Source organism: Vigna umbellata, chromosome 2, assembly GCF_029865625.1.
Source record: "Vigna umbellata cultivar VRB3 chromosome 2, Vumbellata_1.0, whole genome shotgun sequence".
Lineage (NCBI taxonomy): Eukaryota > Viridiplantae > Streptophyta > Magnoliopsida > Fabales > Fabaceae > Vigna > Vigna umbellata.
The window spans coordinates 8093020-8232865 of record NC_142166.1 but is presented as its reverse complement, the minus strand read 5'-3'; the positions used below and the strand labels follow the sequence as shown (position 1 = coordinate 8232865).

The 139846-nt window shown below is 30.9% G+C and overlaps 9 protein-coding genes, 1 long non-coding RNA gene and 1 pseudogene across 20 annotated transcripts; 7 read left to right on the top strand and 4 right to left on the bottom strand.

The window, feature by feature from the left end:
* The first annotated feature begins 12699 nt into the window (after window positions 1-12699).
* Window positions 12700-16857, top strand: LOC124848900 (heparanase-like protein 3). The gene is made up of 9 exons (XM_047326729.2): window positions 12700-13279; window positions 13819-13855; window positions 13979-14162; window positions 14273-14418; window positions 14696-14926; window positions 15026-15215; window positions 15388-15513; window positions 15811-15910; window positions 16262-16857. Exons 1-9 carry the CDS (start codon window positions 13034-13036, stop codon window positions 16616-16618), a joined length of 1617 nt encoding a protein of 538 aa, XP_047182685.1. The 5' UTR covers window positions 12700-13033; the 3' UTR covers window positions 16619-16857.
* A 1092-nt stretch (window positions 16858-17949) lies between these two features.
* On the top strand, window positions 17950-29565 carry LOC124848883 (LEM3 (ligand-effect modulator 3) family protein / CDC50 family protein). Of its 3 annotated transcripts, none has more exons than XM_047326701.2 (9): window positions 17951-18195; window positions 19501-19665; window positions 24514-24575; window positions 24660-24734; window positions 24841-24957; window positions 25550-25620; window positions 27233-27530; window positions 28217-28506; window positions 29062-29565. In XM_047326701.2, the coding sequence occupies exons 2-9, from the start codon at window positions 19587-19589 to the stop codon at window positions 29162-29164; spliced, it is 1095 nt and encodes a 364-aa protein (XP_047182657.1). In that variant the 5' UTR covers window positions 17951-18195; window positions 19501-19586; the 3' UTR covers window positions 29165-29565. The 3 variants fall into 3 exon arrangements, with proteins under 3 accessions (XP_087962108.1, XP_047182657.1, XP_047182676.1); XM_047326720.2 differs by having other exon boundaries at window positions 17953-18195; window positions 29067-29565; XM_088105982.1 differs by lacking the exon at window positions 24660-24734 and having other exon boundaries at window positions 17950-18195; window positions 24514-24597.
* Window positions 29566-56968: 27403 nt separating this feature from the next.
* Window positions 56969-65054, top strand: LOC124848863 (CBL-interacting protein kinase 23-like). Of its 2 annotated transcripts, XM_088105981.1 has the most exons (16): window positions 56969-57745; window positions 61234-61296; window positions 61415-61486; window positions 61601-61708; window positions 61791-61871; window positions 61952-62005; window positions 62086-62211; window positions 62601-62690; window positions 62831-62950; window positions 63046-63174; window positions 63370-63486; window positions 63614-63670; window positions 63777-63851; window positions 64062-64182; window positions 64615-64701; window positions 64798-65054. In XM_088105981.1, exons 1-15 carry the CDS (start codon window positions 57554-57556, stop codon window positions 64656-64658), a joined length of 1449 nt encoding a protein of 482 aa, XP_087962107.1. In that variant the 5' UTR covers window positions 56969-57553; the 3' UTR covers window positions 64659-64701; window positions 64798-65054. The 2 variants fall into 2 exon arrangements, with proteins under 2 accessions (XP_087962107.1, XP_047182638.1); XM_047326682.2 differs by lacking the exon at window positions 64615-64701 and having other exon boundaries at window positions 56972-57745.
* Window positions 65055-66301: 1247 nt separating this feature from the next.
* On the top strand, window positions 66302-67635 carry LOC124848872 (Mitochondrial transcription termination factor family protein). The gene has a single exon (XM_047326691.2). The coding sequence runs from the start codon at window positions 66338-66340 to the stop codon at window positions 67361-67363; it is 1026 nt and encodes a 341-aa protein (XP_047182647.2). The 5' UTR covers window positions 66302-66337; the 3' UTR covers window positions 67364-67635.
* Window positions 67636-68341: 706 nt separating this feature from the next.
* Window positions 68342-72364, bottom strand: LOC124848842 (uncharacterized). 4 transcript variants are annotated; one of them, XM_047326665.2, is made up of 7 exons: window positions 72133-72364; window positions 71078-71600; window positions 70238-70767; window positions 70079-70137; window positions 69497-69592; window positions 69194-69370; window positions 68342-69036 (listed from the first exon to the last, which is right to left on the bottom strand). In XM_047326665.2, the coding sequence occupies exons 1-7, from the start codon at window positions 72179-72181 to the stop codon at window positions 68998-69000; spliced, it is 1473 nt and encodes a 490-aa protein (XP_047182621.1). In that variant the 5' UTR covers window positions 72182-72364; the 3' UTR covers window positions 68342-68997. The 4 variants fall into 4 exon arrangements, with proteins under 4 accessions (XP_047182621.1, XP_087962106.1, XP_047182628.1 ...); XM_088105980.1 differs by having other exon boundaries at window positions 68342-69033; XM_047326672.2 differs by having other exon boundaries at window positions 68342-69082; window positions 69497-69586; window positions 72133-72359.
* LOC148203339 (uncharacterized) lies at window positions 71520-73761 on the top strand. Its single transcript, XR_015784076.1, has 2 exons — window positions 71520-71660; window positions 73471-73761. It is a non-coding gene; the product is annotated as an uncharacterized LOC148203339 (long non-coding RNA).
* A 10703-nt stretch (window positions 73762-84464) lies between these two features.
* LOC124848832 (Pentatricopeptide repeat (PPR) superfamily protein) lies at window positions 84465-88340 on the bottom strand. Its single transcript, XM_047326648.2, has one exon. It carries the CDS (start codon window positions 88087-88089, stop codon window positions 85522-85524), a length of 2568 nt encoding a protein of 855 aa, XP_047182604.2. The 5' UTR covers window positions 88090-88340; the 3' UTR covers window positions 84465-85521.
* A 1503-nt stretch (window positions 88341-89843) lies between these two features.
* LOC148203338 (uncharacterized) lies at window positions 89844-92015 on the top strand (annotated as a pseudogene).
* Window positions 92016-96838: 4823 nt separating this feature from the next.
* PHYE (phytochrome E) lies at window positions 96839-102099 on the top strand. Of its 4 annotated transcripts, none has more exons than XM_047326618.2 (4): window positions 96839-99391; window positions 99738-100545; window positions 100677-100973; window positions 101484-102099. In XM_047326618.2, exons 1-4 carry the CDS (start codon window positions 97372-97374, stop codon window positions 101725-101727), a joined length of 3369 nt encoding a protein of 1122 aa, XP_047182574.2. In that variant the 5' UTR covers window positions 96839-97371; the 3' UTR covers window positions 101728-102099. The 4 variants fall into 4 exon arrangements, with proteins under 4 accessions (XP_047182574.2, XP_047182559.2, XP_047182583.2 ...); XM_047326603.2 differs by having other exon boundaries at window positions 99729-100545; XM_047326627.2 differs by having other exon boundaries at window positions 96841-99391; window positions 100680-100973.
* A 1493-nt stretch (window positions 102100-103592) lies between these two features.
* LOC124848794 (protein MEI2-like 3) lies at window positions 103593-110723 on the bottom strand. Of its 2 annotated transcripts, XM_047326590.2 has the most exons (13): window positions 110384-110723; window positions 108337-108379; window positions 108106-108249; window positions 107547-108016; window positions 107193-107351; window positions 106987-107103; window positions 106740-106891; window positions 106324-106415; window positions 105227-106175; window positions 105058-105142; window positions 104880-104948; window positions 104462-104641; window positions 103593-104265 (listed from the first exon to the last, which is right to left on the bottom strand). In XM_047326590.2, exons 2-13 carry the CDS (start codon window positions 108365-108367, stop codon window positions 104131-104133), a joined length of 2583 nt encoding a protein of 860 aa, XP_047182546.2. In that variant the 5' UTR covers window positions 108368-108379; window positions 110384-110723; the 3' UTR covers window positions 103593-104130. The 2 variants fall into 2 exon arrangements, with proteins under 2 accessions (XP_047182546.2, XP_087962097.1); XM_088105971.1 differs by lacking the exon at window positions 110384-110723 and having other exon boundaries at window positions 108337-108388.
* Window positions 110724-130222: 19499 nt separating this feature from the next.
* LOC148203337 (uncharacterized) lies at window positions 130223-133197 on the bottom strand. Its single transcript, XM_088105978.1, has 4 exons — window positions 132747-133197; window positions 131643-132209; window positions 130985-131024; window positions 130223-130882 (listed from the first exon to the last, which is right to left on the bottom strand). Exons 1-4 carry the CDS (start codon window positions 132802-132804, stop codon window positions 130591-130593), a joined length of 957 nt encoding a protein of 318 aa, XP_087962104.1. The 5' UTR covers window positions 132805-133197; the 3' UTR covers window positions 130223-130590.
* Between the last annotated feature and the right edge of the window lie 6649 nt (window positions 133198-139846).

Below are 139846 nucleotides of genomic sequence, written 5' to 3'. Positions count from 1 at the left end.
GACATATGTATGTTGAAATATGTGTTATTGTGCTATTTGAGTCACAATTATATTTGGTTTTAGTAGATGAACTGATATGTACTAGAATGTAATTGTGGAATGGTGTTTGTGAACTGATTCTGGATGTGGAGTATACTATAATTGAGTATGATAGATGAGTGCAATCTATTATTATAGTCTTTATAGTATGTTAAGTGGATTGGGTAGTGTTTTGGGTTATTTTAATGGAAGTGAGGTAGTGAAATTGAGAATTAGAGGTCAAGTGCTTATTTGGTCTATTGGGACAGTTTAGGTAAGTTATATGTGACTTGTTTAAGTCATTAAAATGGTCAAAAACAGGTTCAAAGTGGTAGATTAGAAATTGGGTCCCTAAGTTGATGATTTTGATGTTTTATAGTAGGAATCGATTCATAATTACTTCAGATTGATGTTGTGAAGGTTTAGAATCACTTAGTAAGGTCTAATTAGGTATATATAACAATCCAAGGGTGTGAGAAGTTGGGAATAATGGTTAGAATTGGTAATGGCTGGTTGAGTTGCATAATTCTGTAGAATTTCGTTATGCAGATTATGCATACTCGCTATGCGAATCCATTCGCATAGCGAGTCACCTTGGCGAGATGCTCTCTGCCAGGGCATTCGCACAGCGAATGGGCTCGTTGTGCGAATGGTTTGAGAGGGTTGCTCTCTGTTTGACGATCTGCATAGCGATTCGGGGCGCTATGCGACTGGTAGGGGTCTGGAGTTATTTCTAATTTTATTTGAATAGCGAAAGGGGCGCATAGCAAGTGGTTTGGAAGGTCGGTTTCTGTTTGAGCATTCGCATAGCGACTTGGGTGCGCTATGCGAGGGGTTTGAGGTCTGGTACCTTTGCGAGTTAATTCGCACAACGAGTTGTGTCGCTGTACGAGAAACTCCTGGTCTCGCTATGCGAATGAGGTGCGCTATGCGAAAGTTGAGTTTAGTTTACTATCTTTTTCTATCATCTTGTGTTGTACTATGTTGGGTGTTGTTTGGTTTATGAAATATGTTTGAGAGTGTTTTGTATCATATAAATGAGGATAAACATGGATGTTAACTACACATGAAAGTATGTGGTTTTAAAGTATGGTTGATGGACGTAATTCCATGATCCTCACGGAGAGGTTTCATGGTGGTGCCTTGTGTAAGTTTAGAATGATTTGTAGGGAGCTCAGTCTTGGGAGTTATCCTGAAATTCCAATGGTCTTTCATTCTCAAGTAGAAAGGATTGAACCATGTCGTGAGGAGTAGCAGGAGGTCTTAGTCTTGGGGGCTTCCATTATGTCTCAAGGCCCGGAACAGACTAACCTCGTGAGTATGGTAGGGTGAAACCCATTGGCAATGGCTTTGCAAAGCAATAGAAGCCACCACAAGTGCATGACCTGCCATAGCTCGACAATCATTCTAAGTCCGGACGGACAAAGTTAGTATACTGTTATGTATGAAGAGTTATTTGGTGTAAATGAATAAGTATGCTTGTATGAAACTTAGTAAACGAGTACATGATTAATCAAGATAGAATAAATTAAAATTATAGAAGTAAATTCGAAACTTAAGTTTCACCGTAATAATTTGATATTCCAAATATGTACCATAAAATTTTTATGGTTGAATTTTTTGTTTTCCAAATTGAATCTTCATTAAATTCGTGTGAACACCATTACTTGCAGACCTATATTTATATATGTTGGATTTCACATAATTACAAAATGTAATGATTGTAATCACAATTTATATAAACATTGGATTAATTTGAATGGACTTTTCTAATTATATGAGAATAATTTGAGTTGTTAGCATCTAACATAAACATTAAATATTTGTGTGGCTATGTTAGAACTCTCGTTTGGTGACTTTAAAACTCGTTTGGTGACTTTAAAACTCGTTTGGTGAGTTGCATACTATTTTAGGACTATAATGTTGCAACCACTTCACGTGATGTCATCCATAATTTGAAATCATTAACAGAATTATTAGGATTTCCAATATAGGTCGTGATTTTGTTTCGTTTGAATATATTTTCATATATCTATCGAGTAATAAATGAAATTCTCATTAATACTTTTAAACATATAAAATTAGTTTGATGAGTTTAAAAGAAGTTAAAGAAATTGTGAGTTCAACTCATCCAATAACAAATAATAATAAATACTAATATTTTCAATAAAAAAACTCATAAAAAAAGTTAATGGAGATGGAATAATCTATATAGTTTTAAATTTAGTTAAGGAAGTGCTTTCACTATCATCTGCACAAGCTGCAATTAGAAAAATCAGAAAGTTGTTTCAATGTGTTTGGATCGTTATCTCTGTTTATAGAAAATCAAATAACAATGGATAACATTTTATACACTACCCACTTCTATACCTCACACCTTCATCCATCTCCACTATAATTCTATGAACCGAATAAATATTAAAAATTAAGTAAAAAATTATAAAATAAAATTACTAATTAAAATTATATATTATTCAGATCATATTTTTTTAATATTTATATTTTACATGTCTAAGAAAGAAACGAAGATTTAATCGTTCCAATTCAAAAACTCCTGCATTAATACCACGTATTCTCAGTCTTTCAGTCGAGAATGATATAATCCTTTTACTCTTGATTAAGTTACAAATTAGCCCCAAATAAATCTAAAGTACAATTAAAAAACAATGAAATAAATATAAGAACTAAAATATATATATATATATATATATATATACAAAAATAAAGAACTATTTTAATGATCAATAACATATTTCCTTGACACGTTTCTAATCAATTTTCTAGAAATAATATGTTTTTTTTTTCTTATTCATATACTCATCACCCACTTTGAAATTATCATGAAGAAAAATTAATAATAACAAATGGTATAAATCAAAGCTATTAATTTTCCCAGCAACTTCACATTATGATAAAAGTTCTTATAATTTTCATGTTCAGTTATATGGAAAAACAGCAAGAAATGGAGAACGATTGAAAAATTTATGCATATAGCTACTTCAGTTTAGAAAATAATTTGTGAAGATATAATTTTTTTTATACTTAAGGAAAAAAGCTTTATATAACTGAATTATTTAAACTGAATATATTAAATATATAATATAATATTCAAATATACCTAAATAATATGTAGTCTTTGTTTTCTAAACTTGCAATCGAAGAATTGATCCTTGAAAAACACGTATAAAAAATGTTATCCAATGATTAATATAAAATAATATTAGGTTTCGTGGCTGGAAAAGAAAACTGCTTCACTTTCAATCACAATCCCATCATACATACTAAGCTTTCATGGTTTCATTCATCCCAAATTCCAAACATTAGCCATCAATGGTGCATCATGCCGTAAGCCATCAAATATCATCATACACTCAGAAGAAGGCAACATACAATTATCAAATATTCATTCACTTTATTAATAAGAAATACTTTCTATTTCATTATACACTTATGGCTATTTTTATTACTATTATTTTTGTGAATTAATTGAAATATATTTTTACTATGAGCAAAAGAAGTAAATTTAAATCTTAGTCTCCATAAAAAAATCCATTCCTATAAAATTTATACCCTATTTTAATTATAAAATTGAACATTTTACAATTTAAATTGAAAATATATAGTAAAACAGCATGGAAATTGGAATGAATCCTATAAAGTGGGATGGCAAGTTGGTCCATCTGCCGTATTATTTCGGCCGTTCTATGCCAAAAAGGAGTTTGGGCAATTTGCCTAAGACTTATAGGTTAATGTATATTTGTATATATATGTTTTCTTATGGATTGACTTAACTTGTATAAATTATAAAAAAAATTATTTATAAATTTAGATACTTTTAATTCGGTTTTTATTAAAAAAATTAATAAGTATTTAACATTTTCATATTTTTAAATTAATATTTAGTTGTTTTATTTTTTTCATTAATCACGTATTTTATCTCGTCATCTTTTTAATTTGTATTATTACTATGTTAAAAAATGTAATTTTTTTAAAAATAATGTAAAATGACAATTGATTTACCATGACTATGGTAAGTGATGATGTGAAAGTTATTATACAATCTTATTATCCAACATTTTTAATTGAACATAATAAAAATCACCTATCATTTTAGATTAACAGTAATATCTAATGTTATGTATAAAACTTTACATTTTTAATATATGGAGACAAATAAAGAAGATGAGTAGACAAGATAAGCGTTATGTCATACAATTAATGAAAACATTTAATCCTAATTGAAAAATATTAAAAATTTGGAGAACTCAATAAACAAAAGATATTAATAAGATTCAATTTAAAATGTAAAAATTTATGAAGCACTTGAAACTTAACTAAACCATTTTTCTAGTTTTAAGTTTGAATATCTTATAAAACTAAAGATTTAATGCAATTATAACAACTGAAAAGAAAAAATTTAAAGATTAATCATTTCCTATTTATTACAATTAAATAAGGAAGTAAATAAAATATATATTAAATAAATCATAAAATAAAGTCTAGATTTAAACTTGAAAAATATATGATATTAATGAAATAATAAATGAAAATACATATTCAATACACAAACAATACTACATTAACAATTAAAGAAAAAAAAAATACAAGTTGCGGGAGGGATGAACTTGTATTTCGTTTCACATTATCTTGCGTGTAAAAGAGATCTATAAAAAGTGACAAATTCATTATGTGCTTAAATATGTATTTAGGTTTTGAGTTTTGAAGTAAATTTGGATTTCGTTTCTATCTGAAACATTAATATATTTTAATTTCAAAATTTTAAAAAAAAATTAATAAATTGATATAATATAATTAGATTAAAAAAGTTATATTTATTTGTTTTTAAAGTTTGAAAACTAAAATATATCAAAATTTTTAAAATAAATATTTCATTAAAAACTTAGAAATTAAAAATATATTTAATTTTAAACTATTTAATCAATCTCACACCTTTCAAAATAGATGCCAAATCAGTTTATATAAACTATCTCGCATTTTTATTCCTGAAGAAAGAACCATACATTAAAAAATATATTTATATACATCATTAACCTACTATAAATACTATATTAACATATAATAAGTCAGTTGATTTTGTAATATTTATTTTAAAATCATAAAAATAAAATAATCGATATTCCCTCAAATTATACTTACATTCATCCCTGAACTAACTACACCTTGAATTGAGCACTTTCAATTTCCAAAATTAAGAGTTAGGTTTAGATAGTGAGAAAGGTGGTGGTTGAAGATCTTTATTATGAGTGGAAGTAGTGATGTTGGCGTTGTTTTCCATTGGCCTCCAAAAGCTTACTTCCTCCACAATCCCTTTTTTACGTTCCTTCAACAAACCAAACTCTTACCCTTTCCACCAACCAACATCATCTTATACTTATTCTAAACCTTCCTTTCCATTGGACCACTTGCTAAACTTTACCATGGATGCTCTTTCATCTCATCTTTCTCATATAATGTCATCATAAAACATTTTAAATATTTTCATAACAACTATAGTCATAATAAAACTCATTAATCTTTATAAATATTAATGTGGGATTAATATAGCAACAAAAGTTATCTTAAGTAGGTGAGATCTATCATATTGATAAAGTTATATAATGTCCTAGCTAATAATCTAACAAGTCATACTTAATTTCAAATCGTTAAAATTTAAACCGTTTAACTTATTCAAGTTCTTTTGTTATCTATATCCTTATACCCTAACTTTTATTATTTTATGGTTTTTTTAATGTATTTTATGTCATTTTAAAATTTTAAAAATATATGCTAATAGATAAGTGTGTATATAATTATGAATATATAATTATGAAAAATTAAAAATAATTAAAATATTTAAAAAATACATTTAAAATAAACAAGTTTGCACCAAGTAAATCATGATATATATGTTTATTTGTGAAGCATGTATTTTTCTGACATACCTGAAACTTTATATGACTAAGTTTTACTTATACTTACAAATTTCAAAGTATTTCACAAAGTAAATTACATAGAACATGTAGTTTTATGAATATTCATGGTAAAACCATCTAAGCTCGTTCAAAACTTTCTATTGGAGCTGTAGTATCCTATGCTTTTAAGTATGACTCTATAGAAGAAATTATAATCAAAATTGTTACGTTATTAAGAATTAGGGTCAATATATACAAATGCATACAAGTAAATCATGATTTAAAACATCAACCATTCAAAACATTAATCAATCAAATATTAGTGAAAAATATAATTTTTGTGGCGATTTTTTATATTGATTGAGATTCACCAAGTATAAAAAGTAATGCGGTAGTAAGATTGTAAATATGATAAACTTTTTCATGGTGATTCAACTAAGAAAAAGTATAAAAAGTGGTGTGATACAAAAATTGTAATAAATTATAAATATTTCTATATACATTCCATTTAAAACATGTATAGAAATTCGTTTTTCTATATTAGTTAAATGTAGAATCGGTATAAAAGTAGCGTGGTGGTAAAAATATAATATTGGAGAATTTTTTTTAATACCGGTTAGTCACTATAACCGGTATATAATATTTGATGTTTTGCCCTAACCTTCCTTTCGCACCTCACTTTCTCCCTGAGCGCTTCTTCTCTTTTCTTCACATTCTCTTTGTGTGTTTCTTCTTGTTTGCTTCTCGTTTCTCCATCTCCTGACTAGTTGCCTCCTCGACGAGCTCCTATGCATCGAGACAGAGTTCAAAACCCTCAACGTTTGCAACTTTGCGACCCCTTCCAGATCACCAAGCTGACACTCGTCAAAACCCTCGTTGTGTTCATGGGTTCACAACCCCTTCCAGATTGCCAAGTCGTCACTCGTAAAAACCCTTGTCGTGCTTATTGGCTGCGACCCCTTCCAAATCGCCAAGCCATTGCTTGTCAAAACCCTTGTTGTGCACTGTATAAAGTTGACTATGTCCCTTGATGGGGTTTCGCCACCGTACATGAATGAAGATTAGAGATACCCTAGCACAAGATCTCTTAGGGTTTTGTTTCTCGCAGCGTCACCGTCGTCACACCACTACCACTCACCGCAGGTGTTGCGTTGTCACACCATGATGTCATTGACGATGTTGATTCTCTTCTTCCCTATTTTTTTAATTACCAACGTGCAACCAGTGTACAACAACCACCACGAATCACTTGTCATTGTCATCATCGACAATCGTACCAATATTTACATTCCAAGGTGCCATTGGCTTCCTATTCTTCATGGGATTGATGGAGATCCTGGTTTGTTGTTAATCTCTATATCGAAATGGAAAATAAGGATAGATGGAGTTTTGTTTTAATTGATGAATGGAGAAAAACAAATGGAATTGAGTGTCTTGATGGAAGAGAAAGAAGAGATTGGAGGAAGAAATCGTGGCCTAGAATGTGTTGATGGTGGATGAGGGAATTAATGATAGTGAATAGGGAAATGAAGAATCTGTTTTCGATGTGTTGTGCTTTGCCTCTAAGAAATAAGGAATAAAGGAATGGTGGTGGTTGGAGAAGAAGGCACGCGATGCCAAGGGTGATCAAGATGATACTTTGTTGGTGGTTGTGAGAGATTGAGAGGATGAATATGTGTTCTGAAAACTGGTACTTTGATGTCTTTTCTTTTTAGGTGCTCCAAATCGAAGAGGAGAATGATTGAAGAATGAAAGTGAGTCTAATGTTGCAAGATGTTTTGTGAAAACAATAACGAAACGTTGGGAACCTAAAATGAACCTCGTCATTTGTTACGAGCTCTGAAACACATACCAATAATGTTAAGAAGTGAACTTTAAGCTAATTCAACCCCACAAAACCGGTTTGTAAGATGAGTTATAAATTGGTCTTATCTCTAGTCGATGTGAGACTTCCAACACACCTCCCTCACGCTGAGGTATAAACATCATCTCGAGTGTGAGACTAGACATTAATTGATTGTCCGATAACAACCCGATAGAGGGTGAAACAACGTGCCAAACAAACAACAAATATCGTTAGGATAGACTTTAACCATAACTCTGATACTATCTTAAGAAGTGAACTTTAAATCTAACTCAACCCCACAAAACCGACTTGTAAGATGATGTTTGCATCCACTTAATATTATAAATTGTCCTTTCTCTAGTCGATATGTGACTTCTAACAAATAGTGCAAATAATTATTGGATCCTGTTACCTACTTTGTTTGGCTTCTCAACCTATTGGTTTGATTTTAGCCTATGAGAAAGAAAAACATTTTTCTATACTAAATTAAATAAAAAGTGATATTTTTTATACGGATATTCTAATTATCTTAACTTATATATTCTTATTTATCTAAATTATGTTAATTAATATTTTTTACGAGTTTAAAAATCAATAAGAAAAACTAAAAAATTATGATTAGAAAATATCATATATTTAAAACTAATAAATACTTTTATATGAACTAAAACTGTACAATATAATTTTTAAACGCATTATTGTGTACATCAATCCGTCGTGCATGCACAGCTGCCTGACTCTTTAATTATAATATATATATATACATATAAAGAGATATATACTATATTTAATAAAAAGGAAAGTGGACAAAGAAAAAGTTAATTGTGTGATTCAGATTTATTCATATACATAATAACATATATGTTTGTATAGTTTCTGAGTTTGATTCCCTGCCCACGTTTTGCTATCTATAAAGTGTCATGTGATTTGGGTCCCCACTCCTAATGCCATTGGCATCTTATTCTTAAAGACATTACCATCTTACTCTTAAAGACATTAGCATCTTACTCTTAAGATGCTAAATTGTCAATTCTAAATCAATGAAATTTAAACCTACTCTTAGACTCTTCAACACTTAACTATTTTAATCATACATTTCTTCAACATAAAAAAACCTAAGTAATAATGTATATTTTAAATAAAACTAAACTTACATATATATATATATATATCTATATATATATATATATATATATATCTATATATATATATATATATATATATATATATATTAATATTGATAACGTTATTAGTCTATTAAAAAAATAGTCAAATATTATCTGGAAAAAAACTATGAATTTTGTTATGATGTCGGTTTAAATCATTAAAAGAATTATAAGTTTGATAAAGTAATGTGTTTAATTACTATAATATAATGATAGTATTTTATATTATAATGCTTTAAAATTATATGATAACCAATTTTAACTGCATTTATACTTATATATATAGATTTTTGTTGACATTTATTTTCCAATTTTTATTTAAATAAATGTTTTATAAAATTAAAATAACTATTTTATCAATTTTATAACTGTTTCTTTAAATTTAATTATTTTTTAATTTGATAGTGTTTTTAAATTTAATTATTTTTAATTATAAAATTACTTACCAAATAAATAAAAATTATTTATAAAATAAAATAATAAAATTATTTATATTTAATTTTATTATACTAATAATAATAATAATAAATTTATTATTTTTTATTATCATAAGTGAAGACTTGTATTTTTATTATATTATAATATTATTGAAGAACGTACACTTGCTTTTAATATATATAGAGAGAGAGGGAGATTGAGAGAGAGACAGATAGATAGATTTATTTATTTATATATTATAACTTTTATATATATAAAAAAATTGCATTAACCAAATATTTTCCGTTGTTGCCTAAATTTGAGAATTTTTTTCATAATTCCATTTTGAATTTCTTTTCCCATTTTTACGTCTTACATTACACTTAATCTTATCTGTTCTCCTATTATTAGCACTTCATGCTACACCATTAATCCATATCTTTGGAACATTATCATTACTTTAAATAACAAATAAAATTTACAGTGTTTGTTTTTGGCATAATGGCTTACTTAATCCTCCTATTAAGGATTTTTTTTTTTAATACATGATTTTAAAATTATTTTATTTTGTCTCAAAAAGTGATATAAATTGTATTAATCAAATTTGTAACATCTCAGATTATATATAAGCATATAATATAGTGAGTTCCCATTTATATAAAAGAGGACAGTTAGAATAGACTGTAAATAAGGTAGTTAAGCTTACAATCATCCCAGAATGAGACATAATTTAAAACTTAAACACGCAAATAGAGTATTTCAAAAGGATAGGAATGACACGGAAATCCTCAATAGCTAAACAATAATTCAAAATACAAAAATACTAAGAGAATCCTAAGGAGACTAAGCAGAAACATCATCTTCCTCCAAAGTCTGCTCCAGAGGCACCTCATCCGCCTCTGCTCACATCCAAGTGGATGATCATTGCAAAAGAAAAACATACCCAAGCAAACACAAACACACAAGCAAGAGTGAGCTAGATATAAAAATCATGGTATAACAGTCATAGACAATATGCAAACAAAGACAGATACAATACACTTGCACCTATTTTGATCAATTTAGTGACTTAAACAAGTCACAATACACTAGCTAAGACTGCCCCAACAGTCCAGTTGCGCTTTAGACCCCAAATGCCCAAAATCACTACCTCACTTACTCTCAAAGTGACCTAAAAACCACAAAACTCCAAATTTCTATCCTACAAAAAATATACCAGATTTCACACTTAAATAACTTCCAATTGGTCAATTATAGCAATTCAAACCCATCCAAATCAATTCCAAACAGCTCAACACAGTTTCATGGATTTCACATATCAACGCACACAATACAACATACTCAAAACGTAAAATACAACTCCAAACAGTACACCAATTCAGAATCCAATATACATACACTTCATGCAAGCAATTTAAAAAAGTATTCTAGCTCCCCTTACCTTGGAGTTGAGCAGTACAACCCACTAGAATGCTCTAACAGTGCCTCACACAGCAAGGACCCGATCAAACCCCGCTGAAGAAGGAAAATCTAATCGGATGGTTGCGAAGTTCATTGCGCCGCGGTCACTTGAGCACCACCTAATCTAACATGCAATGGCTGAATGTGAGGGAATGGTAGAGAGAAGACATAGCAAGGTTAGGGAAAATAAGAGTTCTAGAAAGAGAAGAGAAAGTTGGCTAATGAACTCAGATTTTGCAAAATCTCTTTTAAAGTCATGATGTCTTTAGTTTTACGGACCTGACTGCCTCAACCTAAGATCCAATAACCCTACATTTCCAGGCTCTTACAACATTTCTTCCGTTAAATTGGCAAAAACAAAATTAACTTCACGCATGATTATGAAATCAGCACTGTTTTTTCTTTTTTCGTTTGCTTTTCTTGTCCCAATTTTTTTTTCTCTCTTAAACTTTAATTTTATAAATTCAATCTGTTTCTTTCTTAAAAACATTTTGTTCTGAGTAATGTTATATCTTTAATATATTTTATTTTAGTTTTCGGATTATGATAATACCTATCACTGTTTGATTTGAAAAAAATCCAACTTGTTATTTATTCAGTTAATAATTGATACCAAATTAAAATTATCTATAAAATTTTAAAAGACATACTAATATTCAATGTTATTTAAATTTTGTTATAGAATTTTAAAATATAATTTAAAAAAGTTGCCAAAACAATATAAAATTTAATATAATTTAAATTAAAAATGCATTAGTTTTAATTATAATTATAATTAAATTTAATGTAATAAAATTTAATTTTAATTTTAATTTTTTTCATTAATGGATATAAAACAAATAATATAATACTCATGTCAAACTTATTTATAAATAAATATTAAAATATCTATTATTTATAAATATTAAATATTCACATATTTTATTTACAATACTTATTAAAGTGACAAAGGATAAGGAAAAATAATTTAAAATTTTTAATTTATTTTTTATTAAATTAAATGATGTTCTACTACCATTAGAATATCTAAGGTGAATTTGTATCTGCAACTTACATCTTTAAACAACTTTTCTTTTAACATTTTATCTTACAAAGGAAAATATTTTAAACATTAACATTTAAGTTAATTGTAAAATTTATAAAAATAAATAGAAATTTTAATATTAATGTCAAATTTTTGTGTAAAATATTTAAATTTATCTTGACATGTAATATCACGAAATTGGATTAAAAAGTTTCTTTAAACAAGTGAATAAACAAAATAAAAAAGATAAGAAAGTTTATTTTTTTTAATAATCTAATAACATCTAATCACCACTATTAACTTTTTTCTATAATATGTCATTTACTCTGTATCAATGTATTAAAAACTAAACAATGCATTAAATATATTAATTTAGTATTTAATATATTTTATTAAATGTTTTAAATTTTAATTAATTATGAAATATTTTTTGTATTCTCAGTTAATTACGTAATTTATAAGTTTTTGGTATTGATTAGCATTTAGCACCTGCATGATGTAAAAAATAATTTAATTTTAAATAACATCTTTTAAAGTGAAAAGAGAACTAATAATCCTATTATCGTTTTTAAATTTTTTAAAGCTAAGCAATATAACGAAGATATTTGATGTCGATTGCAAAAGGTCTACGTAAAAAAAATTGCAAAAAATAATTAAAATATTTTAAAATCGATTATCTAAAAAAACTGAATTACTTACTATAATAGAAGTAATATAAAAAAGATACATGAAAGAGAGAAAAATGTGAGACATTGCAGAAGAAAATAGAGAAACAATTAAGGTGGTACTAACAGATAAAATAAATTTGTTTAAAAAGCGGGGTACTAACAGATAAAAAACTCTGAAGGAAACAATTAAGCCTTTTGTTTTTTTATGCAAAGATTTTGTGAAATTCTCTTCATGTCTTTCTAAACTGATACTTTGAGCCGGCCACTGAATCTATAAGAGCCAAATCTCTGGATTAGCAATGTACAAATACATTAACTGTGTTTGCGCAATGCCTTTCTAGACAGAAGCCTCTGCAACATACAAAAGTGGTGCTGCTAAATTACCAATTTTCTTTACATTTTCAGTGTCAGTGTAGCACGTGACTCTGCAGTGAAACCTTCACTTTTCACTCCCATGGCTTCCTCATTGCCCTTTTATGCATGAGCTCAGATAAAGATCTGTACTTTGGCTGATTCTGGAAATGGGTTCTCGGATTCAGCTTCTGGGTCTCTGCTTATGGTTTCACTTTGCATGTTCAAGCTTCATTTTTGGTTCCAGAGTGGCAGTAGGAGGAGATGCAACTGTGAAAGGGACTGTTGCCATTGATGACAAAGCTGCGATTGGAACTATTGATGGTGATTTTGTCTGTGCAACTTTGGATTGGTGGCCTCCTGATAAATGTGACTATGGGAGATGCAGTTGGGGTCTTGCTTCTCTTCTCAATCTGGTATTTTTGCTTTCTGTTCTTTTTCAGATGGCTGATGAATTTCTGGAAGGTGGTTTTAGAATTATGAGTGACACAAACTAAAAATGCTTTTTTTTGGCTACTTTCCTTTTATGTTCTGTTCTCATTCTCTGCTTAATGATTTTCTTTTTGTTACTTTTGAAATTATGTTTGAATCTATCATGCATGTCTGCGATCTGCAAAGTAATTCCACTAGAAAGAGATAAATAATTATGTCTATTTTCTAAATACATATTATGTCAATTTCTGATTCTAGTTTGTGGTGGTGAACAAGGTGGTAAGATTCTCATCACATCATGATAAGATTGTAGTATATACCTTTCTTAACTGTTCTTAATAATCGATTTTTATTGACTCTGGCTTCCTCAAGGTTAATGGAAATTCACGTCTGGGTTGAGATTTTAGACTTCGTTTTTTCAAAAACGTGTTCATTTACTGATTAACTGTTCTAATGAGTTCACAAGCTTCCGCTTACAGTACCTTGCAAATCTTATACATCTTTTAATTATCATCTCTTTCAGGACCTCACCAACAAGATTTTTCTTAATGCAGTGAAAGGTAAGATATAATTTACATCTCTATTATATTTGAATTTGGCAGGGATCCAATTCTTTCATTGCTTTTTAATTTATTAGATGAATGCTTTGAGTTTTGAAAGCTTATCAAGGTACTGTTGTGCAGCCTTTTCACCTTTGAAACTCAGATTAGGTGGAAGTTTGCAAGATAAGTTAATATATGGCACTGAAGATTACCACCAACCTTGTACTCCTTTTGTTAAGAACGCTGCTGAGATGTTTGGTTTCACGCAAGGGTGCCTTCCAATGAAAAGATGGGATGAACTGAACAACTTTTTTAAAAAAGCGGGGTAAAATTGAATTCTCCGTGAAATATGCATGTGTGTTTTTGAACCAACAAGATTCACCTTGCGGACTTGAAAAACATATTTCTAAAACATTTTTGAACTGTTTCTTTCAGGGCTAAGATCATTTTTGGATTAAATGCTCTTGCTGGAAAATCAATTCACGGTAATTCTGCAACAGGACCTTGGAATTCCACCAATGCTGAGTCCTTTATCAGATACAATGTTAGAAATGGCTACACCATTCATGGATGGGAACTTGGTAAGCATATGCTGTTCTTATTGTAATTTCCACACCATAGTTACATAATCCTCGCTATAACTGTCTGCTGTGTACCGAATTCACTGTACCACAATCTAAACACCAAGTTTTCTTTAAGGAAAGTCTTATGGAAATCACTATATTTATCAAACTTCTCACAGAGATAGTATGTTCTTCAATACTTTTATGTTGAAGGATATAAATTTGACAGTTTCTCTAAAGAATGAATCATTCTTTTGTTCTATATCAAACCATATTGAGCACTTGTCATTGGCAGGCAATGAATTGAGTGGGAGTGGAGTTGGAACAAGCATTAAAGCAGACCAATATGCTTCTGATTTTGCTGCTTTACGAGACATAGTTAACAATGCATATGCAGATATTGATTCTAAGCCACTAGTCATTGCACCTGGAGGGTTCTTTGATGCAACCTGGTTCAGGGAATTTATAAGCAAATCTGGAAAAGCTTTGGATGTGGTAACCCACCACATTTATAACCTTGGACCAGGTACCCCTCACCAAACTGGCAAATACTCATTATAATTTATATCTTTCCAATTTCCATGACTTTGATTATATTTGAAGGCTGTTTTATCTTAATGTACAGGAGTAGATGAACACCTCGTGGAAAGAATTCTGGATCCTTCCTTTCTTGATAAGGAGGCTAGCACATTCAGTGGCCTCAAAAATATACTTGCAAGTACAGGTACCTCAGCAACAGCATGGGTTGGTGAGTCAGGAGGGGCCTACAATAGCGGTCATCATCTTGTATCAGATGCTTTTGTTTATAGTTTCTGGTTAGTGACAAGCACCCTTTATTATGTTCTTAATGAGGAACTAAAATCTCATGGAATAAAAACTTACTAAATTTTTATGGTAACTAAAACTGAATTTTGAGATATGTTAAGTGATGAAAAACATATTTTAGCCTTAGAAATATTTTGGCTAATGTTATGATATCACAAACAGGTATTTGGATCAGCTTGGCATGTCAGCTTCTTATGACACTAAAACATATTGCAGACAGAGTTTGATAGGAGGAAACTATGGTTTACTCAATACTACCAATTTCCTGCCAAATCCAGACTACTATAGGTACTAATAATTGATTTTCATAGTCTTGCAAGGGAGATATGCATTTTTCATGTAATAATTTCCATGTTCAAGAATGGGGAACATAATTGTGGACCCACATATGCATAGTTTACTTCATTAATGTATAATTCTTCATGAACTGAAATGAATCCACCAAATGTTCCATGCTTCTTTAATTACTTGACAAAGTTTTTTGGCTGATATGGGAGGACCCCCCATTCCAATAATGCAATAGGTGATCCTTTTTCAATTAGATCCACACTATGTTTCTATGGTAATGTTCTTTTTTCTTTACAGTGCTCTTCTTTGGCATAGACTCATGGGAAGAAATGTACTGTCAACTACCTTCTCTGGGACAAAAAAGATAAGAGCTTATGCACACTGTGCAAAGCAATCCGTGAGTGAATTTTTTATACACACACACAATCACACACACATGGTATATATATACAGTGGATAACCTTGTGAGTAAATACTTTGCAGGAAAAGAAAATAAGATGAAATAAATTTTCTTTAATTTGTCAAGATTAAATTATGCAGTGGCTAAGATCAACTTATGAACAAGTTAATTTGGATAACTTGTATAAAATTTGAAGTACAGAAGCTGGTTTTAATTTTTGTAAAAGTTTTATACGTTTGATCTTATTGCTTTCTTATTTACGTATGTTTTGAGAATTTATGCCAAACAAAACCATAGAGACACAAACGCACTATCTATGAAATGTTATTCATAGTATCTATCTTACAGAAGGGAATCACAGTCCTGTTGATCAACCTAGACGGCAACACAAGTGTTGAAGCTGATGTTACCTTCGACAACAATGCAAAGAGTTTGAGGCTGAGAAAGATGTCCAGTCATTCAAACATGATGGAACTGCCTCTTGCAAGTGAAACAGCAAGAGAAGAGTACCATCTAACTCCACAGGATGGGAATATACATAGCCAAATCATGGTACTAAATGGGAAAGCTCTAAGGGTAAACTCAGCTGGTGAAATTCCTCCTTTGGATCCTATATATGTGAACTCATCAGAACCAATAAGTGTTGCTCCTTTCTCTATTGTATTTGCCCATTTACCTGATGCTGTTGTAACTGCTTGCGGCTAGTTAGGTGGCACTAGGGGAAACCAAAATTGGTTTCACTTGGTGGTTTAGCAAATTACATGGAAAAATATGTCTTAGTTTACCAATTGTTTAGGTTAAGAACTAGGATGTTGATGGCTTTCTGCTATTGCTGATCAAGTTCAATGTGATTACAATTTGCTATTGTAAGCGACAAATTCAATTTCTTGCATCACTGAATGAGGCAAACCCTCTTTCACACGAATAATTGTTTTCTTTCTACAGCTATAATTCTCTTCTGATATGGAATGATTTTTTGCTTTGCTTAATTAAAGTTTTAACTACCTAAGTTTCTATTAAAAAAAAATTTGCTCAACAAAATTTCGTCCTATTGCGTGTTCAAACTGTTTTTTGTCTTCCTCTAATCAATCTACCATTTTAATTTTGACATCAATGAAATGGCATGAGTTGACGGATGAATTAAAAGATAATTGAGAAGAAAGAAGTGAATTGATTCATGAATTGGAAATGAAAAGATAAAAGTAATCTTCAAGGCCGAATCTTTGGTTCAGAGATGTTTTATTCTGAGCTTATTATCATAACTATTGAGGAAGAACATTAGGTCTAACATTGAAAGTATGGTTACATTAACTGAGCTTATTATCAAAATTGTAAAAAACACAACCTCGTAAAGGACTTGCCAATAATAATTACATGCATATGAAAGAAGAGAGGACAAAAGAGAGACTTTTACATCACTCAATTCACTTATTACTATTTTAGGATTTAAAAACTAATTAATTTATAATTTAAGTAACATTAAGTTTTAAATTTTAGATCAAAATAAAAGACATGAGAACATCTTAAAACTTTTAAATTTTTAATTAAATATTATCCCTTTATTATATAATACCAACACAACAGTCTCGAAAAAAAAATATCAACATTTATATTCCAGACATTTTATCACGCAATAAAAGAATTTCTAAAAATACTACATATACTCCATAAATTTAATTTAAATTTATCAATAATGTAGATACATTTTACATAATTATTTAAAATAAGTAAACTCTGTATAAATTACGCGTATTTTGAAATATCTAAAGATGTCAAAATACATGTTAATATCTAACATGAGCTTTACGTAAAATTAATTTTCCACACCTACCTAATTACAAATTGGAAAGTAAATTCGTTGATTTTGACATTAATATTTTAAAATTACATTTATTGTTTAACAGTATAAAATAAGTTACTGTTTATTTAATTATGAATTATTTATAAGAACTAATTTAAAAATTTGTAATTAATTTATTGATTTGAAAAGTGATGAAACATAATTCACGTGGTAGGTGCTAAGTTGATTTGGGTAAAGCAAACCATTAGTTCCCGGAACCTTGACACTAACACAAACAGAGGGATTTTGACAAAAGTGAACAAAGCGAAACCGCGGAAGAACAGATTCCTCACGCAGCGTTGGTTTGCTTCCATTCTCTTGTGTTGCGCATTCACATCACTTCCCTCTCCGCAAGCCAAGAATATATGCTTTTACGTTCATTTCTCTCTTTCTTCCCTTTTTTTCTCTTTCGCTCCGCTCGGAGATCTACACAACGTTCTAGGTAATACCTACTATTTCTTCGTCGTTAAGATTTCAATTTCGCTATGTTGTTAGCACGTCTAATTGTACAATGTTCTATGCCTTTGTGTTTTTCTCCTTCTTTTGATTAATTTTACTGCTTGTGTTGATCATCATAATAATTGTAATAACAATTACGGGAATCATAACTAGGTCAATGATTTAGTTCAGCTAGAAATTTGAATGCTATATTTCGGGATTAAGTTGACGCATGGAAACAGTGGTAAAACGGTGTCGTTTGATTTGAGCTGGGGTCATTTTGGATTTTGTTGCTATTATATGCAGTATCAGCAGTTTGAGTTTCTCTGTTTTGTTTTGTTGTTCTGGTTGCTTTTTCTTCCACGGATTTCACTCAATGAGTCTGCTAGCATTATCATCCCTTCCCTTTAAGAGCCGATGCTCATTTTCTCTTGAAGACTTCACTCACCTACCAACATTTAGTTTGCACCTTAATCTAGACAATAGTTAACCCTTTTTCTGGCCTGATTTTTATTGAAAATATCAATTGTTAGAACTTAAGTAGAGAACCCTACCCTAAAGACTATCCATTAAATAGGAGAGTTTCGAGAATTATTCACTCAATGTACCTAACTTCTCTTTTGCTTGGTGATGATGATGATGTTATTTTTACAAATGAAATGAATTGCAATTTACTTCCTATTGTTGGCAAGCTTTTGTTAGAAGAGAATAGAATGACGCAGATTTGGGTTTCTAATCGTGCTATTTTATTTTAATTGGGATTGAGAAGTACTATCCTTATTTTTTTGTTGCATGGATTGGTTACATGGATTAAAAGTGGTCATAATGTTCTATTATGAATCAATCTGTCCTTAGAGAAACCATCATCCTCCAATTTTTATGAAAATGGTTTTTCTCAATCTACTTATTCATGTAACAAAAGGTCCGTCTACTATTTAATGATTGATCCATTTCAGTAACCGTTGGCTTCTACTGATTTTCTCCTCATGCCCAAACCACTTAAGGTGGGATTCTACCATTTTCTTTTATTTATTTTTCCGTAACAGTTGCTACCCCAACTTTTTTAAATTCTTTTCTAATCCTATCTTCTCTTATACATGGGCATATCCAGTGCAACATTCTCATATGTCCTATGCTGACATTACTCTCTTGATGCCTTTTTGTTGTCCATTAGTTAGTTCCGTGCAGCATGACAAATTGGAATGGATACAGTATTAAAGATTAACTCGTTGTACTTTTATGCTTTTAAATTACTGAGGACAAGCTGTGGTATTTACTGTAACTGAGATGAGAATTGGAATGGATGCAGTATTGGGCAAATGCAACTGCTAGTGAAAATTGGGTAGCTAATTTGTGGAGTGACACACCCCTGGAACTTGGAAAGCTGTGGTAGTAATGGATCTTGATGGGGGGAGTTCGCCAACAGTTAGCACAGGAGTGCAGGAAATTCCAGGACGTTCAACACAACCTGGTGGTGAGTGTTACTTTCTTGGCAGATTTTCAACTATTTCTGGCAGCTTAGACACTGCAAGCTTTTGCAATGCATTAATGGTTTTTCTAATAGATGATTTATATCTGGCAATTATATGATTAATGAATTTTGTTTAATAAACTGGAAACTAAACAGGGTTTTGTCAGGAGAGTTCAGTTACTGGATTCTTTACATGTATTGAATGATTTATTTATTTATTTTTTATTTTCATTTTTAATTTTTATAATTTTGCCTCTTCTTGAAGCATGATATAAGAATGAAACTCTAAATTATTTCATCTCTAGTAACAATAATCAAAATACAGATATTGGTTATCACTATCAGCAGTTACAAAGAAGAATATAAGATATTGTATTTACTTTTCTCCTTAAAGCATAGGTTTTTGTTGTAGAGGGAGAGGAAGAGAGAGGGTGAGCTAATCTAGAGTGTTTTGAGAATGAAAAGGCTTATTCAATTAGTACATATATTATGCAAACAAATCTTCATGATAGACTTAGAGCTTCTTTGAACAAGCTTCTCCATAAGCATTTCTGGGAGAGAAAAAGAAACAAATGAAACGAGCTTCTCTATTAGCTAAAGTTAACTTATGCACAAGTTAAAATTTTTTTTTGGAGAAGTTATATGAAAGAAATTCTACAAATAAGCTTATGCACAAACTAATTTTAGCTCATGGAGAAACCCCTTTCATTTTTTTCATCTTATTTTTCTCTTCCAGAAGTACTTATGGTGAAACCTATATGTTAAAATTGTGACTGTTATTGTATTGTACTCCTCTCTTCTAGCCTAACAGTTGAGCAAGAAGTAGAAAATGGTTACTAGATCCAGTGTTGAAGTTAAGCACCGAGTTATGGCAGCAATTACATGGCTGAAACAACTTCTTCATCAGTTAAAATTTGGAGATACACATGATACTTGACCATTATGTTACAATGAAGTTGTCGTTTACACATCAAACCCAGTCTTCCATTAGTGAACTAAAAACATAAAGATTTCATTGTCATTTTTGTGGGAGAGAAACTACAATGAAGTTGTCGTTTACATTGCATCAAACCCAGTCTTCCATGAGCGAACTAAAAACATAAAGATTTCATTGTCATTTTTGTGGGAGAGAAGGTGCTTTTGGGAGAAATCATCACCGACTTTGTCAATTCTAGTGACCAACTTGAAGACACACTCACTGAATCCATACTCTCGTGTTGATTACATTTGTAACAAGCTTGACTCATGTGACATGTATGCTTTAACTTGAAGGGAGTGTAGAAGATATGATTTGGACTCAATAGTTAGGGAAATATGAACAAGTGATAATTAGTATATTCTCCATTATTAGGTTTCCCTTATATTATGCTTTGAATGATTATATAAATGAAGGATTTGCATGTGTGTGATTAAATACATAATTAGCAACAGCAGAGAAACTCAATACAACTTTCATAAAGCTACTTTTTGGGTGTATGTACCTAACCTAAGGGTTGAGTGTTATAGGATATAACTTTTCATGTATTGTACTCTTTTCTTTCCATATATATATATATATATATATATATATATATATATATATATATATATATATAAACATCAGCTGAGCACAATTACCCACTGTAACATCCCCAAAAATATAGCTTTAAACTATACTTAGGAGTCCTTACATTCATAATAAAATAGAACAGTTTACAAGAAGAATAAAGTTAATTTACAGCTGTCCTAGAATAACCATAAATTTACAACTTTACAGAAACCTATACTAACACAACTCATAAGATCAGACTGATCAGTCATACAAGCAACGTATTAAACGAACGGTCTTTTACTAATACAAAACTAGCACCAGACCGAACGGTCTTACCTTAGCAAGAACCATCTTCTCCTGCCATCGCCTGCTCCAGAAAAACTTCAGCTCGTTCTACTCACACCCACAGGGTGATCATTGCAAGGACGAGGACGACCGAAAGGACAACCAAACAAGACAGGAAAATAAGGGTAAGCTAGTGTAATTTAATTAACTATGTAAACAGATTACTCACATAAATCTGATATAAATCAATCAGTCCATTATGTAACAAACAATCATACATTTCCACCCATAATCGCACCACAATGCATGCATTGACTGTTCACTTTACTCTGACTGCCCAGACTGTATGAATTATGTAGATACGACGTTCTTGCACTCGTGGAAAGGTAATCTGGAAAACCATCAGAATTACCATAGCTGGAAACCCAAGCCGCCACACGAGGTTAGCCCTTCATCCCTCACTGTAGCTGGAAACCCAAGTCTACACATGAGTTTAGTCCGATACCTGGAACCCCAAGCTATACACAACCAGGCCTCCTGCTATTCTCACCACATGCGCCACCATTCTCTACTTGAGACTCGGTGACCATTAGAATGTCAGGATGAACGACAACTTAGTCTGACCATATTCATACTTTACCATTCAATAACCAATCTTGAGATATTCTTCCCTTGAATACTCTTTTATACCCATATGATTTCATGTGTATCACAATTTAAATACCATACTTCATTAACAACATATTTCCTCATTCGTCATATCTTTAAATACATATCACACATCACAGTGAAACAATAATCCCACCTTTAAACCAGACCGAACGTGAAAGTTCAACATAACCTATGAACAAGAACGAACAGGAGAGCACTCCCAATATGAGAATATGACCGAATGGTCATTTTGAGAATAAGACTCAAGTAGGAGTCGAACATTTGAACTTATATCAAGCACTTATGATTTGGAACGAATAATATCGGTTTAGATCGAACACTGTTAACTTAGTACAATTTACGATATTGAGCACTAGTACAGGACCGAGCGCTATCACTAGCCTAACGGCTAGTTCAAGACCGAGCGCTATCACTAGCCTAAGAGCTAGTACAAGACCGAGCGCTATTACTAGCCTAACGGCTAGTACAATACCGAGCGCTCTTTAAGAAACCGAGTATCAGACTAAGACCGAACACTCTTTAACTTAGGCTAATCATTATAGGCTTAGGCCGAACACTTAGGGCTCATGCCGAACACTAAGAGCTTCGACCGGACATCAATACCAACCAAGTACCAATACAAGACCAATCACTACTAAGACCGAGCGGTAGTACAGAATAAGCACTACCGAGACCGAGCGCTACTAAGGCCGAACGGTCATGAACTGGGAGGACTTCAAACATACCAAACCCAATTAATAACCGAACACAGGAGAAGGCCGAACGGCCAAATCAGAGCATGGCCGAGCGGTCAACCTCGAACCCTTAGTGAACTACATAATTCTGCAGAATAACTGCAGAATAATGATCGACACCAAACATTACCAATTTCACTATACTCGTCCAACCTCTAATCCTCCAAACATATATCAAACACTTCTTTATACTGGACTAAGATTGCTTAAACTTTTCTAACATTGCTAAGAGAGTTTTATCACAGATTTGAGAATCAATTCTGCAGAATCATAAACTCAATGACCGGGAATCAGATTTCCTATACAAACCAAACCCAAACAATTTCCCCATTTCAATACCACACTACCTTTCAATTTCACTCGGCCACTGAACCATTATCATGCAGATACAAAATTATCATAATCACATCATCAATATTCCACACCAACAACACCGAACATCCAATTCATCCAATTTTATACTCATACAACTTTATCCAGATCAGTTTCATACACATGCATAATTATCAAACAACATTTTTATACATCAAAATCAAGTAATTAAATTATCTAGCTTCCCTTACCTCTTGACCGGACCGAACAATGATTATTCTTTTCCAGACTTTGCTTCCTTCCCAGGATTATACCAAGAACACCTATACTTCACCGAACGGTGAAGAAATACCAACCCAAATTACCAGAAAAATAGTCAGAACTAAGAAGAAGGAGCTGATGAACACATGAACTTGGTTTGCATGTGCCAGGAAGTAGAATTTCTAAGAAGAGAATGAACTTACTTGACTCTAAACTTGATTTTGATCGGTGTAGATTGAAGATCTTGACTCCGAAATTGCTTAGACGGTGGCTGTTTGAGGAAAAAGTGAAAGGAGATGGAGGATTTCTAGAGAGAAGGAGGAGAAAAGATAAAGGTTTGAGTTTTAGAGAGATGTAAATTCTGAGAAATGGGATGAGCTGTGCTGCCCCTTTCTTCCACATGTCATTTTCAGGGGTTTGACACCCACTGATTTTTTTATCATATATAAATTAAAGAATGTCCAAAAGGACCCTTAGTTGAAATTAGTTCCTAGGCTAATATTAATTGAGTGCCTAGATACTAATACCCATAAACACTTAATACGTATAATCATGTGATTATATGAATCTTCTATTTACTAAGTACATTAAGTATCATTATTCCAACATTTTGACTGACCCTGTTTCAGTCATATAGCTGTAATGGTGACTGAAAAATTGTTTTCATTTATTTCTGACAAAAATAGTCTTTTACCAATTTATTTCAGTACATTTTTTTTCTATTTTTGTGCATGCTAACTTATCATTTTCATTGTCACATTACAGTGACCTAATACATAAGAATAGGGCAATCAAATTTTGTTGACATATCCTGTTTCAATGCATTTCATACATGTTCTCTCCTTGAAAATTGACTTTAATGAGAAAAGATTGTTATGATGCTTAGTCAGAATTCTCCAATACATCGGAATTACATCACATTTTTCTTTAGACAGGTTTTTGCTAGTGAACTGTTTTATTTCTTTTGTTCCTGGCTGGCACCCCCTCAAACCCCCCTCTTTCTTCCCCCTTTTATTGTTGGAACTTGTACTGATTGCTATTTTGATGGTTTTGCAGCATTCTATCAGTTTACACAGCAGAACCTTCCAGCATGCAAACCTGTTCTTACACCTGCAGCAGTTAGTCTTTGAAAAAACTTGGGTATTTCATGACACCTTATTCTATGAAATACATGTACTAAATCTTAGTCAATTTCTATGCAGATCATCGCCACATTTCTATTGATGGGTTTAATTTTCATTCCTATTGGACTTGTTACACTTCGTGCCTCAAATAGTGTATGAATAATTTTTACTTTCTTGATATTAGAACCAAATCTTTTTCTTGTCTCCCTTCTAAATCTTCCTGTTTTCTAAAATATTTATTTGACCTATTTATTTGTAGGTTGTTGAAATTGTTGATAGGTATGACATGGATTGTATACCTGAAGAATATAGAAATAACAAGGTCGCATATATTAAAGATGACTTAATCTCCAAAAACTGTTCACGATTCTTAAAGGTGATAGTTCAATTTACTATTAATTACATTATATACTGATTGTTGCTTCAGTGTTCAGTAATTTAGTTAAATAGATCAGTGACACTTAGTTGCTTAATTTTCCTTTTGAATGATTGGCTGGCTTCCTCTTAACATCTTTGACATAGGATTCACAAAGACATTCCCTTACCCTTGTTCTTTCAGAAGTTGCATAGCATGACCATGTAGAGTGGTTAAAACTTGTGTACTTAAAATGCTAGTTATCTGTTTTCTGCATTTATCTTGTTATTACAATCTATGAAGGATCTTCCACCCTTCAAGAGAAAAGATTATATGTGCTGATGTAGATATTATGAATCGTGGAAATCATATCTGGTAGAACATGGTGATGGGTTTTGACATTGTTCAAAAGGACATGGTATAATATTATATTATATTTTCTTACATGTATTGTTACTTCACTTTCATAACATTTTTGGCATGCTTTTTGCACCCTCATTTAATATTGAAGAATAATTTGGGGCTGGAAGATAAAATGCTTATATGTTGCCAAAAGAATTATCAATAAAGTTGAATTTTTACCACCTCTTGATTACGTTTATACTCTGTGTAGGTACTTAAGCCAATGAAAGCACCAATTTATATCTATTACCAGCTTGATAACTATTACCAAAACCACCGACGGTGAGGATTCTTTGTTTTCTTCTTTTCAAATACAATGATTAAGTCTTTAGAATAAGTACTATTTGTCAAGGCCTCCAAATCATCATTCAACTTCAGATCTTGTCTATTTATACTCTCTTTCACATTGATCTCCTTTTATTTATTTGCTTGTGTTTTGGTCAATACACCAGCCATTTTTTTTATCATTTGCTGGTTTCTCATTGTTGGAAATAGTTTATTGTGCAACTGCATATATTAAATTGAGCAAACCTGAATGTATGCCCTGTTATATTTTCTTGCTTTCGTCAAATCTATTTGCAGTATTAATTTATATTTGAACGTATTGACATTTCTCCAAAGCAATTCTGGATTTATATTTTAGGTTTCATTTTCTACCTTTACGAAGAAATGCATAATTTTAGCTTCTGTGTATAGTCATCTTCAACTCTTAGTTTCAATTAGTCCTGGCAGTAAGTCCTTCCCTTGAGCGAACGTACTAAATCTTAAACCATTTAAGAATCATATTTTCTTTTGTTTTTCCCAATTCTTAAATGAAAAATTAATAAAATAACCTGCAGAACATAGCATGTTCTATGTTTTCTGTAGACAATAACTTCGTGATCCAAGCAACATTATAAACCAAGCTTGTTGATTTCATGATTCATAGACTTTGAAAGTCTGAAGAATCCAGTGATTTCTTGGCTGCTCAATTTTCTTGTATGGATTCAGGAAAATCATAGCCTCTAGCATAATAGATTTACAAATTTAGAAAATCTTAAAATTTCTGTAAAAAAAATCTAATCCAGGATGCTGGTAAGTGGGAATTTACTAATTTTATATTAACAATTGACAATCTCTTTAATCTTTTCCATCCAGATCATAAAAAGTATCCAGTCATCCCCCCTGATATAAAGTGTCTATCTTTGCACAATACTTTTTCTTTCAAAATTAATTGATGTTAATCAGTTTCAAAATGGTTTGAGTAACTTGCATGTCTTGTACTGTAAGATCAGCCATATATTTGTGAGGCCTGTTGAAGTTCAGCACCTGATTGGACATAATATCAGTAACTGGATGGTGTCTCTTTTTATGGTTTTTGTTCATGTTTCTTAACAGAACTTGGGTTTATGGCTTTTGGGTTTTCAGGATTCGAAATACGCTCTGTTCTGCCTATTTGTTACATTTACCTTTTAAATTAAGAAATGATAAAACATAATATTTTTAGTTTGATGGTTTGGATTACTATCAAACCTTTTCAATATTGGTTACTCACTTAATGGAAGGACCTTTGTAACATTAAATGGAGTTTAAGGATTAATTTGGCTTGAGTAAAAGTCAAAGATGCTTACATGCAAAGGGCATAGAATTTAACGTGTTTTTTGCACTATTTTCTTAGTTGTATTTTAATTATTTGAGCAACAGGTCATCCCAACCATTGTTAAATTTTTAAATTATTTCTGTTTTTGTCATTTTTTTATTTGTCTTTAAATTTAATCTAATGTACTCTAGCAGGAATAATTTCAGGTTCAGTATTAGATCTTTTAAGTTAGAGTCTATACCGTAAAATGCTTATAAATTCAACTATGTAATTTTGTTTCTCCACTGTTCACTCAAATTTTCAAAATTTGTTCAGGTATGTCAAAAGTAGAAGTGACCTGCAGCTCTTACATGGACTTGGATACAATGACACCAGTTCTTGTAAACCTTTAGAGGCCTCCCATAATCTTCCAGTTGTACCTTGTGGGTTGATAGCGTGGAGTTTGTTCAATGATACATATAAATTCAGTCGTGGGCCATCAGAGTTGAAGGTCAATCGGAAGAATATTGCTTGGAAGAGTGATCGTGATCATAAATTTGGAAAACATGTTTACCCATTTAATTTTCAAAATGGGACTTTGATTGGGGGTGGAAAGCTGGATCCAAGTATTCCTGTGAGTTTGAAGTTTTTGAACTACATATTGAGCTTTTACTATTGACATCCTGTCTTGCTGGTGACCAAGTTCCTTATTTGGATTCGAAATATCTTTTTGTGACCTGCATTTCAATGCCTTTTCCTTTTATTCATATATTTAACAGTATTCTCTAGGAGTTAAATGATAGGCTTAATTACACATTTTGGTCACCTTACTATCATCATTTTACAAATTTGGTTCCTACATTTTTTTCCCCACAAATTTGATCCTTTTTAATTATGTGATGTTGGTCAATCCATTAACTTGACATCAATATTGATGTGGCAGTGCAAGAGTGTCATGTTAGCACTTATTAAATACTGAATGTCAAGTAAATAGATGTTGCATAACTAAAATAATGGAGGGACTAAATTTGAGAAAAAGAATAAGAGAGGCCAAAAAGTGCAAACCTAAGAGATACTTATTAGCAATAGTTTAAAGATAACAGGATTATCATTATTATGCACTGTGCTGCTGATTTTCACTTTTTCTTGTGTGTGGGGTGAGGGAGAGTGGGTGTGGCGGTGATAATTTGGTGTTTGGGAAGGTAGACAATAAGCATCTCTTGTAACTATTAATTTCCTCTTAATTATCTATATGCACTGATTTTGTTGATATATTTTCTCGTGTTTTGATTCTAATGCATTCTGATTCCCATATATCAGCTTGGTGATCAAGAAGATCTCATTGTTTGGATGAGGACTGCTGCTCTCCCCAGCTTCAGAAAGTTATATGGTAGAATTGAAGAGGATTTGGATGTAGATGATGTTATAGTAGTCCACCTGATAAATAACTATAACACTTACAGTTTTGGTGGAAAGAAGAAGCTTGTTCTGTCAACATCAAGCTGGTTGGGTGGAAAAAATGACTTCCTTGGAGTTGCAAATTTATTTGTTGGCGCCTTTTGTATATTCATCTCCATCATCTTCCTGTTGCTTCATATGAAAAATCCTAGGTAATTTCTATATGCTTTTTGATTATTTTGTTCACGTGATACCACTTATGCAGTTGCTTGGAGGATGTTGAACTCTGCTAGTTTTTGGTTTGTCTAATGCTTATCTACTGCATGAGAGCCTTAGTTTTCTTTTTCTGTTGCTTTTTTATTTAAGATCTTTTGAGCTTTTATTCTCACATAATCATGCTAGGAATAGTAGTTTGACTTGTGTAAAGGTTAATAACATGTTTTAAACCGGTGGTGTCATATGATTTACTACTTGTATACATTATTAGCGGATAAGACTAATATTCTTTTGAGGCAGGACCGAGAGTCCTTTTAAATGAAATTGAGTAAATATTTTTACTGTTTATTGTGAAGTCATGAAAGTATTTGAAACTTCTTACCTAGAAGAAAAAGTATAAAATTTAGTAGGTTTACCTCGGACGGAATTCCCAAAAATGGTAATTATCTAAGAAAGCATGTTCTGATCATTCTGCTATTCTATATTTTGAAGTAGATTGTCCCAACATTTTCTGAACTTGCGTTTACTTACAATTTATGCTTCTTTTTTAGGACAGACCTTATGGGGACATGGCCTACTTATCTTGGAATAGGAAAAACATTGCCAGTTGATAAAGGACATGGTATGGTACACTGGTGGTTGTACTTTTCTTAATGCGATGCACAAGATACGTATTCTTGCTATTAAAAACTTGTGTATTTAACTGTAAATGATGAGGCAGAGCAAGCATCTCCTTTTGGTTTAACTATTATGGAAATGAGCCGTTAGGAATGGAATAGTTGAGAGCTTGGGTGTTTGCATGAGGTTATGAATCAAACCTCAGCAATGCCATTGTACACAAAAAAAACACTATATTGAAATAGAAACCGTAAATGGTCTTGTATTTTGCAGCATATTTTTACAGAACAGAGTTAAAACACAGATGCAAGGGGTGCTTTTACTTACCACTATTATGTGGCACTATTATAAACTAGATAGGATCTTATAAAAGGATCTTTTAGCTTCTCAGAGCATTTTACCAATGGCAGAAACGGAAAGCTAGTCTGTTTTCTTTAGATATTTGTCTTTATTTGATACAATCACTTGCCTGGAACATTCCCTGGAAATTCTTGTACAGTCATTTTAATTTAACTGTTAGTGCATTAATTAAGTACAAATCCGATCGAGCATTGTTTCCTGGTAATTAATAGCTATGAAATGCATTCATAAATATGGTACGACAGTTTTATAGTTGGTTCCTTATAATTTATCAGAAAAGAAATTCGTGGAAAAGGCTGTTTTGTTACTTCTTTTTTTCCCATTTTATGACCATCAACATCAGAATTATATCATAAATTAAAAGAAAAAATGTTAATGATAGACTGTAACTCATTTATTATTGAATGAAATTTAATAAAATTATTAAATGTGAATCCTACTTATTCATAAGTCTCGTTTATGATTTATGGTATTTCTAATTGAACATGTTAAACGTACTCTCATCTTGATAAAAGTTCTCTTTCAACCACGTCGGATCTCTTTTATCTATACACGTTAATACTGAATTTTTTTTAAGTATTTCGATTTTCTTTGATCTCAATTTCTGTATTGAATTTCAATGGTTCTTCTAACAATTTAAAAGTAAATCTTATAACAATTTAATGTTTTATTGTAAATAAACAATTTATACATTTAAAGATTTCTTTTTAATTTATTTGCATATAACTAATTTAAATATATTTATTTTCTAAGAATTTTAATTTTAATTAAAATGTGAATTATATTTTTTATATTTTAAAATATTTATTCTTATAAATTTCAATTAAACAAAACCAAACATATTCTATCTAACACAGATGCTAAAATATTATATATAGAGCTTTGTTTAAGCTTGAAATGTGTCTAGTTATTATGTATTTAAGCTCCAATTAGCATGGTTAAGTTTTTGAGTAATTTCATGTTGCGTCAAGCTTTTTGTATAGACTTTGATCTTTTTCATGTTCTTTTCTTGCTTTTACACGCTAAGTAACTTTAATTAGATAAACCAAAACTTGACATTATGTGTTATCATCAAAATAATGGGGTTTTTTTAGACATGATAGACTATTAGGTCATTTCTGCCTTAACACTTGTGCTCTTTATCTTAGGCAGAGATAAAGAGAGTAGCAGAAGTGACTTTGTCTACTTGTATAAGCCAGAGAATCAGAAACCATACTTGTGTTACTTTCAAGTTGATATTATGACGTTTTTTTGTCTACTTGAAAGTGATTTTACTATTTCAATTTTTAATTGTATTTGGGTTAAATGGTGTTGAATTATGAAGTTTTTTCTTTTAGAAATATGATACATTTTGTGAGTAATTTATGATTTTATTTTAACTTTCAAAAATGAGTATTTTCCTTCTAGCATAGTTTATTTCGTGGCTAAATTAACATCACATGTATTTAAGTTATAACCACTTGCTTAAAGTTATAAGAGAATTAGGAGAGTTTAAATGATTTTTTTCCTAAAAAAAGACACGTAAAAGAATAGCAAGACATGCTCATTTGTGTACATACATTTTGTCGGTAAAGCAATAATCTAGAAAGTAACAACCAAAACAAAATATTAGTAGAAATTACATATTGCAAGCTAAATTAAAGCCTAGTTTCCCGAAAATATATATCAACCATTGAAAATTTAGGCTACCTCTCTAAAATGTTGGAAACCCATTGTTACGTCCTTCTCTTTGGTGTTCAAACCAAAAATAGATTATTTTCACCGTATAAAAGCTCATTTCAAGTTAACTATTCCTCAATCAAACATTTTGCATTCATAACATTCAACAATTTCCCTCTCTCTCCACCGTAATATTTCTTAGGTTTGAAGTTTCAATCACAATATGAACAACATGAAGGCCATTCAGAATTGGGGTGAAGTTGCACCAACCCTCCTCCTACAATCAGCTTATAAGAGACCACCACGTTGTTTCATGTTGGAACCAATCATGGAAGAAGAACAACCACATGGCTTAGGAATGTTGAACAAGAGAGTTTTTGTTTCTATGCCTTTGTTATTATTTTGTGGCTTTCTATACATTTTCTTATATAGAGGATTGGTAATATGAACGAATTTTGTCCATGTTACTAAGAAAAAAATGAATAAACAAAAATCTTAATTTCTTTATTTGTGACTTGAGATATCGACCTGTGTTGCCAATTGTTGAAATTAACAAGAATTTATTTTGTCTAATCACAAGTTTTCTCTCAAATGTGTGATTATAGTTTAACTAAATAGTTTTATTTCCTTACACCTTTTAAGTTAAACATTTAAATTGATAAATAATAGTAATAAGTTTTTTTTAGTAGCGTAGATCATGTTGGAATAATTGATTTTAGAATAATTGATTTTAGAAAAAATATTGAATACAGTTTTAAACTCTTTTTTGCAGATAATTAGACTACACTGACAAGAACCACAAACAACGTAATCAAATTTTAGGTAGTTCACCCAAATTCACAAACTACATCCAACTTTTTTCCATTAAATAATTTGATCAAGATGTTCCACTAGTTGAATAAATTATTACACGAGTATGCAAACCAGTCCTAGTTACACATAAGAACACAAACTACTATTGATTATATTGTCTTAACATACCCTTGAGATTAAGACTTCATTCAAAAAGAAACAAGTATCATTCTTAGAGTGAGAACATATTTAGCTCATTGAGATTACTTTACATTGTAAAGAATTATAATAATTTCATTCACCTTAAAAAAAACACTTAGGCATTGTATGATTACTAGAAGATAGAAAGAATTATAGAATGCTATAATAAAGCATTGCAATACTTCTTTAGCAAATATATGATTTTTTCTTTATTTTTGTCATTTAAGAAAAAATGTTATTTTCCTTTATCAATGCTTTGAATATAAGTTTGATATAAAAAGTCGTTGCTTCTTCATTTGGGCTTATTTCTTTTTCTAGTATAAAAACAATTAAAAAAAATGTATATCTAATAACTAATTATTGTTAATTTTGTATCAAAACACAAAAAAAGTTTCTAATGTCTGTTATTTTAGACTTTTGAGTCTATAAATATTAACAAAAAAAGTTTCTAATGTATATCTAATATTTTTAGACTTTTGACATGATAGTGAGAGATGTCAAATTGACTTTTCATTTATTGTCAATGCACCACTGTAGACACATTCTTCAGAATATATTTGAAAAAGAAAAGGATATTAATTTAATATTTTTATCCATTAAAACTAATTTACACATAAACTTAAACTATAAGGCTGTGTTTGCTTCCGTTGATGGCACTGTTTGTGCCAATTTGTGAGCGATGAATAAAAAAATTTTGTGTTCGTTTCAGTTGATTAGCTCGGATGTAAATGAAGTGATTTGCGGAATTTATCTATTGTTCATTCACCCACACATCTGAAGAGATTTGGAAGGATGATAATGAAATAGTCTGAATTGCTCTTGTTCTAATAATTTTATTACAATTGAATACACCAACAATTGATATGGAGAAGTCGTAATCGGTTATAAGAGTGTTGTAACCGGTTATAGCTGCATGAACAAATATAAAGTAGAGGAGTAATCGGTTACAAGAGTGGTGTAACTGGTTACAGCTGCATGACTAGGGGCATTTTGATAATCTTTAATTTCTACCAATTAAACTAATTTTTAAAATCTATCACATCAATCAAATCATACACTAATTCTCACAAACTTTACTTCCAAATCCACTATCAATTATCCACAAATCCACTCAATAAATCAACTAAAAAATTACCCTCAAATCCATTCAAATCATCTCCCCCAAATACACCCAAAAGAACAAAGCCTAAATCTAGAATGATTAAAAATAAAATTATAATCTACTTTATGCATAAGTTAACTTTAATCAATAAAAAAACCATTATTATTTTTTTTCATAAATGAAACTTTTGTAAGTATATGAATTTCTCGCGAAGTTCCTGGAACCAAACAGAATATATGGATAATCTTATGGCAAGACCCTACTTTCGTTAGTTGTCTCTGTCGTTTTCTTTCACCACTGGCCACCAATTTCTTTACTAGTTTGAACAACGTTCTTTCTGGACAGACAAAAATATTTTAACAATTTTCTTCTTCCTTCTTTTTTATCACATAATTACTATTTCTATTAACAATTATAATCCAATAATAAATACTTTTAATCAACTAATTATCATCTTAGAAAAAAAGATCTTTTCAAAGAAAAGTTCATGTGGAGGTTGGTTTTAACAAAGGAATGTTGCAACTAAATGTAAATTTAATTTCCTATATAATTAATATTATATTAAGACAGTTAGCCAAAGAGTTGTGTCAGTAAGTTATAAATAATTCATCCTTGAATTTTGACACACCAGTAAGAAGAAGACAAATATAAATAATAAAGAGATTAAATATATTTTTAGTTTCTTAATTTTGAAGTGAAATTATAATTTATTTGAAATATTAATATATTTTTTTTCAAATTTTAAAAATAAATGAAAACAGTCATTTCAATCAAATTATTTGAATGTGTTAAATACGTCTCGTCTTAAAGTTCATGTTAGAGAAAAAAAAAATCAATTTTACATTAAAATTAAAAGACTAAATATATATTTAATCCAATAAAATTATACTTACAGCATAAAAGTTAAAGCTGGCGTTAATGGAAGCATTAATGAGCAAATAAACAGAAAAGAAGATAACATAGGTATATGTATGTGACTACCTATGTAGCCATCAACATTTAAGGTTAAAACATGAAGCTCCTAGGAGATTTGAGTGGAAAAATCTGCTTCATGCATGGTTAGAATCTACATATATATATATATATATATATATATATATATATATATATATATATATATATATATATATATATATATATATATATATATATATATAAACCTAATAATATGGCTGATTAACTGCATAAATCCATCGTGGGGCAACTATGTACATCATTCTGAGAAGAAGTTTGGACCAAGCAAAGAGTGCAGAGGGTTGAGAATTTGGGATGAAGAAGTTGATATACGAAGTGGGAAGAATGGTGGATGCAGTTGTCTCCTTCTCATCATCATCTTCTTCGTAGATGGTTTCTAGGGTTCTTTGGATCTGTAATTTGGTGACAGTGGCCAAAGAAAGAGGACACACTGCACATAATGGGCTCAACAATGAAGTTTTACTCATTGATGAAGTTATGCTGGACATGCTTACTCCTACTCCTCACTTTGCTCTAACAACTTTTCTGGTTATCCAATTTCCTCTTCCTCCTATGTCCTTTTATACAATTACATACACAATATTGGCCCTTATTTTCCCTATAACTTCAATAATGCCATTATTAACACGTGTACCAAGTTAATATTATCTATCTTCTTATTTCAGTCCAGATGGTCAATTCTTCAATTTCTTCTTCTTCTATAACTATGATGTTTTTTTTTTCATTAATGCAACGGTGGTGGATTCAGATATCTGCTTATTAAATATCGATCTATTTAGACTTTTTTTTTTGGATTCTTTAATGAATGCACCTAACATTATTTATGTACCCTAATAATCTTATGGCTTAATTTGTTGGTAAGAGACATACTCTATTAATCTTATTGATCTTGGTAATTGTGTAGTTTTGGTCTTCTAACTTACATAATATGTTTTGTTAAAATTATATAAAGATACAATTTTTTTTTTAATTTTACAAATTTATGTTAAAAATTTACGTCGATTAGAGATAGACTAATTTAAAATATATAGGTGGATACAAATTTTACTTTACAAATCAGTTTTATAAAGTTAAATAAGGCTTAAAATTCACTTCTTAACATATTATTAGAGTCTAATTAGAACTTATACTAATAATACTTGTGGTTTGTTAAACATATTGTTTTACTTGTTATCGAACTACCCATTAATATCTAGTTTCAACATAAAAGAGTTTATTGATTTAAACTTAAAATCTACCTCTCAACGTATGAATAATAATTTAAATATATTTTTCTTACAAAATTAAAAGCGTTAGCTTTATAACTAAAGGAATGAAAATAAAATATAGTTCGTGAACCAAATGTTAAAATGTTTTATTAGAATTAAAATCAACTTTTAAAAAATACTATTTATCCTTTGTTGCAACGATTTCCAAACAAGTACGTATAAAGAAGTGATTATTATTCTTAAGTTGACATCTATACTTGAAAAGACTGTTCTTCTTTTTGTAACTACCGTACTAAATACCTACCATGGCACCTTCGAATAAAATCATTAAGAAAAGAAAAAAGACAAACTTAGTTTTCCATGTATTATAATCATATACACGTAATACTTACTCACAATTAATCTTATCTAAAAAATTTGTTCTATATTTACAATTTTTTTTATATTTACAAATATTATAGATATTTTTTTTCCATTTTTACTTTTAAATAAAATTATTTGAAATATAAAATCAAATAGAAATTAATTTTAAAATAAATTTAAATCATTTACATAATTGTTTTTAAGTTGTCAGAAATTAATTTTTTTAAAGATATAATCGAATTCTGTAGATTTAAATATAAAATTAAATTGGATTAATATTTTGCATACTAATAATTTAAAATCTTTTAAAAATATACAAATAAAATTTATATACTATGGTGATATTCGAATTCACCCACATCAAAACAAACTTAAGTAAATAAAATTAGTGTTGGTTTAATCACTATTACCTTAAATAAATATAAATATTAAAAATAAATAAAATAACCGTAAACTAGATTTAACAAATGTTTTTTATTTATTAAAAAAATAAAAATAGTGAGTGTTGCGATAAAATTGGTTAAATGGACTCTATTAGTGTCCAACATAAACTGGACTCTGTTAATATTGGCTAAGTTAATGTAGTTTGACACAAATGCAAATATTTATTTATTAAAATTTGTTAGTATAATCTCAATAACCAATTTTATCAATCAATATTACAAAAACTCTATTATTTAACAATTAAATTATTTAAAAATAATTTTACAATTTTTAATCTTTCTAATAAAAAATTAACATCATGTATCATGTTAGAGTCAATTAATTATAATAATATAGCAATATGGCTAACACTAATATTTAAAAAATAATTTGATATTTTATTATAATAAAATGAAAGTATATTTAAGAATAATTTTTTTTTGTTTATCTTTGGATTTAGTACAAACTCCTTCTTAAACCAAATAACTTAGTTAACAGTGATCACTCCAACATGTGCATAATATTTTTCTAGTTTAAATCAAGTGTAAATTAGTTAAATATCACTTTAAAAATGGTTTTTAAATAATTTATTACAAAATTAATTATTTTATCATCTATACAATAATAGTAATATATATATATATATATATATATATATATATATATATATATATATATATATATATATATATATATATATATATGAAGATTTTCTATGTTGAGAATTTAAAAAGTTAATTTATAAAGCAGATACTATATTGATTACATAAACGTAGTTTATTTAAGTAATTAATGCAATAAAATTACATGTATATATTTATTGTGTAGAAAAGCAACCGATGTAATATATATTTTTGTATATTGATTTGTAGAGAAATTAAGATAGAAAATATAAACTATATATGAGTTGCATATATAATCCCATTTTTAAGAATAGTTTTATCTTTTTGGATATGACATTTATCTCGCATCATCTTTGAGTTATTCTCGTCCTTTTAATACTAATAATCCTTCTTTCTCTCATCTTCATCGTTTTTCACTGCATGTCTCTCCTCCTTAACCAGTCCCTCTTTCCCAACAATGTCATATCCATTCTCACGACATCTTCCTTATTGTTTCTCACAATATTTTCCAAACATAATGTTTTGGTATATGAGGATGGTTATTGGATATTACTTCTATTTCTGGAATTGGATATTGGTGGTGACAATAACTTGTGTCATATTAGAACAAGTAGTTGTAGGTCAGTGGCATAACAAGAATATTCTGCAAACATTTTATTAAAACTGACAGAATAAAAAAATATATATTTTACATTGACTGAGTGCATATTGAATAAAAAATATATATGTATTGTATAATAGATGTTTCCACATCAGCAAATGACATGTAAATACAAAATGAATAAATTAGTGAGAGAGAGAGGCAAAAAGTGATGCATTGTATATGAGTGGTGTAATTATATATAGAAGATAATAGAAGAGTTGGCATATATGTGTGGGAGGCTTAAAGAGAGAAATTGATTGCTGATATATTAAATGCAAGTTCAGCATTATCCCAATAGCCTCCTTTTCACCTTTTTTTTCTCTCACTCCCTTCCATTTCTCCATTTCTGATTGATTGCAACCCTCCGCTTTTTCGCTGGCCCTCTTTTGGAACTGCCTACCCATGCATCTTTTCTTTCAACCTTCCTTCCATCATGCACTCATGCATAACCTCTCTAACACGGCACCTATCTCATAATGCTATTGCAAACTGATTTTGCTTCTCATTTAATAATCTAATCAAACATATTAACATCATATATGATTATTAACGACCTATGTCTTTTCTTTTTTAATAAGTTGTTCAGTTGTTAAATAAAAGACTCAATATCAATAACAAAAAAAACAATTTTTATAAGATAATAACACTATTTTTAATTTAAAACTTTAAAACAATACACCTATAGATCTTATTTATTATAAGATGTTAAATTTTATTATTTTCAACTAATAGTAAAATTTTTAAAGTTGATCATGTTTAATGTAAAAATAATTAGAAAGAGTTTCGTTAAAATTTGACTGAATTTACTTATTCCGAAAGGTTAGGAGTTGAGATAAATGGAACTCAAAGCCTCTTTTCTTTCTCATTTCTCTCAACTCAATTAACTGAGTTTATTCCATATGTTCAAATTGTATTAGGAATCAAAGTCAAGAAAATTTAAAAAGTGCAGTGTGTATCTTAATGTTGGAAAAGCAGACAGGGAAATATATATGGTTAACTTATGACTCGGTGTGGTTACAGTATGGTGGAATTGTAGAACAGTCTTCTTGTTTGAAATAATGTCTCATGTATATTCGACTCCATGGAAAAACATGCATGTGGCGTACGTTGATGATGGCGATGCTTCGCTAAAGGATGCATATGCACTTTTGGCGTTGTCGAGACGGCGGATAAAATATCGCTGCTCTCAGATTCCGATAACCCTTAAAAATGCCAATATTTTATCCATGCAACTTGCTGCACTTTATTAATACTTTTTTGTTTAATGTATATCATGTTTTTTAAAAAAAAAAGTTGTTTCAAATTAGTTGTAGAAAGAGAATTTAAACTTCACTTATATAATCTGAATTTTTGTTTTCATGATTTCCTTAATTAAATAAATGCTTCACTTAATAAGAGTATTCTCTTTCATCCATTAGAGATAAAAGATATATTAAGAAGTTACACAATATGTTGTACGTGATTCGATATTGATGAATGGTCATTTGTTTTTGCTTTAAGAGTCTTTTTTTTTTCCTGCAAGCAAAGATGGAAAAGTATAAAAATAGTAAATCCTTTGGCTTGTGTTAAGGATTTGTGGACATCATCGTCTCAGAGGAAAAGGGGTTTTATGGATTTATGCAGCATGGAAAGATGCCATTCAACAGGTTAGCAAGTGCAACATGTCTTGGCTGCAATTTGACAACTATGTTGCATTTTGGAGTTGTGTATTAATGAGATTATGACAAGTATATTGGATTCTAAGAAATCATTTTCGAAGGAGAACAATCCAGTGCTGTTCTAAGAAATCAATTTCTTCGTACCTCAAATAATTTTAATTGAAACCAATATACATTTATAATTCAATTATTTGAGAGAAATAACAATCAAAATTAAAACTAAATAGTATCCTAAATATTTATTTATTTATTTTTAAACAGGAACCCAAAGAATGTGAAATAAAAGTGGATACAAATGAAATAAAAACATTTATATTATGTTTTTTATTATATCACACACAAACCATATTAATTCTTACTTAAATTATTATGTAAAGTGACAAATACATAAACAAATACTTTTATGTTGAGTACTAAAAAAATAAAATAAAAAGATACATACAACATTTATTATGTAAGCAATTGATATGTTATGTCATTTCTTCATTATTACTGTTTTGGTGTTCAATTCTCCATTGTTGTGTTTCTCCCTCCTCGCGATTGTTAAATGATACTTGTCTACTACTAAACTATTTATATGTGAATAGTTTTAGTGGTAAATAAATATTAACAAGTAGTCAAATATAATATTTATAAATTTTCTAACTTTAGTTCCTTTATGTTGAAGTTATGTTAGACCTTCTAAGTTAGTTGTTATAATATAGTAGTGTTTATACATAACTCAATCATATTAGAAGTTCGTCCAAATTAACTTAGTTTATACACTTAACATCCAAAGCACTAATTTATATATAAGGAAACTTATGATTTCAACAATGTTAAAAAAGGAACTATATTAAGTATGGACATATTTTTCTTTAGTACAGTAAGAAAAAAATATAATATTAAATCAACAATATTAGTATGTTAGTTTTTTTTTAACTTCGATGATAATTTAAATAATTAAGCATGTGATTAATCTTCAATAATCGTCACTAGTTCACTAAAGGAAAAATTGGTATAAAAAAGGTAAAGGATAATATATTTGCTTCTAAGTTAATTGCATGTTAAGATAATTTTCCTTTAATAAACACAATAATTACCCTATAATATAAAATAGATACTAGCTATGTGTTCACAAGTATAATTTATACAGAGAGAGAGGTAGATACATTAATGCAAAAAGGATTTATATCGTTTTTCATGCATAGTGAAATTTGATTTTAAAAATGTTCCCATAAATTAACATATATATGTAACAAATGTCAACTGTAACATTCCAAAAATACAACAATGAACCATATAATCGAATAATTACGTTTAATAATATATCAGATCAGTCTTACACTATACAAGAACGTACGGTCTCGGCCGAACAACCTTGCAGAAAGAGTTACTATATTTAGACAATACATAAGTACGAGTCTAACCGAACGGTTTACAAAAGCCAAATACCGAACGGTTATACATACAAAGATGAGAAAATGGCGAAAGATCGCCTCATTACAAAAACTACTCTACTGACCGAACTTCCTAAGGTTCGGTCTTAACTTCAACTTCTACTAAATTTTCTTCTTCCAGCGCATCTTCCAACAGCTCGACCCCTTCTGCTCACATCCACAACGGATGATCATTGCAACGACAAGACGGACGTACAAAACAAGACAATACAGGAAACACAGGGTAAACTTATATAATTTAATTCAGGCATAATCATACACTTCAAAAAAATCAAACACACAAGGTAAATTCAACATACGTATCATACAAAGCCTATTACTAGACTGACTGTCCGGACTGTATGAAATCTGCGTAGCTACAGGCGTTCGTGCACCCGGGTGATGTAGTAACTGGAATACTCTCATCAGGTGCCACCTGAGGTTAGCCCTATCTGTCCAAAGTACCCCTAAGGACTAGGACCTCCTGCCATTCCCACACATGACCTACCCTCCTCTACGTGAAGACGAATACCCACGGAACATCAGGATGAACAACCAGCTTAGCATGCCCATAGTCATACTTTACAATTCCAATATTCATACATGAGTCGTTCCTCCTCGGAACGCTCGTCCATAATTCACAACCTTTCCATATCTCATTTTCTTCATCTTTCTTTAATAATCATCTCACTTAAACATTTCATTTCACACAAAGATCTGTTCGGGTACAATTTACCGAACCCTGACTCAGAACGAGACTGAACAATTGTAACGAGACTGAGAGGTCTCCAATTCCCGAATGAATTTAGACCCAGAGGTTTACTATCGGGTTGAAAAAGAAACCAAGTACAATCTAATATTACTAACAACGAATAGAACGAACGTAACTTACAAAATGAGTCAATTAGATGAACTGACTCTTAAGATCTTTAACCGAACATCTAAAAGACCATACTCTGCACTAAAGCTCTAGGCCGAAGCCAATGGACACAGTCACTCCGATAGATTCAAAGAATAATACGTAGAGGAATTCCCATGAATAAACCGAGCGTTTATGAGAACTTAGATTATTTAGATTTAGTATCAAGAAATACGAATGTCAGTTAAAGACTGAACACTATAGTGAGTGAACCCTAGTGACTTGAACGAACGCTCATATTAGAAAATTTAGTTTAAGGAGATATAACGAGTGCCTGGTGTAAGACCAAACACTTGCTTAGGACGAACACTTGGTATAAGACTAGGTGCTACTAAACTTATATAAAAGAGGCTTGATAAATATACTAAGATAATATTGGATTAGAATTTAGGAATAACTAAAATATACAATTTCATATATATATATATATATATATATATATATATATATATATATATATACACACACTTAAGTTCATAACAGGATATTAAGAAAGAACGATGCCTAGTCGAACGGTCAAGCATAGTGTTTCGAAATGCAACGCTCGTACACTACTAGGATCCTTCCCAAATGAAAGAATCCAATTTTAACCAAGTTCACTCAGAAAACCGAACGGTTGAAGACTGTTCAGTAACGAACATACACTATCTTAGGGGAATTTCATATTCAGAATTCACATATAATCAAATTCATTTCTTAACGTGTAACTTCATAACTTTACACATTCATAGCATAACCAATTTTTCATACTTCATATAATTCAAACATATCAACCAGCATACAACATATTCATTTATTCATTCCAACGAACGCGCATACATCACATAATCATACAAATTAAATTAAATAAGCTTCCCTTACTTCTAAGCGTGAACGAACGTTCCTAGAGGCAGAATACACTTTCACTACTATCGGTTTCCCTACCGTCAACGCTCGACAATTCCAACGACACCAAGTGACAACCCAACACTATCAGAACCACTCATTTTGAGAATGGTGATCAACACAGGAACCCAGAACTGGGTTTGCATGTTTAGGAAACGAACGACTAGGTGAAAAGAAAGGCTTACCAGTTCAGCTTCACAAACCGAACGGTTTGTCTGGAAGTTCTTGACGCCGGAAGTGCTTCTACGGTGGCGGAATGGAGATCGGAGAAGGGAAAGGGGAAGAGAGTGCGTCCTTAGAGAGAAGATGAAGAGGATGCAGAGAGAAGGAGGAGAATGAGATTCTTCAGAAATCTGAAAAGAGGGTGCATGCAGGGAGTGAAGTAGATTTTCTGAAAATCCAAGTTTTGCTTCCCCCGTTAAAACGAGTGTCCGTTCATCTGCCGACACCTGTATTCCACTATCTGATTTCCGGATCTTCTTCGCTTGACACCTGGCGTCCGTCATCTGAGTGTCGAGCCCCCCTCTTGACACGTGAACTCCACTAAAACGATACGTGCGTGGATTTTACTGGTTCTGACATTAACTAACTTATAAACGTAATAGAAGTTAATTGACATCTATTTAAAAGATCATGCTTGTTTTATAATATTAAATTTCTATTATATGTCAAAAACTTAAAATAACATATATTCGTGTTTTATATATATATATATATATGTATGTATATATATATATATGTATATATGTATATATGTATATATGCATGTATATATGTATATATGCATGTATATATGTATATATGCATGTATATACATATATGTACATATATACATATATACATATATACATATATACATATATACATATATACATATATATATATATATATATATATATATATATATATATATTTTGGGTTTGCTAAGGCGCGTTTTTCAGTTGGTATATTTTAACAATGTGTATCGGGTTTTATTAGACAAAAATATCCTTATATATCATGGATTCTAAGTTTTAAGGTTAAGGATATTTTAATAATTTTCATTCTCAAAACTAAAAAAAAGAACCTAAACCCTTATTCACCTCTCTCGTTCCTCTCAACCATTTCTCTTTCATCTTTCTCACTCCAATCTCTGTCATCCCTACTGTAGTCCCTATTGAAAAAATCAAAAACACTTGCCGTTAAACAATCTTACAAAAAAAATGATTTTATAATGAGTTTTCATCTTATAATTTTTGTCTTATATAATTTTATCCAATTTTCACAAGCACAAAGGAATTGGTAATTGACCTGGAAAAAATCATAAATACTCGCTATTAAACAATTTCTTACAAAAAATGATTTTATAATGAGTTTTTATTTTATAATTTTTTTCTTATCTAATTTTTACAAGCATAATGACGTCAAAAGAATTGATAATTGACCTAGAAAAAAAAATCAGAAACACTAGTTGTTAAACAATTTCTTACAAAAAATGACTTTATAATGAGTTTTCATTTTATAATTTTTGTCGTATATAATTTTATCTAATTTTCACAAGCATAATGACATCCAAAAGAATTGGTAATTGGCCTGGAAGGTTTTTTTTAGAGATGATGATTCAACATATGCAGATGATGAAATTAGAGAGGTTAGTGAAGATGGTGAAATTGAAGAGATCTTGAATGAACCTGAAGGTGAATATGTCAATGACTCAACTCTTTACAAAGACAAATTGTTTAAAGGCAAGTGTTTCTGATTTTTTTCAATTGGAGCTACAGTAGAGATGACAGAGAAAATGTTGGAGTGACAGAGATGAAAAAGAAATGACTGAGAGAAAGAGAGAGGTGAGTAAGGATTTAGGGGTTTTTTTTTTTCTTTTAAGTTTTGAGAATGAAAATTATTAAAATACCTTTAACCTTAAAACTTAGAATCCATGATATATAAAGATATTTTTGTCTACTAAAATCCGATAAACATTGCTAAAATGTACCAACTGAAAAACAGGCGTTAGCAAATATATATATATATATATATATATATATATATATATATATATATATATATATATATATAATATTATAGTATCTTGTTATCAGAAGAAAGCCAGCACCCTTACGAATGTCGAATTTGCTATAATTTTGTGGCTTCTTCACGCCACAACATATGGTACAATTTAGATTAATATTTTAAAGTGCACAAACTAAAATATTTTTTAAATCTAAAAGTATATATTAAATTATACAATCTAAAGTAGGTTTAGTATTACAGAATTTAAAATACATTTTCGGATAAAAATGTATTATCAATTAAGATTTTGTAATTCAAAATATTTTTCAAGGTCTTTTAATTTGGAATATATTTCTAAATTTTAAATTTCATTACCCGGAATGCATTTCTAGGTTATGTAGCCCAGAATATTTTTAACTCTTATACAATTTAAATCTTTCTCATATACATGGAGGTGTATAAAAAACATTATGGAAATGGTGAAAGCAGTGAAAGATGGAGTCTTAATTCAATAATAGCTTCTTGTTTGATTTTTTTCCTTTGGTCTGAGTTGGTTTAAAAAGTCCACGGTCATTTCTTCCTATACTTCATAATTTGACCAATATTTTTATAAATTTATATGTTTTGGATTATATTATTTGAAAAATAATACCTTTAAAAATAGAAAATAAAAAATGTATTTCAAAATATAAATATCAAAGTACAAGTTTACTTTAGATGATATATTTTAAAATATAAAAATTTGTATTTTAAATTAAAAAATTAAAAATATAAAATATAAAGTATATTTTAAATTTTATAATTTAAAATATAAATCTTACATTCTAAATTCCATAATAAAAATAAATAAATAAATATTATGGGTGTGCAGGAAGAAGTATATGAGGTGCAGGAAGAAGATGCTGGTGTGCACCGTTAACTCTGACCACTTCTCGCCTTTAGTTTTCATCTAAAACTATCTTGGGCTTTCCCAGATGCAATTTCTCTCTCTCAATTTCATTATTGTAGATTTTCTTGTTCTATTCTCTTCACCAAATCTTATGTTATTTTCTTCTCTCTCATATTCATGCTAAAATTTATTTCTTATAGATTTTCGATTAAATAAAGAAGCAAATGGTGGTTTAAGCCTTGAAACCTGTTATTTAAATTATTTTATTTATTTCATAATAAGAAATTTATTATATAAGGAATAATCAATAAAAAATGTGGGAAATAAATTTCGGAGTATGTATCTCAAAGGCAATCCAAAATCTTTATTCAAAAATATTTTCAAAAAAACATGTAATCTAATTTTTGTAATAAATCTATATTTTTTATCATTATTTCCGAAATAATTTTTAAAAAAATCAGCTCTAATCCATGAGTATCTCTATTTTACTTTATTTCTCACATTCACGTCTCATCAATTTTTTTTCTATTATCAAATAAAGAATAAAAAAAAAATTTGTAAGTATTTGATATTTTGAAAAAAGAACTACTTTTATTTTTAATTTCTTTTAGCAAAAATATAAAATTCAAATTTTGTTTCTTATTAAAAATCTAATAATCTCATACCCATGGCAGCATGTCAACTTCTGACGTATTTAATTATTACCACCGACCTTGACGAGAAATAAGATATTGTTGTTTAATTTGACACGCTTTTCCTAAAAGTTAGAAAATAACATGATACCATTCAAATCCATTATAAGCCAAACATAGAAAAAAAAGAAGTCAAAATTTAAATTTTCAATTCAGTGACGCTTTTCAAGAAGAACTCTCACATCCATTCAAAGTACATCACACAATTTTAAAATGTGATAAGCTTTTTTATTAATACTATAAAACAGTTTTATACTATCTTCTATTTATAAACTTTGTGTATGATAAGTTTATTATTTAAAAAATGTTTATAACACATTTTTTATTAGTTGATATACAAAATATCTTATCTTGAAAATAATAACTACAAAACTTATATTAGCTAAAAAAATATCAAAAGTTTTATAAATATGTATATTCATTTGAAGACATCCCAAAACATTGAATTGTGAAACCGTAGAGTAGTTATAAATAAATTATTCTTCGGGAATGATTATCTTTTAACATTAGTTTTCTTATTTTAAAAAATTAGAAGCATATGTTAATATAATAAAATAAATTTACATATTATCATAGTAATTTTCGTATCTTAATTTAGACCTTCAAATTTATCCATCAAATATGTTTAAAAAATAGTATTATTAAAAGAAATAGAGATAAATAGAAATATGAAGAGACTAATGTAATTAAAATTATAACTATAAATATCAATATTTACATAATCCAAACCATTCTATAAAAAAGAAAAAAAACATGTTTAATATAAATAAATAAGTATTAACATTATGCATAACCTTTTTAAAGTCAACTTCTAAATTTATTAATTTATTAGTATACTTATTATAGTTAGTATGAGTTGAAAGCATGCAAAATCTTTTTTAAAGTCAATATCTAAATTTATTAGTCTATTAGCACGCTTCTTGTAATAATTAGTGTTGAGATTATGTTATATCTTTTCTAAAATCAATCTCTAACTTTATTAGTTTCTTAGCACGCTTCTTGTAATAATTAGTGTTGTGATTATGTTTGGTATATTTGTATGTACGTAAATGTAGGCATATTTATATCTGTGAGTAAATTTTAGTAATAATATAATTATAAATGGATCTTATATATTATTAAATGAATTAAAAGCTAAAACACTTGAATGTGTGGAGAATATTTTTCGTGTAATTGACATTAATGTATATGTATTAGTAAGGTTGAAAAAAAATAATTGAGATTAGCCTGTATTAAAAATCATTCGTAGTCTGGTAAATATTTTCTACTTTACAATTATTAATCAATATTTTTAATAAGATAATTATTTCTTTTATATCTAAAATTGTTCTATTATAATTAATAACTATAACTTAACTTTTAAATATTAGTCATATAAATTTTAATATTACATGTGTCATTTAAATAATACAATATAAAAAATGATTTTTTAAACTATTTTTTATATTTTATCTTTTAATTAAAAAACTGGGTTGATAGGTTAATCCCTCCTACCCTGTCTTTGACCTCTTAGGTTGTCAACCAAGTGGGGTGGGACAAAATGAATTGATGGATTTAACATGTCAAAGTCCAACCAAAAAAGATTACCATAGACAAGTCCACACAGTTTTACCATCCTTATTCATTTCATGAGCTTTAGCATAAAGAAGTTGTTTATCTTATATATATTCTAATCAAATGGTTGAAACTTGTGTTTGTGACTTGTCATTGAATCAACACCTTTACAAAGTGGTGTTTAACTTTATACTAACACTATTAGTTGTTACACTTATAAATGACAACAATTTTCTCTTGTATTTTGAATAATACTATTTCGAATACACAAACTTTAATAGCATATGCATTGTATTAGAATTGTAACATCAAATTTTATTTGAATAAAATCACTAAAATAAGACATTACAGGTTTAATAATTCTAATAGTTAACACAACAATTAATATATATAATACATATATCTCAAAAGAAATAATTATATATAAATAAAAGAAAATTTGTTATCACATGGCTCGACTTAGATGGATAATACTACTACATCCATAAGTGCATTCACTCTTACATCATTTCGTGCTCACATCAATGAATGGTGATAATCACAAAAGAATAAATACACAAACAACAAACAAAACGATAGTGAGCAAAATTGCAAAAGAATTATCTATCATACATTAATGAATCAAATTGTATCATAATATAGTGTACTCAAATCAATCATATTATTATTGCACTTCAACGTAAACTAACTACCAAGCATTCATAAAAACATATATTTCATAAACAAGATAGAACTAGACTCAATTATTTAGATACATGCATTGATATCATATTCATTTGAGACACGCACTTATGGTGACTTATACTGCTCTACTGAGTCATTGTCGTAACTCCCCAAATTTCGGGTGTCACAAGTTCTTACAAAAGCCAATAATTTTAAAACTTTCTTATAGCGCAGAAACATATTTTCAAAAACTTCAATAATTAAACATGACTAACTAAATCAAATAGTATTAGTTCCAAAAGCAATGTCCAATTACATCTTTCAAAATTAATTAAAATGATCAAGGAAATACAAATAATCCACATTACATTGTATCAAAAGTCCAATTAAAAGAACTATAAAGAAAACCCAAATATTTTCTGCTATCTCACGAATCTATCATGCAAACGTGCAAGGAGTATATTGGAATGAAAATGGACTACATGCAAAACAAAAAAAAAGCATGAAACTAAAAGCACTAATTGGACTCTCTAGAAACTAGGGAAAAGGAAACTTGTTGTATTTGGAATTTCAAATTATGGGTCTTATACAGCTCTTTGCAGTGACTTCAAGAATGCCTTTATGTAAAAAGAAAATGAAGTATGAGAGAAGAATTTGGGAAAAGGATGTTGATAAATATGAAATGCTTTGCATGAAGGTTTTCTAAGGAAGAAAGCACATAGGGTGAGGCATTTTGTACCTTTCTTCCTTTTTAGGGTTCTCATAAAAATCATCTTTAGGATGCTTTTTTGGTAAACTAGTTTTCTTTAAACATTGTATCATTGAGATATATATATATATATATATATATATATATATATATATATATATATATATTATGTTGAACACTTATAGTTTGATTTTATGGTGTTGCTAAGCTTTTTGTATTTTTCTTTCTTGAAAACTTTGTCTATCATTTAATACTTTTGTTAGTTTCTTGTTCTAAGTTAGACTTCACTTAATACCCCTTTCATATTGACATATAAAAAAAGTTTTTATATGTTATTATCAAAATATGAGTGTTTTTAACATTACATTTAGATTAAGACTTGTGTCTTATTATTTACTCACAAGTTAAGTGCTTGATGAAATAATTATCAAAAGATAATTATTTAGGTTAAATAAATTGTTTATGAATGTCAGATGAGTCGAGTTACAACCCAATTCTAACATTTGAATCATTATCCCTTAATAATAAATGCTTGAAACACATGTAAACTCTAGAAAAAAGGGCAGGGTAGATAGTGTTGAAAACTTAAGGATTTTAAGAAGCATTTAGAAAGCTTTTAAAAATGATAACAAGAAAGAAGACTTGTTTTTATACTTGTCCATTCCAAATTGAGTTACGTCTAGTTCTCGTTTAAACACTTTTGAGGAGTTCCAATAATCTTTAAAAGATTACAATAAGTTTAACCACTCATCTTTTACACTAGTTCAACTAACTATACGAGTTTCACCACTCCTAGTATACAAATAGTCTAACTGACTATATCGATTAACTCCACCGAGTTAAACAAAAAAGTATTTTAAATAATTTTGATTCTACAAAAACAACAAAGTGTTTTTCTATGAAAAACAAGTACATATGATAACTCTCATAGAGAGAGTATGTTTTCAATACAAAGAATATCTAAAAACTTGTAGAAAAGATTTTCCTTCCAAAGAAAGTGTTAGACGTTGTAAGTAAGAGAAACTATTGACAATGTAAGAACAATAAGGATTCTTAATTTTTGTTCTCTTCTCTTCATGTGATCCTCTTTATTTAAGCTTCTTCGAAAAATATTCGTTACTCAAAGCATTGATTTCCATGTAGGTGTATGGCCTTTCAGTATGAGGTTAGATGCTATGTTGCTTTCCAGAGGCAACTGTGCTGCTTGTACAAATATGTCAAACAGAAGGTATCGAGGAAACATTATCAGAATATCTTCCTACCTCTTAACTTTCTTTTGAACCAATGTAGAACTTTTGATAAAGCTTTGTCCTTTATAATCTGCACAAACAAAGAGAAAATAACACAACAAAAAAGAAAGTACTTAGACTTTCATGAGCTTTTAGCTTGATACATGTACTATAACATTTAGCAAAGTTTATTTCAGAGTAACGTTATGCATTTAGGATATGTATAGCGTTTAGTATGTTATCCTAGACAATTTCTTTTCATTAAACACTATTTCATTAGACAATATTGTGAAATTTCAAAACAAGAGTTATTAGACAATCTTGTCTTAATAATGCTCAATCCAATAATTTATTCTCTTACTATTTATGGGCATAATATATATAGATCAATTAAATTAAATAAAAAATAATTAAAATAATAATTAAAATTTTTAAAATTAGACAAAATAGAATATTTTTATAAAACCAAATTTAGTTTTTCATATTATTTTTCTTATTTAAACGAGGCCCAATAGCGTGTGGATGAGAGAATGGCCCAATCCATCATGGCACGTGATATGGGTAAAACCCTTTTACTGAAAGAAGCCGGCAAATGTGGCATACGACCCTATGAGTGAGAAGAGAGAGAACGGAACTTCCAGAGAGCTCTCTCAGGCGATGGAAGAAGAGGGCAACGGCAAGGCAGTCCGGCGGCCTTGGAGGCGTCGGACGGCAATGGTGAAGAAGGCAAAAATGAAGGGGGCGACAAGGAGAGTAAGTAAAACATAACCTTTTCTCTTTTCCTTCATCTATTTTCTAATTGCTGTATTACTGTTGATACACCGAAAACATAAAGAGGAGCTCTATTTATAGAGCTCCGGTAAACCAAAAACAGTTAGACAAAAGGAATAAAATAAAACCTAAAATACACAGTACAGTACTGTCCGTTAGACAGTAAAGAATCTATTTGATTCTCAATAGCCTCCCCTCAAACTGGACGGTGTATGGTCACCAGTCCAAGCTTAGGAACGATAGACTTGAACTTGACGCGGTGAGGAAATTTGGTGAAGATGTCGGCAAGCTGTTTGTCGGATCGCACGGGAAGGAGGTTTAGGAGATGTTCCTGAACCTTTTCACGAACAACATGGCAATCGAGCTCAATATGCTTGGTGCGTTCGTGGAAGCTCTGGTTGTGGGCTATGTGTCTTGCAGACTTGTTGTCGCAGTATAAGGCAGGGACCCCTGACTCTTTAATTTGAAAATCATGTACGAGATAGCAAAGCCACTGTATCTCACATACAGTGGCAGCAAGTGCTCTGTACTCAGCTTCAGTGGATGATCTAGAAACAGTTTTCTGCTTCTTAGATTTCCAAAAAATGAGAGAGGACCCGAGGAAGATACAAAACCCTGTTGTGGATCTTCTAGTGTTGGGACATGTGGCCCAGTCAGAGTCAATAAAGGCCTTTAAGTGCATGGGAGAGTCAGCAGCGAAAAATAGCCCTTCAGAGGGCTTGGATTTAATGTACCTAAGAATGTGTTGAATGTCACGATAATGGTGGTCAGTGGGTGATTGCATGAACTGACTAAGTAAATTAACAAAAAAACATAGATCAGGTCTTGTATTGGTAAGATAGAGTAACTTCCCTATTAGCCTTCTATATGGGCCTGAATCATCCAGGTAGCTGTCCATTTTGTACAATGAGGTTGTGTCACTTAGGAAGGGAGTAGAGGAAGGCTTACATCCCAACATCCCTGTCTCCTCCAGTATGTCCAAAGCATACTTCCTTTGACATAGATGAATACCTCTTTTTGACCTGGCCACTTCCAATCTTAGGAAGTATTTGAGTTCTCCAAAATTCTTTATTCGGAATCTCTTGTGTAGGAGTTCCTTTATGCAGTTGATCTCCATCATAGAATTTCCTGTCAACACAATGTCATCCACATATACAAGTAGAGCAGTAAAACTTGTAGGGGTTGTTCTGGTGAACAAGGAGTGATCAGATTTAGATTGAGTATAGTTGACAGATAGTAGGAAAGAAGACAATTTTTCAAACCATTGCCTACTGGCTTGTTTCAAGCCATATAGGGATTTTGTTAACCTGCAAACCTGCCCTTCATTGTGGTTATTCAGACTTGGAGGTGGTTCCATGTACACCTCTTCATTGAGATCTCCGTGTAGGAAAGCATTGTCTACATCCAGTTGATGTAGGAACCAATTGTTTGAAGCAACTAGAGCAATGAGCAACCTAACTGTGGTCAGTTTAGCCACAGGGGAAAAAGTGTCAAGATAGTCTATTCCCTCCTGCTGTGTGTAACCCTTCGCCACTAGACGGGCTTTGAACCTCTCAATGCTACCATCAGCTTTGTATTTCGTTTTGTACACCCACTTACATCCTATAGCATTTTTCCTAGAGGAAGCTGGGTTAAAACCCATGTGTCATTGTCCTGCAGAGCCTTGATCTTTCTCTGCATGGCTTCTGCCCATTCACTCATGCTTTTTGCCTCATTGTAAGACCTGGGCTCCTTATTTCCAGTGACTGCCATGGTGTATTTTAGATGTTTCTCTGAAAGATTATCACAACACAATAGATTAGATATCGGATATGGGGTTTTAAAACCATTCTTCACAGATAGGGATTGATTGACCTGATGAACATAGTCTTTTAGATACTCAGGAGTCCTTCTGGGTCTGTCAGACCTTCTGTGCCCTTGAATCTCCTGACTGTCTCCTGTACTGTCACTGTTTCCTTCGTTATCAGAGGGCTGTTGTGCCTCTTCTTGGTCAGCTACATCCAATTCAGCATGTGTGTCATTGTTAGTATGACAGTGATCTCTTAGAAGGTCATTGAGTGAATCAGCTTTGTCCTCTTCACTATCAGAATTTTCACTGTTGCCTTGCAGATTTTTGTAAGGAAAAATGTCATCATGGAAGACAACATTTCTGCTTATAAGAAGTTCCTTGGTATTTATGTCAAGCACAATATAACCCTTCACACCAGTTCTGTATCCTAGAAAAATTCCCTTTCTAGCTCTTGGGTCAAGTTTACCTCTATTGTGCTCAAGGGTTGAAGCAAAACATAAACATCCAAAGGTTTTGAGGTTTAAATATGTAGGGGGCAAGTTGTAGAGAAGATCATGAGTTTTGTTATTGAGAATAGGGGTAGGCAGCCTGTTTATAAGATAAACTGCATGTCCAACAACATAGGACCAGTAAGCATTAGGTATGTTAGCTTGAAAAAGGAGGCTGCGAGTCACATTGAGTATATGCTGATGTTTCCTTTCAACAACAGAATTCTGCTCAGGGGTCTCAACACAACTCCTTTGATGATTGATGCCATGCAGTTTATAGAAATCCACACACTTAAATTCAGGGCCATTATCAGATCTAATGGTCTTAATTACCTTGTTGAACTGATTTTTAATTTTAATAACAAAATTCTGTAGTAAATCTCTAGTTTGACTTTCATTATTCATCAGAAAAATCCATGTGTATCTACTATAGTCGTCTACTATGGTAAGAAAATACTTATGACCATGAATAGAGATGGTGTTGAGAGGACCCCATATATCACAATGCACAATATCAAAACATTCAGCAGTAATAGAAGCACTTTTTAGAAAAGGCAATTTTCGTTGTTTAGCATAATGGCATGTGTCGCAAACAGTGTTAGCACCTATTCTGACATAGGAAAAATTCTCGCATACTTGTTTTATAACCTTGTCCCCTAGATGGCCTAATCTATAGTGCCACAGGTTTACATTAACATTTTTAAAAGAAAAAGCAGTCTTTGAGATGTATCTTTGATCAGGTTTAGGAAAAGCTTGTAGGTAATAGAGTCCTTTCCAAGAGTTAGCACATCCAATCATCCTCAATGTATGGTTCTCCTTTATCTGACAAGTCTTAGAAGAGAAAGTCAGACTGCAATTCAGGTCCTTAATGAGACTCTGAACTGAGATTAAATTGAAGCAAAACTCAGGGATATATAGGACATTAAAAATGATAAAGCTTTTAGAAAACTGTACAGTTCCAGCATGCTTAGCAGTAAGTGTAGTGTTGTTTGGCAATCTTATAGAGATAGGTTTAATTTCATAGAAAGTAATAAAGTTCATTTTATCATGTGTCACATGGTCTGTGACACCAGTATCTATTATCCAGGAGAGATTACCTTGCTTATTCTCAGTGCCATCCCTTTGAACTTGATTGACTTTGTGAGTTGGTTCATCAACATTGTCTATCATTCGGAGAAGCTTCTGCATCTGTTCTGCAGTGATAGTATTAAAAACATTGTTGTTATTGGCAATTTGTGTGCTCTGAATCCCCTCTGGTCCAGTGATGTTCTGGCTAGCATTGGCAGAACTCCAGTCATTCCTTTTATCTTGATTATTGTCTCCTTTCTTGTACCACGGTGGATACCCGTGCTTAGAATAGCACTCATCAACAGTGTGATTCATCTTGTTGCAATATGAACATTGTTTGCCATAGTTGGGGTTTCTACCTCTTCCTCTTCCTTGACCACGAAACCCAGAGCCCCGTCCTTGGCCTTTCCACTGACTGTCTTTGTCAGCAGCATTGGCCAGAACTTTGACATCAGCTGAATCATGTTTCTCTTGTCTCTCTTGTTGCATAATAAGAGAGAAAACCCGATTGATGTTTGGAAGGGGGTCCATTAAAAGGATTTGTGTTCTAACAGTGCTGTATGAATCATTTAATCCTTTCAGAAAACATATCACATGTTCCATTTCCCTATACTTCAAGGAGATTCTTGAAAGATCACAATTGCATGGTATCTTACATGTGCAAGTGGGTATGGGTCTTAGGAATTTCAACTCTTCCCATAGGATTTTTAAATCAGTGAAGAACTGACTCACCCCTCTTTCTCCTTGTTTAATGGAGTGTATGTCTTGAAGTAAATCGAAAATCTTGAAATAGTCACCCTTGGAAAATCTTTCTTTCAACTCATCCCATAATTCTTTTGCTTCTTCAACGTATATAACACTCTCAGCAATTTGTGGGGAAAGAGTCTTCGTTATCCAAGATAATATCATCATGTTGCATCTCTCCCATGCATCAAACAGGATGTCACTTTTCTGGGGTTTCTTTATGGACCCATCAATGAATTTAACTTTATTCCTGGAAAGCAAAGCTCTCCTCATGCTTCTGCTCCAAGAAGAATAATTGCTCTCGTTCAAGATTTGTGTGATGAGAGTGAGACCCGAGTTCTCCCCTGGGTGTAGATAGTAAGGGCTGGATGGATTGGAGGATTCACCCTGGTGAAGATAGTAAGGGCTGGATGATTGATCCGCCTGATCCATGAGGGTATCCCAAGAAACAGTCCAAGATTACAAGAAATAGCTCAAGATTATTAGCAGAGGCAGCGGAAGCAGAGCATGTACTAGACCTGCTCTGATACCATATTAAAACGAGGCCCAATAGCGTGTGGATGAGAGAATGGCCCAATCCATCATGGCACGTGATATGGGTAAAACCCTTTTACTGAAAGAAGCCAGCAAACGTGGCATACGACCCTATGAGTGAGAAGAGAGAGAACGGAACTTCCAGAGAGCTCTCTCAGGCGATGGAAGAAGAGGGCAACGGCGGCCTTGGAGGCGTCAGACGATAATGGTGAAGAAAGCAAAAATGAAGGGGGCGACAAGGAGAGTAAGTAAAACGTAACCTTTTCTCTTTTCCTTCATCTATTTTCTAATTGCTGTATTACTGTTGATACACCGAAAACATAAAGAGGAGCTTTATTTATAGAGCTCCGGTAAACCAAAAACAGTTAGACAAAAGGAATAAAATAAAACCTAAAATACACAGTACTGTCTGTTAGACAGTAAAGAATCTATTTGATTCTCAATATGGATAAATTATATTTTTTATTTAGTGTTATGACCACAAGTCCAATAAGATAGCATCATTACCTAGGGTCGATCATTGAATTTGTTGTATAGTTCGTTTGGAGTCTAGAGTTTTTTCATGGTTTTATCCTAAAAGACAACTCAAAGGGTGTAAGGAAGAAGATGTATTTAAATTGTCATTGACCTCAACTCCTAAATAATGTGAGAGATTATTGAGTATATCATCGCATATGAGGTATTATCCACTGTGGAGTCTAGAGTTTTGTCATAATTTTGTCCTTAAAAAATGCATCCAAGGATGAAAGAAGGAGAATGTATTTAAACTATCATTATTCTTGACTTCTAAGCTACGTGAGACTAAAACATAAGCTCTTAGTCAAAGTCTAAAAGGAATAAGAGTTCACTTTTCAATAGAAAACGTTCCTCATAAGCAACACCAATAATGTTTCGATCCCAAGTTTAATGAGGTAACATCGTTATGTTCTTATTATTAAAATGTGTCTTTAAAAGCAATAAAATAAAACATATTTAAAGTTTAATTGATTTCGACTCTTAACAATTGAGACAGAAATATATAATATTATATATTATTCAATTAAATTTTTTGTTTCAATGATATGTTATTTTATATTTTGATTGAAGTAGAAATGATTTCTTCAAATATAAATGTATTTTTTTATTGGGTATTGAAATTTTCTAAAAGCTATACGTCAAGTAATTCTAAAAAAGTAAAAGAAATATTATGAATTTTAATACATATTCAATTGGTCTAAACTATACAAAAAATTAACGAAAAATATTTTAACATATTATTTGATCCTTGATCAATTAAGCCATAGTATAACTGCTATTTTTTAAAAATATTTAATCATCGTTATTATTGAATGTCTATTAATAATAAATATTTTTTCAATCAAATCTAAGGTTACTTATAATAATATAATAATGACATATAATATTCAAACTAATACCGATTCACGAGTTACATGTTATAAAAGACAAATAATGGATGATTTTTCTTTGTACAACGCTCAAGTTTTCGTCATTTTGTTTTATGGAAAAAAATTATATTTAAGGGGACTCACATGAGCACCAACGTTCATAAAATCATAGTCAGAGAAAACCATTCCTCGTTCGGGCATTCATTCACCGCTAACATTCATTCCTTTCTTCTTCAGATTCAAACCAGCCCAAGCAAACACTAACGAAGAAAAATCGAAATCCACGTCTTCGATTCGTATCATTATCAGCAAGAGGGGAAAATCTTTTATCAAAAGGCTTCTGGCTTCCCACGAAGCTTCATTTGATTTTCCTCTTTCAGAAATTTTCAGCTCCTCAGATTCTCCGCAAATGATGGAGTCCTCCTTCGATCCAACTGTCAACGATTCACCGACCTTTTTTCTCTTGAACCGCCTCGATTAAATTGCTCAGATCCAACGGTCAACGGTTACGCCGGTTGATTGCGAAGAAAAAAGGGGAAGGAAGATGAAGGTGGCGAAGTCTCGCGTGTGGCAGCCACTGAAGAAGAAGAGAAGTTGATATTATAGAGGGAGCGAAAGAGAGGAGAGAGAAGAGGGATTGTTGCAGAGAGAAAGAGGGGGGGGGGGGAAGCGAGAGGAGGAGGAAGAGAGAGATGACGTCACGTTCGGGTCAGGGCAGCAGCGGGAGCAGCAGGACCCGTGTGGGGAAGTACGAGTTGGGTCGGACCCTGGGTGAGGGCAATTTCGCCAAGGTGAAGTTCGCTAGGCACGTGGAAAGCAGAGAGAACGTCGCCATCAAGATTCTCGACAAGGAGAAAGTTCTCAAGCACAAAATGATTGACCAGGTACCACTAATTTACAATTTGTTTTCTTAATTACGTCTTCTTATCTATCATTATTACTGTTAATAGGATTTGTTTTGGTTTGTGATCCTTCTATTTGTACTGAATTGCGATGCTGCATTTCATTGTGTGAAAATAAATACCAAACAAATTGAATATTTGACAGAGAAGATAAAAATAATAAGAAACAAAAATAATTTTTTAAAATTGTATGAAGAAAAATAAGATGAGAGTTTTAGAAATGAATGAAAATGAATAAGAAATTGTAAGATTAATTTGATTGTTTAATTTTCTCTGTGGCTGCAGCTTAATATTGTGATAGATTTGTTTTAAGAAATGAAAGGAAATAAATAATTTTTTTTAAAAACCTGCTGTTTTATTTTTCTGCTGACTTCTGTAAGTCAGATAAGACCTTAGGACTCAGATAAACCCTGCAATCCACCAACTTTGGGAAGGCAGAAAAAATATTAATTTATTGGACTTATCTAACCTGTGTAGTATGTTGTTGGATTCCATAGGAAGGAATGACAAAACAATATCTATAAAACTGACCATGACTAGTCAGTTTTAATGCATTCTCACAAAAATGGATATTTTAATTATCTACTCACTGACGAGATATACCCAACTTGTGATTATTGCAATTTGTTTAAATATTTATTTTTAAATAATTGACTTAAAATTATTTACATAAAGTGTTAAAAGAATAAATGATTTTTTTATAATTTTACTTTATAGTTTTTTTTATTTGGATGTATAAAACTAAAATCATTTTCAAAAGAAATTAATTTTATTTAAACTTACATTTTATATACAAGTAATTTATTTTTTTTAGAAAGATTACTTTTATTTGTAGTAATATTTTATTATATAATTTATTAAAAATTATATTTGACTATTATTTTTTTATTTAGTTTTATATTTTTTAAAATAATTTTTGAATATATTTTTTTCTTAAAAAATCAGAATATTTATAAATATTAGCCAATAACGCACTTATGACATTGACATCTTTACCAACTCCTGCCGAGATGCTTCCCAGCACTTGTCAATACTATTGAATCTTGAGTCTGAAAGATATGGAAGGGAGAAGACTAAGGTTAAGTGGTGAAATATTTTTTTTTCCTACTTTAAAAGTTTAAGTTTTGATTTTTTAAAATTTATTGTCCATTTTTTTTATATTTTCTAGAATTAATAATGAGTCAATAAAAATAAATGGAGAGATTTAAGTGAACAAAACTTAGGAAAAAAAAAAACTCAAAATCTAAACTATCAAAGAGACCAAGACCAAATAATTATTGTTCTTCATGCATGATTATTTCCCTTATCATCCCTGCACTTGCTGCTTTGGACAAAACAGGTGTTATAGTTGTTATATTAACCATGTTTTCTTATAAATATATTAGAGCTTAATTTATCGATTGTTTGCATAATATTATAAAAACATGCAATAGATGAATATATTAATTATTATACAATGACAAAAATGACGAGGTTAACTTTAATGAATGTGCATAGAAGACTCTACCGAAGGGAAGTTTCAAAACATCTTAGTTTTCAATTTTTTTAGATGATTGCTTATACTCCAACCGAAAATGATGAAATTCAATTTGAACAAATAATTGGATGGGTGGATAAATAAAATTGTAGAAAATGAATAATTATAATTAAGTTTTAGTGGGTTAGAATATTTTTGAGGATTTATTCAATTTGAGTTTATGATTTAATATTTATAAATTTATAAATGTATTTTAAATTTTATTTTTCTGTAATATATTTTATTAAAATTTAATACTAAATTATATAATATTATAGTTTATTATTATAATTATTATAATTAAAATTACACATGTTATTTTTTGATTAAATATTCATTATATTTATTTAAAATAACAAATACTTTTTCTTAAAAAAAAATTAGTTTAATATGAATTCATCGAATAATCCATTCAAATTAACTCATAACCTAAACTACTTAGAATTTATATTTTCAAAATTCAATAAATTAAATAATCAAATAAAAGTTTTAAAATATTAAATTTGAGTTATATTTTGATATAACCCGAATTTATATAATTCTTTTTAGATTATTATATAATGTTTTAATTTAACTTTTTAATACAAACCTTTATAGCATTCATATTTTATTGAATTATAATATCTGGTTTTGAAGTTCTTAAAATACAAATTCTTATTTAAAATCGAATTTTAAATTTTATACTATATTTACCTACACTAATAAGAAAATTTTGTAATATTCATATATCAAAGTTTTCAACGGGGTTAAACATTTTCTTAATCATTATTATTATGGATGACTTTATTTGACATAATATGAGGTCATTTATGGGTTTCAGTTAGGTTATTTGTTTTTCCAGACTCTTGAAAATTGCAAAAGGGTGGCGTGTGGTTTGTTGTCCTTTGTTGGTTTGTCACACTGTTAGACCTTTTAGAATGCGGAAGTCAAAACAGCATTTATTAAAGTGAATTTTGTCGTCTTCGTAGAGGGTTAGAGTTTTTAAGTTTTGGGTTGACTCTGCTGTCCTTGAGGTGTATGGAGAAAGCCAGAACAGAATGTGCAAATAAACTAGAAGTGAAACCTATTTATTTATTTTAGAAAAGTAGAATTGGTTTCTGTACAGTTAATTTGAATAATTAAATAAAATTAGCATGATTTAAAATTAATTAGACACGAACTATATACTTTGAAATGGTTTTATTGAAAAAATAAGCTAAACAGGATAGTATATTTTATCGAATTTGTTTACTTTTGTCTAAATCATGGAATTTTTGAAAGGAAAAAAACTATCCTATATTAACTACAAGGGCAGTGAAAAAGGGAAAACACTAGATAAATACTGAATTGATTATGAAAATAACTTAGTGGACCAAAGCGTAGTACTGTTTATTGTAGATCTGTGTTCTGGTTTTGATTTTTTGTGTGGGTATTATAGTTTTTTAAAATATGTTTTTATATTTTCATTTTGGTACAGTTAATTTTATCTTTATTTCTTTCTATCTTTTATTTTCAAATTTAACCTAAATAAAATTTACATTTTTTTAGAAAAAAACATATTATAATTTTAGATTTATTTTAAAATAATTAAATTTTTATTAACCTTTGTAATGCTTATATTTTTTTTTGAAGTTACATGTTTCTTATTTAGACCAGACATCTTATTTAAATTAGTTCTTCCAATAAGTAGTAATCAAATTTAATTTTTATTTATTTTCTTAAATTTATATTTTTATTTCTTAATTTAAACTACTAAATTTCTTCTTCTTTTTTAAATTTTTTATTGTGTAATATTTCTATAATATTATGTAACAAATATTGATTACTTTTGGAAAATAGATAAAGAGAGATAAAAAAATTATGAACAATAAAAAAAATATTAAAATATAAAAGTTAAGAATACAGTTTTTAGTGCTTTCTTTTAGTATAGTTACTCTTGTCTTCCTGACGTTTTCCACTGTTCACTGATATGCAGATAAAACGGGAAATATCGACAATGAAACTTATTAGACATCCAAATGTCATACGTATGTATGAGGTTAGAATACAGTAAATGATTTCCCAGTTACTTTACATTTTGTATCATTTTTTTTTTCATATTTTCCCTGTCTTTCAATCTTTCCAAACTTCATTATAAATGACTAATCCTTGCGTAGGTAATGGCTAGCAAAACAAAGATATACATTGTATTGGAATTTGTTACTGGTGGAGAGCTGTTTGATAAAATTGTAAGGCAGTTTCTATCTTTACCGTGAGCTTATGAAGGCCCGAGTCCTTGTATTATCTGGTCGGTCTTTATATAACTCTTCTACTGTGTTTTTGTTGCTATTAACTTGAGTCAGGCACGCAGCGGGAGGTTGAAAGAAGATGAAGCAAGAAAATATTTTCAACAGCTTATATGTGCTGTGGATTACTGCCATAGTAGAGGTGTTTTTCATAGAGACTTAAAGGTGTGTAACTCTTGCACCCTTCACATTTTTAGCAGATAAAAGAATATAAAATTAAATTGTTCCTTTGTTTTATCTGCTAAAGCCTGAGAATTTGTTGCTGGATGCTAATGGAGTGCTTAAAGTATCAGATTTTGGATTGAGTGCATTGCCTCAACAAGTTCGGGTGAGTACATTGAGTAATTTTTGAAAAAAGTGATAATATAATTACGTGTAATTGGAAACTGATTATCTTATTGATAATAGGAAGATGGGCTACTTCACACAACATGCGGTACGCCAAATTATGTTGCCCCAGAGGTAGATTGGCTTTTACCATTACATTTAATCTCATGAACTTTTATTTTTTCTTCTTTTATCACTACTTCCTTATCGTCTAGGTGATTCACAACAAAGGTTATGATGGTGCAAAGGCAGATCTGTGGTCATGTGGTGTTATTCTCTTTGTTTTAATGGCAGGCTATTTGCCCTTTGAAGAAACCAATCTAACGGCTTTATATAAAAAGGTGATTTTGATGACTCCATGTCCATTTCCTTCTGTTCACCTGACCGAACTCGATTCACATTATTCTGATCTTTCTCGAGGGCATAACAGTACAACTTAATTTTTCTCAAACATTTATTATCTTTAAAATCTTTGTGATTAGAATCTGTAAGAGTTGAAGCAGTTTACGAACTAATTACTAGAGGAATTCTTGCGAATGCATGTATGCTCATTACTGTATTTTTTTTCTTTGTTAAATGAGGTACCTTTTATGAATTAGATAATTAGCATGATTTATTTAATGTCGTGAAGCTGTCTAGAAAACTTATCATATTGACTTTTGTGAATCAAAAAGACAGTCCTTGTGTGCTTCTTTTTCGTTTATTTTGTTTTTCCTATTTCCCGCGACAGATTTACAAGGCTGAGTTCACGTCTCCTCCATGGTTCTCTTCAAGTGCAAAGAAACTAATCAACAGAATACTTGATCCAAATCCTGCCACTGTATGCCCTTTTGTTTTCTTTTCTTATTTACTTGTGATCTGTTACTAACCTGGTGTTAACAAATATTCTTATTTTTCCCGCCATCTTACCAAATATGTGAAAAACCTTTTATCTGTTTTTATTTTAATGATACGTAACAGAGGATTACATTTGCTGAGGTCGTTGAGAATAATTGGTTCAAGAAGGGATATAAGCCTCCCGTATTTGAACAGCCTGCTGTTAGTCTTGATGATGTAAATTCTATTTTCAGCGAATCTTTGGTAAGTCTTTGGTTCTGCTGGTTAGCCTGATTAATTTTTTTTTTCACCAAAACTTGGATTCTAACCTCAATCTCAATATTGACTGCGGTACACAGGATTCGAAAAATCTTGTAGTTGAGAGGCGTGAAGAGGAGGGGCATGTGGCACCAGTGACAATGAATGCCTTTGAGCTTATATCTAAATCTCAAGGTCTCAACCTTAGTAGTCTGTTTGAGAAGCAAATGGTATGTGTATCTTCATAACTAAATGATTTGTATACTTTTCCTTATTACAACTGTGCATCACAGAAACCTGTAGAAAAAAGAAAAAATAAATAAAAAGAATATTTTCTTTTATTTTTACTTTCCGTTTCACAGACCATCATGTTATGCTATGTTTATTATAATGGTTAAGGCTAGTTGTATTTTTTTTACAACCAGGGACTTGTTAAAAGGGAAACACGATTCACTTCCAAATGTTCAGCAGATGAAATAATTTCAGAAATTGAGAAAGCTGCAGGACCCCTGGGTTTTGATGTTAAGAAGAACAACTGTAAGGTAAAAAAAAATGCATACTGTATAACTTATATATTTAGTTAATAACTTGGTATACATCTAATTTTTACTTTCTAGCACTAATAACTTGATATACATATCTGATTGTTTATCTTATGGTGCACCTCAGTTAAAGATTCAAGGGGAAAAGACTGGACGGAAAGGTCATCTGTCTGTAGCCACTGAGGTATATGTTTTCAAAGTATTATTTCATGATATGGGTGGCGTTCATATTAGTTTATTTGTATTCAGGAATCGTGACTGTTTCTAATGCTTTAAGAGCCGCTTTTCAGATCTTAGAGGTAGCCCCTTCGCTATACATGGTTGAGCTGCGTAAGTCTCAAGGAGATACTCTGGAATTTCACAAGGTAAGTTTGATGCAAAAAATATGTATGTATTTGTTTATAGAAGTACAATTAAGACCTCTATATTATCAATACTTGTGATGAAAAAAGCAGCACTTTTCTCCATCTTTAGATTATTATTGTGGTTACAGATCATCGAGTAAAGCGACTCTTTTGTAAAACAAATTTTCATTTTCATTAGCTTTGCTTGGACTAACTTGTCTTTCTTTGAAGTTCTACAAAAATCTTGCTACTGGACTGAAAGACATTGTTTGGAAAGCTGAGCCTATCGATGGAGGAAAGGATGGAGGAAAGGACGGAGGAAAAGATGAAGGAAAGGATGGAGGAAAGGATGGTTCGTTTTCTATCAATCTTGATATTTGATTTGAAAGAACAATGATTTTAGCTATTTTTCTAACTATTATTAATGGGTGAAATGTCGAAATTTTGTATCTTTGTTCGATTTTTTTGGTTTGTGGTTTCGTAAATATTATTATTAGTATGTTTCAGGAGGAGGTCAATAGTGAATATGTTTGTCTGCTATTAGTTTGTTAGAGTTGCCAAAAGGATTGGAGCGTTTGGAAACTATTATAAATATGTTTTGGCATAGATGAAAATGTTGGGAATCTAAGTGTGAGTCTAAGTTCTACATTGGATAGAAATGAGAAAGTAAAGTATATAAAGGTGAAAGACCCATTAACCCATTGTCTTAAGTTTTTGAGTAAAAAGTGGTATCGATCCTTTATATAGTTGGTTCAGATGTTATTGGTGTTTGTGTAACTTACAGAAAATCTCCTCGAGGAGGACTTAAGAGAAAGAGTTTCAAAATGACTTGTAGATTCGGCCTTACGGTGAAGTCGTTTCATGATTTGGAGTTATAAAAATGTTTTATAGTACTTGTTTTTAGCCATGGTTTTTTCCCATTAATTTGAACTTGTAAAGTAATATGATTTTCAATTTCTATGAGCAGGTGCCAAACCATCAAAATAACTGTCATCCAAAATTTGATCTCCGTACGAAGTGCAATCACTGGTTGTGTTATTAGCTAAGGGTGCTCATTGAGGATTCTGTCATGGACTCTTTTCCTCGTCAGTACAAATTCCCTTTACTTGAATTCTATAGGTGTAACTTTAATTTTTGTGCTGTCACAAACTTTACAAATCCAAAAGGGAAAACTAATGTTTGTTTATATGGCTGTTTGCTTATGGAAATTAGCTTTTATTTAAATCGTAGATTGATGATTTTTTAATTTGTGCTGTTACAAACCTCAAATGCAAAAGCGAAATCTAGGCCAACTAAGCAGGCATTTGTTTTTGCAGGGCTTTAAAGAGAAGTTTCTTATATTATCATTTTTAAGTCAAATGATCAATATATAAGTGTTGAGCTTAGCATTGCTTCAATTAAATTATTTCAGTTATTAATAATTGAATTAGTTTTCTATAATTGGAAGAATGTATGATCATGGATTAAATTGGTGGTAACTCAAATTTCCCAAACATTTCGCCTCAATATCTTGTGATTTTTAAAAGGTTAATGAAACCATTTTCTTTTCAATTTGAAAGAAGTAAAAAAACACTTTAGGCCAACTAAACATTTCTGGCATTTGTTTGCAAGATGGCTTTAGAGATAAGTTTCTTATATTATCATTTTTAAATCAAATGATCTATACATCCGTCCTTTTAATCTTAAAATAGCCTTGAGCTTAGTATTGCTTTAATTAAATAATTTCAGTAATTAATTATTGAATTAGTTTTTATAATTGGAAGATTATATGATCATCAACAGGGGGGTTAAATAGGTGGTAATTCAAATTTCGCAAACTCTTCTCCCAATATCGTGTGTTTTTTAAAAGGTTAATAAAACCTTTTTTTTAATTAATTACTAATTTGAAATAAGTTCAGAAAACAGTTTAAAATACTATTATGATAAATGTAAAAAAAGGAAAAAAATCACATTTTTTTAATCTTATTTACTTGAAGCTACAGGAGTCATAAAGTGAATGAGAGGTAAAAAAAGGTTCTGAATTCAACTTTCTAAACTCCACGTCTTTTTAACGGTGGAAGAACCGTTTGCCTTAAAACCACCACTATCTTTCAATGTTGTTGAGAGAAGAAGGGAGATCGAAGATGAAGTGCAATAGTGAAGAAAGAAGAAGAAAAAAGCTTTCTGTTTTTAATATAATTTGATAAGGGTAATGGGGAAAGCTTAAAACTTAGAGGTATGCAAAAAACAATAATGGGGTGCATAAAGAAATAGCCGAAAACAAATGCACCGACAGTGGAATAATAAGCCCACTACAAAAAATAACTAAAACAAAAATTACAATCAAGGCCCAACAAAGAAATTTCAACCCAAAGCTAATCTTGATGAAAAGAAGAACCGAAATAATTGTTTCTTTCTACCCCTTCGTCAATATTTTGAGAAGAAATAGAGATACACAAATAAATAAGAAGAAAGATGCAATCTATGTTGCGGTGATATCCCATTTCAGCCAATCAAATTTCCAATATATGCATACGTGTCATGCCTCAATGGTATGGCATCTCCATAATACCACACCCTTTACCCTATCCGTTCTTCTCTCTCTATATGCCTCACTCTCTCTTTCTCTCTCTTCACTCTCCGCCATGCCCCCAGCCGCCGGAGCCGTCGCGTTGCACTCTTCCCTTTGCTCCACCGCTTCTGAGAAACCGTATTCTCCTCTAAGATCAACCCTTCTGCATGTGGCACCTAAACCCAAAAGCCTCCTCCAAAGTCACCCACTTTACCCTCCAACCCACGCCAAACTCTCCCTTGAATTCAAAGAGAAAATTCTCTGCCTTGAGGTAATGGGTATTGATGCAGGCAAAGCACTCTCCCAAAACCCCGATCTTCGCACAGCCACCATGGAATCCATACAGTCCATCATCACCTTCCTTTTCTCCAATGGCATTCTTGAGAAGGACCTGCCCAGAATCTTTGGCATGTGCCCCAAGATTCTCACTGCTGACATCAAAACTGATCTTACCCCAGTTTTTGATTTCATCTTGAATGAACTCAAAGTCCCCGAAAATAGCTTCAGGAGGGTGATCAATAAGTGCCCAAGATTGCTTACATCCAGTGTTAAAGACCAGCTCAGGCCAGCTTTGGTTTACCTAAGGAGACTTGGATTCAAGGATTCGGGGGCCTTGGCTTATCAAGATTCTGTTCTCTTGGTGTCTAATGTAGAACACACCCTCATCCCTAAACTTAGATTTTTGGAGACTTTGGGACTTTCCAAGGATGAGATTAGGAATATGGTGTTGAGATGCCCGGCACTGCTCACTTTCAGTATAGAGAATAATTTTCAGCCAAAGTATGACTATTTTGCTGGGGAAATGGGGAGAAAAGTGGAGGAGCTGAAAGAGTTTCCTCAGTACTTTGCTTTTAGTTTGGAAAACAGGATAAAACCTAGACACACCGAGGTTGTGCAGAGTGGGATCACTTTACCTTTGTCAGTGATGCTTAAAAGCACTGATGAAGAATTTAGGGAGCTGTTAAAGCAGGGAGGTGGGTGACTATAGTGGGTGCATTCCATTATGTGTATTTACTTCTGTGAATGCAAAGTTTTCCAATGAAGTTGAACTGTTTGATAAATTGTTTATATGTCTTGTATTTTTTACTTTCTTAGTACATACTTTCTTAGTATATACTAGTTAAGTTTCCGTCTCAAATCTCTGGTTTCGTTTTTATAGTATTGAGTATATTGATGATACTGAGAAGAAAAGCTGAATTAAGTTCTATGTGTAGTAATTTCATATTTTATCAATGGAACTTGGAAACTTTATCATCTAGGCTAGCAGTTAGAAAAGCAGTTTCTGCAAGAATAGAATTTAAATAATCTGTCAAAAGATATAAGATCATCAACAATGAAAATATGACATGATGCAGGTGTTGTAGGTTTCATATTTTCCTACCAGTAGCCAGTAGGTGTAAGAGTGGAAATTTAAATGCAGGTTTGCAGTACGATGCCTTGTTCTAAGCAGTAACTATACGAGATGCTTAAAATATGCAATTTTATAATTTGACAGTATCTAGACAAAGCTAGAAATCTATGAAGTAGGAAAAAGGCTAAGGAAATCTGTGCACTAAGGATAAAATTATCTAGCCCAAATAGTTCATTTGTAAATGGGTTGCAGTTGATAAGATCTTAATGGAATAGATTCAAAAATTAAAAAAAAAAAGTGCTTCTTTCTTGATTTCATGATACTGGGAACAAAAGGTGAAAATGTTAAGTAATTTCATATTTATCAATGGAACTTGAAAGGACATGTTTGAATTAATTTGCAAATTGGAGTTAAGTTTGTAAGTATGCAAAAGTAATTCCAACTTTTATTTGTACAAAATTATGTTCAGGCAAATATTGATGTTTATATATATTTTAAAGATGATCAAACATGCTACGAAACTAAATTTTTTATCTAAACTGAATTTGAATTGGACCACTCCAAACCAAAAACCACATATGGTGGAAATTTTATCATATAGGTCAAAAGTCAGAACAAAAAATCTCTGCAAGATTGAAATATAATCAAGAGACCAACGACATAGAAATTACATGTACATGATGTAGGTGTAAAAGGTTACATATTTTCCTGAATAGCCAATATGTGTAAACATGGAAATTTAGAATAGGTAGCAGTTGGACCCAGGCCTTGTTCACAGCAGTAGCCTGATACATGATACCGGAAATATTTCAATTTTACAATTTGACCATTTGTAGGCATACCAAGAAATCTCTGTTGTAGGAAAAAAGGGCTAAAGGAATCTAAGAGCATGTGATGATAACTGATAAGCTTATCCAGCAGAAAGAGCTGAAAAGGTTGATGGGCTGCTGTTGATGAGATCTGAATGGAATAAGGTTCCAAAAGAATAATAAAAAGCTAATTTCTTGGTTTCATGTCATCATATACAAATCAAGTACTGAAACCAACCAAATAACTTCCTGTTAACTACTTCCAAAATAATACCTACAAAAGCGTCCAACAACTTATGATACAAACACAAAACAATAGATCCATGATCCATCAGTCAACAGTTTGTACAAGTGGACATGCTGCTTTCAAATTTCATGTACATCTTGTGTATTTGCTGCATGGATATGATCACTTTAGTCATTCAAAATGTTTATCTCGATGTTTTCCCACGAGCTTTAAACCAAAACCGAGTTATCAGGAATTGGAGTCACCTGCTGTTTAGAAGGAAACGTCTTCAGAAATGAATGCAGTCCATGCATCCTGTTCCAAAGTAGATATGAACTTAATTTCTATGTTGATCCTTAGCCGATATTTTATTGTCTCTGAAACAAATAGTAGGTTTTATGCATATATAACACATATTTCACATACCTGAAGAATGGAGAAAGCCTTCTCTGCTATATACTTTTGTAGGAGTGTTGCGCCTCTTTGCTGCAGTTTGTCAGGGTGGAGGCATAATCTTGCTTTCTGATAGGCCTTCTTCACTTGTGAACTTTCTATTAGGTTCGGAAGAGGAACAGCATACCAGCCACTCTCAGGCCATAAAATCTTTTATTGAAAACATAAAATAATGTCAATTCTCCAGTTGTCTTCATGCTTAGAAAGGGGTATAAAATTACAGAAGATTCAATAATCTCGTCAATACTAAAATATCAGTAACAAAGAAAACATTACATGGTGTAGTGTTGAAAGGAGTAGCCGAATGTCAGTTTCCTTGCCAGATGACCACAATCTTATATCTCTGTCCAGCTTCTCTGTTTCTGTCTGTCCCTTCATAGAAACAACAGAACATCAATATAAATCTGTGTTCTAAGATAAAAGAAATGGAAGTAAAGGAAAATCCTAGTAATAGTGATAGTCACGTATTTCACAAAGTAGTAAGTTTCAGCTGCTTTAAAATATAAGAAGACAAGTTAAATTGGAGAGGAATTGCAGCCTGATTAAACTCCTACTCATTTCTAATCACAAATATTTGGTTCCTTTCCTTACATTTATTTTATTATGGACTGTTTTGATCACAACCTGTAAATAAAGTATATTATACAACTTGAGGTAATATTTATCATTTCTTTCTATGACCATGTATTTTTATCAATTTCTGAAATGATATTGTCTAAATGGAATTGATTTCATCAATTTTTCACGAAGTATTTTATATTTTTCTAATTTGAAATTTCTATCGAAAACTATAGGCATATAACGCATACGTTTATTTAGTTACTCATAAGCAATGTTTTTTCCAATATATCATACTACCTTGGAAGATTTAATGTTTCCCGATTCATCACTATGGCATTCACCTGCATCAGACCTTCCTGCATTATATCATGCAGGTTTCAATTAGTTTGAAATTATTCTTTTAAGATAAGCTGAAAAAAGCAAGCACAAAATTTTATTTCTGGTTAAGACAATCACCTTCCACGGCTATAGTTTGTTCACTGCTTTCATTTCTGAAGCTTGATTCTTCATCAGAATTTCGTGATTGAAATTTCTCCTTGGCCCATGCTATTGCTTCATCAATGTCTGCTGTTCCACAACTTTCCTCTCTGAGGTTGGAGTTGACCTCTATGACATAGGAGCTCATAACTTCATCATCGTCCTGTTCTATGACGAATTCTGGAAGAATATAATCATGAACCGAGGATTTTGCCTCAGGTTCTTGACAAAGGCCAGAGACAGCAGAGAACGGGGAACTGAGTTCCCAGTCCTCAGCGGATACCTTCATGCTTTGGTATGAATTGGATTCGAGACTAATTGTCTCTGGCGAGGAGACTCTTCGTGAGAATCCGAAACGAGGACTCTTGAAGGTCTCCTTGTACTCATTATCCTGACAATGAACTTCAGATGAGTGATTATTGAATAGAAAAAGTGGTCCCCCTTGTTTAATTGGGTGTTCCTCAGGCATCATAGTGGTTGAGTTCCATCTGCATGGGACATTTATTGGCCTGCAACAATCACCCAGAAAGAAACCTCAGACTTCCCATAACCATAACTCTGTCAATCATATTACTTTATAATTTTTCACAATATTAAGGAATGCCACAGACAGTGATGTTTATTTTCCAGAAAAGATATTTCGTCTACTAAATTTACTGAAAGAAAAATCCTTGCAATACATTTTCTATATTACACTCCTTCTTACTCTTTCAATTCAGAACCGCAAATAGAGCTAATCACCGAGGGCAAAATGGTCAATTCAGAACGTAGCAGAAGGACTCTCGAAACAGTTAGTTGGTTGGGATTTCATTTCAGTACCTGAGTTTAGAAGCAAAGGCAGATAATGCCACGTCATCACCGATAGCCGGCCGGAGAGGGCTCAGCTCCTCGGAACTCAGCGCCGACGACGAATTCGACTTCGATTTAGCCTTCGACTGCGGCCCCGACCGCTCCCGCGACCGCCGGTCATCATCCGACCCGAATATGTCGCTGTAAAACGCCTCGTTCTTGGCTGGAATCCGGAACACCGGCAGGCTCCGGCCGCCCTTCGACTTTGCCGGAGACGAGAACTCCGGCGGTCGGAAAACCTCCTCGTAGAAGGAATTGGACCTGGAGAACTTGTGCGCGAGGAGGCTCCTCGGCGGGCCTCCGAAGACATCGGCAAAGTCGTCGGGGTCGAGGGTTTCCGCCTCGGCGGTGGCGGCGAAGAAGATGGAGCGGCGCGTGCGGGAGGCGGAGCGGTCCTCCATGGATCTGCGGCGAGGGAGCCCCGGCGTGAGTCCCATTCGCATTCTCCACGACTCGTCCATTTTCCGGCGAGGTTGTTTGACCGGAATATTGACTAGAAGAAACAAAGTGTGGGTTGCGCTTATATATAGAGTTGAGGAACATAAAACAAAAGGTAATGAAAAAAATAAAAAGAAAAACAGTTTTTGTGAAAAAAGCCATTGATTGACTTTTACCCTTTTTCTTTGAGCTTTAGTTATTTTCTAGTAATCAAGAAGCTCATCATCTACAGTTACTGCCATTGATTGCGTTGCTCTAATCACAGTTTAATCTTACAATATTCTTTCAACTTCAATTGTTAAAGATGTGGTTTGGACAAAAGCATTCACCCTTAACCTAGATGTTTGATAGAGTGAATAGTTAAATAATTTGTGGAGTAATTAAGTGGGTTGAGATTAACGAAGATAAAAAGATTTTTCCATAGTGTGATGGTTAAGAAAGGATGGTTGCTTAATATTTTGGCCTTGCCATTATTGTGGTGTTGTTTGTTGAATGATCAATTTTTGGTTTGTGTGAATGATTAGTGATAAGTGATGGGAAATGCATAGTGGAATAATGTGCAATAGAGCTAGAGTTGCTTTGATTACCTGGAAAGATGCATAGGCTGGAATTGGAAGTCCCCACAGACATCATCATGCTGTTGCTGGCTATGTTTGATTTCCCCTTCTCCTTTTCATTATGCTTTTAATTTTCTTTTTGGGTGGGGGCAAGTGGTTTTGTTCTATGCCAGTGTCCACCCTTTTGCTTTGTCCTCATGCAAAGTGGGTTTGTAGAGAGCCATATTTCAAGATTCAGGAAAAGAATAAGAGGATAAAATTCATTTATGGAATGTACTGTGTGTATGTATGTATCTGGGCATACCGTCACTCTCTAATACTTTGCTTTCATATGAGGGAAAATTAGATCAGAGTGTCAGAACCATGGAATTACGTGTATGGCTCATGATAAAGTTGCCAACGGGGCAGGTGAGGGAAAGGATGATTGGTACCTCACAAGGGGACACTGCCTGCCTTAAATTCATTTCTGATCACACCCTTTTCTGCCTCACTCTTCTTTAAACTTCCATTTAGAGATCATAATCAATGCATTTCAGGTGAGACTATCATACACTAACACAGAGGCCTAATCATTCTCAGGTCTTTCATTTTTATATAATATGCAATTTGTCTTTCGTATTTTAATTTATCTGGCTGAAATAACCACAGGGGAACATATACAGTCCCAAAGAATTGTGGTGCTAAGAACAAACAACAAGGTTAAGTATTGATAAAGCTGTACTTAGGAAGAAGACCAATTTGTTAATTGTTTTATTATGAAAAGAGTTAGCCAATTAATTGGACCACAAAACATGGTTTGCCTCCCATATTATGTGGTGGTCCAAAAGCATAATTCAGAGGTGAAGTGAGTTAAGTCTACTGTTTAGTGTGGTAGGTGAAGGGGAACAAGTGTAATTAAAAACTCATGATTTTTGATAATCATGGATCAATACAATTAGTCCTGGGTCCATCAGATATTGCTGTTCACTGCTTTTGTCAATCTGTCCTGAAGTGCATTCCATTCATAAGAAGCTATCAGGTTCTGTTTTTCCAGCCTATGCAGCAACACATTCACAAGTTAACAATAATAATATTATATGGGTATTTTGCACGTCAATTTTTTAGATCACTTTATTACACCACTTTTTCAATACTTACAATTAGATTGATTACAAATGAAGGTGACCCCGTGCAAGTATAATAATGTTAAAGGTGATATAACACAAAGTAAGCAATGTGGTGCACCTGTCAATTCGAGCAACACTAATTCTTCCGCAAACCGTGTTTGTTCCCTTCCTCATTGTATTCAGATTTGGAAGAAGTTGTTTCTCTTCATTTTGTAATCATCCCACTTGTTCTATCTTCACTATCTGTTTCACTTTTCTCCAGGAAATTCAGCATGCTCAATTCCAATCTCAGGGCACTAAACTCTTCTCAAAAAATTGCTCAGAAAGGCAAAACATCTATCACCTGAACATGTGAGTTAATTGATGTTAAATCATTTCAACCTAACCATTGAGTTCTGAGTCTTAAATATAGAAATGTATTGTATAATTCTATAGAAAGCTTTTGTTGTTTATCCGTTTTGGAATTTTGAATTGTTATTACAGTTTTATCTTTAAAAAACTTATTGAAATATATTGAAAGAGAAAAATATATTTAAATTGTTTTTCTTTTCAATTTTTAAAGAATACAAAACTATTAAATGTAGTGAAATAAGATAACGACACTAGAACATAAACATAACATAAAAAAATATTTGTAGTCTATACCAAAAAGACCATTGTAGTTCAACAGAGTTTATAATATATATATATATATATATATATGTGTGTGTGTGTGTTTTTATCTTTGGAATTTGAGAAAGACTAGCAAAAGAGTTTAAAAGGGTTTCAGTATTATAATTAGATTTATTGTATGTTGTATTTGTTTCTTGTGTTTGTGTGGGTACTGGCTATGTTATTCCATAGTATGTCCCTAGCTTAGTCTAAACACTGTAAAAGAGCATGGAAATATACTGATAGAACACCAATGTCTGTATTCTATGAAGACAAGGAGGAAATGCCAGAAGGAATAAAAACAAAGACATCCATGTTTTGTATAAATAGTCTTTTCACAAAACACGCCTTTCATCTCCACCTATTGCTCAATGCCCAACTGATGTTATGAATGTGCATATATTTTGAAAAATTATATCTTCAAAAGTGGACACGTGTTGATAACAAGTAAAATATCATTTTTTTAATATAAGTGCATAGCAATAGATTATGACAATAGAGAGAAAATATCATAATACCTTTCTCCAATTACAAGACTATGTCTTTAATTTCATGTATGAGAAACTAAGTTACAGATGCAAAGAAAACATAAGAGAGGAAAACTATAAAATCAAAAATTATTTGTAAGTTTTAATACGAAATCATGAGAAAAATAATGGAGTAGTTTGCTCTTTAAGAGGTTCGTGTGTTTATTTTGATGAGAGGATAAGGAAGAGAGAGTAAGACGGTGAGAGAGATGTGATATAGTTTTTTTATATTTAAAAATATATGATTAATGGAAGAGAGAAATAGAAAGAAAATAAAAATGGAAAAAGATATGTAATAAAAATAATTGTATAAAATTATTATTGAAAAATTATAGTATATAATAGTTGTGTGCATACTTTTTTTTTCCTTTTAGGAGAAGATTTTATGTACAAATATTTGTGTGTAATACTTTTTTAAGGTTTATTAAATTTATATTACATGAGTGTTAAATTTTAAAACATGCAAGTCCTCCTACTTAAATATATACAAACAAAAAATTTGGCACTTACAGAAGAGCTTAAATAAAAATAAATTTAACTAATTTTATATATTGTTAAATAATATTATTTCTAAAACATCATTTAGCTAATTATTTATTTAATGATTTTTTTATTCATGATGCGAAATACCTTTATTTAGCATTAATTAGTTAAATTAAATTATGTAACCTTACTTTCTTAATCAATATAAAATTATTCATTCTTGTTTATTTGTAAAATAATTAGGTATTTTATGTACTGTGAATCTTTAAGATGACTCGTGACATTAAAAATAAGTAAAATTAATGTGATTACGGTTTTTTAAAGGAGGAGAAATAGTATAAATGGATACTACCAATTCACACAAACAATTGACTGATTAATATGTTTGACCTCGTTCTGTCAACTTCTTTCTTTTGTTTTTTAGGATTAAATATATTTTTAAAATAAATAGAATATACTAAAAACAATATTACAAAATGGTTTGGCGTTTTTGGTTATATGTAATTTTCAAGTATTATAAAATGTTTTTATAAATTTATTTATTTTCGTTTATATTTTTCCCTTGTTTATAATGAGAGTAAAATCATTGTTTCTTTTATTTATATCTCTTCATTCGTTTAACAACTTTTTTTCATTTATTTTTACTCTTATATTTTTATTTATAATTCAAAACAATCTATCAATTTTTCCGTCTAAACTAGGGTAACCTTCTTAGAATGGTTAAAAATGAGTTAAACAAATAACCCTCTTTTGTTATTCATGGAGAAAAAAAGTTATTTGAGAAATTCAAGACCTTCTAACTTTTTGTGAAATAATCACAGACACTGTTACATGTTTACTCAATTTACTCATAAATACATAATAAATTAATTATTGGATAATATAATTTAAATAGTTTATCTTCGCTATCAAAATAAAAATAGATTAAATAAATAAAGATAATTGTTTCCATTACGAGATCAAAATTATAAATATGTTAAGTTCTGTGTGTTTGAATGTTTGTCTTCACTCGCTTTCGTCTTTCACTCTCTTTGATCAAGTTAGGAGATTATATACAAAAGATACTTTGATGCTAAAGTCACTAAAGATTTGACAAATTCACCAATAAATGCATAATAAATTCAACCACTTATCTCATTAATTATGATCTCAAACATGTATTTATAGATTTCGAAATGACTTCAGATTATTACCGGTCTAATCGTGGCCTAAATGGTAATGATCATACTTTAATATAAACTAATTATCACCAAAACTTAATTGTTGTTTAAGGAAAATCGCTCGGTCCATAGGGTCTAACAACCCAATCTTTGAGTGCTTTAATAGACATTCTTGAATGTATGTATTGTCCAATCTTAAACTAACTAGACGGTCATACAATAACCAAAATGAAAATATGTGTCTAAATATCATAGAATTAATTATCAACTTTAAGTTAACTATTTCATAATATCTTATAAGTTAATTATAGTATATAATATAGTAATAACACTATTAATATTTTTAGTATCATTTTTATTGTTTTAAATGTTCATATAAGAATTTTACTGTAGAATTGACATTTATCTTTCAACTTATACTTGTTTTTTATATTATCATTATAGTCTTTCATTTGGTATTATGACAACCTTATTCATAACTTATTTTTCATAGATTCACAACTAATAACTTCTTACCATCTAATTCATCCAACTTCAACATTCCAATAAGAATATTTGATGCCCATTAGGATCTCAATAAAATATTTTCTAACCATTTGGTGCAATTTTCTATATTATAGCACCTCTCATGTATATATATGATGTAATCACAACCTTCTGATCAATTCTTTAATGCAATTTTATATATAAGTGCACTCACAAAATCATGTGGAAGCAGTAACACTCTAGTGCTTTAAATTTTGGTGAAAATTTTCACATTAGAGCACCTCGCACAATTGTGTGGATTTAGTTATGCTTTTGTGATTGATATATGCAATTTTTTATGTGAGTGAACTATCACAATCATGTGGAAACAGCTACACACTTGTGATTGAATATATAATGCAATTTTTAGATAATTACACATCTCATGACCATGTGGATGTAATCAATCTCCCGTAGTTAATTCTTTGGTGCAATTTTCTACACAATTACACATTTCACAACTATGTAGATGGAACCACACCCTTGTGACAGATCTTTGTTGTCATTATTCACATAAATATAACTCTCACAACCATATGACCACAATCACACTCTTATGGTTGGATTTTGATACAATTTTTGCATAAGCGCAACTTCCACACTCATATGGAAGCAAAATCATCTAGTGTAATTTTAGTATAAATGTGTCACTTACACCTATGTCGATGCAATCACAAATTTTTTGTTGGATCTTTAGTACAAATTTTAATATGATAATGTCTCCCACATGCATGTGAATGTAGGTACATCTCCATTATCAAACCTCTTATGTAATTTTCTATATAATTATATCTTTCTTACTTATGTGGATATCGCCACACCCTTGTGCTCGAATTTGTGGTGCAATTTTCTACATTACAACACATCTGACACTTGTGTAGGCATAAACATAGGTTTGTCATTGAATCTACTAGGCAATTTTCTATAAGATTATGTCTCCTACACATATATGAACACATTCATAGCTATATAAAAAAAGTTGCTTAAAAGTTTACTACTCTCTTATTAAAATTTGTGTATCCAAGATATTTATATTTTGTTCCATATTAGAGCTTATCTATATTTTTCACATAAAATACCTATGGATAGCAAAATAAAAAATGTATACTCATACACATGAAAATATACAGCTAACAAATTTCATACTAACAAACTCAATCACAACCTGGATTTAAAAAAAAAATCAACTAATTTGTTTTTGATATATTGTGAAAAGTATTTTATCTTATGTACCATTGACCATTCTTAACTTGATTTTAGACCTTGAGCATCCTTAGTTAGGTTCACACCTTGAGCATCACTATCTTGGTCTTGGACCATAAACATTTCTTAAATAAATGTTTAATTTGACTTCGTGCCTTAAGTAATTGTTCAATCATATCTTGAGTTTAAAAAATAGTTAAATAAATTTATTTTGGTACATTATAAAATGTACTTTTTTTTATGTTTGAATTTTATTTATTCAAAACAAAAAATGCAATACTAGTACATTATTTTATCGATGTTAAATTGAGTACAAGATCAATGAAAGGGTTGCCCAAAGCAAATTACAAATCACACCAAACAAAGACACGTAACAAAAAAACACACAAATTTAGAAATGAATAAAATGACTTGTGTATTATGCACAAAAGTGTTAAGTTGTATCTTCTTTCCTCCCCGTTTTGTCGTACAACTCACCTTATAAAAGGGAAGTAAAATAGTAATATGTTAGTTAGAAATATAAACAAAATCCTAACTAACAAAACACATCCAAAGAATATCAATTGCCAAACGATCTACCTTTGCATCATTAGATGACATGTTATTAGACGTTTACCACCATCATACAATATCCTAGAAAGACTTTATTATATCAAGATCCTACAATATACAATTTAGTACATGTAGGTAAACATACATCATCATACACCCTTAGCAATTTAAACATGTGATAATATCCAGGACTATGTTGTTTAAACAATATCATCTCGCTTGAGCAACTTGTTGTCATCAAACAGAAGGAAGACTCCTTTTTTGAACAACCACATGTTCCTTCATCAATACCAAATCAAAAGAAGAGAAAATTGTTTTGGCATATCTCTTAGTAAGGTACCCTTTAATCGCTTGAGTGATCAACTTCAATAGAGTGACAATTAACACTTAGTCTCCCTTGCTCAAGTGTCACTTGGTCACTTGAACAATATGACCAACTTTTTTAGTAACTCTCTCGCTCAAGCTTTAAGTCAAACATAATTTGAGGGAAAAACATTTTCATTTGAACATTCATGAGGACACTTGAGTAGTAACATTTGGTGTAGGTAATGATTACTCACCATTTGAGTGTTGCTCAAGCTATAACTTAATGTCAAATGAGGCATACAATACCAAAGAAAACAACATAGCTAATTTAATATATTTTAATGCTCCTAACATGTTTTAGTTAATAAAAGCAACCAATTATTGACCCCAAATTGCATAAACTCATCATCTAACCTAAAAAGGTTATTTAACATTTTATATGAATCAAGACTAGCATGCTCTCTATTGATTATATAATTATCCACTAGTGTAGAAAGGGCATTTAACGTATGTTATTTTGGCCTTTTAACGTCAACTCCAGAATCGACGTCTTTGTGGGTGATGTTAATCAAACGTCGGACTCAAACAGGTCCGACGTCTAGACGTCGGTTATTGCATGACCCCGATGTCTAAAGGGACTCCATAGACGTCAGTTAATGCAATGTTCGACGTCTATGGAGCCCCTTAGACGTTGGACATTGCATTAACCGACGTCTACTACAACTCGTGTCTTTGAGTAACGTAGTAGCACCTTCTTTCTTTGCTAGTTTTGTCATAGAAAAGGTTGCGTCTTTTGGATCTCTTATGGCATTTCAACCGAAAAACGAATCTGGGTCCTTGCCTAATTCCATTAAAACTGCCAATGTAAACGAACGATGACAATAGAACTAGGCAAGGACCGAAGTTCGGTTTTTGGTTGAAATGCTATAAGACATCCAAAAGACGCAAGCTTTTCTTACGAGGAAACTAGAAAAGAGAGAATGTGGTACAACGCTACCCAAAGACACGAGAAAAACTGCACCAAAACATAACAAAAACTCATTTTAATCGGTTCAAGTGAAAGATAATCAAGCAGAGACTAATATAATCGGAATAAATGTATGTTTAAACGGTTCAAAAGAGACAAAAACGTACCTGGAAAAGCAATACCGCGAAGAGAAAATGCGAGGAGGAAGACGATGAAGTGGTGCTCATAACAGCGGGTTTGATGTATGATTTAACAGCAAACTAAACGCCGGCTCCCCAGTTGAACCAACGTCTATTCTGGCCTAGACGTCAGGGCCCTCACTAATATGACGTCCAAAACAACTTATCATCAGGCCATTTAGATGTCGGATGGCGTGATCCGACGTCTCACGGCGAAAAAGATAACTTTTCATCTACCTGTCAGACATATACACGTCTGTTGGGAGGGGCACCAACGTCTATAATCGAATATAGACATCGGGGTGGCGGGATCGGACATCTCTAAGGCTGAAAAAAATGACTTTTCACCTATTTGTCAGGCATATAGACGTCTGTTAACGGGGCCCCGACGTCTATAATATTATAGACGTCGGGGCCCCACCTAACAGACGTCTATATGCCCACTTATTTACAAAAATGTCACCGATCAATAATTTACGTTGGTTACATCTAATAATCTCACATCATTTAAGAGTCGAGACCAATAACAATTTAAATAGTCCTTTCTCTTTTCACCTTACAATATGCTTTTTAAAATCAAAATTGTGTCGAAGTTTCGGATTTCAAAACATATAATACTTCAAATTTAGTGATTGACTCTAACGATGTCACTCAATGGAACCAGAAATATAAAATGACTTAAACTACAAATAACATTAAAAATACTTATAATTATTATTTGATTATTGAAACTTTTTATTATTTGTAAAAGAATGTAATGTAGTATTTAGATAAACAAATATAAAAATTAAGTATTTTACTTACTTCTTCTATTACACTTGTGTTATTGTATTTGTCCTTCTCAAGTTGTTTCCAAAGAAAGTTTTTTTTTTTTTAATAACAACCCACCCCCAAGCCATCTAACTATGGTTAATTCAATTATTAATCACAGGTTTCAATAAAACATTATCCTAGCATTTATAAGTTTGATTTTTTAAGTGTCATCCAAATTATAGGGATTTTTTTTTTCCAAATACATTTCATAAACTTTGGGAGTGGCACTTTAAGCTTACTCTATAAGATCAATTTCTTTGCAACGCATAGTTTTACTTTTAGTATTTGTTTAGATGTTATGGTCTTATATTATGTCTTCATGATGAACTTTCAATGTGTCCTGTTAGCCAATGGTGCATAACTCCTTTTCTCATATGTAATCTTCTTTGTTTGTTATATTTCTCAGTAAAAATATTCTAAGAATGATACGACAAATGTGAAATTCTCTTTCTAAAATGTGTGACTAAGTGAAAAAAATGAGGTTATAGGTATAGCTCTCTGAATCATTTCAACGAGTATCCAGTGTTGACTTTTTCACAGAAAAATCTGAATATTATTGGTAGATGATCATCAATATACAAAACTTTAAATAAAAGCAATAATTATAAAGCATATATCTGGTTTAAAAATAAATTAATAATTTAAACCACGTGTTTATAATAGATAAATAGTTTTAAAATATATATGATAATATATTTAAAGTTATTAAAACTTGTAAATAAGACATTTAAGACGTAAAATATAAGCATTATAATTTCAAATTATAAATAACCTCGAATGTAAATATATATTATATTGCAATCCCTATTCCGTATCTTAGCCGTATTAATTATTTGATATTTGTGGAGTGGTGCAGAATATTACAATCTAGTTTCATAGCACCACGTAAAAGGGAAAAGAGTACAATATTATTACATACTACTCATTCCATGATTCAGAAACATCCACTAAAGGAAAAACAAATTTCTGTCTATATACTCAAAACCTATATATAATATATAATTTATAATATAATAATATAATGCAATCGACCAATTAATGTAAATTTCATCAAAATATATTTCTCATCATTCTAAATATGTTTCCATTCAATAATTATCAACTCCAACAAATCTCCTTTTTATTTTTGTCATTCTAATTTGATATAATTTATATATATTAATGTGGTATCAATTTTCTTATAATAGAAATTAGATGAGTAAAGGCACAATTAAATTTTGACTTTTACCAGTGTTAAAAATCTAAACGAGTTTAAATATTAAATAAAAATAAAAAAGTTGAATATATTATAAATTTCAAAATCCACAAATTCATTTTTTTTAAGATTTTTTATTAGAAATTGTGTCAATCTTAATGTGAATTGGATTATAATTTTATTGGTATTTTCTTTCCAATAAATTTTTTCCTTCATAAACCTATCTTGTAAAAGAAAGTTCGGCATCTATTAATTATAACTTTTTAGTTTAATAATAAAGGTTCAATCTAATAATTAGTATTAAAATTAAGATTAAATATATTTTTTAACTTAATAATAAATGATGTATAAATCAAAAATAAAAATTTAAACAAACTATACTAGAAAAAATTTTAGATGAGAAAAAAGTTTTCTTAACTTTTCTTTATTTCAAATAAACATATATTTTAAATTTTTAGGATAAACTTATGCTTTACTTAAAAAAAGACAAGAAGTATAAAAATAATGTTTATAGAAACAATTTACTAAATATAAGACCACGTACAATCTAAAATCTTTTTACTGTCTCTCATCTTCAGCTACAACCAAAAAAATTTCTAATCAATGCTACTTTTTATTATAACTTCTCTCTAAAATAGAATTATCCAAACATATAAATTGCATTACATCAAAAGCAATTTAATCATAACTATTTTCATAAAAACAATTTCTTTCAAGATCAAAGTTTTTAATTCACTTAAAACATGTCTCATCATATTTTTGAAAAATCATAGATATCCACTTCAAGTAGCCTTTAAGTAACTTCCACATTTCTTTAGTCTTTGAATTTCGAAAGAGAATGCGATTCTTTTAAAACTTGGTTCCATCCAAATGTGAAATATTTATACGAAATGTGTTAATTATTAATTTATCTTAAAGAATATACGTAAATATTCTTTTTTATTTCTGATGAATTTTTGAGTTTTTTTTTATTCTCTAGTATATTTTTTCTTTAATCCTTTTATCTCTAATACATTTTTAAATTTGTTTTTAGTTCAAAAGCAATTTAGTTGATATTTAAAAAAAATGAAATACACTATTTTAAATAGCGATTTTTGGAAATAAAATAAAATAAAAATTTCATCGGAAAAGTTAAAAAATAGAAATAATAATAAATATATGATAATTAGAGGTAAAAAAAAAACCTTAGAGAATACAATTAAATATTTTTTAACTTTTTTCCGTTAGACTTTGCAAAAGTGAATGTGAATCTTGTTTTAAACTTCGGGTTCCAATGAAATATAAAATATTAAATTATTTATAATTTTTATCGTAAAAACTCAAACACGGCTATTAGTAGGTCGTTTGTTTTTTAAATTTCTAACATGTATATATTATATTGATACAATGAAAGTAATTTATATAATATTCTATTTGTGAAAAATGATCTAAAACCAAGAATTTAGTCTATAATATCACTACTATGCAAATCAATTTTACATAAACATCCCATAGAAATTTATTTTATTTTACTTTCGAAAAAAACATGTTATTCATAATTTCAAATAATAAAATTGTTAAAATTTATATATAAATAGAAGTCCCTCTTTTACTAGTTCAACAGTTTCTTAATGATTGGATTTAAACTGTCCACTTACTAAGTTTACGAATATAATTATAATGTATTAATAATATAATTTTTATATTAATTAAGCCTTTCATTTATATTAATTTATTAAGTTAAAAATACATTTTATATCCCTTCATTTCTTCAAGTACCTATGGCTAGATCCAAAGAAATCAGTAATCGATGTATTAATAATACGACAGGTGAAGTTACAGTAAACAATAAAATATATGTTATATATGTTAATATAATTTTACAAATTCAACCCAAATTTAAATTGTCATGGTTTTAGTTTAATATATGTTATATATGTTAAATTATTCTTTAACTATAAATTCAATCGTCTATCAAATTAAAACCATTTATCTAAAACAAATTGTCAACCCTAAAAATCCATGATTTACTAAATGTTTATCCGCGTTTTACTTTAATGATAAAATTTCATGTACTTTCGAGTTTTCAAATAAATAAAAATTTGATTAGTTTTAACTAAATTTAAAATGCTGCATAGTACTTACAATTTTATATATTATTTAAATATTTTCTTAAATATTAATACATAAATATATTATTATACTTACAACAAATTTTATGTTAGATAAATATTTCATGTCCATTTTCAGTTTTCTTATTTGTACACTTTAAAAATTTAATTTTTTCCACTACATTTATTATTAATCATGTTTTTTTACTTTTATCACCAAATTTATAATATAAAATTAATTTTTCAATAATTATTTCAAATTAAATATCACCATATATTTTTTTATGTTTTTTATCATTTAAAAAATTAATTATCCTCATAAGTAATTAAATAATTATAATAATGACAGTGTATATTCTACCTTTACTTACGCAGCTAAAATTAATATTTATTTGATTTAAATCTCTTTATTCTATTTTTTATTTTACTATTCACAGATCTATAAAACTCTTTATTTCTGTTTTTAATTAAATTTTTTCTGACATTTTTAAAAAATGAAAAAAAAAATACAGAATATGCAAAAGTCGCAGCTAATCGACTGTAGGAGCTATTTGACATCAGAGCAGAGTATGGCGGTGGGAGAATAAAAAGAAGGAACAGTGCCATGGAAAAAAAAAAAAACACTCTCATTGGTAAAGCTGTTTCTATGTGATTTAGCTTAATTATTTCAGGCCAAACCTATCAGAAGAATGAAAACAATGTCTTAGGTTACAAGAAAAAGCTTAAGGAAAAACAGGCTCTTCCAACTCTAATGTCAAAATAAAAATGAGCTGGCAACCACCTATTATCTAGCTTTTACCTTTTGGAGTATGTAGCATTACTCTTTGAACTAATTTATGTTGTTAGAACCTTCAATGCAGAAAGCTGTGTTATCCAGATATTGTGAAGTCTTGGAGAGTGTTTGAACCAACCTGGCCTTTTACACCACGCTTTGCACTGGTCATTGACCGAGCCATTTAATCTCCCAACCTAAAGACTCCGATAAATGAGGTGTTTTCCCTTTCAACTGGATGAGATGCTGATGCAGAGGTCATGAGATCTAGGCTTCCAGCCACAGCTTCACATACGCCATCTAGGTTCTTCAATATCTGACCTGAGTTACACAACTCAGCCTATTGATAAAATCACCCTAATAAAAGGCAACCTATTCATGTAGTTGTCTTATGAGCAAGAAAGCTAGCACCTTGGTTTTAAGTAAGGTCAAACAATGTAGCCTTCGTAAACCAATCCATACAAGCATCCAAGTCAATCAAATCTTCCAAATCCTCTAGATACGCCGTGGGATTTTATTATTATATGAAGAAAAACACTTCACATTCCTCGATCACTGGAATAAAAACTTAATCACAAAGCACATCTTGCCTCCACAACAAAGAGAATGAAACTCCAGAATTTGAAATATGATGCTGGTGGATGAATAGGTTGGGAAAATGACCATTGCCAACCAATATATCATTAGTACGATATACTTTTGTGTATGGGAAATTTGGTTGGAAATTGATGCATAAGGGACAAGGCTGCAGGTGACCAGTAATTGAGCCTTGAGCTAGCAGCTCAATGCAAAATGTATGAGCAAGTATCAAGCAAATATGGCTTGATAATTTGATTAGAGCACTTTAAAGAGTGTTCCAAAAAGACCAGTGATCATGGCAGAGTATGGGTTCAAGAAATCCCTTCTTCAATCATCTTCTCTCTCAAGTTAGAGGCTTCATTAAGGTCCCCAATCCTAAGGTAACCACTGATTAGTATATTATAGGTAACGACATTTGGAACTAAGCCCTTTTGAGGAAGTTTACGGAAAAGTCTCTGTCCTCGTTCCATATTTCCCAATTTGCATAACCCATTTATTAAAGCATTATATATAGTAATATTTGGAATAAGACCTCTCTCCAGCATCTCATTCCTTAAGTTGAAAGCACCATCTACATCACCAGCAGCTGAACAGGCATGAATTAAGGCACCATATGTGAAATTATCTGGAAGAAAACCTCTAGATAACAAAATTGACAGAACACTTCTTGCTTCATCAATCTTCCCAGATTTGCCAAGACCATAGATAGCTATGTTGTACACAATATTGCTGCGAAGGGAATTACATATAGCAATTTTATCAAGAGAATCAGCAATTCTCTGAGCTTCTTGACCTATGGAATCATTCTTAACAGACTTATCAGAACATTTATGAACTGTAAGAAGATCAAAATCCACCATCTTGCTTAGGATCACAGTTGCTTCATTGATTCTGTCATTCTTATAAAGACTGCTGACTATTTTGCTACATATCACAAAATTAGGAGAGAACCCTCTTTCGATCATCTCAAAATATAAGTTAAAAGCTTTATCCAGCTTCCCTTCATTGCACCAACCGTAAATAAGGGTACCATAGGTAACAGTATCTGGTGATAGTCCTCTCGTCCGCAACTCAACTAGAAGATCAGCAACATCACTTGACTTCCTAGACTTGAATAGTCCATAAATAAGGGAATTGTACATTTCAATGGAAGGAGAAATTGTTTGTCTTTCCATCATATCTTTGATTCTAAAAGCTTCGATAACACTACCAGTTTTACAATATCCATCACTCAATGTCCTATATGTTATTTCATCAGGCGAGCATCCAAGTTCCTTCATCCTATCAAAAACAACCTTTGCCTCGACCACTTTCCCCATCTTACAAAGCCCACCGATCATTGTATTGTATGCAAAAGTGCTATTAGTAAAACCCCGACCCAAAATCTCTTTCCAAAGCTTCATAGCCCCATCAGAATCTCCCATTTTGAAAAAACAATCAAGCAGAGTACAGCAGCTGACTTCATTCGGCACCACATCTCGTTCCACCATCGAGCGCCAAAGGCTCAAAGCATCGTCGTAAGACCCCACATCAACCAACCCTTTGAGAACCGTATTATAGGTCACAACCGAAGGATCAATTCCCTCCCTTAACATCTCCTCACAAAGCATCAAAGCCTCACTCATTCTCCCTTCCCTGCAGTACCCATCCAAAAGCGTATTATAGCTATAGCAATCCGGTCTCACATTCCAATCCAACATTCCCCTAAACACCTCTTCGGCCTTTCTTATCCGACCCTGCTTACAGTAGCCATTAACCAACGCATTACAAACAAACACATTCACCTTCAACCCCACCCTTGCCATCTCATCTCGAACCCTAACCGCATCATCCATCTTCCCCACCTGACAATACCCATTCACCAGCACACCATACACGCGATCATCCACAATCACCTTATCCTCCTCCATTCTCCGAAGCAACCTCTCGGCCTCATCCACCCTTCCCTGCCTGCAGTAACCTTTCATCAACAAAGTCCAAGAGACCACATTTTTCTCCACCCCTTTCCTAGACATTAAATCCAGCACCCTCTCAGCTTCTCCCGCATCACCCTTACAAGCATACCCTCCAACCAAAGCATTGTACACAATAACATTAACCTCAAACCCCATCCCCACCATCTTCTCCACAAACCTCTCAGCGCAATCCACATTCCCTTCCCGACAATGCGCGTTCACAACAATACTAATCATGAAAACGTCAGGCACAATCCCCATCTTCAAAACCTGCTCAAAAACAGTCAGCGCCTGCCCTACTTCACCGGCACGTACCAGCCTAGCGAGCAGGCAATTGCAGGACCTGAGGCAGGGGGTCCTGCCGAGCCTGTTCATTTCGTCGAACACGTTGAGTGCGTGGCGCGTCATGCCGCGTTCAGCGAACGCCTTGAGAAGCATGTAAAAAACGGTGGGGGAAAAGCCAAATTCCTTGTAGACGGAAACGACATCGCGGCAGACGGCGAAGGCACGGAAGTTGTTGGTGCAGTGAAGGGAGAGGAGTTGGTGGAGGAGGGAGCGGGCTTCGGAGAAAAGTTTGGCGCGGGCGAGAATGTGGAGGAGGAGGCAGAAGGAGGTGGCGTGGGGACGGTAGTGGGGCTGTTGGGCGGCGAGTTGGAAGAATGTGAGGGCGGCGGCGGGGTGGAGGCGGAGGCGGCGTAGGAGGGCATCGGTGAGGGGGTCTGAGAAGGGGAAGCGGAGGCCGTTGAGGGAGGCAGGGCGGCGGAGGAGGAGGAGGCGGGAGATTCGGTCGAGAAGGTCGGGGGAGGGAGGTTTGGAATTGGAATTGGAATGTTGAGGAAAGTTCTGGAGAAGGAATGGAGAGATATGGAATGTTCTGTGTGAGGAGAAGGAAAGGAAAGTGGGTTTGCGGCGGAGAGGGAACATTTGAGTGGCGGCGACTTCCACGAAGGCATGAGTTGCTAATATCGGACGTTAAATTGGTGATCTGATTCTTGTTGGGTGTGTGGTAGTTGAGGGAGAAGGGAGAAGGAAGAGAGGCTGGATGGGAAGATTCAGTGAAGAGGTGAACGGTGATTATTGGTTGGAGGGAAGAAGAAGCACCGCCGCCGCCACGACGACCACCACCACCACTGAACAGGGAAAATATAGCAGAGACTAGTTTGTTGCAGAGTGGGGCGAGAGGGTAGGCGAAATATTTTCAAATTTAAACCAACAAAAATTTATAATACTTTGAGAAAAAAAATGGTGATATTTTTCCAAGACATTTTGAAATTTTTATAAATATTAAATGTATTATTTTATTAAATATGTATTTTTATTGTTAAATATTTTAAAATTATAAGCCTCTAAGAACAAATTGATTACCATGGTAAAATTTAAAAAAAATAAAAGTAAACTAAATTAATTATTTTAAAGTTTAATAGTATATTTGGTATCAACATTTTTAAACTTATTTTAATATATCAAATTATGTGTGAAATTATTAATTAGGTCCTCTTTAGAAAATAATAAAGGTTTGCATAAGAAAGTAATGATGTGTAAGTTTGTTCTTGATGTGTCACTGAAAGTCGTATGACATGTCAGCAACATATTTTTTATATCTTTGAAATTAGAAATTAATTTCTTAACTGAGGTTGATCAGAATTTTAAAATATTTCTCAAAGTTTGATGGAAAATAAATATGATTAGATGGTCTAATAATCAGAATATAATTTCAACAACTATTTTCCAACAACACTTTCATAAGATTGTGCCAGGTAAAAAAGAGACTGGGATAGCTAAACATGTAATAGAAAACATGATGAAAATTTGTTTACTAATTTACTACTTAACATGATGAAAAGTTACTAGAAAGCTTCGGTAAAAGCGATCGATGTTTATACAAAAATAAAGAAAAAAAAAACATCATATAAGTATGCAAGACAATTAGCAGTCCAAATACAAAAGACTAAGTATGTCTTGATGTTACCTTTTAACAATGTTATTTTGTTCTAGAGATGAATAATTCCTTTTGAACTAAAAAAAACATTTTTAGAAACTTTATTCCATCATTTGATATGATGCATTTAATATTTTTCTGAAATTGATTTTTATATGACTCTTAGTCTTGGATTTAAGTCTCGTCAGAGTGAAACAAGTATGGTCATCCATCATCATTAAAAAATATATAAATCCATTCAAAGAAGTATTGGAACAAGGCACCAAGTATGAGCATGATGGTCGGAGTTAAAGCACAGCGTTAGTTACTTGGTTGGCCAGGACAACGGTCGTTGACAGTTGTTTTTTTTCTTATAAATATTGGACCTCTGTGTTTGTAAAAGAGTTGATCTCTTGAGATTACTGAATAATATAAATTTCATTGTGTTTGAGTTTTACTCTTTTTTTCTTTGTTCACCTCCTTGACCGTTCGGTGTAAAGGGCTTGACCGTTCGGTGTTGTTCGTGTTCTTGTTGGGTCGTTCTCGGTCATCTACGCTGTAGTGCTCTGTGTGTTTGTAGCGTTCGGTTAGGGACGTTCGTTCTCCATACCCTCGCTCTTCTTCCATCCCAACAGTGGTATCATAGCTTCAGGTTCATGACTTGGGAGCTTCGTGTTCATCTAGGGCTTGGCGGAGAGGTGATTGAAGCATAAAAAAGATCAAGACTGTGTTTCTTGGTGGAAGATCGTGGGTGTAAAGAATGGCCAGCAGAGATATGTCTGTTAATCTACCCGTTCTCACAAACAAGAACTAGAGCAAGCGGAGCACACAGATGCGAGTCTTGTTTCGAGTTCAAGATGCCAGCAGCATGATGGAGGGAGTGGTTTCTGGGTCTGATTTGCGCGGCACTGAGAAAGAGGAGTTTAAGAGGAAAGATGATAGAGCCTTGTTGATTATCCATTAGTGTGTGGACGATATGCATTTTGAGAAGATACAAAATGCGACTTCAGCAAGAGAAGCATGGAACATCTTGGTAGGTTGCCATGCCGTAGGGGAAAAAGTGAAGAAGGTAAAGCTTCAGTCGTTGAGGAGACAGTACAAGCACCTACTGATGAAGGATGGTGATAAGGTGAGTGAGTTTTTCAGTAAAATACTCTCAATTGTTAACCAGATGAAAAGTTGTGGTGACACACTGTTACTGATCTCATGGTGATTGAGAAAATCATGCGGTCACTGCCTCCAACGTTTGATCATATTGTGGTGGCAATAGAGGAGTCGAGAGATCTTGAAAAACTCAAAATAGAGGAACTGCAAAGCTCTTTGGAGGCATATGAAATGAGGATGCGGGAAAGAAATCCCATCAAACGCGAGGAGCAGGCGTTGAAGGTTCAACACGTCAAAAATGAAGAGAAGAAGACAACCAAGAAATGGAAAGGGAAATATGGTAAAGGGAAGTGGAGAAAATATAGGAATAAAGATGACTAGAATGAGTCTTCAACAAAGGAGGAAGGCAAATCTGAGAAGAATTTCCACAAGAAGGACAAGAGAAAATTGAGTGTTTTAATTGTCATAGGTATGGGCATTACGCTAGTGAGTGTTATGCTGAAAAGAAAGAGCAGAAGAAGGGTCAAGGAAAGGAGGCCTACATAGCTCAACTAGAGTCTGATTCAGAAGAACCAGTCATATTGATGACAACTACATCTAAAGTAAGTTCACATTCTCAAGACAAACTGTGGTATTTGGATTCAGGATGTTCGAATCATATGACCTGCAACAGAGATTGGTTGGTAAATTTTGCTTAGACCGAGAGGAGTATGGTGAAATTTGCTGATGACAGCACCTCGAAGGTAGAGGGAGTTGGTGATGTGGTTATCAGAAGGAAGAATGGCTCGCGTGTCATTCTAACTGGTGTGTTGTTTGTGCCTGCAATAAGGTACAATCTTCTGAGTATTGGCCAGTTAATTCAAAAGGGTTTTACGGTAGTAATGGGAAGCTTCAATAAGGTTGAAGTGTTTGATAAAAAGAAAAACCTGATCTTGAGGAGCAAGATCTCAAAGGATAAAACATTTCAGATCAACCTAGTGAAGTCTGCATTGTGTGAAGAATCAAGCAAGATGAATACTGATACACAGACTGGTAATGAGGAAGGTTTGGTGCACGTAGCGATGTTTGCATGCACAGACCCGATCGGTCAAACCGAGGACGTAGCTGTGGTTGCATGCGCAGAATCGATCGGTCAAACCGAGGCCTTGAAGAAATTCGTGTGGAAAGATGCAAAGAAAGAAGAAGTTGATCCAGTTAGGAAGAATGGAATCTGGAAGCTTGTTGATATTCCAGTTGGGAAGAAGAAGAAAATCGTTGAAGTGAATGCTGCCAAAGAAGCATGGGGAGTTGATGTCACTGGTGAACCGAGACATGGAGAACACCGTTCGGTCACGTCTTTCAGTCTGGGAGTCTTGGGAGAACCGAGACATTGCGAACATCGTTCGGTCAAGTCATTCAGCCACACCCGACCTCAACAATCATTCAACCGAGCGAGACGTCACTCAAGAGCGTCAAACTGGCAACTGCACTCAAACCGGTCGGTCATGTCACTCAGTCACTCTTTCGAACCGTTCGACCTTTGTCGCACAACTCGCGCAAGTTGGCATCTGCCTTCGTCACGTGACTGGTAGGAACACACCGTTCGGTCACACATCGATCGGTCACACACCATTCGGTCGTCTCAACATGGTGCGCGAGATAGGCTGGCAAGGATGGGTGTTACCTCTAAGTGCTCGACTTAGAAAGAAGTGTTGGAGTTAAACCGAGCGTTAGTTAGTTAGTTGGCCAGGACAGTTGTTGATTAATTGTCCTTGGCAGTTGCTTTTCATTTTATAAATATTGGACTTCTGTGCTTATAAAGAGTTTATCTCTTGAGATTACTGAATAATACAAATTTCATTGTGTTTGAGTTTTACTCTCTTTTTCTCTATTCACCTCCTTGACTGTTCGGTGTAAAGGGCTTAACCGTTCGGTGTTGTTCGTGTTCTTGCTGGGTCGTTCTTGGTCGTCTACGCTACAGTGCTCTATGTGTTCATAGTGTTCGGTTACGGACGTTCGTTCTCCATACCCTCGCTATTCTTCCACCCCAACATGGATGAGATAAAAAGGTAGTTCAACATAAGAATCACTGACAAGAAAAGAAAGTTTCTTTTGTTTAATAGCATGACAAATATTACATATGGATTCTCTGCTAAGGAAATTGTTTCTTTATAATCTTATAAGTCTTTTAGCAGCCAAATATTTTGACTGTCATATGAAGTGTTAACAACAAAGTTACCATAGTGAGATTAAATAGCATATTCATTAATCTCGATAAAGTTAACATTCCAATTAAATTAAATAGTATTAAAACTATACAAAAACAATCACATCATTAATAAAATAGAACAATTTAACAAGAGAAATTATAAAATTTCATTACATTTATTTAACATAATCATAAAAAACAACTTTATATGCACATTAAGTTCAAAATTAATATTATCAAAACGGGTAGTCCGGTCTGATCTTGTCCGACTCACTACGAGTTGATTACTTATTGAGCCAGTCTAACCTGATTCACTTATTAGAGAGTCGAAAAAATTTGAACTCGGTCTCACCCAATACAAGTTGGTGGATTAAACGAGTTGTACTCGCTCACTTAATTACAAGAATTTTTTTAAATCCAAAAAACATTATATTTTTTTGTTAATTCAAATCTAAATAAATTTCACTCTAAAATGATGTTAAACTCCAAAGACAATTCAAAATAAAAGAAATGTATTATACAATCCCAATGTAATCCAAAAGCAAACATAAAAAGTGAACAAATAAGTTTCTAATATCGATCATTTTTGAATCACTTATCCATTTATAAGATCAGAGTCTTGAATGAATAAATCCATAATATTTTGCTCCCTTGAAACATATTCTTTATCTCCATCCACAATACCATAAAAAAAAGCGTTAACTAATAATATTGAAACACAAAGAAATAAATAATTAAATTTTGCTCGCTCAGCCTAACTGCGAAATTTTGTCGCACAAAAAATACATAATTAGCACTCCTATTCCACCCATAACCTCTTCTAACCACTTTTATGAACTTTTAACACTCCTAGACTGAATTCTAAACTTCTATAGACTCCAACCAATGTTTATAACCCAACTTCACTAATTATTAACAATGCTACAACAAGGTTTTAACTTAAAAACAACTAAACTCTTCCATTTCAGACCAAAATTGCATTCTACATGTTCTAGCTCATTTTTAGGTAGATTAGGGACTTTAATAAGTTAAAAATGACTTGACAACACCCTTTAAACTAACCAATTTGACACATAATCTATAATTCAAAATTTCACCATTCCAAACCCCCAAAATGCCTCTAAAACCAACCAAAACACCATTAAAGTACTATTAACTCATCGTAGATCGGATTTCTCTTAACTCCAAGTCTAAACAAGTCCTAAATGACTATAACTTAGACCCAAAAACAAAATTTCTTATTTGATCATTATCTTAACTTTTCACAATTAAAACCCAATTTTTAGACTAAAAACTAACTTCTAACTCAAACAAAATTCTTACTTCTCAATATTACACCAACCTCACACCAATATACTTCAAAACAACAACATACACAAGATCATTTAGTTCAATTCACTACAATTCATAATAACATGCAATCAATTTATCAAACATACTCATCATACATAATTATCACTAAAACAATCATCCCAAATCATAATCAAACAGCTAACAACTATCATTCACACTTCTGAATTTAAAAGTTTCCCTTACCTCACAAAGAACTACTATGGCTTTAAGAACGTCCAACTATTACTTCAAATGCAAGGAACTCTAGAAATGCCTACAAATCACAAATTGTGATCGGAGTGAGTCTTTATGACCTTAGATTAATAAAAAAAACTAGAAAAGGATAACATAAGACACATGAGACATGGAATCAACATGGAGGATTTCAACCTAAGAACGAAAGAAAAAAAATCAAAACTTACTTGTTTTATACCAAAAACTAATTAGATAAGAACGGATATTACTCAGTCGTAATCTCCTAGGCATTTCCTAATCGTCAAATAGATAATCGATGAGTTAGATTTCTTAGAAAAAATACAGAGGAACTCAAGAAACGAGTTTTTAGAGAATTTGTGTTTTAAGTAATAAAACGAGTTTAAAAAATTTCATTTATATTATTGAATTATTTTAAAATTAAAATACTCAGTCTTATTATTTTAAAACACCTATTAACTTCAATACTTTAATTTCTAAATTCTTAAGTCTAAAATCTAACAAAATTGACCAAATTATAGAATGAACTTTGATGGTTGGAATTAAAATATACATTAATTATAGAAATGTTATAGGTGGTGCATACTTTAATATTAAAATATACATTAATTATATGTTAGTACATTGTTTTTTCAAAGCTTAATATATAATTGAAAATCTGCACATAAACATAAACAAATTCAATCATTAACAATAAATAAACTTACAACAAAGTAAAATACCAATCATTAATTTATGTATCTAATATCACATTATCACTTAATAACTTATGAACATTTTTTTATCCTTCTACGTAATATCAACTTATTTTAATAACCAAGTCGTTTGTACTTTTTTACGATGATATGACATATATAAACAAAATTATTACAATATACAATAATAATATTTTTTGTCAATCAGATAATAGTCTGCATGCGACTGAAAAAATAATAAAAAAAATTGATAAGTATATAGGTAATTTTTACAGTAATACTATATTAGATAACGAAATCAATTGTACTTTTCATAATTATATGACACAGAAATAAAATTATGACAAATAATCAAATAACTATTATTCTTCTCAAATTATAAAATTAATATTATGTCAAACTAATATAATAGTTTATTATATATTATATTATGTTATATAATTTTCTAAAGATATTACCAATAGTTTTCATTAAATTGACTCTCTAATTTTGAAAAAAGAGATTCGTTTTGATTAATAAATTATTATATCAATTTTATAATTAAAAAATAAATTTATATTCAAATATTATTTTTAATTATTATTATAATTATTTGTATTATTATTGTTGCTATTATTATTATTATTATTATTATTATTATTATTATTATTGGTTTTATCAGTTTTGCTTTCTATTCTATAATTCAATCACTTTGAGATAATAAAGATATCAATATTAAAATAATATTATTTATTTTTAATTAATTTATTATTTTTTTCGTATTATCAAACTCTTTGCATAAATATTATATTTATAATTATATATAATTATAACACTTAATAGAATTATATAAATAATATTTATTTAAATATAATAATTATTATTATTTTATAAATTGATTTTAAAAAATCCGTACGCACAAATATAATACTAATTATCATCAAAATACATCTTTAGCACTTCTCTCATCAATTTAAATTTATTTATGAAATTTAAAATATTTATTCCACTTAATTGAAATATATTTTCTCATCAATTAAAATTTAAATTATTTTTCATATAATTAATTAATTTAATATTTTATCATTTATTTTATTTTAAAGATAAGTTAAAATGAAACTCGAAATTTAACTCCCCTGTAATCTAATTCTTACTGATTTTTGAGAACCTATCAAACTAAACAAATACCAGAAACCGAATTTCTGGGCACTGAATTCCAACTTAAAAATCTGTACCATTTCAATAAGTATAGAAATAAAAGTTGGAATAATTTTCTCTGGGACAACCTTATTGGGGAAAAAGAAAACCTTAGTTTCACCAATTGCATGACGTGAAAGACCATGTTGGGTGGAATACGCCATAAATAGATAAATCCAAAGTAGATCCATGGATAAAAAAAAGTGGATGCAAAAACCTCAATTCTCAACCACTTAAATAAATCCGTCAAGTCAATTCAACTTTTGATTTCTCATTGTGTGAAGAACATTTCAAATACTCATCAAGATAATCAGAAAAAATATATTTATCAAAAGTTGTTCTGAAAAAGTTTTCTTATTTGTTCTAGAGAAGAATTAAGTAAAAAACATATAATAACACAAATAAAATTGTATCTATTTGGGTATTTTCCATCTCCAACTATGAATAATGAAACATCTTTTCACAGTGAAAACATGTGTGGTCATATTTCGCAAACCATGAAACAAAGACAGAAGGACCGTATTGGCATTTCTTATCTCAGATTTTTGTGGTTCACCTTCGTCTTCTGTCCATTCAGTTTTCACTTCATCGTTTCGTTGTCCTTCAAATCACCGACACAGATTTATTTACACAACCTCAAACCAATGATGAAGTTTAGTGTTTCATAGTATTTTTAACTCAATTACATTGATTGAAGCAAAATGTGATTATATAATTTAATCCATTCATGGGGCATCTCAACCATTCTGTGAGGAAGTTCATAAAGATAAAGTTATTAATCTCTTGAAGTAAATACAGAAGTGTAGAATAACATTGTGGTTTATAATCTCCATTATCAAGGACAAAAGTTGTAGTTGGAATAAAACAGAAAATAACTTTAAAAGCTGTTAAATTTTAAGTAATGGTGATTACAAGCTGAAAATTGTTTCTAGAATTTGAATTTGTGAGTGGAGAAGAAGCAATGTTATGCGGTGACTAAGCATTAAAAGAATGATTTTGCTCCAAAAGCAAACACAATATTGCAAGATTACACCATGAGTCTGAGTCTGTCCCCTACTCCATCCTCTGGGGTTTTCTTGGATTGGTGGAAAAAGATGGAAAAGTAACACTGAAGTGGTGAAGTGAGAAGATGAAATCATAGGATCTTGTCTTTTTGACAAATAAACTAAGTGAAGATTTCCAAGTTAACCAAGTTGTGAATGTTTTCCTAGAATTACTGTGGAAACTGGCTGGCTAAGGAATTTGTGCTTAGTTATTATGTCTTTGGCAGTAAAAGTAAGAGAGGGTAGAAATAAGCTTGAGTTGGACTGAACGAAAACAACATAGGAGAGACATTAAGTGGGGTGAGTTGAGGTGCACATCATAGGGCAATTCCTTGTCGGTTTAACACAACAGAAGAACAATGCACTTTGAATAAAAACTATCCTTTCGATTTTTCGTGTTGAGGGTATCTAATATGTTTGTGTATATATCTCCTTCACAAACCACACAAGTAAAAAAGCTAGAATCGAACTGGGTTCATAGAAGGTGCAATACAAGGTAAGCAAACACATTTGGCTTTTTGTCGAACAGCCTTGAAAATGAGCTTTGGAAGCAGAGGGAAGCTGAAAGATACAAGCTTGAGCACATCAGCTGAAAGCAACATGAACAGCAGGAGGGACAAGGTACTGGCTCAGTACAGTGCAGATGCTGAGATTCTGGCTGAATTTGAGCAGTCTGGTGTGTCTGGCAAATCATTTGACTACTCCAGGATGGTCCTTGATCCTCCCAGGTTAGTGTCTGGAGAAAAAATGACTGCATATCTGTCAAAAATCCAAAGGGGTGGCCTTATCCAACCCTTTGGTTGTATGCTTGCAATTGAGGAACCCACTTTTAGGATCATTGGGTACAGTGAGAATTGCTTTCAGTTGTTGGGTTTGGAGAGGCAAATTGACTCTAAGATGTTAATAAATTTGATTGGGGTTGATGCAACAACCCTTTTCACTCCAGCTTCTGGGGGTTACCTAGCTAAAGCTGTGGCTTCCAGGGAAATTTCTCTTCTGAACCCGATTTGGGTCTATGCAAGGACAACCCAGAAGCCATTTTATGCCATACTGCATAGGATCGATGTTGGGGTTGTGATTGATTTGGAGCCTGCGCGGTTGAGTGATCCAGCATTGTCACTTGCCGGGGCAGTTCAATCACAGAAGCTGGCTGTGAGGGCTATTTCAAGGCTGCAATCTCTTCCTGGGGAAGATATTGGCTTGTTGTGTGACGCAGTTGTTGAGGAAGTGCATAAGCTTACTGGATATGACAGGGTAATGGTTTATAAGTTTCATGAGGATGATCATGGTGAAGTTGTAGCTGAGATTAGGAGGTCGGATTTGGAGCCTTACCTGGGTTTACATTATCCTGCCACAGATATCCCTCAAGCTTCTCGCTTCTTGTTCAAGCAGAACCGGGTTAGGATTATTTGTGATTGCCATGCAAAGCCAGTTAAGGTCATTCAGAGTGAAGAATTAAGGCAACCTCTTTGCTTGGTGAATTCAACACTTAGGTTACCACATGGTTGTCACACACAGTACATGGCCAACATGGGATCAATTGCTTCTCTGGTGATGGCAATTATAGTCAATGGAAAGAATGAAACAAGGCTTTGGGGTTTGCTAGTTTGTCATCACACTTCACCACGTTATGTTTCTTTCCCGGTTCGCTATGCTTGTGAGTTCCTAATGCAGGCTTTTGGACTGCAACTTTATATGGAGATTCAATTGGCATCACAAATGGCGGAAAAGAGAATGCTTAAAACTCAAACCTTACTGTGTGACATGCTCCTTCGTGATGCACCATTCGGCATTGTGACTCAGTCTCCAAGTATCATGGATCTTGTGAAGTGTGATGGGGCTGCCTTATTTTATGATGGAATATGCTGGTTGTTAGGTACATCCCCAACTGAAGCACAGGTAAAAGACATTGCAGAATGGCTACTTAGTAATCATGGGGATTCAACAGGTTTGACAACAGATAGTTTAGCTGATGCTGGTTATCCAGGTGCTGCTTCACTGGGTGATGCGGTTTGTGGCATGGCCACGGCAAGAATCAATTCAAAACATTTCTTGTTCTGGTTCAGGTCTCACACTGCTAAGGAAGTCAAATGGGGAGGAGCCAAGCACCATCCAGAGGATAGGGATGATGGAGGAAAAATGAACCCAAGATCATCATTCAAAGCTTTTCTTGAAGTAGTCAAAAGCAAAAGTTTGCCTTGGGAAGTGTCAGAAATCAATGCCATTCACTCATTACAACTAATGATCAGAGATTCTTTCCAAGACACTGAGATCACCGGTCCAAAGCCTTCAAACTATGTGCAGAAAACTGACACTTCAACTGGAGCGATGGATGAACTCAGTTCAGTAGCACTTGAAATGGTGAGATTAATCGAGACTGCAACAGTTCCGATTTTTGGGGTTGATTCAGGTGGAGTAATCAATGGATGGAATTCAAAGATTGCTGAACTGACAGGTTTACAAGACAGTGAAGCTATGGGGAAATCCATGGTAAATGAAATTATACATGCGGACTCATGTGACACTTTTAAAAATACTCTACGCAGAGCCTTGCAAGGTAAATCAGTTGTTGTAGAAAAGATAGTAGATTTAGAGTGTTCACTTAACTAACTCCCAAATGTTATTAACAATTCATTGTGGGGGAAAAACATTCTTTGTAGGTCTTTTAGAATTTGATTCCACACGTTGGTTTGAAATATTCAATTTATGTACTATATAAAGATCTGGACAATCAAATGTTCATGTTTTTTAGGTTGTGCTATCATTTTTTCATTGGAGTGTAAAATTTAATGACTAGTCTTATATAATTGAATATGTAAGATAATGTTTATATTGCAGTCTTATTTTGATTCGTTCTCCCTGAAAGTTAAGTATTCATAGCAATGAATTGATAGTTTTTGCAGGAGAGGAGGACAAAAGTGTTGAGTTGAAAATAAAGCACTTTGGGCTTCAACAGCAACAGAAAGTTGTATATCTCATGGTCAATGCTTGCACTAGTAGGGACTACACAGATTCTGTTGTTGGGGTATGCTTTGTAGGTCAAGACATCACTTATGAGAAAATGGTTCAAGATAAATTCATCAAGTTGGAAGGTGATTACAAAGCAATAGTGCAGAGTCTCAGTCCACTGATTCCACCCATATTTTCTTCTGATGAGAGTGCCTGCTGTTCTGAATGGAATGCAGCCATGGAAAGGCTAACTGGTTGGAAAAGAGATGAAGTCATAGGAAAATTGCTTCCTGGTGAAATATTTGGAAGTTTTTGTCGACTAAAAGGTCAAGATACCCTGACTAATTTTATGATTTTAATATACCGTGGAATCAGTGGTCAAGATTCTGAGAAGTTACCATTTGGATTTTTTGATAGAAATGGAGAATTTGTGGAGAGTTATATAACAGCAAACAAGAGAATTGATGCTGGTGGGAATATACTTGGCTGTTTTTGCTTCTTGCAGGTTGTAACGCCAGACCTGAATCAGTCATCTGAAGAACACAAGCCAAGAGGCAGAGAAAACATTTCTGAATCGAAAGAGTTAGCTTATATACTACAAGAGATGAAGAAACCTTTAAATGGCATACGATTCACGCACAAACTTTTGGAAAGTACAACTGTTTCAGAAAACCAAAAACAATTTCTTGACACCAGTGATGCATGTGAAAGACAAATCATGGCAATTATTGAGGATACAAATTTAGGAAGTATTAATGAAGGGTAAGAGTTTTTGTTGTGTTTTGGTAGGCTGAAATTCTCTCTTGGAGTAGTACTTTCCTTTTTCGTCCTTCGATTATACACTGATATTCAATAAGACTGACTATATGTTTCATATCTTATGCTAATGCTAGCAGCACTTTGCAGCTAAACATGGAAGAATTTGTTCTGGGAAATATTTTAGATGCCATTGTCAGTCAAGTCATGATATTGATAAGAGAAAAGAACTTGCAACTGTTTCATGAAATTCCTGATGAAATAAAAGTGCTTTCTTTATATGGTGACCAAATTAGGCTTCAGGTGGTCTTGTCTGACTTTTTGCTTAATGTAGTCAGCCATACACCATCTCCAAATGGCTGGGTAGAAATCAAGATTTCACCTGGTTTAAAGATAATACAGGATGGCAATGAGTTTATCCATCTGAAGTTCAGGTACAAAAACCAAGAATTTATCACTGTTATCTTCTGGGGATTTACCAATTTGGATTCTCTGCTGGGTTCTTCTGGCTGTTTCTCTGTTGTACCTTCAAACTACACTGATGGACATTGATTTTGAGATTTTAAAACATATTAAAAAGATTTTTAAAGTACTAACATCAGTGTATTTTAATGTTCAGCAGAGGACAACATTAAAAAACCTGGTTGAGAATGTGAACTCATTGTATACTTTCTACATGGGGATACTTGATTTCTCCCATTTTTGTTATACTTGAAATTTATGCCTGAGTAGCTGTGGTTTTATGTTTAACACCCTTTTCCAAGTGTGAGACAAACTTTGAAGATATACAAGAGTTGTCACAAACTTTGAGTAGTTGTGATCTTACATTTCAGAAACTGACATAGTTTTAGGCTACAAGTGTTGTGATGGTTACTTGAAGATGTCACCTATGTTAGATTACTGTGTAGACTAGAGGCTCATTTGATCATGTATTCTTCTTGCAGAATGACACATTCTGGTCAAGGTCTTCCTTCAGATGTTCTTCATGATATGTTTGAAGGAGGGAATCAATGGAATACACAGGAAGGTCTAGGACTATACATGTCCAGAAAAATCCTCAGTAGGATGAGTGGTCATGTCCACTACGTAAGAGAACAAAATAAGTGTTATTTTCTCATTGATCTTGACATTAGAACAAGAAAAGAAAGGCAAAAGAATTTGCATGCAGAGACAAGCATGTTAAATTAGTTTTATTCTCTTGATGCTCTTACTAGTGAAAGGGGTGTGAAGGGTGGTTTGCAAAGAGAGGTCTCAAATCTTGCTTTGAAGCTTGGCAGATATATGGCAACTGCTCATGTCAACACTGGTATATCATCCTATTATACTACAAGGAAGTTTATGCTTATATATATATATATGATACACACACACACCCCTTTTTTAGTTTGGCTTAAAAATATTACAGTAACACAGTAGAATGCTGAGAGGAATTTTGAACATTGTATGACCCTTCCTCCAAGGATAAGTATGGCTAATGATTACTTGTAATAGTAATATTTTATGTATAAATAAGAAGCAATCTTGCAGTATTGCCCTGCAGAATTGGTTACTGCATGCAGATGCACTTTACTTTGTTTTCCTTTTTGGAGCTTAGGAATTCATAGAGAAAACAGAAGTCAATACCTTAATTGGATAAATAAGGGAACCAGTATTGAAAAAAATTTACTGTTCCTATAGAGTAATTGATCTTGGTACAAAGATTCCTGCAATTCTTTCATGCTGAATTTAAATAGTTGAAATTTACTTATACTTCAAACCATCCAATTTAGCATTTTTTTAGAAGGAGTAAGATATAAAAGTTGCTCATCAAAATCAATCCTAGCCATTATACAGTGGGATGAAACTTGATATTCTTGCCCAAAAGCACTTTCGAGCAAATAAACTTGGTGTGTATTTTGGATTATTGATTTTGCTTACTGCATATACTCTGGTGTGTATCACACATATTCTCAACCAACAATATTTTACTATGTCGCATGTTATGAGTGGCGAATTATTTTAATTCATTTTTAATATTTATTTAAGTTAATATTGGTTACATTAATATTAGTGTAATTTATTTATAATATTTATTTAAATTAGCATCTAGAAATATTTAATTTAATTTTAATTTTAGTATTTATATTTATTTAAACTAATATCAATTAAATTGATGTTAATTTGATTTGTTTTAATATTTATTTAAATTGATATAATTATTTAGTACTTATTTAAGTTAGTAGCTTATAAATTGACCTTAACTTTTTTTTATATTTTACAAAATTTGTTTGCCTAGATAAGTTAGAATAGGAATTGTGGATCGGTCTTAATCCAAAGTCACAAATTTAAGCGTGAGAAATGTTATGTTTGGTATAAGTCTAATTTGCACCAATAAGTGCTGGTCAAAGCACTCTAATTAAAAATCTGTTATAACATAATGATGGACATGGTTAACAATATTTAAGAGTGGAACTTCAAAAGTATTCATAATTTTGGAGTCTTTTACATGTGCAACGTGATTGTGATGTTATTAATTAACATTTTCTTTTCATCAACACTAAATGTTATATTTTTATTGTAATATTTTATGGCAATTTCAAATTATATGATCAGTTTGGAGTGTTACATAACTTTTTATTGCTATGAAAAATTAAAAACAATGATAAACAATAGTTTAAAAACTACGTCCAGTAAAAGAAATTTGAAATAAATGAAAGTAAATTTCATGAAAATTGAGGAATTAAAGACAGTTTATCGACATAATTGTTAAGTGAAATTAGTAATGCATAATTTATACATTCTTGGCTTTAAATGGAATCCATGGGAACGGAAAACTTGCAAAAAGAGGAGATAGGAAACTAATATTGATTACGTGCATTTTGGAAACTAGTTTTTGAAATTTATAATAATAGTAATAATAATGCATTGCTAAAATGATAGAAAAAATAAGTTGGAATTTAGTAAGTTATAGCTGAAATTATGAGTAAGGATGAAAATAAGTTGAACACTTTGTGATGAAAGCCATATTAAGATAGATGCTACATGCTGACAAAACAAGAATGTCCAGATTCAGATAGTGAGCAACTTGTACAGCATCATATTTAAATATGCGTTTTACACTTGGTTTTCAATAGTGCTAAAACATCATTAGAGGAAACATAGAAACAGGTCTTTATTTCTCCCTATACAATCTGTACCCCACCTGAACTTCCCAACTTTCAACTCCAACCAAACTTAACTCTACCCCATATTAACATTTTTCAGAAAGGAAAAGGGAAAAAAAAATGGTCGATGACAAGACACCAAAAAGCAAAAACGAGCAAAAACTGGAGATAAACAAACCCCTTTGCTCAACTCTTCTTCAGCCTTTGCTCCCACCACCTTCACCATGTGTACACAATCAGATCAGCTACCTGTGCAGCAAATCAATCAAAATGCTCCAAGCTTCTAAAGCTTGCTGGCAAAATACTTGGGAAAATAACTATGGTACAAAATCTACATCCTTCTGTTATCCTTCCTAAATATATGCAGCACCAGAGACATATTTGCAAATGTTAACATTTAACACCAACCCATTTGGACTAAGCAACTCTGCATCTAATATAAATTACGCTATTTTGCATCCAAGTTTGCAGAAGGGTCTGTGTTTGGAGGGCTCCCTGCAAAATCACTTGAATGTAACTCACTTGACCTTAGTCCCTGAATGTTTACATTGTTGGGGTTGGCGGGAAGATGCTCTTGCACAATCTACAGGAAAGTATGAACAAAGTTGCAGCAGTTAGGCTATTTTCTGAAGCAGAGGAAAAGAGAAAACAAAAGATTCATAGACATTTAGTACATTATTATATATCTTACTTTCATGATAACAATATAACGGAGGAAATAGTAACAAACGTCATTTTGGAATTTCTTATGTGAAATGCTAAATCAGTGCAAAAATTACCAGATCACCCGCTTCAGAACCCTCTGAGTGGAAAAGAATAGGACGACATCGCTTATCTTCATTCATCAAACTTGAATTTTGAAAGTGGCTCACAAGGGCAGTCTTTCCTTGAATTCGAGCATATGCCAAAGAAGCAACTTTTTCACTATTAAATTTCTCCCATTTCTTCCCGTTGAATGTCTGTAAAATCAACCGTGTTTCCAATAATGCGCCATTTAACAAAGAGGAATATATCATAAAGCTTTTCTAATAACTCTTTCTTGATTAAATAAATGCCAAGATATCATTAACGGCAAAATTAATTTTAACAAATATAAAGAAAATACAGACTCCGTGACCTTATTTGTAGAAAACTTTCACTCAGTAAAATAATAGAAACATTCAAAAGAAAATGAGCATAAGATATTCCCATAAAAACCTCGTAGAATGGAATAATAAGAGAAGGTGACAGCATATTGATGAATGCATAGCCGACGTTGCATTTATTCTGCAGTAAGAAGAAAAAAAAACCATAATCAGCCTCACAAGTTTGAAAAAAATGTTATCAAACAACTTACAAGAATAATAAACAACTCCTGGAAGAGCAAATTATTTACCTTAAAGTCAATTGGCAGGTAGAGAAAATCGTAAGTACCCCTGTGATTTTCATCAATGGCGGCTAATAACATTTTTGAGGTGTATCTGCAGGTAATGAACAATTAATATATCATCTTGGCATCTAATAAGAAAATATGGTTAATAAATACACTTCAGACTTAACCATACTTGTTTGGAATATTCTTTATCATTAATGTAGTCCTTGTATCTTCACCACTTTTAATTTTATCCAAATCAAGCTGAAATTGCTTCTTGCTATCAGCCTGGCTCACATTGTTCTCTATCCATCTACCCCGAGCACGATCAGCCAAACCCTCCAAAGTGGAAGGTAAAAGTCCTGGATAAGGACCATTTCCCAAGTACACAGGGCTAAGCCTGGGAGATCTCATTCTGAAGTTTGATGACCCATTATCAGTTATATTTCTTGGGATAGTAATGTTAGCATTAACAGATCCACCCACATTAACCATGTAATTTCCATCTGTGTGCCCTAAACTCATGCCTCCATAACCAACATTATTCATGAATGATGTTTCAGATGACTCGGGATGGAAACCAAAGTGTCTCTCAAAAGGCAAACCGGATGGAGCAGAGCCAACGTGATGATTGTTATGATGCTGTGATGAACCAACAAAAGAGCTATTCTGAGTAGAAAATGGGAAGGCATGGCTCTTTCCATTCGATGTAAATGGATGCCCCACAGATGATCTTGGCCAAGCTGAAGGTTTGGTATGCTCCGAGTAGAGGGTTGGGCTTCCCCATAGAAACTGTGGCCCTGACAAAGTTTCCACTGAGGATCCATTTGATGTTGATGGCACAAATGAGGACAACGCTCCACGATACTGGCTGAATTTTGGCTCAGGGAGTGAATGTGATTGAAAACTAGCTCCTTGTGAAGAACTCAAACCAGTAAATATGTTCTCTCCTTGACTGCTTCTTCCCAAGTCATTGCCAATAGCAGCAGCCTTCACAGTATTAGATACCTGTGGTTGTAAAATTGAAGCTAATCCAGGTAAATGATTGCCTGTTGTTGGGCTCAGGATTCTAGAACCAGGAGAATGACTGATATTTTGCATTGAATTCTGCTCAACAGGGCTATTGAACTGTAACCAGTTACCTGTTAATGAAAAAAATTAACTTAATATGATTTGAGAGAACATATACAAGGGGAACATGGTTATGTAGTCAGTAACAAAATGCTATGCAACTTATAGATGCTTATGATACAAAGGATATGTGGATATGGAGCATCTCAAAGAACCAACCTGGAGGAGAGTTAGCTACAGGTGAACTCACTTGATATCGGAAACTCCGAGATTCATCTTGATCAAGCTCTTGGTTCAACTGGAGCATCAAACTAAAAGTTGCAAAGAATTAATGGTTATATGTCTATGTTTAGTGTATGATGCCAGAAAGCAAGTGCGGCAAATATGGAAGTTATGTATGCACAGCTATCAATGGTAATTTGCCCGCCCTCAACATAATGAGAATGAGAATCTTTGTTCTTACAAAACCCCTTAATTTGATGGTTGATTTGGTGAAACTCATTTTAAAGGAATGCCTTCCAGTCAACAATAACTTATTTCATCAGTTTTGTCTTATATTTATACCATGCACAAAAAATCGGCCGGCAAGACATCAAACAAAACAAAGGCAACAAGAACATTATTAATGTACGCACTTTCTTCGAGCTCCTCCAGGCCGACTAGGTTCAAGCTTTATGCGTTTACCAGCTATGTCACTCCTGTTCAATGATTTCAGAGCTGCTTCTGCAGCTCTGACGTCATAAAATTCAATGAACTTGTGATGCCTCTTGTGAGGAGTTTCCCTTATCTGCAGAAACATAGATAAGTAATCTGAAGTCTTAAAAATACAACACAAACACACATGTTGCAGGGATACACAAAGCAACAAGATAAAATAATCACCTCTTTGACCTCTCCATAAGCCCCAAATATTTGGCGGAGGTCTTCATTTGAAACCGATGGATCCAGATTGAAAACTACCAATGTTCCTTGGTTTATATCCTTGTCTGATGGATTATCCTGGGAAAAGAAAGCCAAGAGATTATAATGTGTAGGCATTCAATTAAGGAAACGAATAAACCAAAGCAACTATGAAAGGTGAAAATAACCTTTGGTATTGAGAAGTGAATATCTAGTTTCCTGCGCCGCAGAGGTTTGTTTTGTAATGCTCGCATAGCTGTTCTAGCAGCACGGATGTCATAATAGGATATCATAACAAAACCCCGATGTTTGCATGCAGTATATAGGGTTCTAATATCACCATATAGCTGAAAAAAATTGAAACCCAATTAATAATTTGTCTAGCTACAAATGGATTTCTTCTAAACAAACATCTGCAAATTATCCAGGCAACAGTGAAGAATCATGAGCACCATAAGTTGTACTTGTATTCAGGGAAGCATATGTAGAAAACTAAAATATCAAAGAAAAAAAGTTTACACTAGATTTCTAGTCTGCATTACCTCAAAAAGTGCTCTCAGCTCCGAGTCCTCCACATTACTGTTAATATTACGAACAAATAATGTTCGAGAAGGATGCTCTCCATATGGATGTTCTCCAGCAACAGTTCCCACACCATTAGGAAAAGAATAATGAGGCAAACCATTGCCAACAGTACTATCAGCAAAGCTTAACTTAGAAATACCCACAGAGAGACCTTCCTGCGGATCAGTTTCTAGTTCCATACCTCCACCACTACCAAACAGATCATACTCTTCCAAGTCCTCAAGGGATCCAGGCAATCCACTAAGGTCAAAATCATCCATTATGCCAGCTAAAAGCTCCTCCTCGTCATCAGGAAGCACAGGTCCAACAGCATGAGTACCACCATCTTCAAGTGAACCATCTCCCTCTGCATCTTGATGGACCTTCTTAAATTCAGATGAGATGTCATCAACAGATTGATAACCATTTTCAGTTTCATTCAAGTTCACTGCAGATGAATAAAGCCAAAACAATAGATTTTAGAAATGGAGAACGGAGCATACAAATGACACAACAGTTGGGAAAACAATCACATACATTTTTCATGCGGAAGTACAGGTAATGAGCTAGAAAAGAGGCTAGCATCAGATGAAGCATGGTAGGAATCAGATCCAGACAAAGCCTCCCACGTACCATTCCCCAATTTTCCAGGTATTTTTATAGATGGAATCTTGGAAGGACCTATTGGTGATAAAAGGGTTATAGATAATTCAAATTTCAATATAGTAACAACCCAATGAAAAAAAAATACACAATTAAGAGAATTACCAAAAGAAGAAGGATCAAAAGCCTGCCTCATCGCATCACCCTTCTGCCTCATTCACAAAAACAGCAATAAATTGAGTACTATCATTTTACAAAGGCAAATAAATTTTTAAAAATATCCAAGAGATTTACCAACAATCGTAAAACTTAGGGAATGCTAATTATACAGGAATTAAGAATAATTACGAAAAATCTACAAATTCAACATCTAGAAGAACAGTGACCTTTTGGTAATATCTGTAATAACCAATTCCACTGGTAGTGATAGGAGCAGAATACTGTCTGTTTTATATTCTTTTTAATTTAACTCTGCTGGACAAAGGAGAACCAATACAGTTATTAAAAACTTTGAATCAGACTACCCCTAAAAATTCCCAAAATAGCATAAAGATCCTGCCTGAAAGTGTCAAGGAACTTATTATCGAATCACAAAAAATTAATCAATGAAGCCCTTAGTAGTAAAGCTTCACTTTAATCTCCAAAAATGGGAACTGACTTCACGAGACCAAAATGAACAAATTCAATGAAAAACTGCAATCAATAAAAACTGACAATTGAGTTTTTATGATGAAATATTAGACAATTGAGTTTTTATGATGAAATATTAGACGCACTTATACCCAGCTTCCAATATGCAGGTTCAACATTATCATTTTCGGCACAATCAAGGGGGCTGGAAACAGTCTAACCATAAAGGAAGAAGAGATATACAGATACATTGTTATTAATCTTCTAAAGAACGTGAGAGGATCCTTGTTATTAGCCAAACCGTTGTTCTTTCACTTCTTCACAGTTCAGGCATGTTCCAATTCCACAGATTTGGATGTCCTATATAACTAAATTTGGAAGCAACAAAAGGCAAGGTTTTGGTTAAACTTGAAGCCTCTGATACACTACTTTAATTTGTGTCAAGTATTCATATCTGATTTGTAGGCATATCAGATACTCTAGGATACTTTGTCGTTACTCATTGAGGAAGAATCTAATATATGAAGCACTAATACTATTAGGATGAGAATAATTTATAAATTTTTATTTTTACAATGTCTAATAAATGTAATTTTAGTCTGGGCCCGTACAATTGCAATTTTACATTTATTATGTTTTAGAAATTTTAAACATTTTTAAACAATAGTATACTGTTGTTCTCAAAATAAGTGTATCATACTATCATCATATCCGATAGTATTCGTGCATCACAGCTTGAAACCCATGACAAAATTTCAAAGAGAAAAAGAAATTAAAGCATCCCATGCAGGAGACCGTAACAGTGTCCTTGTTGCAAGTGCAGACAAATAAGTTAGTATCAAGCCAATCACACAAGTTAACTACAGAGCAAACCCATGTGCAAAAGGCAGTTCTATCCAAGGGTTGCTCTTTTCAACAGATTCCACTCATTAGCAGAGAAACATCACAATCGACTTCAAGCATGTTGAGACAAAAAGGAAACTTGTTCTTTGACTCCATGAATACAAGGTATAAAGATATACATTAAGCTCTCCAGATATTCCACAACCATAATCGGCAAAAAGAGAAAAACTAAAAAACAAAGACACCAACTTTCCCACAATTTCGCAGCATCCAAAGCAGAAGCAGCTTCAATCTAATCCATCTAGCAAAGAGCAATGATAGTGACTATCATAAAGAGACCAAATTGAAAAACCCCTTTAGTTAGACTACTGTCCATAGACCGTGATAACATCACCCAAAGCAAGAGGAAAAGAGCATAAAATACTAACAGTTACGATCGACCACAGCAAGTTACCAACTTATCATCATAATTACAAAAACCAACCCCGTTTCTCATGACCGATTGCCACAACCACCCTTCAACCCAAAACCACAAATTTAAAAGAGTTTCAGCAACATCGCACTGCAGAATCATAACCGAAACCCCCACAATCCCCATAACCGCCACACTCAAAGCAAATTCCAGTAGAGAACTCGAGTCATCAATTCATCATCTCCAGAAGGAGAAACTTAAAAAAGAATCAAATTTTAACATTAAAAAATCCAAAAACAGTGAATCAAGAGAAAACCCACGAAATACCTGAAAAGGGATCAGAAAACCCTAGAGCTTTAGGAAGGGACCGAAAGGAAGGGCTTGGGGACAGCAATTCGGTCCTTCGGCGCCTAAAACCAAATGGGTAGGCAACAAATTGAAGAGAAAACGTGTTGCAATCAAACAAGTGGAGGAAACAGGAGTGTGTATGTGTAATGTCTGTGATGGGAACAGAATGGGGAATCTTTAGGGAGAAGGAGAGAAGGGTGCAGAGCAAGAGCGTGGCGATGATTGGCCCTGACCCCAGAGAGTGAAAAGGAGCAGAGAATGATTGAGAGAACGAAGAGAGAGAAAATTGGCTTCAATGGTTTGGGACTTTGAGAAGGTGGAGGATTCAACTGTATTTAAAGGTCATTTGGTGTCCATAAAACTATGTGTTTTTTGCATTTATTAAACTAAAAACTTGCCTAAAACAAATGTTTAATATAATAATTTTATCTGAAGAGGATAATGATAGATACAACTTAGTTTAATGTTGCAATGAAACATTGAACCCTGTGCCCTGCTTTCAACTAGTTTCACTTCCGCATAACATAGGATGAACCATCTTAGGTGCATCTCAGTTTAATTCTTTTTCAAAAATAACTTTAAGATAACTTTTATTAAATAACTTTAAAATCTTTAGAATCAGTATTAAATATTTTTTTTCATTTATAACTACCCTTTTAGTTTCTTAACATATTTTTATCAGTATAAAAGAATACGTTTTCTATAAATTATTCCAAGCATGCACGCGAATATTTTATGTGTGAAATTGTTCCTGCATGATTCCAGGTTTAATTCTGTAGCACAAGTATCTTATACTTATATATTCCCTTAAATATAAAGGCGTTTGACCATGGTTCAATGAATTGAAAATTGTCTAAAAACTAATTATTTTTCTGTTAAGTTTGAAAAAGTTGTTAATAGTATAATTATAAGTAATTTAATTTATAAATTGTGTTGAGGTGAATTTTTCTCATGAATAACAATTTGAAGGTTGACACTGCCAAGGAGAAGGTACTTGAGAAAGTTTAAGTTGCTTAAAACAAATATTCCAAACAAAATTATAGGAAAATGTTAGTTAATTTTATAGGTGAAAAAGTTAAATTCAACCCTTTTCTTTTTTTATGTTTCAAATTAATTTTATATTTATCAAATGTTAATGAAAAAAATTGAACTCACTATTTTTCTCATATTTTTTTAATTTTTATCACTAAATCAATTTTATAGTTTCTAACAAAAGTTAATATTAAATTGATTGAATTTTAGAAATAAAAGTCATTTAATAAACATATCAAACATTTATGTTTTAGAAGTCAAAATTTTAGTATATGAGTAATTAGAAATCTCAGAAACTAAGTAGAAAAGGTTAGTGCTTTCTTGGACATTTTTATTTTTTTCAATGGACTAATTGAGAAGGTCTTTCAACAAAAGAGATATTGAGACTATGAAATTGGTTTTGTTCCACCCTATGCTTCTAACATTGGAGTGCATAAACATAAATAAAATAAAATAAAAATTAGCTCTGGAATAGGAGTTAAATTAAATAAAAGAAAAGGTTAAGTTTTAGAAGACGGGTTAAATACAATTTTTAGAATGTTTTGGGAAAAAATTCAATCAGTTTTCAACTTTCAAAAGAATGTTTAATGGTATAAAAATTAATAACTATTATTTTTCAAAATATGTAATATGAGACTTGAGAAATTATAAAACGATATTATAAAAAAATCTTTAAATAGTTATTAATTTTATTTTTAAGTAATTCATAAATATTAGACTTATAATATTTTCTTTTTACTTTTGTACTAATTTATTATTGGATTATGTCCAATTTTCTTTTTAAGTAATTTTATATTTTTATGTACAAATTTATTTTTAACTATCCTTGTATCTACATAAGAAAACAAATAGATATTTTTTCAATAACTAAGTTTTTTTTGTCATTTTTTTAATATTCAATGTTATTTGTTGTTGTACAAGAAAAGTTGTTTAACAATATTATAAGAAAGTTCTCACAACAAAATATAAATGGTTTTAACACTTATTGTATAAAGGAGGACAAGTTCACCATCCCAAAGTCATTTATTATGAGTTATTATTTTAGCAATTAAAAGTTTTTTCACTTTTTTTTTTATTTGTCACATTGAACCATGGATAGGATATTAGTTTTTTCTTTTTTTTTGTTTGTGAAGTAAGCTTTATTTATATATGCCTAGAAAAATACCATTGAAGCATGTATGTTTGTTCAACATTTGCCTACTTTAGTAATCCATAAATCATTTAATAGATACTATAAAGGATATATCATATAAAACATGTGATCAATATTATAGAGAAATCAAAGTTTATAAAAAGATGAAAGCATAAAAAATAGTAGTGTAATTATATCATAATATGAGATATATCATAGCACAAAAATCAAATATCATAGGAAATAAAAGAAAGACATTCGATAGACAATAAACATTGAAATACTTGTAATATGATAATGTATTAAAAGATGAGACTCTAACGAGTCTAATATAAATGTTTAAATGTGTCTAAGCAAATAATGTAAAAAATACACAAACATATACATGTGTATGTGTAGCATTAGTGGCAATGTTTGACTATTTAGGGGAGTGAAAGATATAACATGTCTAATAAGGATGTTAAACATTGACATCTTTTATAAGAACTTCAACTTCTTTTTGCAACAACTTCAACATTTGTGTTTATCTTTATGTTGTCAATATGGTATTAAGTGTACTATTATAAATTGTTGGAAGTTGTTAGGATTTCTTTATAATTATTACTACATAACTAAGTTCTATATATAGAGGTTGGTGTGTTGTTTCAAATGAAATTAATTGAATAAAAATCTTATTTCTTTTATATTAATTTTTTTAAGTCTTAGTGGTGTCAACATTAGCCTTTGTTTTAGCTTTTGCTTATATTTTAGTTGTTGTTTGCTTCAACTTTAGAGTTAGCGTTGTCATTTATTACTACTATAAGATATTCAGAGTGAGCTTTGAATTTAATCTTCTATTGAACAATCTCCTCTTATTATGCATTGCAATTCTTAATCTTTTGGTGAACATGATGGATTAAAGTATTAGCAAGAACTCTTGACAAGTTATAGTGACTTCTAAGGTACATTTTTGTAGGAACATATACTCTTTTATGGGATTTGAATGGCACAATCATAATCTTTCAAGAAAGTTGTGTTTTTGTAGATCTTGATATATTAAGGAAATATAAACTATAGTATCAACTTATGTTTGAAGGACCCAATTTTAGATGTTGGAATAGATTTGTCATCATCCTTAAGAGATAAGTGTTAGGAACAAGACAATAAAAGAAAAGAGAAAAAAAATAAACAACAAAAGAATTTAATGTGGTTTAGAGTACAAATGTTTGAGACGTCTACATCCATACTACACTAGGAAGTATTATATACATACATACATACATATATATATATATATATATATATATGTATATATATATATATACATACATATATATACACATATATATGTATATATATACACATATATATGTACATATATGTGTATATATGTACATATATACACATATATGTGTATATATGTACATATATGTGTATATATGTACATATATATGTGTATATATATACATATATATGTGTATATATATACATATATATACACACATTTGTCTTTCAAGCTTTACATAGAGTTGTTTATATTACTAAATAGAGAATATATCACAATACTAAATTATGTGAAACTAAATTAAGCTCCACAATACTAACAGTTCTTTCACTTGGAGTTTGATTTACATATATCATCTAGTGTAATTGCATTTATCATCAGTTACTCTTGAAGGCTAATTGAACCAATACAAAGCATCAACTTATTTGTTGTAATAATCTTGATCAACATATAAGCTAGATTCTCTTCACCTGGAATCTTTGACAAAGACGTGTCTCCATCATTTATCAAGTTTCTAATAAAATGATACTTCAATTCAATGTACTTGCATCTAGAATGAAGAATTAGATTGTTAGCATGATATATAGCACTTTGACTATTATTGTACAATGGAGGGTCATCTTGCTTTTTTCCTAATTCTTTTAGAAGGTTCTTTAATCATATCATCTCCTTCGCTGCTTCTGAGATAGCTACATACTCAGCTTTAGTGGTTGAGAGGGAGACTCTTCCTTGAAGTTTAGACTTCCAACTGATAGTTGTACCACCCAACGTAAAAATGTAACATGTTGTGCTCTTTCTACTATCTAGATCTTCTCCAAGTCTACATTAGAAATATCTTGTAAAGTGAGATTACTTCTTCTAAAAGACAAATGCATCTTTGAAGTGCCCCTCAAATATCTCAATATCCACTTCATACCTTCCCAATACTTCTTTCTATGATTTGATAGAAACTTACTCACAACTCCTACTGCATGTACTATGTCAGGTCTAGTGCAAACCATAACATACACCAAGCTCCCCACTGCAGATGCATATGGAACTTTAGACATGTAACTTTCTTCTTCATTTGTTTAAGAAGATTGCCCTTTTAAAAACTTTAAGTGAGTTCCCAAATGTGTATTCCTGATTTTAGCATTTCCAACGTTGAGTATATTAAGCAATTTTTCTATATATTTCTCCTGACATATGTTCAATATAATTTTAGATCTATCCTTGGAGATTCTCATACCAATAATTTGTTTGGCTGGACCAAGATCCTCAATTTCAAAGTTTTCTAACAATTGCTTTTTCAACCTGTTAATTTTTGCCATATTACTCCTACAATCAACATGTTATCAACATATAAAGCAATGATCGTATAACTATCAATATGTTTTTTCACATAACAATAATGATCTTCTTCACATCTGTAAAAAAACTCAATTTCTCATAAACTTATTAAACTTCTTGTACCATTGTCTTAGTGTTTGTTTCAATCCATGCAAGATTTTATGAAGCTTGCATACAAGATTATCCTTACCTTGTGCTTCAAAACCTTGTGATTGTGCCATAAAGATTTCCTCTTCAAGATCCCTATATAGGAATGCAATTTTGACATATAACTGTTTTAGATAAAGATTTTCTACCACTACTATACTTAAGATGATTCTTATGGTAGTCATCTTGACAATAGGAGAGAAATTTTTTGTAAAGTAATTTCCTTGTTTTTGTTGGACCCTTTCACTATGAGCCTAACCTTATATATTTTATTATCGTCTGGTTCTTCATTTAACCTATAGACTCATATGTTTCCAAAACCTTCTTTCCTTATGGTATCTTGGTTAAAGACCATGTTTTACTCTTATGAAGAGACTTTATCTCGTCTTTCACACTACACTAGGAAGTATATTTTATGCTCAGTATTGCATGCTCAACATTGGTGTGTTGGAAGTTAAAAACATCTAAAACTCTAATGTGGTTCAACGTACAAATGCCTAAGTATTGTATACCTACATTCACGACTACACACGAAGTTTGATTAAAAAAAATCAATAGGTCGAAGACCATTGCGTAGGTAGGCGACGTTGGTGCGACTATTGACGAATTTTATGTAGACATGAAGGTTGTGAAAAATGTTGTAATGATGAGGTTGAGGCCGTTGCTACTAAGATAGGGGAAGTTGACGACAATAACATTACCAGTTAGGTAGTCAATGACAATACCAATAATGACTCTCAAGACCTTTTTTGTTGAAGAACATGACATGTTTGGTGACCAATGGGAGGGTGACATTTCGATAATGAGTTGTTCCAAGTCAATAACGAGGTAGATTGGCGTGACGATGAGGAGGGGACTATGTAGACGAGAAAGATGGCCTAAAGAAATGAAAAAGAAGTTTCAAAGAAACCCCTTTTATGAAAAGTTCCTAAATCGCTTTTACGATGAAGTAAAAAGTTCATGGAGCAATAGCAATAATACCTTGATATTAAATTTTGTAAACAACTCAACCTTCACGAAGTAAGTTAAAACTCATATATATATATATATATATATATATATATATATATATATATATATATATATATTGCCTTCTATGTTTTACATATTGTATAGTTTTATTTCGTTCAACTTCTATATTAAACAATTTTTTTCCTTTTAAATTGGCTATAGATTTGAGAGCACTATTGTCTGCAATTTTGATTGTTTTGTTCTATCCCATGGTCAATCTATGGTGTTGTTTAAATTTATTTATCAATAAGGATTTGTTCAAAAATTTGGACCAAAGGATCCCTTCCTGCGAAACTTTAAACCAATGAAGTTATTCTCTCGATGCTCAACATTGGTGTGTTGGTAAAATGTATAAAACTCTAATGTGGTTCAGCGTACAAATGTCTTAGTATTGTACGCCTACATTCACACTGCACTAGGATTTATATGTTTCGCTTAGTGTTATATGCCCAACATTTCTGTGTTGGAAGTTTAAAATGTATAAAACTCTAAAATATTAAAACTCTAATGTGGTTCAACATACAAAAGCTTATAAATGTCAAGATATCATTAAGGGCTAACTTAATTTTAACAAACATAAAGAAAGTTAGAAGAAAAAAAGAAACATAATCAACCCTCAAGAGTTTGAAAAAAACAAGTTATCGTTTGAATCTTTTACAAGAAGAACATGATTCAACTTTCAAATATCTGAATATTATACTACACTAGGAAGGATTTCTTTTTTGTATTTTTCAAACTTTACATAAAATTGTTATTATATAGCTAAATAGAGAAAAACATCTCACACTACTAAACTATATAGAACTGAATTAAGCTTCACAGTACTAAGAATGAGTTATAAATAGTTAACTAGAAGTATACTTTCATTTCTCTCAAAAACATAATTAATTTATAAGAAATCAAATGTTTGTCTTACCTTTTAAGTGACGTAGTCTACCAGAATAAAGGATGAAAAGTCATTCCAAAAGATTATAAGGAAAAGAAGTATGGAACGCAAAAAAAAAGAATATATATACAAGGAAAGAAATGAAAATTAAAGGTATAATATAATATTTAATATTTAATAAAGAACATAATATAAAATTAAATTATTATAAAATAAATATATTATAAACTATATTACATAAATAAATTACAACCAACTTTATTTTAGTATTAATTTTTTCTTATTTCATTTGTTTTAAAATTTTAATTGTATGATATCATTATAAAGACAAGAAATTTCATTATAGATTATTTTAGTCTATATGATTTTCATTTTTTATATTTTTTTACTAGTCTTAATAATATGTATTTTTTAAAATTTGATAAAAACTCTATTTTAATAATAATTAAAATAATTTATTCTTTGTTTACTCATCAATATATATTTATATTTTTATTATTATTTTAGTTATTTTCTGCGTTTTACTCATGATTCTTTAATCACGTTAAAAATTGTTAGATATATTATTTTATTTTATATTTATCTTTTTTTTTAGTTAATTTTTTTTATTTTTATTTGTATTTTGGGCTTAGTCCATATTTCTTCTATTATAAATAGAGGACCCTATATATATATATATATATATATAACACAAGGAGATTAATCTTATATATAGTTTCTCATTATATTCAACATGGTATCTAAAGCTTAAGGTTCTTTTGAAAAAAAGTTTTTGGTGCTTTTGGCACTACATCTGTTGTCGGCGGTGGCGCCATCTATTGTCACCGGCGACACCGCCGTCTACTGCTATTGTCTACCGCTGCCACTATTGAAGTTCAAGTTTCAATCGATGATCACATGGTTTTGATCGTCTCGGTCAGACAACCACCATGTCACTAACGACGCCTTCATCGGAGCTCCTACGCGCTCTTAACGCCTTTTGAAGTTATGAATTTGCTCCTTTTTCGTCGTGCATGGTGATATGTCTAGTAGTAATTCATAGCGTCGAGGTCATCGTGTGCAATGCACGTCTCCTCTTCTCTCAGGCAACTATTCAAAGCATTGATGTTGCTCTTTTTCCTTTTTTAGGTGCCTTAATTGAAGAATCTTGGATTTTTTAAGATTTTTCTCTCCTATTCATCCATGACTTCTTTCGTTGTTGTCTCTTCTGACCTCTCTTTTGTCACCATTGCGTTTAACTTGTTCATATATGCTTTTTTTCCCATGGAAAAGATGGTTTTTTGTTAGTTTATTTATAGTCATGGTGACTCTCCAACAATTACCTCTTTATCCACTGGTCAAATTCCTCAAAAACGATTTGCAAGAAGAGATTTACATGGAGAAACCTCCCAAATTTGTTGCTTAGGGAGTCTTTTGGGTTGATATTTCATTTTCTATAAATTAAGTCTTTATAAATTGTATTAGTAACAAACTGTATGCACAATAATTTTTATCTTTAATTAGTTTGTTATTATTTCTTATTTGCATTTTGGGTTTAGCTCATATTCAGCACAAAGGAAGATGAATCTCATATATACTTTTTCAGTATATTGAACAAAAATAAAGTACATTGAATAGGTAGAACATAACTGACCATAAACTAATTATTCATGGCTATAACTATACATGACTAATTTTTTTCTTGTTTGACCAAAAGCATTAATGTATATTAATATGATAAAATCTTTCTAATCTCTTTAAATATGTACAATTTGGATTTAATCACTTTAAATAAAACCTTGTTTTTGGTGTCTTATCTCAGCTAGTGTAAACCTACTTTTTCTACAATTTTGACTTCAGTATAATTTTAGTTTAATGCCTTAAATTGAGCCGTTATTTCTTCAAGGAAATGTCTTTCAAAAGGAGGAATTATGAAGTAAAAGGAAATCAATATTAGTGGAAGATATATTAACTTTATGATTTCTTTATATTTTATACAATTTAAAGTATTACAAGTTCATAGTATAAAGACAAACCAGAAAGGACAGAAATTTGTGTTTTGAGACATCATAAGTAGTTTGAAATGGTTTACGGCTGGAGACAAAGAGGACGAGACATCCAAATGTGGATTCACATCATTCCATAAAATATTGCAAGTGGGTTAACTTTTCACAAATAAGGGTGTCATTAGGAATTCATTTTAGAAATCCTTCTACAATACTTTCTAATCATGTTTTAGGTGAAAACAAAACTTAAAAAAAAATCATGATAAGGTTTTAAATTTCAAAAGGAATAATATTTTAATGTAGTGATTGATTTAACAATATTATATGAACGAATTTAAAATTAAAATAATGATATTTATATTTATTTATATAATATTTTGAACACATATTTACGATGAGCTATTTAACCTAATTTTTCATATTAAAAAGTACACATGAAAATAAATTAGGTTGGATAATTGTTGACATTATAAAGTTAATAAATTTAAATTTATCGTTATTTAATGAAATTGATAATTGGAGATATGATATAAAAGAAATTGTGTTTTTAACAACTTTGAAAATGATTGGATTGAATATGATTCATAATTTCAACTTATGATATAGAGTGATTGTCATACAAATAGGATTTTACAGTATTAAGCATTCAGTTAATTAAAAATAAATAAAAATATCTGGAAAGACATTAAAGTAATACACAGGCTGAGATATTTTTAAAAATTAATTAATTCCTTAAATGTGGCTGTATGTTTGAATTAAAGCCCTTATCCATTTCAGAGTGTTTCATCCTATACCTCTAACATCTTATCCTATGCTTTCAAAAATTCTACTTTTAACCTTCTGACATCTCATCATTATCCTACATCTTTAACTTTATAAAAAAACTTGTTTTTAATTTTAATAAATATATGTTTATTTTCTTTTCTTTTTCTTGTTAGAAAGACTCTACATACACCACTTTAATAATAATTAAATTTAAAATTCTAATATTATTTAATATAATTTTATATTTTAATAATTATTAAAATATAATTTATATTATAATAATAGTTATATTAAAAATATAAAAATAAAATAATTAAAATAAAAGTAATAACAAAAAAGTAAAAATATATTAAATAAAATATTTAATATATTCAAATATATTAAATTATATTAATATATTAAATTAAATTAAATAATTATTAAAATTTAAATAATAAATAAAATTTTAAAACAATTATTTATCAGATAACAAATAAAATTATATTAAATAAAATATTTAAATATATTAAATTATATTAAAATATTAAATTAAATTAAATAATTATTAAAATTTATATATAAAATAAAATTTTAAAAACATTCTTTATCGGATATGGATATCTGAGTCATAACTTATCGGATATCTATATCCGATTAACAAATTTTTCAAAATTTTGTTTTTTTTAAATTTTAAAATATTATATTTAATTTAATATTTTAATATAATTTAATATATTTAAATATATTAAATATAATTTTAAATATTATTTTTATTTTTATTTTTATTTTTATTTTAGTTATTATTTTTATTTTTATTTTAGTTATTATTTTTCAATTTTCTTAATAGAACTATTTAAAAAATATAAATTATATTTTATTAACTATTAAAATATAAAAATATAATAAGTAATATTATAATTTTTATTTAAGTTTAATATTTATTAAATTTTAAATAAAAAGCAAAAGTATTAACATATTTTATAGATTTTAATATATAAATAAGTTTTTTAAAATTTTCAATTTTTATTTAAAATTTAATAATTATTTAATTTATTTTAATATTTTATTATAATTTAATATATTTGAATATATTAAATCAAATTGATTATTATTATTATTTATTATTATTATTATTATTATTATTATTTTATTTTATTTTTATGTTTTTAATATAACTATTATTATAATATAAATTATATTTTAATAATTATTAAAATACAAAATCATTTTAAATAATATTTAAATTTTAAATTAAATTAAATTAAATTATTATTAAGATAGTGAAAATTGTTTTTAAATGAAAAAGAAAAGAAAATGCAAAAATGTTTATTATAATTAAAAATAAAGTTTTGAAAAAGTTGGAGATGCAGGATGAGATATTGGAGGTGAAACACTCTGCATTCCAATCTAAAGAAATAATTTAGTGAAATTTGTGTATTTCTTGTGAAAGGGGGCGCCCTTCACTTTTCTATTAAAGAAAAAAAATACTAAAATATAAAATGATTTTTAATTATTAAAATAAAAAATTGAATAGCTTTTAATTTATAAAAATTATGGGTTATAAATAAGTTTTATAATTTTTATAATTTTTTTGTTATATAAATTATTTTTGAATTATGAATAATTATTTTAATTTTAAAAAATAGTCAAAAAAATAAAATCAGAAAATATTTTTATTTAAATTGAAAAGAATAATATTAAAAGATAAAATTGAAAGAAAAAAAAATGTGTAGAGATAAATCTTCTTTAGAGTATAGATATAAAATAAATTAATTAAATGACAGAATAAACGTAAAAGTGTTAATTACTGTAACATCTCAATATCTCACATTGGATAATTCATATTATTATATTTACGGTAACATCCCGTAATCTCACACTTAAAAATTCACAGTTGATATACATATTTTAAACTCAGATTTCAACTATAAACTCCTAAGTATAACTTGAATCCTTCTAACTTATCTTCGATCTCTTTCTTCATTGGTATTGCTTCAGACGACATTCCTTCATCTGCTCCCGTATAATATCACGCATTATACGATCATCGCATTCACATGCACACACATGTAAGGGTGAGCTAACAATTCAATACAATAAACATACCTCGATATCAAACCATACTATGCTCACTATACCAGATCAAATTACATAAACAAATATGAGTTACACACTAAACCACATTGCATGCATCAATATATATCAAACACCAAATCAGAATGCATACACCAATATGCATCATGCATACACCAATATGCATCATGCATACACCAATATGCATCATGCATACACCAATATGCATCATGCATACACCAATATGCATCAAACACCAAATCAGAATGCATACACCAATATGCATCACGTCCATCCATCCCAAAAGTCATACAAATTGACTATATCGCATACATTCACATACTCTCCACATAAATCACATCATTATAATTCACAATCATATTCAGATGCATAAATTCAAATCTAATAAAGTCCAATTATTTCAGAAATCATACAAACTGAATATATTCCAACAAGATATATTACACAATAATTTAACAGTACATAATCTGTTCAATAGGATTTAAGTTAAAAACTCGTCGAGTATACTTCCAGGAAAGAGAGGTGCGTCACAATGGACAACTTAAGTACCAAATCTTTCCTTAGCCAAAGCGTTCCTCAACTAGTTTTTAACAAATTTCTTATTTACAGATTTAAAACAATAGCATATAATATTAACACCGAAAGTTAATATAGATATCAAAAAATAGAAATTAAGCAATATTGAGATCCCTGAGAAGATACGAAATTAATATCTATAAATCTGTAACTCCGATTTCAAATCTGAATGGTCACAATAATTCACTATTTGTTATAAATTACATATTAAAATTTCAGGTTGATCCAACGGTTAACTAGATAGATATTGAGGTTTTACCGAGGTAATTCAGGTGCAGAATTTTAAGTGGTTTTTGGTTATACTCAAAATGCGGAACTAATTTCCCTAATCACAGACATTTAATTTCAAATCTGAACGGTCAAAATGACTTAATATGTCTTATGAATTACATACTAAATTTTGGGCTCAATCTAACGGTAAATAAAATATATATGAAATGTTTACCATAATAACTTAAGAACGGAAATATAGTGTTCATCAGATTTTTCAAAACTTAAAAATTATTTTCTCCAAACATAGACTTTCAATTTATAATCCGATCGGTCAAAGTGTATTAATATATCTTAGGAATCATATATAAAATTTTCAAGTTGATCTAACGGTCAAATAAGTCGTAATATATATTTTACCGAGATGACTCAGTAATAGATCTACAGGGGTAATTAATTTACTCAAACATGCAGGATTTATTTCTCTAAGTACAGACTTCTAATTACAAATCCCAACGGTCAAAGTGAAGAAATAGGTCTTAAGATTCATATATTAAAATTTTAGCTAAATCCAACGGTCAAAATAATTAAAAGAAAATTTTTACCATACTAACTTGAAAATAAGAAAATTATAATCATGAAAACTAAATTTATATAAGTGAATAGATAACTACCATTACCAAAATTTTAACATACTCATAACTCATATTCATTATCATAACATGGATAAAAATCATATACAAGAAAGATTAGCTCCCCTTACCTCTATTCCAGACTTATCTCCTACTCCGAATTTGTTTCCCTGAAATTCTTCAGAACCTCTACTCTTCTTGCAACTAAAAATTTCTCCCTAACTCTTTCTTCTCTATTTCTCAAGCTCTCACTTGATTCCTCTTTTTTTTTTTTGGTGCAAAATACCTTTCCCTCCTATGGCTATTTATAGGTAAAAAAAATTTACTATTCATTAATATTTTAATATTATTTATTATTTTAATATTATTTAAAAAATAATATTTTAATCATTTACTCACCAAATCTGATCTTAGTTTCTACCTACTAATTTCTTCCATGCTAAGGAATCTTAATGCTGAAAATTTATTTTTATTATTTTTTTTTTACTATTTACTATTTACTATTCACTTTTTACTATTCACTATTCAATTTTTACTATTCGATTTTCTTAAAAAAATACTAAATAAGTTATCAAAAATTTTAACTTCTCCTTATAAAATTACTATAATTTTATATCCAAAATTTACATTTTTCTATCCACTAAAATTATTATTACTAATAAAATGCTAAAATTTACTACTATATATATATATATATATTTTTATTTTTATGGGTCTTACAATTACTAATGTAGAAATTGTGTATAACGTCACACGTATAAAGTTTGACAACAAAAAATCTAATGTTAAAAATGACCGGTGACAGTTTTATAAATAAAATTTCACTTCAGATGTCGGTTATGGGGTCCCGCCGTTTAAATTTACTATACACGTCAGTCCCCCTCATTGGACGCCAAAAATGTGCGAGAAAGTAGAAAAAAAAATTCTATTACATTTAGACGTCCGCCCCTCTATCCCCCGACGTCTATAGCTCATTTACATGTCGATTGGCCACGTTGGACGCCAAATGGTATGCAAAAATAACCCAAAAGTGATTTTCTACATGGGTTTAGACGTCTGACCTCACACTCCGGCATCTAAATTGTCTTTAGACGTCAGTCCCCAAACCCTCGAACACAAAATCGTCTGCAGAAAGTAACCTAAAAGGCATGTTACATTACCCTTAGACGTCGGCCCCTCACCCTTGAACCTCAACTCGCTCCGTAAATGCCTCATTTCCAGCGCCAAAATTAATTTTTAAAGGCCTTAGACGACGGTTGAGGAAGGGGGCCGACATGTAAATTGATTTAGATGTCGGCTGGGAGGGAGCCAACATCTAAATCCCTGATATTTACCAACCCGCAAGCACGAGCAACAGTTACACGAATTCACTGTTCATCTTCTTCTTCGCGAGCCATTGCTATTGAGGTACAATTTTCTCCCATTTGCCCTTTTTTAAATCATTTTTACTCCGATTACATTACGCTTTGATGAATTATCTTCCATTTGAACCGGTTAAAATACATTTTCGTTGGCTTTTGGTGAAGTTCTTGGCGTGTTCTTGGGCGACGATTTTAGGACGATATTGTGCGCATTTTTGAACGGTGGTGCAGCTTGCAAAACACTTCCCCACTTCTCCATTTCCCTTCACTAGATTTTCATATGTTTTTTGGTTGTTACTTTTTGTGTATGCATGTGATTGAGTCTTGGGTATGCTTGTGATTGGGTTCTTAGTTATAACATATATGAATTTTAGTTTTGAAATATTATTGGTTATTTAGAGATATGATTATTTCATATGTGATTTTGCATTATTTGATTAAGTTTCTTGTGTTATTATGATTGACATTGTAAACTTTTTAGATTGAATTTTCGCAATATATTGTTGATTTAATTTTGAATATATTATAAGTATAAAATGATGGACTTAGGACATGCCCATGCCTAGACTTTTATTATTGTTGAACATTAATTTGCTTTAGTTTAAGTTTAAGTTTTGAATTGTCTTTTAGATTCTTTAGTATTCTGTTAACTTGAAACACAAAATATATTATATTTATGTGCTGAAATCATTTTCTGTTTTTCAGGTATGATTTTATTGTAAAAATGGATTTATTTAAAAAAAAACAATTTGAAAGTCAGTTAGTGCACATCCGACGTCATCTTCTTTCCAGTGACAATCTAAGGATTTTTGCGCTCAGCGCGAGACAATGGACGCTCAGAATTGAGTGATGTCAGACATGGAGGATCGACGTTAATTTCTATGTTCGTATTGGTGCAACCAATGTCTATTGACGTCCACTTAACATTATCAATATGACATGAACAAGATTAAACGTCAAAAATCCAAAAAAACATACGTTAAAATAAAAGAAAAGTGAATTATAATTTAAGTTATCAACTCAAGGTTTATAAATAAAAACTTATTATAAAAATCGATTAAATTCGTAAAAGGTAAAAGGTATGCTTGAACAAGTTTTTCCAAATAAAAATTAGGAAAAAAAGCATAAAGAATGAAATTAACTTTTCATTATTTAAGAGTTAGTTTATATACAAATTGAAAATAAAGAAACAGACAAACTATATGTAACGTTTTACATTTTTCTAGGTAAATTATTTATTTAATTATAAATACTAGGCTTGCAAGGTAAATGATTTATGAGTGTAAATTTAATCAAATTGTTTACCAGTACAAAATTAAACAACTTTTCTATAAATTTTGAATTAATTATTTTATGTAATGATTTAAATGTTCTAAAATGTGAAACTAATATTTTTATCCTAAAATCGAGATTTAGAATTTGATTTTAAATAATATTTTCTAATTATCAATTGTTTTAGTATAATTGATTAATTCAATTGTAACTCAAGCATCAATTAGTATTCTTAATCCTTCTTATATACCAATCATATGTCATTTAAGTTTGACAATCATATTGATTTTAAGTGGTTCACCAATGTACATGAATTATAACCTATACATATTTAATAAAAGAATCCAATTTAACTATAGTGTTCTCCTTATATTCATAAATTATTAATTATGCACATTACATTACAAGTTTTGTATATTATATTATTATAAGAAAAAAGTAGATGGGGGTGGGTCTCAAAAATTTTAAAACAAGAGTTATAAGAAGGAATATTCCAAGCATCCACCACCACACGATTACGTGAAATTCTCAAAAGTTCATTCAAACGTTACAGTATCCTGATAACTACACATATACATCTATATAAAATGGATAATGTATAATATTAATGTCCATAAATAATATAAAATTAGGTAAAAATTAAATGGAAGAACGCATATGGTACACATGAACATGCAGTTTGACCTTATGTTAATAAGTTACGTTTCAACTCGGTATTCTTTGCTTACGTGTAAATTCAATCCAAATGATTGAATTTGCATGAACCAATTCTATACAAGGTAGGTGAGGTTTATAGTTTAATAAATTTGACGTTTAATTATTTTATAATTTCAATTGTTTTTAATTGAGTTTTTCATAAACACATTTATTTTATTAGAAGTAAAAAAATAATTTTTGTTTTTGTTTAAATGTTTTATCATTTAATTTTGTCTTTAAAGAAGAAGACATTGTTATTTTTAGTTTTCTATTTTTAATTAGTTTCTTTTTTTAATTGACCGGTCAATTATACGCATTGAATGAAGATTGCTTTCAAAATCTATTTTTGATATCAAATATGTTAATGTACATATTTAGAATTAATTGTCACTTTTAAAGTATATTCTGTTACAAAATTTAAAACTTTTTTACAATTTTATTAATAAAAGACATAATCTCAAAGTGTTATAAATAAAATATTTATTTAATTACTTTTGACCTTAATTTCTAAATAACATGAAACTAGATATATTAAAATTATTTTTTAATAAATAATATAAACAAAATATAAATTAACTTTTATGTGTGATGTAATATTTTGGTGATATCATGAATAAAGTAAATAAGATCCTTAAGATGGATGATGAAATTTTAAATTTGAAAATAGAAAACAACAATTACGCAAGATAACATCATCCTCTTTGTGTTGACGTCGAAAGCTTCCAATTTCCACTTCATGATTTCCTGTGATGTGTATCATCCCAACCTCTTTTAGAATTATACAATTTTTTAGTAGTTAATGGAATAGAATATGATTGCATCAACGTTTTCACAAGATTTTTCAAAATGAAAAAAATATGTAAAACGAACTTCTTTTAAGTTAGCATTAATTTACGAATAAATAAAAAATTAAAATGTTCTATGAAATACATAAGTTTACTTTCTTCATATTTTATCTTAAAAGTACTTATAAAAAAGTTTAATAGCTTTTTTGTCCCTAAAAAGAGAAATGTTCAAATTGGTCCTACATTTTTTAAAAAGTTAAAAATATTTAACTTATAAAAAAACGGGTCAAGTTGATTTCTTTTGGTTATGGCGTCAAAATTTTAACTTGGTTATGGCGTCAAAATTTTAACTTGAGGGGTTAAAAAAAAGGAATTAGGGTTTGCGTTCGTCCAATTTTTGTACCTGTTAACCGTTCCAAATGGGTACCCATTTGACTTTGGTGCTCTCCAATTGCTTGAGCGGTTCTTTGTCTCAGGTCATGTGGTTAGTGAATCTCCATCAATTAGCCAAGATTCACATGAACAGTTGATGAAAAATAAATTACAACAAATAGTTGATTCCCTTTTTTCTCTTGTGCATTTTTCATAAACAACTTTTGGAATGCTTGTTTTTGGGTGGGGGAGGTGCTTCCTTTGCCCTTCTTAACCTGCCGCTACCTGAGATTGTTGGTTACAATTTAATTTGAACAGGTACTGGTCCCATGTGAACTGCAAGAGCTGCAATTCTGCATACAAAAGCCTGAATGTGATAGAAGTACGGCTGCAGATCATATTTGTTGCTTCAATTGGGATTGTGGCAACCATGAAGCAAGGTGCATTGTCTCGGTGCTTGGCTCACTTCATATACAAAAACTTCCGCTATCATGATTACGACCACCACTAAGATGCATTTTCCATAGTTTTTCAAGCATATATATATATATATACCCATTCAGAAAATTATAAGAACATAAACACTAACATGACTTACGCTTTCAATCCGCTCTTCAAATTTCAACTTCAACTAGACAAATACTGATTCCAATTTGAACACCACTTTCACTCTAATGTTTAATCCCAAATGGATTTCATTCTAACCCTAATCTCTTTATTTTAACCTCTCATAGTACATTGTCACGTATTTTAATTTTTTTGTCCAATTTTTGATTTTACACCTCATTCACCTTTACACACTACGAAATCACTAAAACTGGACACCTCGTTATGTTTTGTCCAGGGTGACAGCTGCACCGTTAAAATTTTGACGCCATAAGAGAAAAAAGATTAACTTAACCCGTTTTTTCACAAGTTGTGATCGTTTTTAACTTTTTAAAAAAGGTAAGATCAATTTGAATATTTCCCTTGAGAGACCAAAAAAGGTATTAAGCCTATAAAGAATTTTTTTTAAAGACAATAAATTACAGAACTATGATGTTCTTAAATAATTGTTTTAAGTAATTTTAATTCCGATTACTTTTTCTTTAAATAAAAAAATTATCTAAACTGGCTACTTCCCTATGAACCCTCTCAATAAATGTGGTTACTGAAATTGACGATATTGTTGGCTAATTTCTTCCATGAAATTACGAAATCAGTTAATTGAATTTAATCATCGATTTCAGCTACTTTTAGTGAACTTTTGTCTTGATAGTAGAGACCAAATTTTCAGTAAACTCTTTCCAATGCAATTGGTTATTTATTGTTCATGGTTTCAACTATAGGAGAAGAAGTTATTGATTTACTCTTCAAACTTTGAGTGTGTATGCACTCTTCAAAATGATAAAAATACTTATATGTTTGTGAATATTTGTACACAAAATTGATAGTATAGTTGATATATATATATATATTGTAGCATTTCCTTTTTCATTTGCTGTGTGATTTGATTTCAAGGTATTGTTTGGTTTTGAGTGCTTTTATCCATACACAGTTATCAAATAGGAAAACTGCACTGACTCACATGGGCCAATTGGGCTTCTTCTATGAAATCTGATGACTTTATTTTTGTGGACTATCTTCGTAATTCATTTTGATACTCAGGGATAATAAGAAACAAATCCGTATTTATGAATATTTGTAAATAAAATTTGTAACAAATATTAAATATTTTTAATGGATACTTGTACATAATAGACATAAATATTATTATTATCCTCTTGTTGATAGATACTTGTACATAATGGACATGTATTATACTATTAATACCCTGATAGCGTTATTTTAAAAAATTAATAAATTCAACTGAAATAATCATCTTGTTAGATATTTATTTTGATTCGACATCTGAATCTTGAGTTTCCATTTTTTCAAAGGTTCTGCAGAAATAATTGCAGAAAAGACGTATTTAATCACGTTATCATGCACTGTTGATTGATGAACTAATTACTAATGAAATTATTTGTAGGGTATTTATGTTAACAAAATTTTTAGTAAACTAATACACTATATAGATGATTTTTTTTCTGCATATAATATTTTTATTTTATATTCGTTTTAATTTAAATTTATGCTTTATATTTAAGTCTTTAACATCTGTTTGTGTCTGTAAAAATACTTTTTATTGGAACTGTGATAAAATAAAACAATACTGCATCAGGATTGAACGACACGCTGATGTGTAAGCACGAACAACACCTAATTAATAAAGTTAAGTTTAAACATTTTATCTTTCCATCAACATTGTTGCAACTGTTTCCTGGTATAGCAATGTTACTTAATGCATGGCCATATTAGGTGAAGATACATTCATCTGAATTAGTGTTGTGAGTATAGCTGATATCAGTTTAAGCAGAAGTTCTGAATGGAAGTAGATAATCTAATAATTTATTCTTCTCTGCTAATATTGTAAAATATCTGTCTACAAGCCTATCAGTTTCTCATGCTTTATGATCTATCAGAGATACATTTATGTGATGTAGTACTAGTTTTAATGGAGAATTCATATGACAAATAGGCCATGTTGACTCTGCCACCTTGAAGTCTTGCAAAACTGCTGAAGACCGAGTAATTTCTGGTGTTTTAGAGGAAGAATGAATGCCCTTTGTTCATCATCTAGGTGTAGTTTTGTACATGAAGTGAAGCCCACAAGCCAAATAAGGTAAATAACAGCAATTCAGAGTGTGAAACAGATGTGGCTATATTGGGGCTTCCTGTTGGTCCCGAACCATACACTGATGCTCCACCAGGAATTGTTGTCATACCTGGTGCAGTTGGTGTCATAATACCTGGTGTAGTTGGGGTCATGGTACTTGGGGTAGTTGGAGTCATGGTACTTGGGGTAGTTGGAGTCATAGTGCTTGGTGGAGTTGGGGGGCTTACATAAGTTGGTGTTGGTGGACTCATCCTGCATGAACAATACATATATTAGGAATTCAGAGATATAGTTACATATGATGTTTTTATTCATAGTAGGGTGAGTAATATATAGTTTAAGAAATTCTCTCACATTGGTGTTTTGGATGATGTATAGCGGCAGTTCCCATTACCTGAAATGATGTGGAGAAGAGCATGTTATTGTTAACAGATATGGCACGGTGGGATTTTCTAACACTACAATTCCAATAAAAAAAACTTAGATAAGTGAGTGTAGTTCATGATCTACGGATTCATGAATTATGACATAAGTAATTTTGGTGAGAAATTCAGTATGTTATAGAGCTGAGATTTCAGAATATTCATTAGTTACTGACAGAGGGATTCAGGGAAAGATCTATGCTTAGCAATCTTGTTTCTCTGAATATATCCATACTTTTCCTTTTTGGTCTGTTGGTTTTCTGTCACCATATAGCTCTCTCTATATTTATATATATGTGCGTATGCATGTAGGGATATATGTTGATGAATATAAACAAAAAGTTTTGAATTAGTAGAGGCATCATACGAGTTGTACTGTAAAGGGCATGTATGAGAGACTGCTAGGATGAAAAGGTATATTTGATATGGGAACATGAGGATGAAAACTTCTGGTTTGTTCATAGGCTGTAGCTTTGAAAACATTGAATGCAAAGTTTCTCATGTCTGTTTTGAAGACATCAAAATGCTAATCTTATTTTTTTTTATCATGTTGAGCTAGTGAAGCTTTAATGCTTGATGAAAAGTCTTACTGGGATCCTTGTTTGTAAGTACAGCAGTTCCTCCGAATGCACAGCTTGTAGAAGCTGGATTCTTCTGGTAGTAGTCATTAAATGCATAAGAAGCATGGTCTTTCAGAGTATTTGGATTGTAGCAACCTGCTCCAGGTTGAATTGCTGAACAGTCTGCACCATAGCCACAAGCATAGTCAAGAGCCACCTTCAGAGTGCTCTCTGCAGCTGATTGGCTGGCAACACACCACTGACCACCTGCTGATGCAGTAGCAGGAGTGGTTGGGGTTGTGGGAGTAGTGGTTGTAGTAGGGCTAGGTGGGACCATAGTTGGATTTGTAGGGCTTGTTTTTGGGGTTGTTGGGTTTGTGTATGGGTTTATGGGAGTCATGTATGGGGTTGTAGGAGTTAATGGGGTTTGTCCTATTGTGCCAGGTGCTTGAGGAGTTGTTGGGTTTAGTGTAGGATATGGATTTGCTGTGCCTGGAGTTGTAGGGTTGACTACAGGAACTGCATCCAACTTGGTGCCAAATTCATATGAGATTTCTTGGTTTTCTTCCTCTCTTAATCTTATGGCTTTACCAAGACCTGTAAAAGAAACCAAGGATCTTTCAACTTTTCAACAGCACAGATGAAAAGAAGTAGCTGAAATTGAACTAGTAAACTTGAATAAATTAGCCCAAAGTGCTTCCATGATTGCTCCAAATGTAGCAGACATGTTTTATGAACTGAGTAATTATGTACCTATACATGCCTTTCTATAGCTACCCTTATTACTTTTGTTTGTTTAGATTCCAGTACTACTAGACTTGAGCCAAGTGAACCAAGAAAAACACCTTCAATGCTATTTTGTCTGTTCATAAAAGGTTAAATTGGAGACTTTATGTAAATACATTAAACTTCTTGTTCAGATTTTTGCTATTGATGAATTCTGTCTACAGCTTTTCATGCCTTCAATATTGTACTTTTCTAGTTAAACACCAATACTCTATTTTATATACAGCTTCTTAGGCTTTGTAGTTATGCCAAGCAAAACAAAAACATACATGATGGATGATACAACACACATGCACTTGTCTGTGTTTTTGTTAAAAGGATGGAAGTTCCAACAAAAGGTTAAGTTACCTAAACTGAAGAGAAGACACAAAGAGAACAACACATGGCGGCAACTTCCAACTCCCATATCTGCAGGTTGGCTTGTATTTGTCTTGATCCTGATTTTTCCTTCTGGGTTAGGAGCAATGCTTAAGAGGTGCAGATTTATGTGAGGTAGAACTTTTTTCTTTTAGCCCCCATCTTCATATTTATATAGATATAGATATATGTGTAAAATAGAAACCTGAGAATCATTGCTTTCTTGGATCAAAGAGAGAAGGAAGAATATGAGAAAACTTGGGAAATGAGGCATTGGATATTTGAATTTAGCAAGCAAGAGAAGGTTCAAAAGGGAGAAAAAGGAGAATGATGGTAAAAGGAAAAAGGGAGATCTAGTATTAATCTGACACTTGGTAACTGAAATATGCATAATTTAATTGGATGGTGATTGTGTGGTACAATGTCATGGCTCTTTTATGCTTTTTCTGCCACTGTTTATGGGACTGAACCAAAAGCTAAAGTTGATACACTAATTTTGCACTTGGTGCCTTTCAGGGTAGTAATGAAGAATGTTGTCTGCATTATATTCTGCTTTTTGTTTGAATGAATACTTTGAAATCACGATTTCTTTTCTCTGAATTGTCTACTAGGTGATTACTACCTTCTCTGACAAGAACTTCAATTGAATATGTTATTCTTATGCTACCTTGTCCCATGCTTTAGTGTTATCTCATACATTCTACATGTTTAAGGTTTTTGTTTCCTATTTTTTAGAACAAGATCTCGTGGATCAAGAATATTAGGTGTCCTAGGATGACATTGGACTATATATATATATCTTAGATTTTCAACTTTTAGATGTCTAGATCTTGAATTAGTTGCTTTCACTTCAAAAATAAGAAAGTGGAAAAAAAATACATGGTTTATTTTTGTTTCTATTATATACTCTTTCTTTTTCATGTAAAAATCTAACAGAAAAAAAATATATGGATCCAAAATAAAGAAATAAAAATTATGACGTCAAAAAGTTATGAGAATGAAAACGATGAAACTTGGATATGTTTATTTAAATTTTGATAGAAAAAGTGTTTTTAATAAAATAATTACTTATTATGATTTGTAATATGTTTGGGTAGACTTATTATTTTAAAAAGCAGAAACATAAGAAAGCAAATTTTTTTTAAAAATAGTTGCGAGTTATTGCTTGTAAATGCACATCTACAAGAGAAAGACTTTTCTTTTAAAAAACATAAAGATGTGTTTATGACTTTCCATTTGACAAAATATTATTCTAGAAGCTTCATAGTGTTCTATGGTATTATTTTCCAATCTCTCATTCGAGTATGCGTCTTTCTTCTTCTACAAAATCTGATCTTAATCTTCTTGCACCATATATTGTAAACGGTGTCTTTATTTTTTTTTTTTATGTGAACTTTGTTTCCTGCCACTTCATACTAGAATGTTTTACTAGTAGACTCAATATTACCCGTGTCAAATTGTTTCATTTCCTAGGATATGTCAAATTATTTCATTTTATGGGATATGGTCTTAGTTCATATGGATTGTGTTAAAAAAATTTACCGAACATTTCATTAAAAAAAAGTTAAATATCCATAAAATCTTATGGTTAAACATCCATAAAATTTACATGGTTAAATATTCAAAAGTTTTCTGATTAAGTTAACCTTTTGATCCAAATGATATTGTAAGATCTACTAATCATGCATTTTTGAATTGTATTAATATCTAGTTTTTTATTTTTTTTTAAACTTTGCTAAGACAAAATCGTTTAAGTAAATCTTGTTTTGAAGTTTAACCTAAAGTTTAAAATGAAATAATGCTTAATCGTCTATGACAATATGTTAAAAGTGTTAAATGTCACTCTTTAAGTGCCTAAACGATTTAGAGTGTTTAATATCTAAGAGCGTCTAACGTCTGATAAGCGCTAAATGTTAGAGAGTTTATAATAGAACGTTTAATTGTAATAACGTCTAAAAGAAAGTTAGACTATCTAGGATACATATAATCTCGCTAAACGCTTTAGAATTTACTTGAAACAAAAAAGCTTTAAATGTTAGTACAAATGTCATGCCCAAATTCTTAGGTCGTCTAATGTTTTAATGCATGTGCTCTTTTGTTTATGTTGTGCTCTTTTTTTTTTGTGCAGATTATCAACTTTATCAAAAACCTACTCAAAATTAGAATGACGTTAAGATATAGGAGGATATTCAAGAACATCTCTTACATGTTTTATGCTTACTTTCTTCGTACTCTCAGCACAATTGCTCTGCTAGAACGTAACATAACTTCTGACTTTATCCTAAAGATTACACCCTTAGAAGAAAGTCAAAAGTTCTAAGTAACAAATTTTTTTCAAAGAAGTCTATTTAAAGGAGTTTGCATGAAGAAAAAGAGAACTTTTGCTATCAAGAATATTGCTATGTCCTCTACTCTCTTTCTATGCTCCTTAGTCTATCTTTGAGAATATCTTTTACAAGTTTTTAGAATTTCATTATATTGATTGTATATCCTCTCCAAAAGAATTATCTTTTGTCTTGTAAGATTTCAAAAACGCCTTTATTGTTTTAGACGTAAATTCAAACACTTGTAAAGTTTAACTTAGTGGAGTTAAACATTCTAGACAATTGGTCTAACGTTGATATCATGAGTAATGAAACTCGTCTAACTAGTATAGTTAGTTTATAAACCAGGAGCGATTAAACTTGATTTTTAGTGGAACCTCTTAAAATGTTTTTAACAAAAAACTAGACGTATCTTAGTTTGAGTAAACCAATAAAATCAAAGTGTGTTTTGTTGCCTTTATGTTTAAACAAGTTTTCCATTCAACACTTTCTTTAAACCTAAGTGTTTAACTATTGTTACTGACTGTTTAACCCCTACAAGTAATATTAAACACTATTTGCATAATTTTTTTTAAATCATTATTCAAACTTCCATTTTCTAATATTTTATTGTGTTTCAAATTCTATAAAATTGTGTGTAATTTTATTTATTTTTTATATAAAAATGTTTAAGTTATATTAGCACTGTTTTATAAAAACAATAACTTATTTGACATTTTTTATGGAAGATTCTTTTGAGAAAAAACCATTTCTTTTTAAACTGAAATTCACTGTCAAAATTAACTTAAAAGCTTATTGATATATAATATTTTTTAAATAGTCTATCAAAATAAATTCATAAAAGCTTTCAAAACATGAAAGAATTAAAAGAAAATGTGTTTTTATAAGTGTATCCAAATATAATTAATTTATGGACTTATAAAAATGATTTATTTTGAATATTTTTTTTCTTTCAAAATTATCTTATTTTTAAGCTTAAACAAATTCAACGTATTATATTTTCAACTTTTCAAAATAATGGAATTATGTATCTAAAATATGATTACAATTAAAAAATTATTTTGAATAATTTTTTATAAAACCAATATTTATATATAAAGAAAAAAAAGATATTAATAAAATATCATGTGAAACTTTGAAACTACTAAATAGATATTGCAAAAAAATATGAAAGAAAAAATTGAAAATACATTAAAAATGAAACTAATTTAATTTTGGAGGTCAACCCTAGGCCAATCCACTTTATGTGACTTTTGGGGTTTGGACTTTTAAAAAATCTCCTATGGTTCAAAAAAACAAGACTTGCTTTAGTGGGAGTTAGGGTGAGCCTATAGGCTAGAAGTTCAAATGACATTTCTACTCAATATTTCATAAAATATAGTGTATGCTTTATTTAAAAATCAATTGTTATTTCTTATGCATGTTTATTATATGATAACATTTTGTGTTTACTATTATCTTATTTGAATGTGTTATTGAAAATGGATTGGTTGATATCCAACCATGTTGTTCTTAATTATAAATATAAAACTTTAATATTTGATACAAATGCATAAGATGATTTTAGATATTTAAAGAATAATTTTAAAATAGTAAATGAAGTTGAAGATTTTATGATTTTATTTTTTTACGATTTTTTCTACATGAGTAATATCTCTTTTTTTTTACATATTTCTTTCTCTTCTTCTAGTAATATAAATATGTCTCTTTTGAAATTTATAGTTTCTTTATATAAGGTCTTTTTTCTTCTATGTTTTTATAGTCACCTTCTTCTTTGTGTTGTCTTCCTTCATACATTTATAAGGTAGTTTGTGTTTTGAAAATTTTCCATGTAAATTCTTCCACTTTTGGATAAATTTGAAGATGACTTAATAGCTTATTTTGTTATCAGTTTTGTTTAATTTTGTCAATTAAGTCTCTTCTTTTAAAAGTGTGTCAAATTGATCATCACTTAAGCCTCAACGTTATCCCTTGCATTAAATACTAACAAACTGCGTTAACTTTTTTTTCTCTTTTGCTTTTTTTTTCTTCTTTTGTCAATGCTATTTTTCATACTTTTACAAAAACCTTCTCATTGCACCACTATTACTTATCATTGCACTTCCCAATTTTTTTTCTTTCCACTTTTCAAAACTTCTCATCTCTTATCCCTCAATTTTCTTTTTAATCAGTCCTTATAAATATTCTTGTAATACAATTTTTCTATTAAAGATAGTAAATATGGTTGAAAATTTTATATCGATTAAGAATAAAATTATTTGATAATATAAATAATTACAAATTTTATTTTATAAGTTATTTATATAATATTGAATTAAGTTTAAATATCTTTTAACATACTATTACACGAGTATTTATCATAGTGAAATTAATGATATTAAAGTTTACTATAATGAAATTGCTCATTAACTAAGTTTATTTTTACTTGTTATTATATTATTATTTGATCACCTAGTATTAAATATTTAATGTAGGATTTTTTTATATAAAAATTGTTTACAAATTTTTATAATTTTTTTGTTATCAAATTGTTTACAAATTTTTATACATTTTTTTTCTCAATAATTCTTGTATTTTTTTAGTCAAACACCTTCACTCTCACTTTTCGTTCTGTAATTTTCTCTCATTTTGAGTCTTTCCAAATTCATATCTATAATCCAAATACAAAGTTAATTTTATAAAATAATATAAAACTTCTTCATATATCAACATAATATTTACATATAAAAACAAAGAAATGTATAATTAATTTAATTAAAAACGAAATATAGTTTTCATAAATAATATAAATATGAAAAATATATTCTTAACTAAAAATGTAATCATACTACATAATCTATATCAATATTATAATTATAATTTGTTATCTTTTTCTACCTTTTAGTTCCTATGTTATATACTAAAACAAATTCATCAAAGCTAAAATATTTTTTTTTAATTATATTATCCTAATTCATTTTTTTTATTTAATTATATTATCTCAAATTAAACCGACATTTGACCAGTATAGTATTATTTCGTTAAGATAAATGTTATTTTTAGCTATACTTTTTCATATTTTTTAAAATTTATAATAATAATAAATATTGTTATTTTTATTTAATAACTAAGTGGAATAATGAAGAGCAAACCCAGGTATAATATTTAAAAGTTTTTAATTTTAGTTGAACAATTTTAATTGTTCATTTAATTTAGTACAAAAATAGCATATAATGTTCAACGTCACCACTGATAAAAGAAAAGGATATAAAACGTCCAATGCCCTTTAAATTCGACATCAAAAAGTTAGTGAATTCAATAAAGATTTGAGCGGGAGATTGAAAATTCATTCAGTTTATTTTAGCGTGTGTCCGATACCCTATTCTCTTCTCAAACTTTTCTCGAACGAAGTTTGACGAGCATCATATGTAATATTTCTTTGATTTGATACAAATGCATGTTAATTAACTACTTTATGTATGATTTTTGTTTGTTTTAACCGATTATTTTCGTGCTCTTGTCCTTCATATACGCATTTTGCTTTCTCTCACTGGTGACGAAACTTTATTCTGATGAACCCACCTTTTGAAGGTTAGTTTTCGTTTTCCTTTTGAAGAACTTATGTTTGAACTTCTTTGTTTTTTTTGTTGAACTTGTTTGTTGTTGTTTGGTTGAACTTGTTTGTTGTTGTTTGATTGAACTTGTTTGTTGTTAGTTATTATTGTTTGTTGTTGTGATAATACACTACACGTTCATATTCATGCTTTATAAAATACCAAAAACTGAAATTTATTGTTTTCTGCTTTTCAAGTTATTAACGTCAAATATCGACAAAATTCGACGTCAACGTTGTATGACGTCGTTCGCGATTTTGTCGTTAAAAGCCCAAAATATTTGAAGTTGTACGCGATTTTGTACTAGTATGAAGGTAGGTTGAAAATTGATAAAAATGTGAAGGAATGTTTCTCTCCATGATTTAGCATGAGTGTCTTGAACGATTGCAAAAGTATGAAAGGATAACACTAACAAAAGAAAGAGAAAGATATGTTGTGTTACAGAAGACCATAGGAGAGAAAAACTAATTAACGCCATTTTTGCGTATTTAACGGAAGGGATGACATTGACGCAAAATTTATCAAGTGATGATCAAATTGACACACTTTTAAAAGAAGGGACTTAATTGACAAAATTCAGCAATATTAAGCCTTTGAAAATTTGAACGTATCTTAGATACAAACCAAGATAAATTATCTTGGCTAAACCTTTTTTCTTCATAAAAAGGTTAACAAAAACAACAACTAAACAAAAAGAATGGTTAGATCAAAGCAAAACTTCAATTAAACAATTCTTATAATTCTTGACAATGGTGTTTAAGATCTCAAAAATGTCAAAAAGAATTCTTTCAACTACTCAACAATGCAAAAGAAATAAAAGGTCAATTAAATTTTCACTCAAATTCTTAAAGTTTGTTAGCATTTTAAAGAATTATCAATCTTTGTAACCAAAATTTAAGTGAAAGATGAAATGATTTTCCAAATCTAAATAGAAGTTCAAGAATATTATGACAACTTCAAACAAAACAATTATGGTTTAAGGAACATAAACTAAAAAGACTAAAATAGGAATAAATATAGTAAAAGAGTAACACAATGTAACAAAATAAATAAGTAAGACAAAAAAAAAACACCAAAGAAATTAAAAAGACTACTGAACAAGGAAATGGTAAAGTTTCTTGTCAAATTCAATGAAGAAAAACAATATCAAGACAAGTTACAATGTTGGAATTAT

Excerpts from the sequence above, each read along its gene's own strand:
- LOC124848900 (XM_047326729.2), top strand. The coding sequence starts at position 13,034 with ATGGGTTCTCGGATTCAGCTTCTGGGTCTCTGCTTATGGTTTCACTTT. Across the intron at positions 14,927-15,025 it reads CATTTATAACCTTGGACCAG|GAGTAGATGAACACCTCGTG; the intron begins GTACCCCTCACC and ends CTTAATGTACAG. Across the intron at positions 15,911-16,261 it reads CACACTGTGCAAAGCAATCC|AAGGGAATCACAGTCCTGTT; the intron begins GTGAGTGAATTT and ends TCTATCTTACAG.
- LOC124848883 (XM_047326701.2), top strand. The coding sequence starts at position 19,587 with ATGGATCTTGATGGGGGGAGTTCGCCAACAGTTAGCACAGGAGTGCAG. Across the intron at positions 24,735-24,840 it reads CACTTCGTGCCTCAAATAGT|GTTGTTGAAATTGTTGATAG; the intron begins GTATGAATAATT and ends ATTTATTTGTAG. Across the intron at positions 27,531-28,216 it reads AGCTGGATCCAAGTATTCCT|CTTGGTGATCAAGAAGATCT; the intron begins GTGAGTTTGAAG and ends CCCATATATCAG.
- LOC124848863 (XM_088105981.1), top strand. The coding sequence starts at position 57,554 with ATGACGTCACGTTCGGGTCAGGGCAGCAGCGGGAGCAGCAGGACCCGT. Across the intron at positions 62,006-62,085 it reads CAAATTATGTTGCCCCAGAG|GTGATTCACAACAAAGGTTA; the intron begins GTAGATTGGCTT and ends CTTATCGTCTAG. Across the intron at positions 62,212-62,600 it reads TAACGGCTTTATATAAAAAG|ATTTACAAGGCTGAGTTCAC; the intron begins GTGATTTTGATG and ends TTCCCGCGACAG.
- LOC124848872 (XM_047326691.2), top strand. The coding sequence starts at position 66,338 with ATGCATACGTGTCATGCCTCAATGGTATGGCATCTCCATAATACCACA.
- LOC124848842 (XM_088105979.1), bottom strand. The coding sequence starts at position 72,181 with ATGATGATGTCTGTGGGGACTTCCAATTCCAGCCTATGCATCTTTCCA. Across the intron at positions 69,593-70,078 it reads GAAACATTAAATCTTCCAAG|GGACAGACAGAAACAGAGAA; the intron begins GTAGTATGATAT and ends GTTTCTATGAAG. Across the intron at positions 69,371-69,496 it reads TCCTTTCAACACTACACCAT|ATTTTATGGCCTGAGAGTGG; the intron begins GTAATGTTTTCT and ends TTTCAATAAAAG.
- LOC124848832 (XM_047326648.2), bottom strand. The coding sequence starts at position 88,089 with ATGTTCCCTCTCCGCCGCAAACCCACTTTCCTTTCCTTCTCCTCACAC.
- PHYE (XM_047326603.2), top strand. The coding sequence starts at position 97,372 with ATGAGCTTTGGAAGCAGAGGGAAGCTGAAAGATACAAGCTTGAGCACA. Across the intron at positions 100,546-100,676 it reads TTAGGAAGTATTAATGAAGG|CAGCACTTTGCAGCTAAACA; the intron begins GTAAGAGTTTTT and ends TGCTAATGCTAG. Across the intron at positions 100,974-101,483 it reads TTTATCCATCTGAAGTTCAG|AATGACACATTCTGGTCAAG; the intron begins GTACAAAAACCA and ends TTCTTCTTGCAG.
- LOC124848794 (XM_088105971.1), bottom strand. The coding sequence starts at position 108,388 with ATGAGGCAGAAGGGTGATGCGATGAGGCAGGCTTTTGATCCTTCTTCT. Across the intron at positions 104,949-105,057 it reads ACCTGCCAATTGACTTTAAG|AATAAATGCAACGTCGGCTA; the intron begins GTAAATAATTTG and ends TTCTTACTGCAG. Across the intron at positions 104,266-104,461 it reads GTTCTGAAGCGGGTGATCTG|ATTGTGCAAGAGCATCTTCC; the intron begins GTAATTTTTGCA and ends ACTTTCCTGTAG.
- LOC148203337 (XM_088105978.1), bottom strand. The coding sequence starts at position 132,804 with ATGGGAGTTGGAAGTTGCCGCCATGTGTTGTTCTCTTTGTGTCTTCTC. Across the intron at positions 132,210-132,746 it reads GTGTCTTCTCTTCAGTTTAG|GTCTTGGTAAAGCCATAAGA; the intron begins GTAACTTAACCT and ends TTTCTTTTACAG. Across the intron at positions 130,883-130,984 it reads ACATCATCCAAAACACCAAT|GATGAGTCCACCAACACCAA; the intron begins GTGAGAGAATTT and ends TTGTTCATGCAG.